This window comes from Strix uralensis, chromosome 7 (genome assembly GCF_047716275.1).
Source record: "Strix uralensis isolate ZFMK-TIS-50842 chromosome 7, bStrUra1, whole genome shotgun sequence".
Classification (NCBI taxonomy): domain Eukaryota; kingdom Metazoa; phylum Chordata; class Aves; order Strigiformes; family Strigidae; genus Strix; species Strix uralensis.
Genome location: NC_133978.1, coordinates 35,062,344 through 35,206,522, shown reverse-complemented (window position 1 = coordinate 35,206,522; position 144,179 = coordinate 35,062,344). Strand labels below are relative to the sequence as shown.

At 39.5% G+C, this 144,179-nt stretch overlaps 2 protein-coding genes across 2 annotated transcripts; one reads left to right on the top strand and one right to left on the bottom strand.

Moving 5' to 3' along the window:
- The first annotated feature begins 29,983 nt into the window (after positions 1-29,983).
- PDZD8 (PDZ domain containing 8) lies at positions 29,984-92,114 on the top strand. Its single transcript, XM_074875384.1, has 5 exons — positions 29,984-31,031; positions 50,488-50,610; positions 55,619-55,721; positions 85,045-85,207; positions 87,510-92,114. The coding sequence occupies exons 1-5, from the start codon at positions 30,100-30,102 to the stop codon at positions 89,705-89,707; spliced, it is 3,519 nt and encodes a 1,172-aa protein (XP_074731485.1). The 5' UTR covers positions 29,984-30,099; the 3' UTR covers positions 89,708-92,114.
- A 2,973-nt stretch (positions 92,115-95,087) lies between these two features.
- On the bottom strand, positions 95,088-124,734 carry SLC18A2 (solute carrier family 18 member A2). The gene is made up of 16 exons (XM_074875383.1): positions 124,662-124,734; positions 124,373-124,522; positions 122,272-122,623; positions 114,582-114,640; positions 112,524-112,607; positions 109,614-109,706; positions 109,102-109,191; positions 108,950-108,993; positions 108,814-108,874; positions 103,496-103,591; positions 100,585-100,663; positions 100,287-100,338; positions 99,756-99,819; positions 98,869-98,988; positions 98,203-98,336; positions 95,088-95,600 (listed from the first exon to the last, which is right to left on the bottom strand). The coding sequence occupies exons 2-16, from the start codon at positions 124,491-124,493 to the stop codon at positions 95,490-95,492; spliced, it is 1,560 nt and encodes a 519-aa protein (XP_074731484.1). The 5' UTR covers positions 124,494-124,522; positions 124,662-124,734; the 3' UTR covers positions 95,088-95,489.
- Between the last annotated feature and the right edge of the window lie 19,445 nt (positions 124,735-144,179).

Here is a 144,179-nt window from a genome sequence, read left to right as displayed (position 1 = left end):
TTTCACTTCTTTGAATCCTAGACCCAATAATCTTTTCTTCATTTAAGATCAGTGAAATCACTTAGAGACTGTTAGTTTAGTTGGATTCGTGCTGGACAAACAGTCTGCCCTCTGCCTCAGAGGAGAGGAGAATCAGGTCCAGGGCACCCCAGGGAGCTCTGTGTGGATGTATAATGGCTCGACCCTCAGATGAGGTTTCAGTGATGCTGTAGTGTTTTTTTTAATAGCAAATGAGGATTCACTATCGATAACGACTCTTTAGCATCCACCCACACGTGGCACTAAGAGTTCAAAACCACATCAGCAGTTATACAGTGCCTGACAACGTGATTTGGCAACTTAGGAGGGAAAGTGAAGACTCTCAGTGAACCAAGGAGGTTTAGGTCATGCTCTGTACTTGTCCAAACTGGAATCATGGGTTTAACATTTCTGCTCTTGAGAGGTTGGGCCACTGATTGAAGCTGACCGGCGTTACTTCTGGATGGGATCTTCTGGTCTTATCTGAGAGGCATCCTGACTGTAGGTAGGCTTAAGAAGCAGTTCAAACCTGGGACTATCCGGACTTCGGAGTTCACTCTGGGAAAGGACACCGTCCTTGGTTTTCAGGATGCCTGTAAGCCTGCGTTAGTAAACACAGATGACGGCAATTACGCCTTTGGGAGAATCTTGGCACATTGGGACTGATCGTTTTTCTGATGGAGAACTGAGATAGCAGGAGAAACCTTTATTCTCTGGCTGAACAAGAACATCTTGAATCTGTTTATGTGTGTATGAAAAAAATTAATCAAACCTCTATGGGCTAGATTCCTCAAGGATGATAAACACTCAGCTGGCTTCAGAATCCTGCACAAAATGTATGGGTTAACCTGGTGAGCTGTGTGACTCGAGATAAACTTGAAGAGCAAGGCTGTGGGGCACACGTAATGAAATGTTATCACAAGGAGAGGTCAAGCCTTTTGTGTGCACAGAGCAGGTACTGAGTCATTCCAGTTTTACCCACTTGGGTGTCTTTGAATTTGTGCTACTAATAAAGGCAATAAATATTACCCTCCTCTTTACTTTTATTTGATGTCCCAGAGGTCAGAACCTGATCTCTGCCAGGATGAGTAAGGATCCTGGCTCAGTGGTAGATAATCTCTGAGTTTCAGTTTAAGGAGGATTAATAGGAAATCAAACACAGAAATCAAACACTGGTTTCTCTAGGAGAGGGGCGGGGGGAAGGTGAGCCCAACCTCATCTCTGCATGGCTGAAACAGATGAATGTTGAACAGTTGAATGTAAAAGTGGTCTGGTTTAGTCTGTGAGATCAAACTGAGTCTCCTGCTTGGTTCATTAACCTGTCCCAGCTCCCCTGCAGCTTGGGACCTGCAAAAGGACACATAGCTCAAGTGAGACAAGGAGCTGGTCAAACCTCAGGCTGCTTGAATCATTCTCTCTCACCCCACTATTCCCTATACAGCAAGATGCTGTTGATAGTTACCTCTCAAGGGGTGGATTCAAATCCACTTCCCCAGATAGATCTGAACCTGCATCTCCCACACCTTGGCTGAGTGCCTTAAATACTTGGTAAAGTATCTGGATATCCTCCACAGTGTTGTAAACCTAGGCCAAAAATAGTTTCCAGCTGCATCTATATGACTAATTTGACCTGGGACTACTTTTGGGGGGCAAATATTTTATTCACAGAAGAAAAAATAATTGCCCTCCCCTATTAAGAAGACAGAAGGGAAGAGGCTCTACTGCTACAGGAAATGAGCCATGAGATTTTGTAGACAGGGTTAGGAGGCTACACTAATATACAGCACCTTTTCCCAAGCTACAGTTGGAAAAATCCAGAGTTCTCCTCCTCATCTCCTCTTGTACATCGCCATATACTTGCTTACGTATGGGTTTCCAGGATATCTCAAAGTCAATAGCATATTTTCACAATGTGCGGTAATAATTGTATACATTTTATATCTGTAAACCCCGGGAGTGCAGGTAGATGTCTGAAATACACAGTATATTTCCAGAAAAAAACCATTCAAATTATTTTCTTTTATCCTCCTGTGTATTACAACAGCAACAGCTTATGGGTGGGAGGGATGAGGGAGTTTGAACTACCAGCTCAAAATATCTTATATCAATTTCTCAGTGTGTTTATGTTACAACAATGCACTCATAGCTTCATATCTTTAGTGAGAAGTTTGTAAAACACTTTGTTCTGTGCAAGTTAAATGGGTAAAAGCACTGGTCCTAGGTTTTAAGAAGCATTTAAAGTTAGGCTCTTAGGATCATATTTAGGCTTATAAATAAATAACCCAATTTTCACATGCGCTATGTTCAGCAGCCTCTCCTAGCTTATGTGGTTGTAGCTGGAAGGCCAACATTTTTGAAAATCAGGATACTTAGGGGCTTGAATGCAGACTTGAGATGAGGATTTGCAAAGGGAGTTAGGTGCCCAATTTCTATTGAGAAAAGGTTTAGGAGTTTCATGAGCATAACTTTTAGGCATCCATTAGGAAAATCTCAGCTTTGCTGTAAATGCCTCTGGATTCCTTAGATTTCATTCATTTGGCAGCCAGGCACCTAGTTCTGTCGTCTGAACTGAAAGAAATTTGCCGAGTTCTGTATAACTTATGTAGTCTTTCTTTGGAAAATAAATAAATCATTCAAATGGAAATACTCAAATAGCTGGGCATATGTCCAGATACAGTATGCCTAGCTTAGTGGCAAAAAAGTTACGGCACACATCCTGTATTGTCGAGGACACTGAATGTTTTGGCTGCCCTAATAGAAAAACAATAATTCAATCATGTATTATAAAGGAATTTCCTGGAGAAGTTTGGCCCCACTCAATCATCCTATTAGATTTTTCCTTAATGTGGAAGAATGGCACATTAAATTCATTACATACATTAGGCCAGCTACATTTATTTCCAGATGGGTTTCCATGAAGTGGTTGAAATGCCTAAAAAAAGACATTTTGAAGATGCCTTTATGTGTAACTCATATAGCATAATAATGACACCACAGTCTTACACCACTGTATGCCCAGTAATTCTTTCTTGCAATGGAAGGACACATTTAACACAACTGGCTGTATTTTATAAATCAATAATAATAGGCCCACAGGGCTAGGATCATCGTTTTATTTTGCTGGCAGGGGCCCACAGGACTGGGATATTATGCAAAGACCAGAGAGGATGTGCGAGGAGATAGTTATGCTAATATATAGTATTTTCCCCCTCCCTCTCTCCTCCCTGGAGTAACTGCCTTAACATTACATGTGGTGATTTGTCCTCAGCAGTTCTAAATTACCTACACCTGTTGGCTCTGGCACTTTAAATAAATACCCAATTAAGCATTCTCTATTCACTGAATATGAGGAAAATGCAGTTCAAAGTGCTCTGTCACAGCGCTATAACTCTCACTGCAGTGTTTTAGATAGCTTTCAGATGGAGAGGAGTTAGATCAATATCAAGGCTTTTGAAAATAGGGCTGCAGAGTGATCTTTATGCAATTTTAAGGATTTACCTTTCCCAGAATATAGCCTTGCAGACTCAGTCCTGGCCAGGGCCTGGGATGGTGCTGCTGGAAGGCAGCCCTATGCTCCCATCAGATCCTATAAGGGATGGTGTCTGTGATGAGACCCAAGCTCCCTCAGCAAAATAAGGGAGGTGTGTCACCTCCAGAGATGATACTGCCTTTCCATGCAGCACTAGCTAGAACCCCTTTCCTTAAAGCTTCTCAAAGACCAGAACCTCCCCTGTTTGTGAATACTGTCCTCTATTGCCTGACTTTCTCCCAGCCGCAAAGCCACAACTCTCAGCAAGCTCTCAGAGTTCACAGGATACATTTTAATTTCTCAGGATCCTTTAGATGTTCCCACCTTGTAGTCATCTTCATTTCATGAATGAGCCACATGTCCTGCTGCCTCTCCCTGGCTCAGAGACCTGGATGCTGGTGGTTAGCCAAAGAATCAATGAGCACTTCCCATTGGGGTCCCAGGTCAGAAGAAGAACAGCACTTTGAGGGGCAGCAAGAGGCTGTGCCTGCAGGTGTTCATCAGCAGGTTGACATGCACCCACTCTTCCGACCTCATCCCGCATGCTCAGACCCACGGCCACCCTGTGACTACCCCACACTACCTGTGCCCCTTCAGGGATGCCCATGGCCATCAAGTGGTGCCACACGTGAGTCTCGTGGGGCAGCTTCTCAGTAACAGCATCAGAGATGAGCACTTCATGACCTGCATCTCAACCATCTGGCACCCTCACACCCAGGAATTTTTAAGTAGAAACTTGATGCGATTTTTCAATTCCTCCCTGTCTCATTCAAAGCAGATCCAGATGAAGGTAATCATCTTGATGGCAACCTCCCTCCTACCTGAGGCTGCTCTGAGGAGCCCATGGAGGTTTCAGGGCAATATTCACACAACCATGTACACACTGTACGCTGCTCTCTCAGCCACACAATCTGCACTGTAACAAGTTGGCAGCAGCGCAGCCAGGCTTAAGGAGAATCCCCCATGAATCTCCCTGATTATTGATTTGTTTGCACTACCAAGTCATACTGTTCTAACTGTCCATCAGAAAAGCAGAACTGCCTCTCCAGAGGGAAAATGAGCTTATACGTGGGAGGTTGGTGTACACTGTTCTGGTGTGCAGCACCTTCTCTGCTGATAACACTGCACACACTGCAGATGTGCAGGGATGGGCTGGTGTACTATTTCAGTAAAAAATCACCCCTAAACTGAAAATGTATAAAATTGGATAAAGTTGCATGTAGGCTAGGCTTCAAAAAGACTTATTACACAGGATACTCAGCAAAGTACTTAGGTTTTTTGGTCTACACTTTTGCATATACACAGTGCCCAAACCAGACCAGGACACAGCTGTGATTCTGAAACAACATGGAGCAGCTGGCCACACTCAGCTACACTGGGCTGGGTGCTATTCGGATGCCACTTCACCTATTATCCTTCTCTGTCAGGGTTACCAGATATGTGGAAGTTCCACAGCAGAAGTCTTGACTGATGCAGATACAGAGAATCATTAATTACACACAGCAAGTGACTGCAAACTGTCAGTTCAACTGTACTTGGTGCTGGGAAAGGCTTACTATTCTTGGATCTGTCACAAAAACATTTCAAGTTGTTACAATGCCTCTCTCTGCAGAGAGGCATAAGGCTCCAGCATTTCAGCGGTGCCAGTGCAAACAGTTTCTTCATCACTTCACTCAAGTATACCCCTGGACCCTGTGTTGCACTCCAGTACACATACGCTGTCACACATTTCAAAAACATCTATGTGTTATGCATATGTAAATATACCTATTTTGCATGTAATTCGTGCATGTAGTACAGGTATCACTTTCCTAAGTCTACAAGATCTGTAGCTTTACTGGTGCACATGTATGTCTTCTGCATACTTAGAAATTATATCAACAAGCTGTATGTGCCAAGATTTTTCAGGAAGGAATCTGAATTGGGTAACAGCTGGAAGACAAGCCAGAAATAGTGATATATGCCCATAAAGTACTGCTACACGCACTGGAGCTGTATTTTGTGTTCCTCCCAGTACCGGCAGCGGGAGTAGGCAGGATGCTCTGTGGTGGCACCCTGGCAGTCCTCCTGCACATCCAGAGTTTTTATGGAGGGTCTCCTGGGTGTCCCTCTGTATGCTGCTGGTACGATTTGCCTATAATATAATTTAACTATGTTTGGACTGCTTCTGTAGGCTTAGAATATGGTAAAAACATACATATTTGTAAAAACTTGGGGTTGCCTGACGTGCTGGAAACTTGTTAGGTGCCTATAATGTGTTTCCTCTGTCAAACTGAATCCTTTCCATCTTCATTTCTGCCAGGTTTTCCGTAGTCCCAAAGGGCAAAGTCCTCATCTATCAGTTCCAAATTACTAGAACTGTAAGGTTGAGAATATCACAGTTATCGGAAGCTCAGAAACTATAAATGGAGGGTCTATTTATAATATTTTGCTATGCGGTCTCCCGCTGTGCTGAATCCGGTGTCCCTGCTCTTCAAGCCGTAGGTCCTTTGTTCTGCACTGATGGAAACAGTTTCATACAATTTCAGATGTCCCACCGGGACAGTTCATTGTGGTTGTTACATTAATCATTCTTTTCTCTGAACTTGCAATGTCCCTAATTCTAGATCTGTGTTTGTAGTCACACTCCATCTGTAAATTTGTAAGTTCATCATTTTCTTCAACTTCCTTAACAGCCAAACCCTTCCTTCCTCATTGTTTAAGATATCCAGAGCAAAAATGAGGAATTAAAGATGGAGTTCGACTGGACAGGCCCTTAAGAAGTCCTTCTCTATATCAGTTAATTTATATAATTTATTAAAAAATGGAGAAAACCTGATAAAAAAGTGAAAACATTATTAAGCACACTGTTAAAACTAGGTATTAATTTGTTGCTCCTGCTACAGGGAATCTTGGCACATTTTTCTACCTTGTACATCTTCCAACCTTATTTTTCTCCATCACCATCATCCACTGCTGGAGAGCATAGCCTCTCTCTGAATAAAGCTCTACAGACATACTGAGATTATAGACGGCATTCTGATTTCCCGTATGTTAAAGAAATACAGTATGATGCCAATTACTTCAGGGGGGGAATGACTCTGGATTTATACCACTGCATCTGAGATCATAATTTGACTCCTTGTGAGTAATTGAGGTCATGTGTCTTCCTTTTTAACTTCACCACTGTAATGCCTACGCCTCATGCTGGAGGGTGAGTAGCTTGAACCATCCCAGATGACTGAGTCATGAACATTTTTTCTAGATGAATACATGAGAGTTATATGAGAGCAAGTAATTGCTCTTCATATGTGCCTGGGATATTATTTCATTAAGCAAACTACTCCCTGTTCATGCAGAAGCCCTAAAGATCAAGCAGCTGCTAGTGCCAAATTAAGTTTTCCTTGGGGTTAGAGCACAAAGTCAAAACTCTTGGGTCCTTTTTCATTAACTTCCTCAATTTGTGACTTCGGACAAACTCCATGGGATCCCTGCGCATCAGTTACCCATCTATAAAGTGGAACGAAAGCTGACCTTACGAGGGAAAAGAGATGTGAAAGTTAAGCATGTGGGGCCAAAATCTGTCCTCTTACTCATACTGAAACAGCCCCTGGCTCTGTGCTCCTTAACTGTTTGGCTCCATGACATCGTCAAGGAAAGCTGGACTCGGTGTAAGTTCATATGTTTACCCCTGGCTCTCCAGGTCGGTAAAACACTCTGAAATTCTCCGATGAAAGCTGCCCTATAAATACAAAGTGTTCTTGTGACTCAGGTTCACTCTTTGTTTGGGTACAGATTCAACATCTCACTTCCTCGGCTTATGAGACAGATTGTTATTACAATGCTCTTTCCTACCTCCTAACACCTACTTAAACAGAAATCACTTCTTCTGCTCTCACATTCAGGGCACAGAAATCCATTTAAACTTTCCTTTCGACATGAAGGAAATCATTAAAATCAACCTCAATCCCTCTCCCCCTGAGGGACTGCTGTCTTGTTACACCAAACCTCTACAAGGAAAGGCTACTGCATGTCTTTAACTTTGCTTGTCTTAGGAAGGACCTCAGCTTTTGAGGCTGAAGAGACTCCTCCGAAGCCATGAGCAGCACGGGAGAGCAAGGGCATGGGGGGAAAGAGAAGTTCTCCTCCCCAAGGAGGCGTTTTAGTATGCCCAAAGGATGGAATTAAGACTTCAGATAGAGGCTTTAGCACCATGTTATGTAAGTGACACCCTTTAGCATAAAATCACTGTATTGGATAAAAGCAGGGCATTATCGGCTATGTTTATGTAATCAAATTTGAGAATATCTTATACCCATTTCATGCATGAGTAAGTGGCTACATAACCTGTAAGGCACTAGAGGTCTGTTTTGCTAAGTTTTCTCCCTACGGTAGTAACTTTTCCTCCCTATATGTAATATTTAAGATATAGTCATCCAGGTTAGTGATAGAAAACTGTTATTTTCAAACTCCCACAGCTGTAGAGGTGGCAGATTGCATTAGTACCAGGATAGGGTCAAGCAGAATGGGACTGAGCCCAGTAGACACCCACCCAACACCTCCAGCACACACACACACTGAACATTTCTTACCTTGCCTTGCACAAGTCCAAGGGTCCAGAGCCACCAAACCCAGATGTGTTCCAGAGATCTATTAGTGCACACACTAAAGAGCATATTTATGATACCACAAATATTTAAGTGTGGCCTCCGCAAGTGGGACGAGAAACTGCTCTCTCCAAAAGCTTTTGGCCACAGGATTTCCCTATCTTGCCAGCTTCCATGCGTCCCCCTGAAGATGTGGGTTTGGTGGGAAGGCCTCAGATAATCATCTGGCATCTTTCGTAACACTCATGAATACAGCTGGTGAGAACTCCTGACATATTATCATATGTATCTGAGTTTCCACAGGACAAAGCAACACTTCCAGGAAAGGAGGGAGAAAGGCTTTTGGGGAGTCATCTGCCAGCCGATGGAGTGGGTGAGGAAGGATCCTGCCAATGTGTCTCTGAAAGCTCTGGCCAGCTCCTTCCCTCTTTGCTTTCTTGTTAGGAAAATTCAACTTTACTAGCCTAATATACAGTGTGATTGTGAAATGAAGCTGATGAAAAGGCAATTTAAATTTGATGTTCAGTCTCCTGGTTTGGACTGATAAATGGCTTTCCTGCAATATGCTGCTTTACAGAATGGTCACCTTTTCCCCTGGCTTGAGCGAGAGCCAAACTGAGCCTCTGTGAAATCGAAATGATCCTTGCCCCAAAGTTTACATCTTCAGCTGAAAACAAGGGATCAGGTTCCCTCCCTCAGGCTGAGTGGATTCTTACTCTGCAAGTAATTCTACTGAAACCAATGGGACTACTGGTGGAGTTGAAAGATGTACTGGCATGGTGTAAAGGTTGCTGCCTTTGGTTCCAAATACCCATTCACCGTGTTTGTTTATTTCTGTATTAAAAAGCTTTTAACCCTACAGGCATTGCAATGTACTGGGACTGAGGTGCAACAGCTGAGCTTTGCTGCCTGCTTGGCTCTCCCAGGGTACATAAAGAAATCCAGGGTCTGGAAAGATGGAGCAATTTTGGCCAAAATGGCATTTTGTTTCTTCTGGCTGGGTTTTTTGTGGGGGGTTTTTCTGTTTTGTTTTGTTTTTTTTTTTTTCTTTTCTTTCTCTGTCCAGCCAAACTCCCAGTCACACTGGCAAAGTGAACTGTACTTCACTGGATACACTGCCTTAAAAAAGAAAGTAGCTTTTCCACTAGCAGAGGAAAAGGATGGATCCCGCGTGCATGGTCTTGCTGCTTCTTTTTCTGAGCAAAGTCAGCTGATTAAGTGAAGTACCTGCTCCATATACCCTCTCTGCTGTTACATGTAAGTAATACTTTCATTCCCCAACACATTAATACATCTCTGCACATAATGCCATTTCCCCATGGCATTAATATGGCTCCGCATGTAAGGAAATAGGAGGCAAAGAGGAGCTGTGCAGAAGACCTTCTTGGGTTATCCTTTAGCTCCCACTGAAACGGGTTGGAAATTTCAGAGAGGAAATTTTTATGCTGGCACAATGCCAGACTGATTAAATCAAAATGAACCTCCCAGCAGAAATCAGATGCATTTCTCAGGTTTCCGATGAGCTCAGTGGGCTGGTAGGCTGCTGCAGAGCCTGGTGACGGGGAGAGCCCTAGCTCAGTCCCGTTAGATCCAGAGCTCCATTAGATAACTGGGTGTTAGTCACCGCTATCTTTATCTGGCTATGTCACTGTAAGGAATTCATCAAGCTGATGTAATTCACACCGGACCAAGCTCCTGGGTTGGGTGAGGAGCTCTAAGGCCATGCTCTCCTCTTCGAGAGCCTGTAATGGAGCTTGGGAACCCCAGAGCTCAGAAGTCCTCTGTTTTTGAAAATACCTGAACCACCCCAAACAACGCCCTGCCACAAACTGGTTCACAAGGAGAATACCCACTCTAAAAATTCCATTCAAAACACTTCAAGGCAGCAAGGATGAGCTCAAAGGCAGTAGTTTTGAGTTGCCTGTAACAACTTAATTCCACCTTGTCGTAAATCAACTCTCCATCCCTCTATCTGTCTGGTCCAGTTCTCTGTTCTCCTCCCAGGCTGTCACCCAGTCTTTAAATGGCTTGGGGACCCCTGCCTGCCTAAAGGGGATAAATCTTGGAAGAGTCCAATTATTAATCTCTAGAAGTCTCTCCTGAGTATATATGATTTCTCCTTCAATTTTCTTTCTTAAAAATAGATGAATAGTTTTATTCCCTTGTTTTTCTGCTTGAGGCAGAAAATCTAACAAATTTTCAGCTTGAATGCTGAAAGTTTAGTGAAGCTATACCAAGTGGGAAATGGGACCTTCTTCTCAGAAGTACTAAGCAACCTTAGCATGAGGTGGGACTCAGGCAGTGCAGGGTGGACTGGCAGAGCATTCAGCAGAGCACTCCACCAGTCGGGCTGGTGAGTGGTGTCAGACCCTCCAGAGCGCCGCACTAAGTGTGTAAATGTATATGATCTGCTCTGAGGTCTCAGGGAAACAAGACTGATTCCTGGTTTCATGATGTTTTCTATGTGATTGTTCCAGAATCAACTTAACTTCCCTTTTCTTGTCATAAAACCCCAGTGTCTCATCCAAATCTTGATGTCATTTTCTCTCTTCCCTCCTCAGTACCCCATTTCATCTGTTTCTATCAGATTGTCTCCCCTCTTGACTGTGGGCATGCCAACAGAGCAGAGCAAAGATATCATGGAAAATAATTTTTTTGTCCTCTCAACTCTGCTACCTCCTTCATTGCAAGGCTTCAGAAGCAGACCCACCTCTCACCTGATGTCGATGCAAGTGTCCAACACAGTGGGATGGATCTATAGAGAATTCATCTTTCATTACCTGGCAGGTGCTTTGCCTCTACCACTTTTTAAAATTTATAATACATGGGATCAGTCTTATATCCCCAAGAAAATAAGCAGATCTACACTGTTTCCGTTGAAAAGGCAGGGAAAGAGGGTGGTGAGGAGCTGGCACTTAGCACCAGCCCCAGGAAAGCATGGAGCAGGGTCCCAGCATCCATACCTGCCTCCTGGGGTCCCACCACCCCCTCCTGCCTGCCTCCCTCCCCAGCTCATAAGCCCAGGCTGCACGGAGATGCTTCTGCTCCACAGTGGCCTTGACATGGTGTCATCACTTTAAAGGCTGCAGTTTCTTCCCCTGGATCACAAGGTCTCCTCCCTAATGAGAAGAAGTTGTCTGGCAAAGCAAGAAAACAGTCTGCGCGTGTGTTCCTTCACAGTTACAGACAAGGTGACAGGCGTGTTATGCTGACTTAGGAAAATGAGCTGACAAGTTCTCATAAACAATAATAATAAGTAAAATAATATTTCATTTTCTCCAAATTAGGAGGGGTTTTGATTTGCTCTCATAAAAATCTGCTGGTCCTCTGAAATGGATCAGTAGTGACATCCAGTGGCCACAAACTGAGACAGCTGTTGTAATTTTGGGTTGTAACAGCGTGGACTGGATTTACCACTATTTACATATCTTAAAAGTGTTCTGTGTGCAAAAAAATGTATATAGGTTTTATAAGTACCGCTGACCAGAGAGTGAAGAAAAACACCATATCCACCCAGATCATCTTTTCGAGGGCTAGTGCAACAGCTTCTTGCCCTTGGAGTTATTGCTCTGCTCTGCCCCACACAATGAAGAATGTTCCCTCCCATTGGGGCTGGCCTTTGGAAGAAGATTAATTCACTCAACAAGGTGTTTTGAAGTGAGTTAAAGGTAAAGGTCTTATGGATGAACTTGGGTTGTCTATGCAGGTTGGCAGCTTGTTTTATCAGTTTTTTCAAAGGGCTTTGTGGCTCTCAGATGGTTTCTATTTATCTGCTTGGCTTCTTAGATGTCTTCTGGCAATGCTGTCTGAACAAAGGGGCTATCTGCACTGCCTGGAGTCATACAGATGTCGTGGTTTCTATATGATGGGTGAGGGAATTGAAATAATGCTTTATTTTAACGGAAATGTGTATGAAATAGAGTTTCCTAGTGCAGACACTGATTAAAACTTTCATAGCATTATTTCCAGAGATTTAGAAATGTCCACTAGATCTAGGCAGTTCAAGTCCAACTTGGCAATCCTACATCATGAGTGATTTTTTCCTACATCATGATTTTTTCTATTCTTATCATGTTATCATGGTGTTCCAACCCACAAAGTGCTAAATACAGCAAAGTGCGTACTTCAAGCATACAAATAGCTCCCCGACCTTGAGCATACAGACACAGGAGCACTGCCTTGGATAGCAGCCACCCTGCTTCACTTCTTGCTGATCCAGGGTTGCAGAGTGACTCAGCTCCTGATGTAGAATATGCACCAGGCCACTGACAAGTGAATCAGCTGGTTTCTATGATTTGGGGAACTTGGAGAAGACCTTGCTTCTCTTTCTCGGTGTGTTAGAAAAATACCAACCAGCCCAGCGTGTGGTCAGGGGAGCAGCCCAGCATGAACCAGGCACAGAATATTTTTTACTGACTAAATGTGCACTAGGAAATGCTCAGCTCTCCCTCAGAGACAATAGGCTTTTCTTTAGTAAAGTGCTGACACTATGACTTCATAAAGTAAATCCTCAGTAAAATACTGTTTCTCACTTGATCTCACTTATGATTTAAGAAGTTAAATTTACACCCTCTCTGACAGCCCAATTCTCGCTCAATTCTGATCTGAAGTGACTGCTGTGGTTCAGTTCAGGGTTGGGAGAGATAATCCAGTTATTGTTGGTGGGAGAGTTACTGTGTGTTCGTCGAGGTTGGGGGTTCAACCACATGCATACTTCTAGACCCTCACAAACACACGGCAAAAATGCATTATCTTAAATCTTCTTTTGCTGACATTTAAATGAATACATTTTTCCTCAAATATGTGACAGGCTGAGAGCATCTGGCTCCACTGATGCTCAGTAAGTAACTCATTACACTGAAGGAGCTCACTCATTTTTGAGCCCTGGGCTTTGGTAATGCTCTTGCCTGGTTTATGGCATTGGTGTACTTGATTTGTGCCTGAGACAGGGTATTATATTTAGGCGTTTGAGCAACAAATTCTGCACAGAGATACAAACCTTTAATTCACAGCTATGGGAAGTGTTGGAGTAAACCCCCTGCTCATTACTCATTGTTTACATTTAGAATATGGGTGCTTCAAGGAATGACAAAATGTACAGAGTCTGAAAACATACGTATTGAAACTAAAAAGCAGAGACACATAAGCCAGTCTTTCAGATTCTGATGATGCTTCATCTGAGATAGCAGCCTGATAAAATATCCTTCTTGTCTGTTTAGGATGGTTGCTTAAGGACATTATGATTGACATTTCTGGCATGCCACTTTTTGTTTTGTGATTGTCAGGATGGCTGTCATTTCTCTCCTTCCATTTCTTGTAATGCTTGTTTACTTACTTGGTAACGCTTATTCCTCTTTTGGGATTAATAGATGCTAAGGCTACAAATAGGACACAGATGGCAGCAAGCTCATATTATTGAATGGTAAAGCACCAAAGAGATACAACTATTTATATTCAGCTAGTACTTACAATCATATGGTAGATCATTCATATTAATTTCTAACAGAGATGTGTATCTTCAGAAAATCCAGATTCTGCTCCTTTCAGAAAATTTGGGGATGACTTCCCAAAAGATATCCAAGGAACTTATTAATACTGCAGAACTAAAATCATCACCTCTCCCCTAATGTGCTGAACAGACCAAAAAGTTCATAATTATCTAGAGGTTTGATTCCTGCTAAGGAAACAGAAGGGGAAAGTAAGCAGTGCCTGTCTCCATAGTAGCTCTGAGCCTCCACCTGGGTACCCTGCTGTTATGGGGTGTGAGACATCCTATGAGCCAGGAGAGGTTCAACAGATTACCACTACCAGATGTCAGGAAACCATCTGAGAACAATATCAGGCTGCAAGGGAGGAGTTAAAAATGGAAAGTTTTATGTCATCAGTCCTGGGTTGGGTGACAGCAGGTTGGTTGAAAGGAAGGAAGAAGGGAGTAAGTGAGAAAACTGGTCTCTAGCAGAGCCTTTATGAGGCAGTGTAAGTCTAGCAGGGGTTAATAGAAAGTAATAGGATTAAACTTGGCTGAATTCAGAGCAAATATTGAGATTTGCTTTCTCAGAGGTTTGAGATTTGGAGGTTTGGCAGTTCACTAAGAAATGAAATCTTAAAAGGGGTGGTTGAAGTATTTATTATTATTAATATTATTAATAATCTTTCAAATCCTTGCCAGGGATTTGGTCCTTAGGTGACCCACCTACAGAAGAAGTAATATGTACGGAGAGTTGCTGCTGGCTGAAAAGAAAAAAGGCTGTGGACTGGTTATATACTGCTGCACTGTCTTGAGTGCGGCATATTTTTGCTTGTGTGCCTTGGTGTTTTGTTAAGACTTGAGATTGCTGGCACCAGGGGGAAGGATCCACGACAGCTACCTGGTGCTGGAGATACAGGCATATAGATTTAGTCCTTGCTATGTGTGGAAGAGGGAACTGTTTCATTTGTATAGCCAACAGCCGTTGGCTGTGTCTCCATTTTATTTTATTTTTTAATTCCTGTAGCAAGAAATAAAGGTGGAATCCCTTGAGCTTCCTGAAAAGTAAGCTTTGTTAGAGGAAAATAGAGTTTTATTTCTTTCCTGACAACTTCCCCCCTGCAAAAAAAAAGTAATGCTATAGCGTTGCCCAAATCCATTGACAATGCCAGTTTGTGTTGAACATGGTTGAAACAATAAAACTCTATTGGTATCTGGTCTCATGCTGGCACTTGGAAGGCAAGTACCAGGCCAAAGTAGCAGTAACTGTTACCAATACAATCACCTCAGGAAGGCTGGAGCTTGTCCTTTGCCTCATTCTCCTAACCGTACCACCAAAATAGAAAATAGTGTTTGTAAAAGGTGAAACAATACCTCACCTGTTGCTTTTTTTTCCCAGCAGGATTTCTTCATCCCTGTGCTGAAAAGCTCTGTCACTTTACACACTGGAAAACCAAACAATGTACAAGAATATACCTTGAGGAGCAGATACTGCACTGACCCTAAGTCTGTCCTCCTGCCCATGTAAAGGGACCAACCCAACTCCCTGTGAACACATATGAGAAATACAGAGGGACTGATAAGGTACAAAACTTTCTATTAACTTGTGCTAAAAAAAATGTGCATCTGTCCAGAAAAGTCTCAGTTATTGAGACAGCCAGGAAGTAGGTTACTTTCTTGGTGGTGGTGGCACCACAACACATAGATCCTACAAGGGGAGTGCATTCAATGACTGGATTCAATGCTGGTTTGAAGTGGACCTCTCCCAGGCTCTTCTGAATGCAGACAACTGTAATATTTGCTGGCAGTCTTTTGTTTTCTCTCAACTGTCCTCTTAGGACCTCTCTCACAGAAAAGAGTTCTCTGTAGCTTTACTTATCTACAGGTGAGGGAGCTCAACTGTGTGGTGGGAAATGTACTCATGCTCTTCAAAAATGAGGGTTGTGCTCCCTGGTGAAGGTAGCAGTTGCATCATTAGCCATAGATGAAAAAAAGTCATCCGATGCTGCATATTTTTACGCATGAGGTCATGCCTCCTTGTGTTGATTCTAGTTCAATGGTGACTCAATCTGGGGGCAAAAAAAGGAAGAAGCTGAAAGTCTTCTTCATTGTAATGATTGCTTGAGTTTGCCTACACAACTACAAAGCTTTCCTGTTAATATCAATAAGTAGTACTGAAACCAACCATTTAGACAAGATATAATGGCATAATATTGCCAGTGAAGGAATTGCACTTAGGTTTTCCAGTACTCCTCTGTTGCTAGATTTAGTATCACATTACAGGAAGCCTGACTGGACAAATCTTGGCAAGATCTAATGATCTCATGTTCTACGCTGTTCTGTTTTACATGCTGATGTGCAGATGCTTATCTGTTTTGGAGAAAGTATGGGCTGGCTTTGCATCTTTTGCTATTCAAAAAGTGCAAGGTTTTAGAGCCTCATGTCCCAGAAGACCTGTGAGGATGAAGTTTTAGACTTTATTTTGTCTCTTCGAGCCAAGAGTATCTCCAGAAGAAGCTGTACAAAGGATAAGTATTTTTATTGTGCTGGTTAGTCAGTAACGCTTTTAATGTCACAGGAAATCTGAAGGATGCAGCTATGAGTCTCTATGTGGTTGATTCCTGAAGCACTTGAGTAGTGTCCTGGAATAATATATTCTACACAGTTTAAAAAGAACCAACCAACCAAAAAAGTCCAACAAAAAACCCTTAAAAAAGAAAATCACAAACCCCAGTATCTGTAATATGAGAAGACAGAGGGTACCCTCCTTTCTTACCTACATGAAAATGTACTTTCTTTGATTATTACCATCCTCTATGTGCTTTTTCATCGACTCAGCTGTGTTACTCTACAGTACCTGTTTAGCAATAGCCTGTTTAGATCTATGTGTCCAGCAATATCTTGCAATTTATTCCTTGGCATCTTTATTGCATTTACAAATAACAGGGTATGTTTTTCAAGCTCTGCACCTGCTACTTCATCATAGCACACAAGAACATATGCACTGTCTGCCAGATCAATGCAGGACTTAATTTCCTTAGATGAGCTAATCAGCAAACAGGCATCAGCTAAAGCAGAATGAACCAAGGCAATCGCAGAAAAGTCATTGGAAGTTCTGTTAGACAAAAATGAGGAAAAAAGAAACGCATAAGATTTATTAAGCATGAAGTCTTCAGATGCTAAGGATCAGATATTTCAAATTCTCACCATTCATCAATGAATTCTGGACTAGAGAAGCACTAAGTACATTAGTGGTATTGATGAAACTATGAACAGTTGCGTCACATGTTTAAGCAGTGGGCTATGGAAAGGAAGTGTGTCTGCATGAATTATAGAATAGTTTGGGTTGGAAGGGACCTTAAAGATCATCTAGTTCCAACCCCCCTGCCATGGGCAGGGACACCTTCCACTAGACCAGGTTGCTCAAAGCCCCGTCCAACCTGGCCTTGAACCCTTCCAGGGAGGGGGCAGCCACAGCTTCTCTGGGCAACATGTGCCAGTGTCTCACCACCCTCACAGGGAAGCATTTCTTCCTTATATCGAATCTAAATCTCCCCTCTTTCAGTTTAAAGCCATTACCCCTCATCCTATCCCTACACCCCCTGATCAGGAGTCCCTCCCCAGCTTTCCTGTAGTCTCCTTCAAGTACTGGAAGGCCACTTTAAGGTCTTCCCAGAGCCTTCTCATCTCCAGCTGAACACTCCCAACTCTCCCAGCCTGTCCTCACAGGGGAGGTGCTCCAGCACCTGATCATCTTTGTGGCCTCCTCTGGACCCACTCGAGCAAGTCCGTGTCCTTCTGATGTTGGTGCCCCCAGAGCTGGACACAGCACTGCAGGGGGGTCTCACAAGAGCAGAGTAGAGGGGGAGAATCCCCCTTGACCTGTGGGTCACGCTTCTCTTGATGCAGCCTGGGACACAGTTGGCTTTCTGGGCTGCAAGCGCACATTGATGGCTCATAGTCAGCTTTCCATCCACTACTAATCCCAAGTCCTTCTCCGCAGGGCTTCTCTCAAGCATTCCTCAGAAAAGATGTGAACCTGAACTCCTAATGGCTAGCAAGAATAATTTTTATATTGTTTACCAAAACCCAGTGCTTCTAAATGCTTCTCTATTAGAAAAGGGTACTTTGTATTGTCGGTAAATGGGATAATAAGGAAGTGTGAAAGATGAGTCACCAAGCCACAGGAAAAGAAAATGTAGTGTGAGCAACCGCAGCACCCTCACTTGGCCCTGTGGTCCTTCGATAGAGCATAACACAGTTTCCTGCAGCTGTGGCCTCCAACAAGAGATATGTTCAGCTCACTAGTGCAGATGAAAGTTAAGGATACTTATTCCAGCTTCCCCAGAGGTGCCTACATGACCAAGTTATCTAAACAGCTGGTAATTTTAGTAAGTACATTTATCCTGAACTTACAGGTGTGACTTTACGGTTGAAGAGCTAATCCCATCTTCTCATAGGATTCAGGTGACAGCATACCTTCCAGAGATGTGAAGCAACTCAGCTGAGGTCTGTGGTGAGAGCTAGGGCAGGAATCCTGGCATAGCTGTCCAATAGGGCTGCCCTTCTCTCCATGTTTGGTATCCAAACTATTACAATATCGTCCTTGAATGTTGAAACACGCTGGAAGCTGGGCAGGTTGAGCCCAGACACAGAATAACACAGGAGTGAAATGTTGAGCCAGAACGATGAGTAAGGAGTGAAGGGAGTGCTGTGCTGCTCAATTCTGACCAAAACCTATTTCTGTAGGTAATGCTTGTGTCAAAAAAACAAAACAACAACAAACCACAAAATGCAAACCAACCACAGACTGGGATATTACTGTTAATGCTACTAAAAGTTAAAAGTGGAGGAAGTATAAGGGAAAAGTTGATGATGTGCGGTAGAGCAGCATTAACTTGTTTTAAAATCTTCATTGCATTGAACCTTAACTTGCTCTTAAAGGCACCTATCTTGTGTCAGGTGAACAGTCTGCCCCAGTAAATGCATCTTTCCAATAAAAGATGCTAAAAAGAAAGTTACTGTGAGAAGAATCACACTGATGAGAGTAACTGCAGGAAGCAAAGAATAACTTGGCCTTGTGGAAAGGCAATATTTTCACTGTTCTGAGAAGGTTTCACAAATAACTTGGCACATACTTTGAAAATGTCCTTGACGGTGCCCTTTTAACCAACAAGAAAGCAGGCAAGCTCATGTTACAGCATCAGATATGCTGAGCAACTGGTGTGGAGGAAGTATTAATGCCCACAAATCTCCTGTGTAAAATCAAACACAGACAATTACCTTGGTTATGAACCGCGGTGGTGTAACAGGCTTCAGCTAGCAGCCTGTCCAGCTGCTCTTTGGCAGGGATCCTTGCAGTTGGTCCTAAATCTTCAGATACTTTCCTCCTCCCCCACTTGCTTGGCTAGTAGCCGTACTGATTACATTAAGCATTCACACAGCTGCTGATGGCTGCCCTTTTCCTAGAGATATGGGATGCTCAGCCAAATTGCCATCAACAAGCTCACTCCCAGGCTTTCCCAGTAAAACAGCGGAGGATATCAGTGAAAGGGAGATATAGTTCTGAAGAAGGAGAACTTTCTAGGCAATCGCCAGCCAAATAAATCTGTGCTCCCTTCCTAATAGAAGGGAAAAAGAGGAATGCCCAAATACACCAGCTCCCCCCTCACCAGGCAATTCTCTTGCACAAATGCATCTCTTGGTGTATCCCTGTTAAAAACCTCAGCCTCCCTTGAAGAGGTTTAACATGGTACAGAGCTCACTCCTTTTACCTGTCTATGGACATCCTGTTTTTGACAAGGCCTGTTGTCAAACCCCCACTTTTTTTCCAGCCATCCTTCTTACCATGTAATTTTCACATCTTTACCTGTGACATCCTTTGTGCCTAAGCTGCTCCAGAGGTCGAGCAGAGGCGTGTGTATATTAATAGAGCAGATAACGGATGAGTACAGTCTCATGCTCCCCAACTCGTGCTCCCTCCAAAGTAGATAATTTCTGCATGGTACAAACAGTATTGCCAGATGACATTTTAAGCATTTAGGTTAATGAGACAAAGATCAGCATCTCAGAAGTCTATTAACAAACTTAGGAGGGTTGTTTTTTTACCCAGTATGCATATTTATATATTATTAATGAAATCCAAGACCTGCCTCTATTCCTCTTACATCACTCCTGCGTACAGCAGTATATAAGTTATTTCTATTATTGGCCCTTGCTGGTTGTCTCTTAAGAAGTTAACAGTGAAAAGGAAGAGCTTTCTGTTCCTTCCAGAAATTAAGCCCCACTACCACTCTAAGCATGGGGCTGAGCTTAGCCTGCTTTCTGCCTGTTTAACCTGCCTGAAATTGCATTCCCCCCACGAACTGCTTTGCCTTCTGTAGGGGTGAGAAACCAGGGAAAAGCAGTAGGATTACCCTGAGATAACAAAGAAAAATTCTGGGTATGTGGAGGTCTGGGAACCCACACCAGCCTTAACTCGGTCTTTATGCTGGAATCAACAGGGGATGAAGCTCTGGGAAACAGGTCTGAAGGAGGGGTATGCAAGAAAAACCTACACGCTGCTTTATTTCTCAGAAAAATATTATCATTCTTCCTGCTCCTCCTCCAGAAGTAGCCATTTCTGATCCCTGAGATAAACCCAACTGTTTTCTGTTGTTCTTCCTCTCTTAACCAAGCTGTGCTCCGGCAGCGGCTCCTCCTCCTGCGGCAGTGTTCATGGGGGCTCGGGGAGATGCCTTCCAGCCTCCTCTTCCTCCTCCTCCTCACCACCTTACCTGCTAACTCTGCCTCCTCCAGCCCCGCTCTCGAGCATGATGTGCCTCCCCAGCCTCTTGTTTTCTACCCTTTTTTCCATTGCTTGTGTACCACCAGTTTGGGGGGATCTTCAGCCACAACCTGCTCAGGTTATCCTCCTTAGATCCTTTCTACTTCTGTACCCCTTCCTTCTCCTCTCAAGAAGAAAGGGAGCTCTTACAGGTTCATTTTCCAGATCAGCTGTGTGTTGATAAATAATTATGCAATATTTAGTGGATATTTACTGACTACAAAGGAAAGCAAGCCTGCAGTGATCTGTGGAAAAACAAGGCAGGGATCATCTTTTCAAGCCTCAACAAAAGAGTTTTGTTGGATGACTAGCTCACAGCAGCATCTGGAGTGGAAACAGTTAATAGTTGTATTTAAAAAAACATGAACGTGAGACTAAGGTAGAACATTTAAAAATAACTGTTCTTAATGTTGCTACGGAGACCTTTATTATAGCCATTGTACGTGATGTGCATTGATTATATTCCACGTAGGTACAATTTCTCTCTCAGACTAGTAGAAGCTGACAATACTCCCACTTGTAGGAGATGGTATGTAGGAGCATACAGGTTGTGGAACTAAACAACGCTAGAGAGGAGGATTACTCGGGTTTTCAACCCTTAAAAAATTGTAAACGTGCAGTTTTAGTACTCCATTAACAATTTTCTGCCCTTGCAGATATCCCTTGTTTAATACATTCTGCCTTTTCTAAAGCAGAAGTGCTTAGGATCATTGCAAATGGGGTGATCAGTGCAACAATCCTATTATAAAAATAAGGGTTATAATTCATATGGCTGGCAGTGCATGCATCCGGAGCTTTTCGATTAAATCTGAGTAGTTGCAGCACATGGCATTCAAACAACAACTGCATTAAAGATTTTGTTTGTCTTTAAGTCTAGTTGATTAGGTCACAGCAGTGAAGGCAGAAAATGTATTGCTGGTGCTCATGTAGTTACATGGGCTGCTTTTTAAAAATGTTTTTGAGAAAACATTGCTGATCAAAAGTGGTTAAGTCAAAATCTTGGCAAAAAACCTCCAAGTTTTCATTACCATATTCTAAGCTTTACCCATTCCAATAAAAATAACAGTATTTTGAAATGCAGCCCTCAGAACTTCAGTTTCACTTTTTATATGACAGTTTTCATCTTCCTGGCTTTTTTTTTTTTTTAATATTGACTCGGATTAAATAACCTTGTATGGATGACAAATTTTAGCAGAAATTATTCAGGAAGCCAAGCTTCTTTAGGGCTTATTTCAGAGAAGTTTTAAATTTCATATTGAAAATATTTACTTCAGTTTTTCCATTTGTTAGACCAAGAGCTCAATAAGTAAATTCAAATAGAAGTATATAGGCTGCATTTCAGGCAGATGTGGTTTTAGAGACATGCTTCTAAAGTTATTGGAATAACTGAGAAGTTGTAGGCTGGTAGTGGGAGGAATTTCTAATTTGCTGTGATATTGAGGACAACAGACAAATTCCTCACTTCTTTTAGCCCACAGACTAGAATTTCACCTTGTCATCTATCCAGTACCCCTAACATCACTGGGTGCCTGGGAAAAAGGAATGGATATTGAACAGAACCAAAACTGTGTGAATATACATGAGTTTCGCCTTCTGGCTTAAAGGAAGCTACAAGAATACAGTCTGCCTGAGAGTGGGGAAATTATTCTTCAGTTAAGAAGGATTTGAATTTTTTTCCCTGTCAGTGGTTTGGAAGTGAATATGAAGAACACCAATTTAAACCACACTTCTCCAGAGCTTTTCATCTATTTTTACCAATAATCCAAACATTAGAACAACCCCCCTAATATTTTCCTGTTTATTTTGTATACATTCTTTGTCTAGGCAGTTCATTTAGCCCATTCTCCTGCAGTGTCCTATGCATAAAAAAGGTAGAAAGTGTGAAAAAGTTGTGGCACAGCCTCAGTGCCTAAGAATAAGGCCAGATCTCTGTTACTACAGAGATAATACAGTTTTCCAACTTGCAAAATGTTTGAGAAACTACGAGTTGCTTCTGTCCTTTCAAATGTCACTTTTTGAGCGAGAAACTTATGGTTGTGTTTCTGGGTGAATTTAAATTTGGCTGGTGTTTGCCTTGCTCTGAACAGACTCCGAACAGAAGCAGTGCAGACAGCATAGTATGAAACCAGACTATTAAATAAACTCTAACAGGAGAAAGACAGGAATTGTAACATTATGCTTTCTCAGCTGAAACATGTTACTAATGGTATTTACAGAGATTTCAGTAATATAACTATTTGTCTTACATGGTTGAACAGAGTAACTTATGTTATTACAAACATGTAGCCCAGATTGATATGTATATGTATTACATATACATACATATGTGTATGTATTACAGTATGTAGTCCAGATATGCATGCAATGAGTAGTATTTGTCATTAAACATAGTCTTTGGGCCATCTCCTGAAGAAAAGCTGTGAATGTTGTGAAGGGAATAAAACTACATGTGTAAAGCTATGGGAGTCCACATGCGTCTTTTCATTCTCTGACTATAGAAGCACTAACACAGGCATGGGAAGACTGTTGTGAAAAGCCATTAGTAGGAAGGTACAGAAACAAGAACATGTAAATAAGTGTTTCTGTTAACGTTTCCTGAGCTTCCTGCCAATACAAAAGATCATGCAACAAAAAGCCCATCTACTTTTTCATGCTTAAATGGCCTTGAGTTCATAAAAGGAACGGAGCTGAAATGGCCATCTTCCAGCTTTGCGGTGGGAACTGTGGAAACTTTCTTTATGTAGGACTTGTCAGACTCATCTCTAAAATAGGTAATTTTTCCCCCCAAATTTATTTACATCAAAATGCCTGGTCTAGCTTCGACTGCCTGGAACAGGCTATTTTAATTTTAGTTTAAACTGTTAGGTTGGGAGGAGGGAGGGCTGAGCAAACAGGAGGGAAAATGAAAGGATCTCTTCAGCATTTGTGAGAGGTTCAGTTCTGCAAACACGTTTACATATGCTTAGATGGACAGCTTTTATGTACAGCCCTATGTGGATGCCTATAAGCACCGAGAAGCCCAAGGAGTCCCAGAGTGGCAGTACACAGGCATGCCTGCTCACTGCACTTACACAGACCACACCTTCTCCATAGAGTAAGTAGACGAGCTGACCAGTAAAGTCCTTTTTTTCCTTTCTAGTGGTTTGATACCACGTATGAAACTTAGAAGCAATCAGAGAGGCAAAGGGGATTAACAGAGAAATCCCAGAATCTTCCTTGTCCAAGAAACCTCATGGATCTGGGCTAAAATTTCTGAGATACTCCTTCTCAGAATTGGGGCAGCTTCCCTCAAATCCTCTACTGTGCCCTTATTTAGTTTTTCTCTCCAGCTGAGCCAGTGTCAGGATACACAGGAGCTGCGAGCAGCTACAGAAACCCAAGACCTGCCACAGCTTGTCACTGATCCTAGGACTGTAGCTGGTGAAATTGGATTACTGAGTATTTGCACAAGTAAGCACTCTCCGGAGACCAGGACACAGATCTCGGGCTCGGATTGTTGAAGTGCCAGGCAGTTCTTTCCCACTCCCCCCGTGCAGCCCTTTCGCCTCTCCCCCCCCCCCTTCATGGCCATAAAGGCTAATAAAGTGTCTCGGCTCTGCACTGAAATGGCTGCAGCACGGACACGTGTTCAGCCCTGACCTTACCGCAGGGGTGGTAACCTCCAGCAGAAGGGAGGAAGCTTCTCGCCATGGCCTGATTTGGCCGAGCTTATCTGGAGGCTAACGAGACAGAGCAGACGCTCTGCGACCAGCTGCTGCCAGGACCCGAGGCAGAAACCCCAGCCCAGTAACCAACTACCTGCAGACCGATGCAGAGAATTACACTTCTAATGAAGGGCAAGTGAGGCACAAAGCCTCACAGAGACCCTCATCTCAAAAATTACATTCATCCCTGAAGTGTGTATTAACTCTTTAGCCATTGAATCCTTACACAAACTCAAAATTGCTTTTTAATGCAGTTTCTTGAAGCCTCTCCATCAGCCAGAGGCTGCTTTGGACTAATCCAGGAAGTGAGCCAAGTATTAAAAAAAATGTGAGGTTGTGGAACATCTAAAACATATTGATCATAGTGTAATTATACTTGAAATGTATTAGGGGAAGTAGCTAAAACAATCTCCACTCTGAAAAAGATGATTTGGGACCTCGGGGAGGCTGCCTGCAATTCTTATGAGGGATAGTGAATCTGCTCCAGAGAATGTAAGGAAAAGGTACTTGAGTGAACACTAAATGACAAATGTGATAATAACTGTCCCAAACATATCACTTTCTAAAGCTTAAGCAAGCTCACATTTACATGAATACCAGAAGTCAGTGAAGCAAATGCAGGAAGAAGCAAAATACGTGTGACAAGCCTCGCTTGTGTCTGCAAATTGAAGAACAGTTTCTGGACTTAAGATGTAACAGCAGGCAGGAAATAAAGGAAATCTTCAGTTTGCCTTGGATACTGGTAATATAAAAAGCCTGAATCTGTTATATTTACAGTTAAAATGGCCTTTTTTTTTTTTAAATCTTGGAAAAGTTATCTGAGCACTACAGTTCCTAAGTGGAGGATCTTGTTTCATGATACAATAAAAGCCAGGGTCTGGGTGACATAGTAACAGAATCCCTAATTAAGAGCCATGATACTTTAAGCTTGAACATGAGCCTCCTGAAGTAAGTATTCAAAGCATCTTTACATCCAAAATGTTAAGCTCTTGATTAAACAAGCAGAACATACTTTTGATGATAATTAAAGATGAGCTTCAGTCAAAATACTGGATTTGTATTTGGGCCAAACTAAACCTTGGATGCAAATCCTCACTCTCTTTTTGTTTTAACATGTTCTGATCCAAACTGTTTGGGCTCTAGGCCACTATTACCAACGAACTCAAGCTTTACTTGTTGCATGTAAGATTGCAAAGCTGTTCATAAACCATGAGAGTATTCCTGTTGTGTGACAGATCATACTGGATTGGTAAATTGAGCCACGAAGTTAAAAAGCTCTTCTTTTTCCAAAGTGAATGTCAGTTTGGTGTATCTGCATCTTTGGGCAGCCAATGGAGCTGTTTTTTTCTCCTGCTGCACGCAGTATTCACAATTTCAAAGTAAACCCTATAGTTTCTCATTAGCTCTGAAAATGGAAGTTTAGGCATCTCAGGTGGGATCCAACCAAAAAGCAACATTTAATATGCATTCCAATCTTGAAAACATGGGTCTAGCTTCCTTTTCTGAATTCATACGGTGAGTCATTTCTAGGATAGGAATAAAGCTGCCTGACATTCTCAGTTGCCATCCTTAAAAATAACTAAAAGTTGGGGGGGTCTGTTTTTTCAGTAGGATAAGTATTAAGTATGTATGTAGTATAAGTATGCATGCAACTCAATGGATCCAACAATTCATTCCAGCTAACGATCCGCTGGTCGTTCTCTACAGCCCTAATATAGCCTAAATATGATTGAGTTGCCCAAACTGTATTTTTTTTCCTCCAATTGTGAGTGGAGGAATTTAGCTTATAACAGTGAAATGTACTTGAGGGATTCAGAAATGAATACTGAGCCACAAGAGATGGACCGTCCTCTGTGCAAGGAATGGGCTCAGAGGGGTCGCGACAGATGAATTTCTCCAGGTGAGTTGAACAGAAAAAGTCTTCCCAGGGAGCAGCTGGAGGTGGGGGGGAGCCCCCTCTGCCAGCACTGGGAGCAGACGCATACTGCAACCTGCCCTTCAAAGGCAGAATTAAAAAAAAAAAAAAAAGAATTTAGATGGCATCAAAGGAAAGCTCACATGATCTAAAGCCTTAGTGTTTTAAAGAGGTTCATTCCAATAAAATGTAGGATCACCTGATAATAAGATGACATTGTGCTTGGCAGAGTTCAGATCTGGAACTGGAAGCAGCCCTGATCACTGCATTTCTTTATTTCTTATCATATCTTCAGAATTGGACCAGACCAGCTGCTCTCTGTGTAGTGCATCCTGTCTGAAATTGTAGATGCCTGAGGACAGTCAAAGGAAAAGGACGCCCCCCAGCAGTCTGTCACCAGTGTAACTTCCAGCACTCTTTTTATTTAATAGCCTTCAGTGGATGTTTTTTTTCCTCATAAATTTACCTAATCACTTTCTAAATCCTGTTTCATGCAGCACCATGAGAATGATAATCTAATTATGGTCTCTAAGAGATGTAATACAGAAACAATAGGAGACCCAGGAAAGAATGAAATAATTTTGCCAACAGATATTACAAAAACAGGCAATGACTCCAGTCCAGTGATGAAGGAAATTACTAAAACCACTCATTACAAAACAACCCAGCACTTCCTGCTTTGAAAAATAATCTATTTAGACTACTTGGTAATTTTGAAAAAAACCCTACCTGTTATTGTTTTTCTAAGCTTGTGATATGGATGTGTCTTTCCCTGGTGCCCTGATGTGAACTTTAAAGTGTGCCTCTTTGACTGGTCCTACTGTCTGGGGTTAACTAAAAATGCTCCTAAACCAAAGATCCTTGGACCAGTCCTGAATGAGATTAATCAAGACAAATGTTCCCAGAGTGTCACTACTCTTTGGTTAGGAGAACTGGCTCAAACACATCCCTTCTGTGAATTTATGCTACTTGCTCTCTATTAAATTACATATTTTGCAATCTTTGTACACTATCACTGTTGCAATCTCCTGCAAAATGTTGAAAATTGGTTTTGAAGTTCTACACTGTACTACAAACAGTAAACCAAACTTGTAAAGGTTTGGTGCCTTCATGTTCTAAATTGATTTGCAAAAGAAAAGAGTATTTTCCTGTTTAAATATAGGCGAAATATTTCTTTTAATGAACTCTCCCCTAGTACTTTAAAAAAAATCTACTATATATAGGGTCTCTTTTTTTTTTTTTGCATGTCTTGCATCCTATTTGATAATTTCCATTTGTTCAAAGTGCAAATAGTTGAGTATATTTTACACGGTTTTACAAAGCTCTGTGTAACCAGGGCAGAAATTGATGAGATTGCATACACCTTTCTATTTACCCAGACTTCCAGAAAATGCAAATAGCAGCTTCCAAATTGAAGCCAAAGTAAAATATGCTCTTAAAGGCCCTTTTTAGATGGTATTAAGATTTTTTTTTTTCTACTCTGACAAATTTAGGTAATTTTCTTTGCTCTATTTCAATCCTATTTTATGTAACATTTTTGCGCATCCTTTTTGTATTCATGTTAATGCATTTGCTGCTATTTCCCTTTATTCTTTCATTCTCATTGAAAATGCTAAAACATGCCTGATTCTTGCTTCATAACGTGTCTTTAAGATAACACAGCTCCTGTGGAAAATGTCCATGGGAAAGGAGAAAAGCGATTACCGAGCTGAATGTTTCAGAGGCTCTTAAGCTGTCATCAGGTGCACAAAATGTGCCAAATTTTCTATTCTTCTTGTTTAACACAAGAAAATACTCAATTCAGACATCTGCAACATGACTTTTTTTTCTCCTGCTGTTCCTCCTGACCCAAAACCAAGGCTGCTATTGCCTTTCTGAATATATTACTCCTTATCTGACAAGCCATTTAGTTGCAAATCCAAAACCTTTCCGTTCTTACCACACACACCTGTATTAGCCATGGTAAAGGCCTGTACCAGAGCAGTGCAAATGTTGGACTAATGACCTCTCTGGTATTTCTATAGAAATGCTCTGTTAAACACCCAGGCATTTCAGCTTCCAGTCACAAGACCTATAAAAAATTAATACTGAATCTCTAGTTTCAAACCACTGCACTGCATCATTAAGAGCTTTTCAATCCTCCCACCCCACACACTTCATGAAGGAGGAGGGGGAAGAGGGCTTTTATCTTCCTGGCATTTAAATTTCACGTTTTCTTCTCTTGTTTGCATTTAGTAGTTCTGGAGGTTGGCAAAAAACAGTAACCAACAATGTGAGCCTGAGTCTTCTTTTATTATGTTAAAATATAACATTATATAAGAACCTTTTAGCTAGGTATTTACAAATAAAAACAGGTGTAAACCCCAAGCTTTATCATTTAAGTAACTTTTATCTTAATTGTGGCTGCCTTTCAGAAATTATAAAACTTCTATTTCAAGGTTGAAAGACTACCCCTGACACAGGGAAGCACCTGGAAAAAGAATATGCAGCTGTCATAGTACATTCTCCAGCAGTACATACAGTTTTGATCCGTCCTTTAAATGAGTTTGCTGAGTTAGAATAATAGGGTTTTTAGAGGTATGTTTATATTTGCCAGTAACAAATATGGTTATTTTATATGACAGTTCTGTAAACTAAATTTTAATATAATGGGTCTTCTGGGTTAGTCTCTCAAAATGTTCAAAACGAGTTCCTGAAGTGTCTCCACACACGTTCTTCCCACTGATTTTAGCCCTGCTTCGTGTCAAGTTTCTTCTAGCCTTGTTCACTGCTTTTAAAGCAATTTTTATAAATGTCCATTCTTGCTGGTCCTCAAGTTTGACCGGCTGCCACTCACCCTGCCTCCCACACGGATTACATCTGTTGCGTCCCCTGAGAGGGCTATGCACGCTCTGGGAGCTGGGGTGCCCTCCTTTCCAGACCTCTCTGACCCCAGCGAAGCCGCAGTCTGTCCTAGACTGCCGCAGTAGTTCAGTCCTACACACAAGACTACTGCGATCTCAGGTACATCACAGGCTGAAATATCACGATGTGCAAAGTTCTCAGCTTTCTTTTCTTTATATTCCTTTCCTCCATATGTTTGGCTGGGTTTTTTTTTTTACTTCATTTATTCAATGACAGCTTTTAAGCATTAGTAAATAGTTGAAGAGGATGAAAACAGATTTATGTCTTATCACCAATAATAGCAGAGCTTGACAAAATGTCATCTATGCAGTATTTTCAGATTTTGCAAAAAGCATCTCATCAGCAGGACACAGAGGAGAGGTTCTAGGAAGTCACGGAACTTCCACAAAAAGAGATTTTTGTCTCTTTAAGTAGAATTGCTCTGGAGAGGGGCAAGCAGCATCCACCTGCCTGTTTCTGAAAAGACTGAATGTCCTTTCTCTCTCATCGCTCCTCCTACGTCCCTTGGGCAACGAAGCGCCCAACGAAACCGGTCACCTTCCCACCGGCGGGACGTCCCCCCCCCCCTCCACCCCCCCCGCTCAGCGGCGATGCCTGAACTACCGCTGCGGGCGACGGCGGCCCCGCGGCCCCTCCCGAGGGACAGGTTTCGGGGGGCGCCCCGGAGACTGGCACGCTTTGTGCGCGTCCCCGTGCGCCCCGGCAGCGGGCTGCCGAGGAGATGGGCTGAGAAGCTTGGCTGAGGAGAGCCGCTGAGGAGAGCCGCAGGTGCTCGCCCCGCCCCGCTCTAACCCCCTCAGCCGGCCGAGCCGCCCCCAGCGCGGGCACACACCCTCCCCGCGCGCGCATGCGCCCGCCGCGCAGTGACGCCACGCCGCGCGGCGCCGTGACGTGCCAGGCGGAGCCTTCCCCGGCTCCGCCAATGGGACGGCGTGGAGGGGAAAGCCGCACCGCCCGTTGGCTGGCCCCGCCCCGGCTCCGCCCCCGCCCCGCCCCCTGCCCGCCGCCTCCGAGAGGGAGGTGGGGGACCCGGATGAGGCAGCCTCGGGCGGCCGCGGCCGTTAAACGCCGGCCTGCGGGCGCGGCCCCCGCCATGGCGGCGGCGCGGTGAGGGCAGCGCGCTCGGGGCGCGGCGCGGGGCGCGGCGAGGATGCTGCTGGTCTATGTGATCCTGCTCTCGGCGCTGGCCGGCTGCTTCCTCACGCTCCTGCTCCAGCTCCTGCTCCTCTACAGGAAGAAGCCGGAGCCCCCTGGGGCGGCCGGAGCCTCCGACGGCCTCGTCTACGCCCGCGTCGCGGCCGACCACAGCCTTAGGGACTACCTCCAGGGCTCGGAGCCGGCCGGCAGCCAGGCGTCTCCGGAGCCGGCCCCCGGCCCGGCCCCGGCCTCAGCGCCGGCCGCCGCCACCGCGGCTCCCGCCGCTGCCCCGGGCCCGGAGCCCAGCGCCAAGCAGCCGCAGCAGCAGCAGCCGCCGCCGCCGCAGCAGCAGCAGCCAGAGCCCCCTCCGGCCCCCTCCTCCCGCGAGGAGACGTGCCACTTCCTCAATGCCATCTTCCTCTTCCTCTTCAGGGAGCTCAGGGACACGGCCCTGGTCAGGAACTGGGTCACCAAGAAGATCAAGGTGGAGTTTGAGGAGCTGCTTCAGGCCAAGATGACAGGAAAGGTGCTGGAGGGGCTCAGCCTCAGGGACGTCTCTCTTGGCAACGTCCTGCCCGTCTTCAAGGCTGTCAAACTCATTCGGCCGGTGGTCTGCAATGAAGAGGGCTGCCCCGAGGAGCTGGGCTTTGAGGTAGACCTGGAGTACAACGGTGGCTTCCACTTGGCCATCGATGCCGACCTGGTGTTTGGCAAGTCGGCCTACCTCTTTGTCAAGATCTCGCGGGTGATGGGGAAGCTGAAGCTGGTCTTCACGCGCCTGCCCTTCACGCACTGGTCCTTCTCTTTTATGGATGACCCTGTGATACTCTTTGAAGTGAAGTCTCAGTTTGAAGGGAGGCCCATGCCTCAGCTCACTTCCATCATTGTGAACCAGTTTAAGAAAGTTATTAAGCGCAAGCACACCTTGCCCAATTATAAAATCAGGTAGGATGTCCTGTGTCCTCAATGCTTCTTTGGGTGGCATGCATTAGAGTTGCTGTTTTGATCTTAATAGGTAGAAAGAGGGTTTTTTTGTTGTCACCTCCACAGTAGAGGTACTTGTGCATAGCTTGTCTGATATCAAAAGCTTTCCATGAAGGTTTGCATTGTTTTCCATCTATAATAGATGAAGAAGCCATTGCACAGTGAGGTTGTGACATGCCCTGAGCTGTGTGTAACTAAAGGGCAGAATTAGTAGGTATCAAAGATTTTGGGATCCTGTTGGGTGTCCAGTGACAGGACCATGATATCTCCTTTGGAAAGGTAGAAGGATGGTTCTGTGGACAAGATGTAGTTTTGGGGTGTTCTCCCAAGCTTCTGGCACTGGTGAGCAACCTGGGCAAGACTTGTGGCTTGTGCTTACCTGTAGACGCCAGCTGGTTGTTACTTAATGTGAGAAAGGATAAAGTTCACTCTCTAGGGAGTGTTTTTGAGATCCTGTGATAGATGGTGTGTTCTTCCTTTTTGGCTTGCTGAATTTCTTCAGTAACTTTGGGGAAATCTAAAAGTTGGTAACAAAAGTATTGCCACTATTGTGGTAAGTAAAATGGGGGGACCTCTTGGGGTTTTTTTTGTCTTTTTTGTAAGATAGTATGTTTTCCTTTATAAATGCCTAGACTGCATTATACAATGAATATAATGAAATGTTCAGTGATATTTCTGTAGCAGAGGTGGGAAGTGGCATCTTTACTTTGATTCCACTGTCATTTCTGATTAAAAGATACTGAATGCCTTACCTCTGTTCAGGTGCCATATTCCCTTTCTGTCAGGTGTCTTGCCACTCTTAGGATACCATGTTTCCTTTCTCTTTTGTTTATTCTTTGTAGGTTGTGTTATGGGTTCAGTAAGGATTTTTGTCTTGTTTACTGCATTCTTCTGCAATAAGTCTTTTCTCTGAAATTCATCAGAGATGAGTAAATGAAAATGCCTGTTTGAATTTTGAAGTGTAATTAGCTCTGCAATGATGTAATTTTTAAAGCCTTTTCAGCCAGTTGTTCTGCAATTGAATTTATAAGAGTTCTCATGAAAGTGGAAGTGTAAAATATCCAAGATTTGGAAAGCCCTGGTAGGGCAATAAGTAGTTTCTTTGAGTTACATGGTGGTTCTTGCACATTTTGAGGTACTGAATCGCTCTCCAGAAGAGAGCAACCCCTGGGCAGCAGGGAAGCTGTCAAGAGCAAGTTTGCTTCCATTCTCTTACTGTGTTAGAAAGAGACTGAAGCTGTGGAGAAGAGCCTGAAGGAGAGACTGCGATAGCACAGTTGTGGTGCAGAGTGAGCACTCTTGGCATACCTAGAAAGAGTAAGTAGAGCAAGTGATCTTTACACTCTAAGCAAGTTTTTAGGGTGCCTGTAGAACCAGTAATGATGTGCTGCTCCCCTTCAGCAGAGAAAGACAGACATCTTCATTTTTTCTGTGGGAGATACACCTGGGCAGTAGGGCGCTTTCATCATTTAGTTAGAGGTAATGAATTTTCCACATGTTTCTCAAACTGTCTGTGCCAGAGAGAATGGATGAGGCATGTGTGAGCCACTGACATGTTAAAGGGACTGAAGGGGGAAATAAGGAAAGAAGCAGAGTGCAGTGTTTGGGGCAGAAATGAATAAAAGTGTGAGGATAGATGGTAACTGACATTGAGAACAATACAGGAAGCATAAATTATTATAGAACTAAGAATGAGATGTTATTTTAAAATGTTCTCTAAGTTATAAGGAGTTGGGAATTTATGAATGCTTGACAGGGAAATACAGTATCATAGCTGGTTTTCACACTAGATAGTAGGCTGATAGCACAGGGTGGCAAATGTTCAGTGAAACAGTGTCCAACCCTGTATATGGTGCTTTTGACCTTTAAATTTTATGCCATGTTCTGAACATGTCATTCTGACCCACTGTGTTGTGAAGGGGAAAGGCAGGACAATAAGCTTAATGTGCATTAACAATATTGTCTTAAGGAGGGAAGATTGGGTCATTGGTGTCCGAACTGTATAGAACTTTGCCTTTAAAGCTTCAAATGGGAGCACAGACCCCTGTATGGGAACCTTTAGCTATCCACAGTTCCCCAAGGTTTTGTGGAACACAGTCTGAAAACATGTATTCTCCACCAGCGTGTCTCAGGTGAGTTAGATCCCTAGACAGCAAAACTTTCTAACAGCTGAGAAGTAACGATACATTCTTACATGGTGTCATAGCTGAGAACTTAGACGTTATGGTTTAAACGGTATGGAAAACTGATTTGGAAAATCAAGCCCCTTGCTGATAAAATGCAGAACATGGTATTTTTAATAGAATTTGTAAGAATATGTTGGCTTGGGGTTATGGTATGTTAATATGTTACTTAGCAAAGAATGTATAGGAAGAAGTCAGGAGAGTTTCACAACTGCTTAATAACCTGTTACCTTACCTAAAACTTAACAACTTCTCATCTACAGGGAATGTGCTTATCCTCTCCCCATTTTTTTCCTATAAGGCCTATATGCCTTTTGTTTAAGTGCATAGTATTTGCTTCCATGTGTACTTCAAAACCTTTTTGATGTCTCCCTACTCTTGCTTAAGTACCTTTGTAAATAAATCTTTGGATAGCAGTAATTGCAACCTTGTAAACAAAAGCACTTGGAGTGCCAGGAGTTCCCCTTTCAGCTGGTTAAGAGGGGCACTTTGTTACCCTGATAGCTTCCAAATTGAAGTCCACAAAGGAATTTTATCTTATTTCAAGATTCTAAGTAGCATTAAAAATTAAAAAAATGCCATTTTCCTTGTCTCTTGTACTAGGCAACTTGGTTATTACTTGGTAGTGAATGGGATAAGAAAAGAACTTTTTCCAGGAGTTGATTTTGAACATCCTATAACTAAGTTTGTGTAAAGCAGATCCCCCCCGCCCCCCCCCCCCCCGTTATTTAATTGTAAAATACTGCATTAAAAAAAGTCTTGTGTCTTTATGTGTGTACTCTCTGTTGCTACAGCCAAATTACTACGCATGTACTATTGTATTCTTTCCAGTTATGTACAAAACTTTATGCAGCAAAGCAATGATTAGTAAGATCATCATCTTTTGAATCATCCATTGCTAGGAGTGACTTTGTGCAATGTGTGTGACTGTAGCTTGGAAGTGGAAGAAGGCATCTTGCATTCCTGATGCACTCTTAAGTGTCTATGAGGGGAGGCAATGTAGACTAGTAAGTGCATTTTAAAGTTTGCCTCGCATTTTATGTATGATTTCCTCCATAAAAGCAATTGTCTAGTAATTGAAAAAGGAGAGGTGCCCTCTATGTCTAAGCAAGTAAGTAGTAATTTGTGCTTTATTCTAATAGTGTGTAATCACTTTTCTTTGGCTCTTTAAGAAATGTGTTTGTCTGGCAAAACACCCTATTTTGAAGCTGCTCTGTCACTGAATGGCAATTGCTATCTCATATAGTAGAATTTGGTTAGATCTTTGGAAGCAAGGCTGCTGGTAAAATTCAGTGAATGTTAGGCTTTTCTTTTATCAATGATGACTAAAAAAATATAAAAGATTTGTGCAATTCAGTTGATAGTAGCAAGAGTTACTACTGGTTTATAGTTAGCTTTAATCTTAATGTATTTGTTGTTGCTTTGTAATAGAAATGCAAATAGCTTTTCTGAGAGCCTTGTGGTTTGTCAGAGTTTTTTGTTCAGATGTGGGGAAGATCTAAAATGACTTTTTTTTTTTTCCCCTCCAATAGACATGAGTTCTGCTGCACTCTTGAGAAACTAGATAACTGAGTCAAGATTTTTGTTTTTTATAACTAGCCCTTACCTCAGTAAGGTAATGAAGAATTGTAGGTATCATTTATTTGGCCCTATGCCATAACTCTATTTTGGCTTGAATTAACTGTTTAAACTATACCTTTTTTTTAGTTCTAAGACAAGTTGTCCAGTGCATGGAGCTTGAGCGTGAGCTTGGAAAGCCTTGACTTGCCTGTTGATTGTTTGATGTCAACTATTGGTGTTCTGGAGGGCGGATCCACCAGCTGTGTCTTGCTGTCCCAAAATCTCTAATGCTGGCACTCTCAGGAACCAGATTCAGTCAGTCTTGCCTGTCAGCGTAACTTGGCACTGTATTTTTCATGTAGGTTTCTTTTACTAGAGCAGGATGGTAGATACTGATTATCAGCACAAAGTGGAGTTTATCTAGGGGCCTGAATCCCATTTTTTTATTGTATACACTCAAGCAGTTCTTTAAAAGTAGTACTATAGACATTGTTCATGTTGGTTTTAACTTTCTGTATTGTGTCCTTTTGATAGTAGGATAAAGTGGTTAACACTAAGCTGTAGTTACTAGCATTGCCATAGCGTGTTTAGTATCTAGAGACACGTAGTAAGGACTGGTTCAGGTGTCTTATCTCCTTGCTTGCTGTGCTGTTGCAGTGGTCACGGGTTCATCTCTGTTAGTTCTCTAATCAGCTGTACTTTGCTCATTAACCTGTGATTAAGCTGCTTATTGGTGGCAACCTTGATATTCCCCTCCATCACATCAGGTATATAGGTGCACTAATTATGCTGTGTTGTCAAGCCTATTCTGAACAGTCAGCTGTAGTTTTGTTGTTTTAAACAGGTCCTGATCTCTCTGTGTGTAGGTTTTGAAGAGCTTTGGGTTTTGGGCTCTTTCTAGACAACAAAAATACACTTTTCCATAATGAAGATACAAAGCCCTTTGTGTGTATGTAAAGGGTGAAGAGGAAGTATTTGCAGACTAGTCTCACTCCAGAATGTAATTTTCCGGTATTTCTTAATCATTGATGTAAAAAATCTGACAGCTGCTGTTTTTTTCTGAATTTAAGGTCTTGCAAGTTCATCCATTTAGATTCTAAGCAGATTAGCTATTGCCTAAGCAGTGAGTCAGTTCTGTGTATTTTAAGAACACTTGGTTTCTGTTTGTTACGTTAAAAAAAGCTAATATTTTGTATTGAAAGTAGCCTGTTTGAGAAACTATATACTTTGCTTTATTGTAATGCATGCTAGCACAGAGCGGAATAACTTTTTTTCTTTAGAAGTGATCTCACAAAGGATTACTTCTAACATTTCTGTACCAGGTATTTAGGTGACCTTCTGAGGTCCCTTCCAACATGAATTATCCTTGGAACTGGTCATTTGCAATATTTTTAGTCATGTTAAATAGTTTTATGCTTTATTTGGAAGCTGGGATGATATTGAATTTCACTGGGAAGAACCATTAGACAAGCCTATTTTAATTTACCATTATAGAATGCAATTTGAGAGTTACACAGCAGTTTCTTATTTTTGGCAAAACTTAAGCTAAGAAGTAATGTAAGTAGCTATTGATTTGAAGTGTGTTTTATAATAGAAATGACTTCATAATATGGTAAAAGAGCTATTGGAAAAAGTATAAAATTTAAAACAGTATATATTATTCATATGATGAGGTTATACTTGGAAATAATCATAGAGAGTAGGTTTGTGAGCATGTCTTAACTTCAGAAATCAGCAGCCAGTAGAGATACCTACTTTCTCTACAGCCTCTGCAAAGGGGGAGGATATGGAGATTCTTTTCCTGAGTGGATTTCTACTGTAGTTGTGATATGAGTCTCTCTTACTAGTTAAATCTGTAAGGTACTCCTGTTTGACGTTCTCATTCCTGTTGCTGCTGAAAGGAAAGAGGAGGCTTTTTTTCTTAATGCCATGCCTATTCTAGGTGCAAAAATCTTCTAGTATACAGAAGCATTAAACCCCCCACCAGAATCTGAGTCCTTTTCTGCTCTATTACTATAATACTTGTGGGTTTTCAGACTGTTCTGCAGAGGTAATGCTCTGAATGATGCCAGCACAAAGACTTGTTCTGCTATTGGCAAAGCAGTGATAATTGGAATCAGTAGATCTGTCTGCAGACAGTAGTTTCATGCTTGGAAGATTATGTTTGTAGTGCATGGACAAGTAGGTTTTTTTTATTCATACAGAAGTTAGATAAATGGATCTTTAGGCACCCTGACGAAAGGAAACCCCAGAATTTTAAATATTTTCACTTCTTAAAGGGTGCTACATGTGTGGAAGGAATCTTTTTGTAGTGCAGAGTTTTTTACTGTATGGTCACTAAATACATGTTTCTTCAGATTAAATGAAAGTATGTGGTACAAAGTATGCATGTAAGTCTCCTTATGTGGATACCAAGTTCAAAGCCTATTGGTTCTAGGGATTTTGAAATCTTTTAGTCTTCTTCCCCAGCTCCAGCACTTCACAGGCTTTCACAGTGGAAAGATCTAATTCTGAAAGAATGCCAGTTTGAAACTTGTTCATAATAAAGTCAGATTTAATGAATGACCAGCTACATATTGGACATTTCCCTGTATACAGGTGGCATTCTTTTCAGGTTAAGTGAGCCTTTTCCTATGATTAGTCAACAAACACTACGTTTTCTTTTTTTACCCGTAAGGGTTAGGAACTAATAAGGCACTGACTTGAGATGCATTAGTGAAGATACTGGGAGACCAGATGTGTAATCGGGGACAAAAAAAGAAAATAAAAAATCTCAGTTGGAGGGAGAGATAGATGAAGACATAAAAGAATAAATTTTAGCTGCAGATTGCAATCCAATAAACATTAAGGCTAATTGGTCTGACCGAAAAATAAAACCTCCTTCAACTTCTCTTTCTTGAAGCTGTATCTAAAATATCTTTTGTGCAATAATAACGAAAATTACCTTATTTAACACCTTTGCTGTTTTGTATTTAAAAATTATTTGATCTTAGTCCTGCAGTGAACTTCTTTCATGTGGATCATGAATGAAGTCTCTGAAAAATCTGATCACAGATTTATTTGGTACTTCATGGTGTTTCGCATGCACTAGCATTGAGACTTGGCATTTCTGTTCATCTGAACTCTGATCTTGAACATTTAAGCTGATCTTGCGCAGTGAGGACAAATGCTTTTCTTTTTATTCCGTTGTCATAATTTGTATAGATTTCAGTTCTTTTAAATAAAATATGAAATAAACAGTAGTACTTTTTATTTTTTTAGAGGTAACTTATTTCAAAGTAAATATAGGGCATATAGGAGTTAATCATGTTACCAAACTGTAGGTATATAACAGATGTCCGAGTTGGCTCTGAGCCTGTCTGTTGGAGCAGGTAGGTGTGTTCAAGCACTGGAGTTGGGTGATTCTGAATTGCCTTCTACAGGCTGTATTATGATTTTTAGTTTCTGTGTATATAGATAGTGAGACTAATGTTCCCTGTGGGTCACAAAAAACTGAACACTGGATTTTCCTTGGAGATTACTTCAGGGAACAGAGGGACAGAATTTGCCTGCAAAAATGGGTACAGCTCTCAGTAGCTCATTTGATGTCGAAATGGGCAAGTCTCTTGTAGAACCTATTTTATATATATGAAGCATGTGAAATTGTTCGTCTTTTTATTAGCAGATGATACTTGATCAGAAAACTCTTAAATAAGCAGCCTGGGTAAGGACAGTAGGTTTTAGTAATTGGTGTGGTAGAACAGTGTGATGCTCCAGTGATGGTGAAGCTTAGTCTCAGGCTGCCGATTTCACTATTGGAGCTAGTCCTTTCATGTTACTGGGTTTCTATGGGAAACTGCTTATTCTGCATTCCTGCAGAGATTGCCTGAAGTCACCTGATATGCTCCTGTGTTTACAGTTCATGTTCACACTTGTCTGATTTAAAACTATTTCAACATTGAGTTATTCTTGATATTAATGTTCTTCAGAGAGTAGTAAAAGACTTTAAAGCTTTTTCTAGGATTAATAAACTTTATTGTCTAAAAGGTATGTAAAATTCTCTCCATATTCATATGTGGTTTGTTAATTTAATAGATAATTTGTGCCACACCAGTCTGTTAAAATCCATGAATTGCAGAACTACAAAAACCTTTGCATGATGATCTCAAACTGTGCTTTTGTCCAGAAGAAAGCAATGATCCAATATTATATATGTTAGCTGGGAACAATTAGCTTTTTGAGCAGGTTCCATTCTGCGTGACGTATGAGTATCAACATTTTATATAATTAGGAAAAAATGCCCTGTTGAAAGTGTTTATTTTGTTTGAGGTTTGAAGAGGGCTTGTTCATAACAGTGGATAAATTCTAATTTTGGAAATGAGTGTGGAGGTCAGTTTGTGTGAAGGTGATTTGGGAGTCATTATTTTATAAACATTTGGCAGATTAATTGTGACATACTAAGCTGAACACAATTTATAAATAACTTATTTGAGTAGTTTCTGCTGCAGTCACTGAGTTTCTGGTTAAACTAAAGAATTTACTGTTGGAATGGTGCTCATCTTGGTTGAGAGACACAAGTAAGATCCACACATTTTGGAAGCTTTTCCTGTTACTATTTACCTTCACTGTTTATCAAGTTGCAGTTGTTTCATAAGCCAATTGAATTTAGGTTAGAATTCAGGCCTTCAAGCTGTTCAGTGATCTCAGCCAGCGTGTATAGTAAAGTGGTAAAAAAAAATCCCCAACGCAGACTTCAGTTTACAGATACATTTGTGTTGCAAAGAAAGTTTCTATAGTACAGTTGAAGTGCCTAACGAACAGTGAAATGGTTGCGTATGTTGTGTCATGGATGTGGGTGCTCCTAAATTGCTCTACCCAGCAAGTTGGGTATATGCTGTGTTGGGTTTGGTAGTTCAGACTTCTGCATCACACCTGCCCAAAGCCGTTTGGGTGCATTTGCTTCCCTAAGCACTCTTCCTTCTGGAAGAATTCTTACTCTTGTGGAGCCCTGCCTGGGTTAGTAAGCCCTCTCAGGATTTGGGAGTGCATCTCAGTTTACTGCAGGACCCAGCTAGAGGCCAGTTACATATTAGACCTGTCTGTGGCCATATGTAGCTATCAAAACTACTAAAGGAAATGCTAGGTGTAGCAGAGAAGAAAGAGGAAAAACCTTATTTTTTGTGAGATAAGGGCAGAAATTGTTTTCAACTCTGGCTTGGGCTCTAGAGAGCTACTTTGTTATTTTTTTCCCCACTAGCTGTTGTAATTCATTTTAGCCTTAAAACTACATGGGAACAACATACCTTTATAATAATTCCCCTGTTCAGCAGAACGATCTGTGAGGAACAGTGCACCCAGCACTCTCTGCTAAAACTGTTTTGTGTAAAGGAAAATGCAGGGATTCTACTACAGCGATATAGTTTTCATATTTTTGAAGACTTACCAGATGTCAAAAATCTGTCTGCAATAAAGAGTGTATTACAGAGATCAGCTGATGATAGAGTTAATCAGACTGTTCCACATACTTAAAGACAGTAATTAATTGCCAGATATGACTAGCATAAAATTAAATTAGGATAATCATTTAGGAATACTTTTTTTTTTGGCAATTTTGTGTTGCTTTAACTGTAAAACTTACAGGGACAATTTGAGATGTAAATTTACAAAATTATTTCTTAATATTTGTCCAATATTTTAAAATTATCTGTGGATATGGGCTGCCCAGGGAAGTGGTGGAGTCCGCATCCCTGGAGGTGTTTAAGAGTTGAGTTGACATAATGCTGAGGGATATGGTGTAGTTGGGAACTGTCAGTGTTAGGTTAATGGTTGGACTGGATGATCTTCAAGGTCTTTTCCAACCTAGATGATTCTGTGATTCTGTGATATCTGATGGAAATCATAACACATAGCTGGTTCCTGACTTTTTAAACTTAGTCTTAATGCTAAGCTTCAATGTATTTTCCTGTATCAGTTTTAATGGCAACATAGTTATGAAAAATGTCCGTTCAGAAGGAAATGTGTACAGAGGCTACAATCTGCTTTTGCAATGGCCAGTGTCACTGAAATGAAGATACTAATACTTACAGTACCTAATACCACATATGTAAATGCTCGACATGATTCTAAAACCTTTGAAAAATATCTTGTCAAATATACTTTTTATATAGTGGTATCATGTGGTAAGAACTGAAATGGACATGTAGTAAATGACTTAAACCATTATTCCTGTTTGCCTGAGCTAAAGTAGGAGAGTAGAAACTGAAGGTCATAGTGTTGTGATGACATGGCAGAAGGCTTCATGCTGGTGTTTGAATCACTGCTGTGAATGATCTGGCTTGGTGAATAATTCCTAAGTAATTAAAAAGTGGAAATGATGCAGTGTAGCTCTGAAAACTTCAACAGTTTGTATTTTTATTTTTTTAAGAATAACTGTGCATACTTGCTAACAAAACTTAATGCAATATGGTAGAACAAACAAAACAAATTCTAATGTTGCCAAGCAAAGAGCCCAATGGATTACAAGGGGAGGTGGGGTGGGAACAGCAATGTTAGTCAGTGGTATTGTTTTAAAACAATACTACAAAAACTCAGATTTTTTTTTTTTTTTCCCCTGTTCCTCTGAAAGAAGGGCAAATTAGAGCAAATATCCAAATTCATTATGGGGATGGTGGGAGAAGATTATGTTAATTTGAGCAGCTGCTTCTTTCAAATGTATTCACAAGTCCCAACTGTAATTTGCCATCAGTGATGTAGGATTTGGGAAGTGTAGGAATTCTTCCTGTTAATTAATCTCGCAAGCCCCTCCTGTATTTGATTGTTAACAGTGGTGCCACAGGTCATGTCCAGGCTTAGCTTCTGCGTTATTTGATCCTGCTTGTTTACAATACGGGCCCATTAATAAAATGCTGTGACTCACAAATGGTGACACCTTTGCTTGGGGGACATTTGGCAAGTATGTGCCATGGTGTGTGTCCCCGTCCTCAGCAGTGCCCTCCCCACCACTGCAGTCTGAATAGCTGAGCTGTCTGTAAAACAGATCGTTACTTACGGCTGTTTACAATTTTAAGGTTAAATGTCATCTCAGCTTTGCAAATGGTACTACTAATCCTGAGCTAGACTGTCTCCACCACTTTGGAAAACTTTGTGAATTGGACCATCTTCTGTCTTGTCAGAAATGACTAGATAAATGTAGATTGAAGAGAAACTTCTGTAGTTTGAGCATCTTTAAAACTAGCTGGAGGAGTGAGGATAAACCTTGGAAAGCTATCATGTCTAGAATTCGGAACAGATACAAATATTCTTTCACTTTTGGCTTACAGCTGTTGGTGACTGTTTTCATCAGAGAGATGGTCATTTTCTGTCTAAGCAGTGTAAGAGGATGTCTCATCTAATAGAACATCAGCATTGTTTTCCTCTGACCAGGATTGCGGAGAGATGATGTTTATAGAGAGACTTGAGACCTCTTATAGGATAATATATCGCTGAAGTGAGAAAAAGCTAGCATTTTGCTAGCATCAGTTACTGGAGCGAATCTCTAATTCAGCTGGCTAAAGGTAGAGTTTTGGGGTGGCTTGGATTTATTGGTTTGGTTTTTCGGTGTGTTGTTTTTTTTTTTTCCTGCTGCTGTTCTCCTTGAATGCCTAAAAGCTGGTTGCTGAACCACACCTGCCTCTCTTCCAGCTCTACATGAACAAGAGCATATTCTGCATCTTCTGTCCCATTTGGAGCAGAGCCACAATGATTCAGGCTTTCTGGTTAGACAGGGAAATTTTGTCTTCGTCCTGTCTGAGACTGAAATATAGCAGGATTTTGATCTCTTTCTCTTAATTTGAACCAACAGTTGGCTTCAGCTAGGTCACATACAATTAAAAAAAAAAAACCACATGAAAACTCAGAGATCAAACAGGCACTGACTGCATTGAGTTAACTGAGCTATTTCAGTATTTATGGAATTTAGAATTTGGGAAACTAGTATTCTTGAAATTCAAAAAAAGTCTGTGCATGGTCAAATTGATCTTGTTTGTGCTGATAAGAAAGTAGTTTTGATAAGCCTGATTCAAGGTTTCTTTTTTACCCATGGCTATTTCAGTACAGACAGCAATGGCAAATCTTAAGGGCTCTCCCTGCTGTATTTACAATTTCTGTCATGTAAGCAGGAAAAAGAATTCCATCATTTTGGAAGAAGTTGCTTGACTATTTACATTTGTTCTTTTATTTGTTCTTGTAGAATGGGTCTTGAAGTTTTAAAAGTGTTTGTCTTGAGTGATTGATTTGAGATATACCTCAGAGGTATGGATGTCAATGTAAGAAAGACAACTGTAGTTCAAGAATCTGGAAATGTGTGAAACATTTCTGAAGAAAAAGATTAATAGCAAAATCCTTGCCTTTTTTTTGAGGTCTTGATTTAAAAAGTGACTGTTCATATCTTGAGAACGTAATGAGCCTCCTACATGCCTGTGGCAAAATATCCTGTAACACAGTGGGTGGAGTGCTAGAACTGATTTGCAGTTTTCCATAAAATTTCCTAGAAAATAAACCTACTCTCTTTTTGCAGTGTTTTGGAGGTTGTTTGTAAGCGAGATTTTCATGGGTGTCAGTAAAGCTGAAATGAGTAGATTTCTGTGCTGATTAAGAGTATAGTTTGAATTACTGAAGTCCCCTGAATATGAATAGTGACACAGTTCTGCAGCTTTGTTCCTTGTGAAATCAGTGGGAGCCAGAGAATTGCTTTTGCAAAATCTACAGTGCCACCACGGTACTAGTACCACTGTACCACCTAGTAATTTTTTTCAAAATAAGGATAAGTTCCATTTTTATATCTTCAATGTGAAGAATGATATAAGCATTATAATACATAACCCTAACAAGCGTGAATATTAGCAGATAAGTACTTTGAAAAATCTTCTTAATGTGATCGTGCCTTTTTAGGAGAGGATTGTAATATTTTAGAATTTTTGTAGAAGAAAACTTCCTCTTGAATTACACACAGTGTAAGAATAGAGGACTTTCTTATGACTTAAAATATCTGGTGTCAGTCACTATTTTGAAACTTACATACAAGTGCATGACTTGTATTTCTGTGAATTAGATAAAAAAGGCAATCTAAAAATGAATGAATTCTGTTCTGTAGTTAGTTGAAACTTTTGAGTACTGCGGAAACTGAAAATAAATTCAGCAGTTATTCTTTCAAAAATATTTTAGATACTAGAATCTTCAAATACAGTAGCAGTTACGAAAGTGATGCTTTACTAAACACCGTCTGTCTTTAGATTTTAATTTAATTTTTACTTAGAGTGGTAAACAAAATTCTAAGATTTGCAATGTATACAAAGTAGACTTAAGCTAAAGATACTTGCATTTTTAACTGGTGGGCTCTTCTGAGATTTAAGCTCTCTTTTGCCTTGTTTATTAAGATGGAAATGTTCAGTTAATGTAACTCGATTAAAAAATTCATAAACCTGACAAATATTTAATCTTTATGGCAGCAGAGTAGTGCTGGAATTCATATAATACAAATGATTAATGTGGTCTTAGACGGATAGCCAGTAATTTTTACACTGCTGTTTTAGATATCAAACTTCCTTTGTAAAACTGGAGAATAATTTAAAACTTTTCCCAGAACTTACCTAGAAGAGTGTTCTCACTTCTTAGCAAAAGCTCTACAAAATCCTAGCCTCTTCCTGCATTTACAAGTGAAGCTGTAAGTCTTTCTGCTTCTCCAAGTAGGAAATGGAGTACTGAGAGCTTTTGAAGTTTGTTCCTGTCTGTGTTCAGCTCTTAACTATTTTTTTTACCATGATTCTGGATATTTGTAACAGATGCAATGAACAGAAACATATAAGCGCATGGTTATCTTTGGCCAGATAAATTGATATTTTTTTCCCAGTTCTTAATAGATTTCCTCATGTAACTAAAAAATATTGTGGTTAAGTAGGTAGTGGTGGGAGCAGTTAATTTAGGTAATAGGTTAATTAAGCTAAGTTATAAAAGACTTCTGTCCTCTTGTCTGTTAAATTTGGCTGAAGGACCACAAAACAATCATCACAGAATAGTGAATACGAATTACTGGGAATATAGGTCAGACATTTCTAAAACTAAACCACTGAATTACAATCTTGTTCCAAGTAGGTGAGTTCCTCCCCCACAGAACTGACAACTGGAAGGAAGAATAGTGTTATTCAGGGGCTGAAAACACCCCAAATGAAGGGAACAAACTTGATTTGTCTGGTGGTTTTTTGTTTTGTTTTTTTTTTGATGTAATTTTGATCTAGACTTTGGATGGGGTGGTGATGGGATGAGAGCACATGAGCCACTGAATGGATTCTGTGAAATATGGCATGAACAGAGTGTAGCTATCCTTCATATGAAGGAGATCTACTGACGGCGTGCAGTGTCTGGAAACATTTTTGCTCTGCTTTGTATGTGGAAGAGCTCAGTATTGCGCTATTTTAGAGTATAACTGTAATCCTGTATATTAATTGAGTAACTTATCTTAATTATCTTTCAGTATAATCTTCTGACCTAATTCCTCATGTGAAATTACTTTTTTTTTTTTGCTATTTGTATCTTGTGGGATTTGTTGAGAATCGCTTTTGCTACTCAACAGCATCTTTTAAATAGCATTTTTACAGGCTTTTTTTCCCTTGCTAAAGTTTCACGTGAAGTTTGGTATTGCTCTTCATATTTATATTGTTAAAAACCAGCATTTTAACAATATTTTTCTTAATAGTGTGCTATTTGAATTTTAGATTTCTGGACAAAGAAGATGATAAATTTGTGGAGGGAGACTGATAATTTAAAAGCGAATTGAAAACACACTATAAGCATCTAATATAAGGCATTTTCAAAGACTTCTTTTTAATAGCATGCCATATCCAAGCAGGGTTTTGGGGCAGGGGTGTAAGGTGTCTGTTTTATTGTGTCGCTACAATGTGCCTTTTTTGATTCTCTGGAAAAGATGAAAGGTTTACAAAGGCTTAACGTATATGGTTTAAAGACAGTAAAATCTCTCTCCCATAAAATCTACCCTACTTCTGATAGTTGTTTAGTATCACTTCACAAGTTTCGAATTGAAAAGGAGGCTTTTGAATATGTGGATTGAGTTGGTGTAATCCTGTTTTGAAGGTCAAGGATTTCTGACCTGAGCATGAATTTTGCCTTTTGACCTTGCTGAATAAGGAGATGGCAGCATTAGACCATGCTTGAAAAGGGTCTTAATATAGATGCAATGAAAATCTGCCATGGAGAACCTGGTAACAGCTCAACAGAGTTTAGAAATGTACCATATTTCTTCCAACTACCTTTTGGTAATATTTTTTTCAACTATTGTACTATCAGGAGCAACTCCTAGATTTTTCCACACCATTGTCATGGCTTAAAACCTTTTTCTTGAGCTGCAGCAGTGAATGGACTGATTACAAACCATTTGTTATGGGCTTGTTCTCTGCTGATGGAGGTCCACTAACTTTTTGGTTACCAGTTAAAGGTAAGAAAGGGAGCTGAGAACACTGAATGAGTGTTTAAAGATCTAGACAGCCAAATAGAAACCGCTTCTTTTTTCTCCTTGTTCAGTTTGCAAAGTGACACCCTTGGAGTCACAGGAGCACTTTACCAAAGCTGACCAGATCCTGTGATGGCTGCTGTGATGAGGGAGGGCAGAGACCAGCTGAGATTAACTGAGGCATTTAGTTTGCTGTCAAGGTTTCTTTATAGACTTTTTGAATTGAGGCTTACTGGCAGGCTACACCATCTTTTTTCCTTTCTTCATTAGTGTGGTGAATTTCTCTAGGGCATTTATTGGTGGACTTTTGCCCTTTAAAGATGGACTAAACATTAGAGGGTAGCAAAATAAACTCTTAAAGCTATTACAGAAGTTACAGCAAGGTTTATTTATGCAAGGTATTTAATAAAGTAAGTTCTACATTGTAATAATGAACCTAGCATGATAGGAAACTTTCCCCCTTTACATAGGAGAATCTGGGACAGGAGATACTGAATCGCCAAAGGTACTGTGATCTGCAGGGCTTGGGAATAAGTTTGTATCTCTTGTCTGGGTCACTGAATTGTGTTGTTAGCACTGTTGGCTAAAAGCCTACTCTTGGTACTTCAATACGAAGAAATACAGCTTTGCTTTCGTATTAAAAATGTGTTTTGTTGACCCTACTGTAAATGCTTTATGAAACAAACTTCACGATTACATTTTGTCTAGCAACATGATTGTTTTCAAGCAGGAAAATCAGACATTGCAGAAGTGGGGAATCTGGCTCCTCCGCAGAGCAGAGGACGTCCGTTGCTGTTCTGCTGCGCTCCTGCTAGACTGAACAAAACTGCAGCAGAGCTGGCTCTGTAAAAGCACACTCCTCAGAGTGCTCTTTGTTAGTGGTGACTGTGTTTTTAAAAGGTAGGGTAGCTCATAGGCTTTCCCTACCATGGGGAAAAGGATGGGAGAACCTGTGATGCCTGACTCGGTGTGCGTGGATTGCAGGTTGTCTGTGTGTGGCTTTACAACACAAGGGAGCAGAGTCTTGCCGTGTTACCGACTGTCGCCGTCTGGGTCTGTATTCGTTCACCAGTTCCCAGTAGGAAAGTCTTTCCAAATAAATTTGGGTTATCTTGTACTTAAATAGTCTGTCAACAATTCACTTGACTAATACGTAATTGAAATCTACTTGAAATAGTAATTTGTCTGATGTTTAATTTTGGAAATGTACAAACTCTCAGTAAATTACCTTAAATAAATAAGTGCTATGTTATAAAATTAGAAGGCTTCAGAGCAGCACTTAAACATTAAAAATGCATTTAATGTGGGGTGTTTAGCTCTTTGTACGTTGCTAATGCCGATGGAAATAGGTAATGTGTTAGGTTTTTTGTGAAGGATTTTGCAAATTAGTTGCAGTGGTAAAAATGTGAACATAAGTGCTTGTTGTAAATTAAAAATTATGTTGAGACTGCTTTTTAATCCCATATTTGCAGAAAATTTAATTTAGTGTTACACAAAGTCCAGCATACAATGTTAAGTGTGTTTGTGTATTATTGTATATAACTGCAAGGGTATTTTAGAATTTTTTCCTCTTTAAGTCGTTGTATTAATTTAAAAAAGGTCTATTTTGAAAATAGAAATCAAAATTATAGCAAATATTATATCTTAATCTACAAAGAAAATTGGCTTGTTCTGAGGATTATTTCGTCATTCTGTGCTGCAGCAAAAGATTACAGTGTGTGCTGTACTTAATGCTTTGTTCTGAAGTTACTTGAGAGATGACACTTTCAGTTTGAATATTTGGGTAGATAGGTCTGCGTTCTTACCGGAGTATTTTAGTCTGTTTTGCTTTTTTGTTTTGTTCTTATTGTTAGTATTGAAATTAGATTTGTCCAGGTTTGTGTTTTTGTTAAATAGCCCTCAGGCTGTTCTGTGGTGTGAGTGTATATATAAGGGAAAGACCTTATCAATACCAACACTTTAAGCCTGGCATTTGCAGAAATTTGGAGAGGTGATGGTAACCTATTGGATCCTCTTGCTTTGTCTGTTCTTCCCTACAGAAATCTTGTTTCTGTAGCTCACTGAGGCTCCTGGTGGTAGTCATTAGTTTGAGGTTCCCATGGAAAACTTTTTTTTTTATAATAGATGTTGGGAGAAGATATATGGGCAGTTGATGGTACAAACTGAAGTTGTTTGTTCATACTGAAAAAAACCCCAAACCTACAAGTATTTATTCACTGAAAACTTGGCATTATTTTTCTGGTGTGCTTGCCTAACTCTTCATTTTTTGACTAACAAAATCTTGATCTAAATCTGTATTTTGAGCGAGTAAAAATCATTTCTACAAGGAACAGGGTACCCTTGCTTGTGCTTAAAGTGAGGAATGTGTGGGGTTGTGTGTGCTGTGATGGCTCAGGGTGGGTCTGAGCAAGGAGACGGCCAGGCCCTGAAGTGGCGGTTAAGTCTTGTAGAGTGAAAATACTGGGGTCGTCTTGGCGGTATTTTTCCTACCCTTGTGATGCATACTATTTAATAATTCATGAACTGTAAAGGAAGATTTTGAGTAAAATATCAGACCGGATAATACATGCACAAGGCATATTTTGAGTTGGTTGTTTATGGTGTACTCGTAAGCCTAAACCACGGCCAGTGTGATTCAATAGCTTCGTATTTTTCATACACAGACTTAAAAATAGTAATGGAATAAAGTATTCCAAATGCAATATTTTACTTGACCAAATTCAAAATGTTTTTCTTCCTGAAGGAGTTAATGAGGGAGAAACTTGGAACCAAATTAAAGTTAGGAGTTGAATTGGATTTCAGGAAAATAGCTGGGAGTGTTGAGTTGTATTTATTCACAAGGAGAACAAAAGAAATGTCTTTCTCATGGCTCTGTACGAGGCTGATGCTCATACAGAAACGAAGTGTCTTGAATCAGAGCGTCGAGCTCCCTCCCGAAGAGTGTGCCGACAGTTAAAGGGCGCTTAATTATTTATTTGAATTTCTGAAACTCTTCAGATCCATGTGACTGTTTCCTGAACATATTGTGATCTCTGAATGTGACAAGCAGATGCCTCTGATGGTTGAGCAAACAGTACTTATGAAAGACTTCTTTCTCATGAAATGGCAGATACACCCTGCAGGCAGTGGTGCTTGTGTCCTGCTATTTGTAAGTCTTCTCAAGAGAAATAATCACTGGGAGGCTTGTGTCAATGACAGGGGATGGAAACCAAGGCACGGGGCAGTGCTAGGAAATGAGAGCGATAAATAAAAACAGAAAGAAGGAATACCCTGCAAGTGCTTTTTCAAATACTTTATATAAATGCTAGTGCAGATTCCATGATATCTTTTTATTTGCAGGGTTGTGGCCCTTGCTGTTAGCATTGCATGTGTCTGCCATGGGACAGGGCTGCAGCTGTGCAGCCTCTCCCCCTCCTTCCTCCCCTCAGATCGTGGCCGTGTTGGACACTGAAGCACTATCACTTAAAAATGAAATCAGTATTTGTAACTTGGCATATTATAATCAGAGAGAATTATGTGGTGAGATAACGTGTGTAAAAACACTTAGTATCCTGAACAAGAACTGCTTTTCCTGTGAATCACATGCTGCGATGAGGGAAATACGGCTCAAGGGTAAAAATTTAGAATACCTGTTTATTTTAACTCAAGAAGACTGGCTGAAAAGAACAACCAAATGTTTTCCACAAAATGAGAGAAGTATCAATCTGTGTGACTGAAGTGTACTGTTCATTAGGATGCACCAGTCTTCTGAGTACAGTGGTGTCATAAAAATTCTCACTTTAGGGTCATAGTATATTTTCACCTTTAATGCTGTGGTGTTTTATGCAGATAAACTTAAAGACCTGGTAAGACATTTACTGCAAAAGGATTCTTGCGTTAAATCTTGTTTGCAATCATAAGCATATTCTGTGATTTGATCAGCTTCCTACTTCCTCAAAATTATCTACACTAGTAAATATAACTCAGTCTATTCCTGTGAAGCAATCTTTGTTTATATATTCTTCAGTCAGCTTCCTTCAAAAAGCTTTAGTAGCTTCTACTTGGTCCTTTTGACCAATGAATATGTAGGAGTGGTAGTATTTTTCTTCAGGACCATTAAAGATTCATTGCAATCCTGTTGCCTTTTTTTTCATTTCTGTGTGTTAATGTTATTTATGTCATCTGAATTAAGATAAGTCTCTTCTATATTTTTCAGGTTCAAGCCATTTTTTCCATTTCAAGTAGTGCCGCCTGATGAATATGAAGATCGAGATCTCTGTATACAGGATTTTCTGTTGACAGAAGGTCGATTAAAAGTCACGTTAATTGAATGTACAAGGTATGTTTTGTGGTCTTTTGCTCATTCTTGACTAAGCAAGTACCCATGTTTCTTAAATTTGTACTAATTACAGCTGTAGTCCTGATTCAGGAAGTAGCAGCTTTGGTGTCGTGATTGCGCTCTAAGCAAGAAATGTATTTTTTTAAGTAAAAATGTACGAATGAAACTTGCAGTAAGTTTCTGAGGCACTTCTATGTTTTGTGTAGGCACATGCATTTGCCCTTTCTTCTGAATTTGGGCTGGCTACAAGCTAATCTGTGCCTTCTGTTATTTGGTTTTGGGTTTTTTTGTTTGGCACACCAAATCATGAATCTCTTTCCAGGATAGTATAAATGTTGTAATTATCCTATTGTATTATGTTGTAAGCAAAGGGAAATAATTGTTTCACTCAGTCTTACTTAGACAAATCCAAATAATTTTTATAAGGCATTGTTTATTGTCTTTGTCTTGAACTAAATAATGGCAAGAAAGAAAACCTACCTCATTCACTGAAGAGAAAATTATTTTGTTTAAAGCTGGAGAAAAGGTGTGTGAAAATCTTCATTTGTTTGGGGTTTTTTCAGACGTCTTAGTTCTTGGTTTATGTTAGAACTTAGCCAAGTAGTGCTTAGGCTTTGATCTAGTCATGTGCCCTTCTGCTCCTTATGAACTAAACTCTGGTTTGCAGCAAGACTTTTTTTTAACCTGTTGTTTTCATTGCTTGTATTACCATATGAGCTTCTCCTTGCACTTTTTTTTCTGTAGCCTTGTACAACTGGTTGAACTGTGTTTGCTGCACTAATGTGGTTTATCAGTGCTGTGGAGTGGGCCACAGCAGTGATTATTTTTTGTAATAAAATTGCTGCTTACATGTCTCCCTAGGTTTGTGTTATTTTTTCAGTGAATGATCCAAGAATACTAAATGACTGTGCACTCCCTGGCTGCCAGGAGTGTTTCCTCTTTACCCACACTGAGTAAGGGAACTCATGATTACTCTTTATAGGCAGTCTCCAATTTCAGTCCAGTAGCGCATTCATTTTTATTGCAAGAGGGCCCAAAATAACTACCTTAAGTTGTGTGCAGTTCTTGGTTTGGAAACTAATCTTTTAAATACTCTTTTTTTTTTTGATTCTGAAACACTGTGTAACATCACTAACATATCAGTAGTGTTTCTTTCCATTACATTTAGAAGCCAGATTGCTCACTTTGACATCATCTGACCTCTCAGTATTTTCAGCTGTCACAGATGCTTATCAGATGGCTGGGAGAGGATGCAGTTGCTGATTTGTCAGGTCTTTTAAGCTTCAGGTCTGACTTAATCCACTGGTTTATGCCTCTTGGAATTTCTTGATGCACACTTGAAAATTATGTCTCAACACACACCTCTCAATCTTGATGTCTGACTCTTGGTTCCATAGTAATTCCTCAGATCTTCCAGGTGTCCCATCTTTTTTGAACTAAACTACAACTGCTGTCCACAGAGCCCCCCTGTGAGTAAACATTCTTGCTTACTTTGCACCTGAGGATATGGATGAGGTAGAAGCTGAAAGACATAGAGGATTTTGGTAGTAAAAGAAGAAATATACAATATATATGAAAGTAACATTGAGAAAATTTCCCTTTTTCATCGCCACTGTATGTGAGCTGGTGTGAAGGTTGCCTGGGATGATTCTCAGTGGTTCTTTTGCAGCGCAGCACTACGTGCTGAAATACAGAGCTTTTTCACTCATGTCTTGGAGATCATTCTCGTTTCAGAATGAAAGATGACTTTAATTTCTGTGTATGTTTCAGTTTTGCTTGGTGCTCCAGAAGATTTTTATATTCTCTCTCAGCTATTTGACTTCTGTACAGAATTTGGAGTAGGATTCTTCACCGCTGCCATTGTATTCCATCTAGTCTGGTAACAGAGTTCTGCTACTTCTGCTGAAGTCTGAAATACAGCGGTGAAACTATAGGGATAAAACATTTAGCAAACTTGCTGTATGTTATGTTTAGTTTAATTTCATTATATTCTTCACATGACCAAATAGCTGCACTTTTTGCACTTGTTTCTTTTCTAATTGCATGCTTGACCCTATTATTTTCCTTGGTGTCATGCTATTGAAAGAAAAATTAAATTTTGCACATTTTTAAAATTAATGAATGGATGGGAACTTTGGTGGAAATAATAAGGAATAGGTTTTGCAAATTTTTGTCTGACCTGTTGAAAATGTCGGTTTTCTTGTACAAGAATTCCTCACAGAATTGTTGAAAAAATGCTGTTTCATGTTTTCTGTCATTACCTTAAATCTTTAAGGAAAAGGGAAAAACAAAGCAACACACTGTAAAATTTTGCTCTGTTATTTTTTATTTTAAAAGGTATGCTATGAAGAAAGTCTTAAACCCTATAAACTCTGATTATATTGGGCGAGAATACTCTTCCAAAGCTATGCCATCAAGTGGGCTTTCTAAATTAGCATTTGTTTCAATAGATAACTTTTATGGACAAGAAAATTCTCCTAAGATAGTTACTTAGTAAAATACCACAGAGTGTACCTGAGACTGACTTGTCAAATTTGGAGTTTTATGGGTTCTTTTCCTTTTGTCTTCAGGTGTGCGGCAGTGACACCTTTAAGTACGTGAATATTGAATCTGCTTTTGGCATTCTTAAAGTTTAGGAAATGTTCTGCTTGTTTCAGCTCCTAAAATACTTGCAAATAGAAAGACCACATTTGAAATTAAAAAATTAGGAAAGGGTTGTAAAGGAAATAAATTCAGCTTGCTTTTTATATACCTGGTAATAAATAACATGTTACTAAAGGTTGGTGTGTACTTTGCCTGTCCATACTAGATTCTTGTTAGGTTTGCAGAGCAGTACTTCAGCATCATCCTACAAAAAGCAGGAAACTTGATAGCCTTGTTATTCATCCTCCTTTCCAGAAGAGTATAAAAACTTGAAGCGCTTGGCTTGGCTCAAGGGTTGAGGTGACCACAGCCTCCATGTGCTTCTGTTATTCTGTATCAGAGGACAAACACTTCATGTCTTGGAGTCCTCACAGCTCTCAGACTGGAAGGCAGGACAGCTACAAACAACTATTTTCGTATCCATAGCTACTCTGTTGAATCACTGTTCTACCTCATGCTTGCTTGCTGCAGGGAACCATCCAACTTACGATTGGGGAAGGAATAGAAATTCACTTTCTATGTACATATTTTAATTACTCAGGTGGTAATTTAATCACATTTCTTGGTTGATTTAATTATATCTGGGGTTATAAACTTTGTTTCAGGATGTCTTTCATACATTCTTTCATACTGATTTACAAACTTACAATCTGTAGGATACAAATATCTCCTTAATATCCAGTTGTTTCAGATGTGTTGTGACACAGTCTAAATGTCAGTCTTTATCTGCAGCTGTGTTATAGAATACAGTAGCGCTGTTTGCATACTAATGGAGGTATTATTCAAACACATTTCCTTAGTGTAGTAGCAGTTAAACTTTACCTTTTGTCTTTCTGAAATTGGAAATTGAATTCCAAACCCCAGCATGAAGAGCTCTTTAAAATTTAAATGTATAGCTTTGCTGTGTTGTGATATATTTCTTCAAGTTGGGTGTCAGTAACCTACTGTAAGGTGAAATCTCATTGTGGCCTGCTGTTTTACTTGTGATTTTCATGTTACAGCTCTCGCTGAAAATTATGTTTTACTCCTGTTTTGAGCTACCTCCTGTCTGTGTTCTTCCATCTTAGTTGCCACCAGTATGAGACAACTAAATAGCTAATGTGCTGATATTCTAGAGGGACGATAAGTACCGCTGGAAAATTCCCCAAGAATGTGTCTGAGTGACCAGAAGATGAAATGTGTGCAACCAGTGATCAGTTGTGGAAAAGCTTTAATGAACTGTCTGATATCAATGAGACACTGAGGAAAACCTGTTACTTAAAAGCAGAACAGAAGACCCACAGAGGGTTGCTGAGGATGACTTAAAAATAAGCAAAGAAGGCATGAGATTGTCAGTTCAAGTAACCTTGAACAAACTTAGTCTTGTACCCAATCAGTTGGTTCTGAGGCTGGATTTCTGCTTACAGTAATCAAATCAATAGTGTCTAGACAAATGAGTGCTGAAGGTCAAGCTGGAAATGAGGTTGATGGCTGCTGTTTGCAGTGTTTCACTACAGTATGCAAACTTTCCATCTGAAGATGGGGTTACAGGATACAATCACTGATTCTGAACCAAAAGATACTTTGAATGAAAGCATAGAAACTGTCTTTGTCAAATATATAGAGGAAGTTTGAGGGGGAATTAAAATCTAATAGCTCTCTTAAATATTTTGGAATAAAAGCTTCAAACAAATCTTAATCTTTTATCTGCTTCCAGCTACTGTGAGATAAACTGTGTATGACTTTATTGCTGTTCTATAGCCTAAAGGTTATTGGTGTTTTTCTTTTATAGTACCAATATCTACCATAAAAGCTTTACAGCCTTCTGGAATAAGGGTATCATGCATGAAGAACCACTTTTCTACTTGTTATGAATGTTACAAAAAATTACAGATATGGGAGGATCCCAGTTTAGTTAAATAGAAGCATAAGCAGTAGTAAGCTGTGACTTTAATCTACATTAACGCTCTCTTGAACCAAGAAGAGTAGCAGTATATTGAGAAGTTTAGGACTAGAATGGAAGACTCTTGTGGCTATTGTTGCTTTTTAAAAAAACCAAAAAAAACCCCAGTCAACTAATTGAACACTTTATTTTAAAAAGAGAAGAAAAAGGGAGACACAAAAGGGAAAAAAACCCCCCACAAACAAAAAACCCCTAGCCTAAAATTTTAAGTTGTATTTGATGTTTATGGAGTTCTTCCACTAGAGGGTGGCAGTGTCTTTCTTTGGTGTAAGGCTGTGCCTGTGGAATCTTTTCTGTCTGGCCTTCTCTGTGTGTACACATTGATAATAATAGAGTGTAGAAATGAAGAATGGTGAGTTTAACATGATACCTGGAATATATGTAATAGTATTAAAATTCTTACTCTAGTCTTTTCTATTTCAGGTTACTTATGTTTGGATCCTATGAAAGAGAAACAAATGTTCATTGCACAATGGAGCTGAGCAGTAATGTTTGGGAAGAAAAATCAAGAAGTTCTATTAAAACGGTAAAAAAGGGTATAACCTTTGCATATTGCAGTATATCTTATGCTCCTGATAAGAGTGTATCTTTGGGCAATCAAATGGGTGATGCAACAAGAAAAAAATAAACCAAAACATAACAGACCAGTTACTTTTTATCCCAAAGCTTTTCACTGTCAAATTGACACGTATGGACAACATCATGTTCAGTTATCACAACTGTGCTTGAAAATGTACCTGGTTTGAATATATCATCAACTGTCCATCTGCATTAAAACAGTGTAAAATATGCTTTTTTATAGTCCTGTTCCATTTGTGTGGGGTATCGTCTAGAAAACAGTGAGCAAGATTTACATGTCTTTCACTGGCTAGTGGTGTATTCCCTTCTGATGTGAGCGTTGAAGATATGTGGGATCAGAGGGTAGTGTGTGTGACTGACTTCCTCCTTTTCCCTTGCATTTTGTGAAAATGTAGGCAATTGCCATAGATCTCTAACTTTTTTTAGAGCGTATGAATCCTACCCTGTCTGCTAAAGAAAAATACTTTTACAAGTGTCTGCAAATACAGAAAGTAGTAGTATTGGTGGTATTGTAAGTTAATCTTTTGCTAATTATCATACTTGATAACAGCATACAGCCTACAAATTGCCTTTTTTTGGTGTGTGTGAGAATGAGTTACTTTTTTTTCCTTCAAACAAGGTGCAATGTATGAAAGAGCCTTTCTGTTTCACTTTGGAGTGATATTGTGGTAGTAATCAAGTGGAGTTGGGCTTATGATAAGCAGTAAGTAATGTGCTTATTGAAAAAAAAAACAAAACAAAACAAAAAACAAAAACAAACCACCAGAAGCTTTAAATAGAGTTTGTTAACAATTGATTTCATGCAAAGAAATCACTGGAACAAGAATCAATGTCCTGCATTTTACCCTCTGCTGTCTGAGTGCAACTATCGTAAGCCTTGTGCCCTTGTTAGATCTGACTGGAGTTGTCTTTGGAGACCAGCATTGTTTTTCCACCAGAATAATCCAGAATTTCAGTATCTCATTCAGTTTCTACAATTAAATTCCGCTTTGCATTGTTTTTAAAACTCCTTGTGATAAATGCTATGATACTTCTTTTCAGCTTCCTGTATATTAAGTTTTGCCAAAAAGGGCAGCAGACAGAAAGCCTCTTTTTGTTGTCTTAGCTGCTGTATTCTTAGTCAAATGAAAAACTGGGAGGGAGGGTAGAGGTTCACCTATGCTCTCTTAGGAACCTGTAACACTGGGTGGCAATTAACTTTGAGTGCAGCAGGGAAGCAACAAGTGGGGATCCTGCAGCTGCAGCACAGACTGAGACACTTCAGAGAAGAGCTGTCCCAGAGTGTGGTGCAGCAGCCAGGCATCACAGAAACCGATGGCAGCTCAGGACTATGTTCTCCAGAGTTGCTTCTGTCTTGGCCCCCTCTCTACCTGCTCCTAACGCAGTCAGGGGTGTTTATGTGATTGTGAGTTAGCCATGGCAACTCCGTGAGCTGGCTTGCTGCGTGATTGCCAGTGAAAAGGAGAAAGAAGGGTGGGATGTCAGCAGCTTCAGCTAGTTTAAGCTACTGGAGCACTGCACCACCAGAAGCGATGGCATAAAGCGTTCCAGTGGTCCTGAGAGGAATTACTGAGTTTGCTTAACTCTAGAGGTTGCTAGACTTCATTGAAGCATTAGGCAGGAGGTAGATGTAATTTATTTTCAGACCTTCTTGTTTAATCTGTTTTATGCAGAAGTTTTTAATTTTGTTTAACTTTTTCTAGTTTGTTTCAGTCTAAAGGTTTAAGCCTCTTTGTGTGATCACATAAGGATAAGGTAGGAGCAATTCAGCCTTAGTAGTCTGGCCAATTCATAGTCTGAACCCTTTCCTAATTAATAGTATTTCAAAATTTTCAAGAAACAAGCAATACTGCCAGTGTTCAAAAAGACCAACCAACCAAAAAAAAAACCTCAACCAAAACCCCCAAACAATTTCAGGATCTGTACCCAATCCTGCTAATTGTCATGTGAACAACCCTTTTTTTGGGATAAACTATGTATGAAACCATGCACTGATCTGCAGGGTTGAGGCTCTAGCAATGAAGGTGGCAGTACGCTGATTTACCATTACACTTCTCTGGACAAATTTGTGCTTACTTTTAGATAATTTTGAGTAGCGATATTGGAATATATTCTTTTACACTCTAACAACAGAAGAGAAAAGAAATAACACTCTGCAGACAGCGAGGCACTGGTGTGTTTGTGACAGCAGATGGCAGCAGGACTAAACTGATCAAGGGTGGAATGGTTCCTTTTCAAAACTACAGGAAAGTACTCGGGGAGAGACTCTCAAGAACTCATCTTCTGTTTCAGCATGTAAAATGAAATGGCATGTTTTTAAAATTCCTTAAGCTTTTGGAAATCAGGCCTGCAATGTACAGAAGGGTTTTCTATGCATCTGTGTTGCAGTCCTTCATTAAGCATCGTTCAAACACTGTCTGCCAGAGAGCAGACACTCCTTATCTGAGTTGCTGCATCTCTAGCTCTGCTGTCAGTGTGAAGAATTCAGTGTGCTCGACCACCTTGAACTTTAGGCCACTAGATAGATGGCCTAATTTTAGGATCCTGCTTTTGAAAATCTTGATATGGTAGAATATGGAAACTGAAAATCAGCAACTTGCAGAACTACTTTTTGCTTCTCAACTTATATTCAACAGATGTAGTGAAATCACGGAAGTCTCTTTTTTGTAGAAAATTAGGTTAAATATGCAAGTTAAGTTTGAAAATGTTAGGATATCTCACTGAGTGGCAAGTAATTGCCAAAGATCCTCAACAAAATAGGAAGTGTTCCTAACACACTTAACACTGGAACTTAGTTATTTTTCTCAGAAATGGTAACAGTGTGAATAGTTAAATAGTAAGCTATAAAGATAAAACACCGTGATATTTTTCCAAACAAAAAGTTTGCTTGTATGTTTAATTGTGATTTTTTTGCTCTAATGCCAAGTTAACCACAAGGCAGCTGACTGCAATACTTAATGTCCTTCTGATATTAAATCCTTCTTTTAATGCTCACATGTGCAATAATTATTTGAGATTAAGTTCTTAAAATGAATAACAACTTCAGAAACTATGGAGGAGAAATGATAGACTAAGTTGAAGTGAAAAGTAAAAAGAGATGTTCTGATTTAAAAGTGCCTAGTTTATAAGAGTCTCACATTGGCGTGACAATACATCCTCTGATTCAGACTATGTTCTACAACACTCCTGCAGAGAATTCTCATAACTTTCTATACTTCTTGGTGTTTTCATTCTTTTTATTATGTTAGAAGTAGTGATAAAAGATTAGACAGATTTAATACTTCATAATGAATTTTGGTGAGACTTTAATCTGATCCCATTATTTGTGGAATATTAGTAGGTGTCAAAATTGATTTTGAAAAAAGGTGCTATGTTATTGAATGTATCTAGAGCATTATTGAAGTGTCTGTTGTAATACAAAGGTGTCTCAGGCTTCTGTTTATCAAATCAATCTGAAACACCAATAAGACTTCAGAGAGGTGGTTTGGCACAGTCCCATGTGACACATGTAAACATTCTTAAATATCTTAATGAGTAGTACATGCTGCTGGAATTAACATTAATCACTGCATTGCTATGTAAGACTTAATTATTTATGCATAGGGTGTAGAATTAGCACTAGCAGCATTGGATTACTAGACAGGTGGCTATGGCTAAATAATTAGATATGTATAGATATATGTTTGTAGATGCTAAGTGGAGGCTGTGTGGTAAATGTGAAGGTTATGTCCGCTGAACTGTCAGTTAGCAATACTGTCATGAGTAGCGTTGTGGAAGAATAATGTGATTTTTCAGCAGAAACTGAAGTCATTGCTCTACGAATAAAAGGAAAATATAGTCTGCCTTCCTTAAAAGTGGTAGAAGAATGGACATAGAAATGATCTTGAAGTATTAGTAACAGAACCCTTAGGTAGCTTTGCAGCTCTAAGTACCTCTTAATGTGGGCCCTGCGATGCCTTGGCTGCTCTATGGATGCTCAGCTGCCCTGAGCATGGTGAGTGCTAGCACTGTGCTCTGATTCCAGCACTCTAGAGAAGGATGAATCAAGAGTATAATTATATCAAAATGAGAATCTTGTTTCTTAAGAATTGTTCTGCATATCTTGGTAGTCATGTTTACATAGTCCTTTAGGGTATTGATTTTTCTGATAGATAAATTAGTTTTCAACAAATTGTAGAAACTATTGCAAATAGATTGGTATCTTCTGATACTCTTATACCCAGGAAGCATGTACAAACTCTAAATGATTTGTGCTTTTTATTGGTTGTATGAATGTAAAGTAATGGGGAAGAGTGCTCAACTGCAAAACAAAAGGTATCCCTTCCAAGTTTTCTCTTAAATCTTAAATTCTCTTAAATCAAGTTAGATAATCTAAGAAAAATATGAGGAAACACCTTTAAATTCTGATTTCAACTATTACATTGTTTGAAATGGTTATGTAGGAATAGCCAGAGTTTTGTATTCCTAAAGGTAGTAAGTATTGGGGCTTTTGTGTTGTTGTTGGGTTTTTTGGGGTTTTTTGGAAACCCCTTCTGTAAATACTAACTTTAGCAATACAGAAACTTCATTTCATATTCTGCAAAGTAAAGATTTTCATCTAAAACACCACATTTAATAGTCCATAGGACTTACTTTTGCAGCAGGAGCACACAAATATCCTCTGAAGTAACCGAACAATAGAAAGAATTAAAGAATTAAGATAAGCCTCCCACCACTTTTTTTTTTTTAGGAATTCTGTTTGAAGTTTTTCTCCAGTTCATTCTGAACATTGTGGTTGGCACCGAAATAACTGAAGGGGAAGGCCACTGACACTGTCTTTCAATATTGCACTCTGAATTTGTGCATGTGTATACATACATGTATATAGGCCATGATCTCCACTTCTTTTGGTGAGGTTATCTTGATGGATATGGCCTTTTATACATAAATTTAATGGTAACTTTGAAATTGCTGTAGGCAGGCTGGTTGGTAACTGTTTATAAAAACAAAGCAATTTTTCTCAGCTTTTCATAAAACTGAATTTCCTTTATCAGGGATTAAGGGAAACTTAAAGGTATTCCAGTGCTGTAATGTATGAATGTAAAATGTAAATAATGTAAATCAAATCCAGCACCTTCTGAGATGAGTTGCCTCAAGATGCTAAACTATAATGTCAAAATTTAAAGCAACTGTGAAACATTAATTTGTAAATACACAGAGCTAAATGCCTTACAGTTGGCATTTCAGTGTGCTTATTTAACAGCCTGCCATTTCAGCATTTAATCCTATGAAAAGAAAGGAGGAGGATTAAAGCAAGAGAAGCTTTTTGAAAATGTCACTTTTTATGAAAATTCATGATCTTGTAAAATTTTATAATATTTGTAAGTACAATGGGGAATAGTTCTGAGATTTGTTCCTTACATAATGTTCTGTAATCCGTCTTTCAAATAAACTTGAAGGCCATCAGGATTTTTTTGGTCTCATCCTAAACATTTAAGCTTTTTGACTTGGGGCTTCTGAAAGCTTTTCTGTGATTTAATGAGACCTTCTGTGAAAAGGCACTGTAGTTCTTTACTGCTCACAGACTATTGAATGTGAACATTAAAAAAAAAAAAAAAAAACAAAACACTAACAGCTTTTTTTTAGTGCATGTATATTCATATAGTTGTTTAGAACCAGATGTTGTTGCTGTAGTTGCAGCCTGACCTGATACTTCTTGCCTGCTTATAAATAATTCAGAAGCTATCATGTACTGCATCCTTGGGCACACATACCCTCACCTGGGACAGGTAGAAAGCAGAGTTTGCTACACTTTCACATTTGGCAGCAGACAGTTCTAAATGCATCATGTGCAACCAAGTCTGTAGCTTCCTTACATGCACATTCCTTATTTCTTCTTAAGTCCAAGCTTGAAGTTGTGATACTTCCCAGCCTCCCCTGGAGCGCTGCAGAGATTGCCTGCTTGCAATGAGTCCGATTTGCCGAGTTTCAGATTTAAAATACCAGGTGAAAAGATTAATGGATAAAATAACTTGAGTGAGAAGAATCTGTAATGAGCAGGACTTCATGCTCTGTGTGTGTTTGCACTTCCCCATCCCCAACTCTTAGTTTAAGAGATGCCAACAGAATTCATCCATGGTACTTGGACTTAGGAAGAGAAGTTCTTCTGCAGCCACATACTTGTCTTGTATAGTGAAATAAGTCTGTTCTGAAGCCACTTAATTCCAGCCTAAATCTCCATTAGATTTTGTAATGGAGTTGTATTGCAGGTGCCATTGGTGATACTGTCTATTCAGTTGGGATCTTCCAAGTTGGTATTTTGCAGGGTGTTGTACTCTGAAAGCATGGTAGTGACCTCCTGATTCATCAGAAAGTCATGGAAGAGGTGCAAGCCTTTTAGATGGCTGTGTTGGGTGGATTCACCTTTGTAAGTCCTGTCTGTATGACTGTTCTAGGACAAAAGCTATATAAAATTTCAAGCTTAATCAGGGATTAGTTCTGTTCTTTTAATGCTTTTTACAGAGCTGATAAATGACATTCACTTTCACTGTATGTTTTTTTCCTTGAAGGTTGCTCATGTAGTAACCAACCTGTAGTAGATTCTTTGAGTTACCTTTTAGGTGCCTATCTTCCATATCCTCTTGATAGTACCCAGTTTGAATAGCAATTGTAAGCTTCCAGTTTGAGTAGCAATTGTAAGCTTTTCTTGTCATATTTTTTAACTTAATGGTTTTATATTTTAAATATTAAGTAAACACTAAATTATACCTTTTCCATGAAAATGCTTGTAAAAGCTAAGACAAGCCACTGTTTTAGTGTGCCACTAGATGTGGTGCTGATGAATTTTCTTTGGTATTCTTGTTATCTGTTCTGCTGCATGTCCAAATACTGGATGCAGGAAAGAGTTTTAAGTAGGTTTTAAAGCACCTGTGTTTCTCATTGGCAAAGAAATTGATTTGCAGTGATAGCTGATCTTGCTAAATAGATGGTTGATGTATGAAAGCTAACTTTGTTTGTATAAACAGTATGGCTTATTGTAAGAGAGATAACAGTGTTTTATTGACCAGAGTAAACAAAGTGGTTTCTGGGTAATTCAGTATATTTCTGGAATGACTTTCTAAACTATTTTTTTACATCCTATTGCAAAGTTGTATGGCCAGATGAGCTAGCAGCTTAGGTTGGAGGCTGCTGCACATGGCTGGAGTGGAAGGGGAAAGACTTACTTAGACATCCACAACCACCTTTGGAAAAAAATAAGCTGTTTTCATTCTCATTGATTTGTAGATTCTTTTCCTCTTCAGTCTTCTAGTTTACTTTTTAAATGTATTTTTTCAGCCCACCTATATAAAAGTTAACCTCTTCCTAACTTACTAGGTTTTTTCTTTTCAGATTGAGAGACTGGAGTCTCTTCCTACTAAGGATGTAGTAATTGGATTGAAACTAATTTACCCATTTGTATGGATTTTAGCAATGTTGTAATGTTTCCCTACCACCAATCAGGGCCTCACCAAGTAAACTGGGCATGTCAAAAAGTGTTTCCTTCCATTGGTGAACAGTCTCCTGAAATAACAAAGAAGGGAGCCTGTGTTTGAACTTCAATTCCCGAATTAAATTACTGAACAAAAAAAGTACACATTGAGATAACTATTAGTGCAGGGTAAGTGATTCTTCCTGCTTTCTCTTAAGGGTGACCAAGCATTTTAAAAATACTTTCTTTAATTAAAAAAACATATAAGCAACCATTTTGGAATGCAAGTGTGGTGCTTGTTCTCCAAATGTTCTACAATGACTGCAAATAGAAATGAAAGTAATATGAGCGGGCAGCGTAGCAATTGTTCTGGAAAAGCCTTGGGGATCAAAAATGGAATTGCCGATTCCCATCATACAAATAAAATGACTAAAAGGTCATTCCAGTGTATTAAGGTTAGATATAGCAGAGTGATGCTCTGCAAAGGACACCTACATATTGGAAGTAATTGGTAGTGAATCATCATTAGAAAATGGAGCATTTCCCTTAATGCAGTCCGTTAAAAGGCTGCCTTCATTAAAGTTTTGGTAAGATAAATAAAATCTTTGAACTATGTATGTCTTTACATATATTTTAAACAAAAGTCAGTATCTTCAGATCTATATTTGTCATCTGTTTCCATTTTTAGGTGCTTAGTTTGGAATAAGTATTTGTGCACGCTCAGATCCATTTGATGTCAATTGAAGCTATATATTATCCCTAGCTGAAGGAAGAAAACAAAACCGAAAAAAGCCTTTGGAAATCTGAGGCTAGATATGCAAAAATTTTTTTTAAATTTTTATTATAAAAAAAGCCATAAATTTTTTCACATCTAAACAAATATATATACACTCTTCATATATGTATAAGTTGTGCATATATAAATACATGCACTTTCTATATATAGATTTGTGGGTGTATATATATATAAAAAATAAAAAAGATGGTTGTTGTTCTTCAGTTAAATTAAAATGTAAGTCTCATGTATAACAAGTTGACCATGCATTAAAAACTGTAGATACTTGTAAATACAGCAAATGACCCCTGAGAAATTGGGCTTGGCTTATCTGAAGTTCATAAGTGCTTACAGCTCCAATGATATACAAAAGAGTCAAGAAATACAAAGATGAAGTTTGAGAGCAATTGCAGAAATCTCTTTCTAGGCTCCTCAGTAGTTAAATCACACATCTGTGGGAATATATTAAGAATAGGCTGTACAGCAGCTTTTAAACTAAAAATACAATCACTTTACATAACAACGTGAACTACATGTGAAGTGAGCATAGGATTACAGTATTCATAACTTCATAACACAAACAAGCATGTGGTCCATCTCCACTGTAATCTCTCCCACGTTCAAACCAGTGATTTCCACTGGTCTCAAATCAGATGTACATTTGTGATAAGTAGAGACAAAAATACATAGTGTATATGATTTCATTGAACTAGTTTAAGTGTATAACAAGTAACTTAAATTATAAATTGCTGTTTAGTCACATGGTATCTCTGTGTAATGTGGAGTCAAAATAGATTTGAGTTATATAACCTATTCTTAGGGAATGTGAAAAACACCATGTGACAGGTGTTGATAGGTGTTGTACATACTCATGTATAACACAGATTTACTCATAATTTCTGGGTCTGAGACCTATGTATAGACTGTAGATAAAGTTGTCATCTCTATGGACATGTACATATAAATAAAGACAGCTTGAAGAATGGATGTGCGTATCTCAAACTGTTGACATTAGGATGCTTAGGCTGCCCCTACATTAGTAAAGGGTACAGCCTGGGGGCTGAGGATATGACTTCCACACTGTATGAGTCATGGAGGTTTTACTGGGCCCTGCTGGTCTGTCCTGGACTGACCATGGGTTAGCATTAGGAGCACGTTGGCTGGTGTAGCTTCTTCTGGAGGGAATGCACGTTGTTCCAGGAGCACGTTGGCTGGTGTAGCTTCTTCCTCTGGTGGGAATGCACGTTGTTCCAGGAGCGCTTTGTAATGCAAGCCCAAGCACAGTAGGTGGAGACCATGGGAAGTCCTGCCTCAAGAGCACACACCTGATCTGAACTAAGGAGCAAATGTAGACATATGCTTTGAGCAGCTGTTAAATTGCAAATTACATCTTTGGTGTTGGCTGGGTTGCTGCTCCTACTTCTTGTCTCTTGAATGAGGTTAAACTATAAAATTTATTTTGTCACTGCCTTGTGTGTGGCACAGATCTATTGGCAAAAGGTCATCAAGTTTTTTTTTTTTTTCTGTTCATGGAGGGGCATAGTAAAGAAGTAACAGAGGGGCTGCTGAAGCCTGGGTTAAACTTTACCTCCCGTGGGGTGACAGGGAGGTGGGTTGTTTGTTGATGGATTTAGATTATGCAGTGGCGCTGATGAAGCACTCATTTTGTGTAATGGGATACAGATTGTGGAATGAAAGCATTTCATGTATCAGCATAGGAGAAAAAAACTTGGGAGGGCTCTAGCTGCCTGTATGTTAAGTAGCTGGGAGGGGGGGAGCTGTGGGCAGGACAGAATAGATACATATGACTCAAATCCCATAAAATATCTCAAAATGGAAAATAAACAGGTAGTGATGATGTGCAGGTGAATATATTCCTCTGTCTAGGTAACTTGATTTCTTGTGATACCTAAAACAAAGAAGCTACGCTGCTTTGGTAGTAATTTGTTATGTCTTTGAACTGTTGCTTTACTTTGGAGGAGTAAAGTCTAGTGCTGAGTGTTAATGAGATGAGTTTTGAGGGTGCTTCTGAGTTCTCTTAGTTGTGATGCCCTCTTAAAGTACAGGGCAGTAAGGGAGAGGTAGGGTTGGTTTTGTTGTTTCAAGGCTGATATGAATGTGCCTGAGTTGCAGGCATGCTGTTTTGACCTGAAGAAGCTGCTCCACTTAGGTGGGGTAAGATGTGTTAGGAGTGAAATACTGCACTCTGTGTTCAGCACAGGAGTTTAGGAAGGTCATGGCTAGTCAAGCAGCTGTGTCAGCAAGGAAAAATAAGGCGCTTAGGAAAAAAATTTCAGTTAGCCAGAATTTCTTTGAAAGCTTCCAGTAAGGGAAATACCCTAGGTGCTAGGAATTGTATTACTTGACCAAACCAGTTCTCTAAACAGCATTTAGAGATGTAATATCTGTTAATTATTAAAGGAGAAAGCAGGCACAGTAGTAAGTGAGAGCAAATAATGACTATTAGCTTGGTGCAGAAGACCAGGTGCGGTGATTAATAACTGCATCAATTCAGCTGCATAAACAGAGACCAGAGGATGTCTCACAAGAATAATATTGCCAACAAAGCCATAGGAATAGTAAGATCATGGGAGTAGAGTAGCTGTAAATATTTGGCTAGTGTGGGATCTTTAAAATACCTGATGAACGTATCTTATCTGTACGTTATAGTACAACTACAAGTTTCCCGAGAGTTTCTGTCAGAAACATTAAACAGCTGCCTTCAGCAGAAAAATTGGCTTGGTGTCAAGCATTTCTTTGTATATATATTTCTAGAATTACAAGCAAGATTTAAATGATATCTGGACAAGGTATCTGTTTGGTTATTAGACTAGAGTCAGAGTAATGCAGAATGGGAGGGATCTCTGGAGGTAATCTGGTCCCAACTCCACCCAGGTCGGGGCTAAGCTGACTCAAAACTGCTGAGGACCTTGTTCAGAGAAGCCCTGGAAGCCAGGCAGTGCAAGTTGTTAAAAAAGTCTTTTTCTTCAAATTTTATTTTTTTCCTCACTAAATAGTACGTGACAGACTATACTGTTACAGGGAGGGAGGGCAGCAGAGCTATCCGAACTCAATTCGACTAGTTAAATAAAAATAATTAATAAAATAAGTGATTTAGTTTCAGGACCAGTCTAGCACTGTTTCTATAGGGATGGCTTCAGATAGAGTAAAATCTCTTTGTGTTGTGGACAGTCCAGGCAGGAGGCAGTTTTAGCCTAAAAACTCTGTAGCAAAATTGCATCAAGGCTATGCCTGAGTTTACAGACCTGCTGGAGAGACAAATTAAGAAATATGTTTCATTATTAAGAAATTTGTTTCATTTGTTAAACTTATGCAGTCTGGCTACAACGGGTGTTTAGCCAAACAATGGGAACATCTATAATGGATTTTTATTCCTTGCAAACAATATTTGAGCAAAGAATGTTTTTTTTAAACGAAGTTTTCTGCCACGTTTGATAAATGTTTCTATTTCTTCTACAATTCTTGAAGTTTTAGCTATTGGAAAAGAATCTGAAATAACATCTATTCTAAAAATATGTTTGTAATAACTAGGAACGGACTTTTGGCCGCTGTTGTCAGCAAAGGCATTCAGGTTCTTGCCAAGTGATGTACAGAAGTGCATTAGGAACCACAGTCTTGGTTACATATGACTGAGGTAACCAAGAACTGTAATTAATTCCTGAGCTTTAAAAATAGCTGCTAGGAGGAAGCAATTTTGTGAAAGGTCATTAGAGCAATATTCTCTCATGTCTAATAATTGGAATGAAAGTAAATGAGCTTTACCAGAAAGCAAAGATTCTAGCTAAGATCACAAAACTTACTCTTACAGAGATTAGTTTCATTTCTGGATTCGTTTTGACAGCTGGAAGTAGAAACCTATAAAGGCATTGGAAATGTGTCCTGGACAGAATACACTCTTTTCTGCATGTTCAAAAAATAATTTAGTGGAGCAAAGAGGTCTCTTTTGATATTGCCAAACCCCCAACCCACTGTATAACTCTTCAAATGCTGAAATAAATATTTTAAAGCTACAGTAGAAGGGAAGCAAGGAATGTTGCTGTGGCTGCAGAAAGAACAGTTTAGGGAAAGACGCTATATAGGTCTTGACTGATTGTATCCTGGGCCTCCTTTTCAGCAAAGCACTTGTAGAACAGGAGAGGTGCAAGCTATTTCCTTCTTCTGTCAATATCAAATCAGAAAATAAATCTTTGACATTGAAACTTGGCACTTATTTTTTATTTTTTTTTATTGGAGAATAACTTTACCAACTTCTGAAAGGAATTCTTCAAGCTAAATTTTTTTTTTTTTCCCTTGCTATGGTGGCTGGTGTCAAGCCGTCCTACAAATTACTAGGTAAGCTTCAAGCATTACATATTGCTAAATGCAAAGTGCAGGAGTATAAATTCTTTTAAAAAAAGGATCAATTTACTGATAATAGGTGGAATTTCTGTTGAAGCAACAGCATAAATCCAAAATGAGAGAACAATGGTTAGCCAACCATTACTTAAGACACAAGATTTTGCAAGTAGATCATGAATTTGATGTGTATGGCAGTCATACTTTTCTACATATTTTATTAAAGAAAGAATAGCAGTTGAGGATGCTGAATGAGCAGGGCAGCTAGTGACTATCAGTTGGCCAGAAACACTTTAAAGCACTGCCTTCTGTAAAAGAGAGAGCATGGCTGGTATGCAAAACCTGAATGAGTGGAATTTACATGCAGGCATGCTTTTTTCCGTATCTATCACTTCACCCCTTCCTCTAATGTATCCTTCAGATTCCTTCTCTGAGTATTGCTACCATTTATCTTGAATACTTGGTATAACGTGACTGTTAGCTAGGGGTCTTAGTTAATGTAATGATTTATTTTTAATTAGTTATTGTTAGTATTGTAATATTTTGGTATTTAACAATTTCAGTAAATTATATTTGGTCATACTGTATTAAGGTAGTTATGTCAACTCAGTGAGTGTCACTTAAGTCTGGAGGCAGAAGTTTGATACCTGTTTCAAAGTGTCTCAGTCATTGAAAGAATCTCATTTTAATATACAGTTAGATATCTCATATTATACCTATGAGTATCTGTATACATGTATAACACTTTTTTGAAGAAAGCACAGTGATTTGTAAAATTTGTTTTTGAACTGCTGTTTTTTTAAAAAAAAAAAAAGTATTGAACCAGGCCGAGACTTAAACCAGGAGGCACTGCAGTTTGGCTGTAGTCCCTCCGTTAGCCCTCTGGCATCGTTAGAGCTTTACTATTTTTTGCTCCCCCTACAATGCACAGCTGCAGCAAGCCCAGGTAAACACCTCTGTTTTTCTGTAGGGATGAATTGGCTGTTGGGCCCCACACCATGGTGGGGTCACACATCCCAGCAGGGCAGCCTGGCTGCCAGGGGAGTGCCAAGGGTGCTGCTGTGGGACCACCCTGCCCCTCTCCACTTACCTTTGGGCAGGGCTGGGTCCTGCCACTTGATTCCATCAGGGCTGTGTTTATCGCTGTTGACAGTGGCACCATCAGCTGCCATGGAGAAGGGCCCTTGAAAAAACCCCATATATTCTCCGTGGAAGCAAGCACATTCACTCTCTGTGTAATAAAGCCATATCTCTTTCAATAATTACAAGTAATATATTACTTGATTTCATCATCATACACAAGTCATGATCTTTGCATGCTGTTTTTAACCTTGGCCTGCTTTGTATGCAAAGTGTTGTTTCCAGTTCAACTCAGACATGTATGCTGGTGTGAAAATGGCAAAAAAAAAAACAATTAAAGATGCTCTGCTGAAAACATTTAAATTAAAGTCCGGTTTTTGTATTTTGTATGACTTAGCAGTGCAGAAGTACCTCTGGTTTAATTATCTTGCAGTGCTTTTCTTCAAATGGTATTAAAATACGTAAGTCAAAGGCTATTTTTGTGAACCTTAAGGGTTCATCAAGAAGGGCAAGCTGTGCATGATGAACACACGTGTTTATTCATTATGCTTTTCTTCTGGCATTGCAGGCTGACAGACTCCTAAGTAAAAAATAAAGCACTGTGCAGATAGCTTTGCTTTTTTAGCTCTCCAAATAGTCTTTTTTGTCTCACAAAAAAGACAATTCTTCATATTCTTTTGCAGTAGAATGTATCATAATATGTGCATGGCTGTCAGTACCCAATGTGTAACATTGTGCACAAATAGATAGTCAAAAATCAGAGTTTAAGCTATGGGTTTCTTGGTAATTGATGTAAATTAATAAAGTTTTAATAATCAGGGGTTATGGGAGTGGGAAAATCGGGAGTGATTTGTCATGGGACTGCACCCATGGACTTGCAGACTGCAGTTCTCCAATCCAGATCTATTTTTTTTTAATCTCTATTCTCCTTTCCCTATCTCTACATATGTGGTGTTTTTACACTCACCACCATCCCCCCCCCCCCCCCCCCCCGCTACTTTTTTTCTTAGGCTTTTTAGTGTGTTACAGAGGTTATAAAAGCAAACAGGTTTCTTTCAGTTAACACATCTCTTGTTCTCAGGAACTGTGGTGCAAGTTAAGTTACTGTATAACAAACTGGGAGCAAGTTAATGATGTAATTGGTAATTTTGTATCTTGAAGTTTTGCTATAAGATATTTCTTTTTTTACTTTTTTTTTACTGTAAGGTATTTCATCACTCCTCACATTGCATGTTTGGTTTTTCTGTAGACCTCTAATCTCTTAAACCTGTAGGTTTTCATATAAAATATTTTTTTAAAGTGTCAAATTAAAAGAGAAACCTCAGACTTTGAATACTTACTATTGAATGTGCCATTTGTGAACAGTGACTTTTTTTGGGCTGTTCCACCAACAGCCTTACAGTGATGGTCAAGAAAGTATAGTACCATGGCTGAATATCATTCAAATTATATCACAAACAATGTTTTCATCAACTTCTCGGATGTAATTTTCAGTCTTTTTTGTTTGGTAAAGCTTGTTCAAATTATTAAGTAAACCGAATTATTCTTACTTAAGAAATCAAAGAAACAAATGATTCATGGTTTCCGAACCAATGCAGATTCTCTCCCTGTAATACGTAGAAAGATTTTTACCACCTTACAAATACTTTTAAGTAAACAAATAAGATCTACTTAAGGACTTCTGTCATGCGTGTGCATTTGACAGTCTCCCCCCCCATTCAGTATGACTATTTAAAAAAAATATATTTATTTCTCAGGCATTCTATAATATGGACTAATTCTTTGTTCATTTTTTCAATTAAATGAGTGAGCTGTAAATTCTTTGGGGAAGGTAATTTGTTGCAGTCCCAAGCAAGCCCTGTTTCTGTTGGAGGAGAGAAGGGGAAAAGGGAAATAAAGATGTTGCGTGATGAAATCTGGTATTTTTCTTATATATCTCACCAGCTATCAATAAGATCTGTTGTTAATTTAAAAATAATACAGTGTAAAACTAGAGTATATGAAGTTACAGTGAGTGCTGAAGTAAGAAAAAACGGTTTTGAGCTTGACATAATTTCCTATTCATTCTTTCACTTACCTTATGATAGGGATGTGAGGAATTGGTGTATATTACTTCCCTGAGCCAGAAAATACTTTAAAAAAAAAAAAAAAACAAAACAGTCAAAATGAATGAACTTTTACTTCCATTAGTGGTAGTGACCTGTTCCTCTTGTAATTATCATTTTTGACTCCTAATAAGCTGCTTCCGGAAGAGTATTTTTCTTTTACCACTTTTGTATGCTTCAGTGTTAATGGTTTGGGGTATAAAATTGGTTTCTAGAGAACTCATATGTTCTGCTACCTCCAGAAATAATGGGGGGAGGTAAATTATGGGAGAGATTTCTACCATAATTGTGACTAATCCTCATGATAGTGCACAATCCCAGTCTCAGTGGTTTAACAGAAATCTTTGTGGCATAGCTAAGTGGTTTTTGTTTGTGTTGTTTTTTGGACATCCATTGTAATAAAGCTTTTTCATAGTCTAGAAATGGAGAATATTCAGCTTTTTCTCTAAGTGTTACAGCAATTCTTGTCATTCAGATATCTAACTATAGGGGAAAAAAAAAATCCCACTTTTTGTTAGCCAATTATGATCACATTGATTACATGGAGAGAAAGCTGCAACATGAAAGTCCCTTCCAAGCCAAACCATTCTATGATCCTATGGAAAATTCAGGGCTTCGGATTTTCATGAAGCATTTAATAGAAGCTGGGTTGCAAAGTTGGATAGCATGTTGATTCCAACTTACAGCTAACTTTCAATTTCTAAATCATTCTTTGGATATATCGTGTGCAAAAAAAAAAAAAAACCAAACCACCCTAGAATATTTTTCAAGTGCAAAGCAAATATAGCTGGGTATTGATTTCTTTTGCAAAGTGAATTGTCAGTATTTGACTTAGATGGTGTAAAGATCTTTTTCAGTTTAATAGTTGTGGCAATTTTTATAAGTGATGAACAGTAACAGTATGAGAATCTGGCTTCTAGGTGTGCTGTTGTCTTGGTGCTACTAATCAGATGTGACACTGAGCCGCTGTTTCACTGCCTGGCAGTGACTTGTGCCCTATAACCATAAACAAATTGATTTGATGTGATGTGTTCAACAAAATAACCAGAAATAGATGTATGGTCATGGAAATCTTTACTGGTTATATAGTTGTGTGTTTATACTGCAGTGTTTTGTCCAGAACTTAATTGAAAACAACTCAGTGTGGTTTGGCTGCCTTTCTCTGTAGAGAAATTTGCATAAAAACCCTTGGCCTTCTTACAGCAATTATTCAGAATAAGATAGGTATAAATCCTCATCTCTTCTGGTCCTGGTAATGTAGAATTTCAGAAGAAAAGTGGTCTTCTGGTCTTATCAGGCAAAGGATGGCGTTTGGGGGTTGTATGCAACAGGAACTGTTTTGATACAGACGTATCTTTTTAATCTCTGAAGAGCTGTTGATGATGATGAATCATTTTACTACATCTACTTTAGTTCATTTGCGTTTAGTTAGTTCTGTGGGAATGTAGGAGTCTGAAAACTGATCGGGTCACGCAGGGTGTAATCCAGGCTTCTGCTTCTCTTTAATAGCCATCTAGCCATTAATATTGACGAGAAGTGTAATAGCTGTCAAGTAGATAGGATGTTTATGCAGTGCAGAAATAACAAATTGTGATCACTTAAATTCTATGATATTTCAAATTGTAGAATTACATTGGTTCTAGGTACATGTGAGGTCCCTGTTGCTTTGACTGTTATCAATGAGTGTAATTTGTATTACCCAGAATTGTAATGGTTTGTTTGTAAGAGTATAGTCTCTTACATATTTTTTTCACACTCTTGTGTAAGTAACTGTTTAAATAAATGGCATCTTTAAGTCACATGACACTACTTGATTTCCTCAAGTTTGGTTCAAAACTTAATCTGCTAATGCCATTGTGGCTGAGGGCAGTGTAAGGGGTCCGCCAGGCTGCTGAGCTGGGGGAGAGCGGGGCAGAGCAGTGCTGCGTCTCCTGCTTTGGCCTCTCCTGGGGTGGCCACTGCTCCCCGGCCCTGCCCTGCCTGTGGCACCACTGGGCTCTTCCTTGGAAGAGTGCTGCAGCAATCCTGCTCCCGGCCCAAATCCAGGGATTTTGCTGAAGATTCCCAGGCAGGGGGCTATTTATGAAGCTCCTGCTCATTTCAGAATATGCACTGTATCCAGATGTAACTCTGCAATTAGCATTGCTGTTGCTCTAAATAAAACACTTCTGCTTTGGAATAAAATCTACCTATAAATAATGCACTTATTCTTTCCATCAACAGTTTTCTGTCAGAAATGTAACTTTTAAATCCTTTAAAATGTGACTTTTAAGCCCATTAGTGAGATCTAAGGGTTATGATTTGTATACATTAGAAAGTAGTGTTGCATATTTATTTCCATGGAAACTGGCATCTGTGATGCATGTTACTGTAACTACAGTGGATAATAACTTTCCATATTTTTAGTTTTGATGGCAATATCCATGTCAGTAATCAGGTGGTTAATGCTGATGGGTGTGATAGTCAGAATTGCTAAGCAGTTTCTCTGCGTGGAGAAGAAAACTCTTCACCATGAATATTATTTCCATTATAAAGAACTTTTACCTGATAGTCTAATATTTTGAATTTATTACATGAAGATTAATAGTAACTGTTTTATCATTATTAATTAGGTACTCCCAAGATAAATATAATTACTAGTTTTATAGAGGGCTTGCTTTTAATGTATCCACTTGAATGTTTTTAATTTCTTTTTTGCTTCTCAGAGGTGAACAATACTCTGAGTTGACCTCTTGTGTGCATATATTCACAGTGCATAAACTCTTATTTTCTTACTAATCTCCTTTATCTGTAATTTTGCATTACAGCGATTCGTAACAAATTTAAACAAAGAAAACCATTAACTAGGTACACTTTTTATTGGTTTGGTGTCACACATGATATTGTTAATGAACTTCTTTTTAATATCCAGTTTCACTAACCTTATTTCAGTGTTTGCTATTAGACTACCTGAGTTTTTTATGAAATATTTATATGGTGACTGAGTCATGCTTAAGCAATATTGAGTGAAGCCTTTTTTCTGTCAGACATAAATGGTGATATAAGATTTGAAAAAAAAAAAAAATCAATCTTTTCCATTTTTTCAGGGCCAAAGAAAATTATCACAGTTGGGTTTAATAAAGACTAAAAGGATGTCAGTGAGTAAGAGCACTTAAAAGAAGAGCTATGTTGGTGTTTGTACTAAATTGCTCTCCAAAGAAAAGCTCCATGTAAAACTGAAGGTCTGCATTTTACCTACTTCTGACACTTTGAAGTTAAATGTAGGTTTTCTGCTGCCTTGTTTGTCTTTAACTCATCCATTCAACTCCTGTAATTACTATTTAGTGAGAATTCCTCAGCAATTAATGATAATTGCTAAACATACTTTTTGTATGTCACATAACCTGTTTCACTGTACAATTGGAAGGTAGACTTTTTTTAGTAGCTCAAAGGTACCTGCTATGTGTCAGAAGTACTGAGGAAAATAGGATGGAGCTCCTTATACTGTTCAGTAACTAGCCTCTTCTGGATTTTGCTGATGTCAAATGTTTTTAGTGCTCATCAAGCAGACATGCAGATGTTTAACTTTACTACCATTAATTGTCACATTTATTTCAGACAAATAGCGCATGATGGTGAAGTTAGACATGTGCGTAACACTTGTAGTATTGTGACCTTAATGAATTATTACTTTAAATATAATCTTGGTCCAATATGTAACTCATTTGAGAATGAAATTACCATCACATTTCTTGGGTTTTATAAGATATGTAGAACAGAAAATAATGAAGTCCACTAGTTTGCTATGTAAGATGACTAGTAAAAAAAGTCAATAAATTTATCCATAAATTTGCTTCTTCTTAAAAGTAAAAAAAAAAAAAACAAAACAAAAAACAAATGTGAAAACTGAGGTAGTTGTGTCTCCCCGTGCACAGACCGCAGTTCACATAGCTCGAAAAACTAACAGCAAAATGTCTAACATCCCACTTCCATTTTTTCAGTTTTATTGTCATTAGAAATCTGTTGTTCCTAATATTCCACAAAAAGCAAAGCTGGTGACTATGCCAGAGCTTGCTAAGAAAGCAGAGGTAGTGAATCCATTATAGGTCTGATCTGCTGTACAGACTTTTTCATTAATAATGCTATTTTATTGTTTAAATAGAAAGTGTGTGCCAAAATTTTTAAATTTTTTTTTATTAATTGGGGTGGCTGAAATGTGACATACCCCTTAATGGAAAATTCTGTCCATTAAAAGCTACTTCCAGTATAGCTTGGAGAAAACTCTGTGTTATGCTTAAAGGTACTAGAAGTGGACAAAAAGATAATTAAAAAAAAAGTGGAGAATAGTAAAAATCTTAGACACCCCCATAGCAGCTGAAGGTAGGTCCACGCTTCAGTACAGCACTATAATATTGATATAGCTGAAATAACTCAGCAGTACCAACCTGTCTGTACTAAGATTTAGTGCTGTCTCAACATCAAATTTGGAGTGGGCTAGATTATCTTGTGCCAGGGTAACATCAGAATGCAGATTAACAGGTTTAAAGTCAGCGTGTACATTTCTGTGTGTGAGTCACAGGAGAACGTAAGAACTGATTACTTACTGGCAGTTTCCAGATGCCAGTAAATGTAACAAGTCTTTTGAAGACAAAGGTGTTTCATGTGTGTGCTTGTGGGGGTGTTTGGTTGGTTGGTTTTGGGTTTTATTGCTCTTAGTGAAGGGGAGAAGAAATGGGAAGGTGGTGTGTATGTCCTGTTCATCATCTGCTGAGTGGGAGAACAGTAATCACAAATCAACAACAAAAAAAAATCTCTTTCTGGAGCTGAATTTTTCACAATTTAAAAAAGGTCTTTAAAAGGTCCAGTGCTATTAGGACTCCAGTGTTTCTTTCTTAACTTCTCTCTGAATGCTATATTTCCTAGCATTTGAACTTAAACTGTACCTTTTGAAATGGCTGTGTAATTCCTCTGCTTTAATCAGTGTTCAGAGCTCCCTTTGAGAAGTCTGTGACAGTCACCCTAACCTTGCAGAGATATTTGTGTTGGTGGATGAACATCTGAGTCAATCCATTGCATTAGAAGTGGGTAATTTTATAAAATTCCTTTCAAGGAAACATGAAGAGTCCACAAGCTAATGATTTTAGTATCTGTTCAGTGACACCCAAAAAGGCACAAAGGTATAGCCAGTCCCGTAAAGCTGTGTACGGTATGAATGATCAATAGTGCCATCTGTACCCAATTTGCCAGTTAGTAATTGGTGTTTTAGTTGGTTATGTATACTCCAATCGGCAAGTGCTTTTCAGCTGATAGGATATAGAACACAAATATATATAGAAATGCAATAATTGCAAAACTGACAATATTGAATAAAACTAAACAAGGTGAAGAACATATTTTCTGTTATTGCAAATATTGTACTAGAAAAATTGTGTGAATATTCATTCTCAAGGTGATTTTGAGTGTTGGCTGATTTCTTTGTTTTATTGATGAAGACTCTTCTCAAGATAGAATGCATTGTTCAGAGTGTTTTGGTGTGCAAGGTGATCAACGTAAAAGGTTGACTTTTAGTGGACAACAGAACAGGAGAGTGTACGGCTGCCAAGGACAGCTATGTGAGTATGGAAAAGCCTTTCTAGAGTGACAAGTTTTCAAAGCAGAGGAAGAGCTGCAGTAGAGGAATGTAGAACACCTGGTAAAGCAAAAAGCGAGTAATTAAAACTGTCTAAAATTTGAAGGATCAGCCTGGTCCAGAAACCCACCCCAAACTCTACAGTGAACATTGGGTAGAAGCAAGGGATGGTTTAACTACTAGACTAAGTGGTATAGGATGGAGTAAGAGAATGTGGTTATGTGCCTGAATAAATTCCACAATGTTGTGGAGACAGACTTCTGATTAAATGTCAGTATTTTTATATTCACTGTAACCCGGTCCTGTTTTATTTTTACTGGTGGTATCTACTTATGGTGGAAGCTCATTCTGCAGTTATTAGCTTTTCAAAATTTACTTTGGTTTTGCATGTTAAGTTTTTAATGGTTTTATCAAATTTCTTCTTCCAAGCAAAATGGGCAGGAGAATACCTTTTTAGCAGTTGCTCAGTTGAGTACTGTAAAATGAATTGTGCAAGAACAGTAATTTGGATCTTCAGGATTGCTGTTCGACAAATGACTTTTTTTCATAAGCAGTAGATATTTTCCTTTTCTTATTGAAAGTTTTATTCATATTTTTTACTGTTTAAATATATTTCTAAATTATTTTTTAAAAAACAAAACCCAAAAAACCCCACCCTATCCCCCATTCTATTATATCTAGAACAAATACATGTTCATTCAACATATTTGTCTAATGTTTTGGCAAGATAATAAAAAGATTGGATGGGCAGAACAAACCAACGTATTTGTTGAAATTAACTGAGTCTAATATTAAAGGTGTGTGTTTCTTTGCTATTACATAGCAAGAAAGAGTATGTTAATTATTTTCGTAGAAGTCTTCATACAGATTTTAGAACAGTAAGAACTTCAGATTTTAAGATTTAGTTTCAATTATGGAAACAATAAAAGTCAGATTTTTATTCAAGCAATCTTGGGAAACACATTTTATGAATGATTTGAAAAAAATTAATCCACAAATCTGTAAACTAATTTTGAAGTTTGTAAATGTGTTTCCTAGTATATGTTGGTTTCTTAGAATACAGTATTGCTTCTATCTGTGATGCATACTGATATTTTAAGTAGCTAGTATATAATCCTTTGCATTAGGTTACCTTCAACCTTTTTCTTAGTAGTGGCTTGTTTCTAGTGGGGAGGAAAATAGTCAATTTTCTATGTAGAGTTAATTTTATTACAGAGACTATTTCATTTCACTGTTTGTTACATTGTGTGGTCTAGTTATTCTGTAAATACTGATGTAGCTTTTGATTTTTTTCATATTTTTAAAAAATTTTCTGTTAGCGTGTTTTCACATGTCTGAATCTTCTAAAGGAAATATAAAGATTAAGGAGATGGAGGCACATGTCCAATTTTAGGTACCCAGTTCCCAGGTTTGTTCTTTTTGGGTCTGTATGTGGTTTTGCATTATATTTGAATGCACACTAACTAGGGAGTTACTTGGGAATCACAGCCTATTTAATAAATTTATGATCTGAATTTTTAATGGATTTCTGTGCAACTGTGTATGTGTGTATCACTACACCTATGTATGTATAAGACGCAATAGTGAACACAGTTTATAATTGATAGTAAGTATGTGCTTTATTGACTACTCAATTATTTAAGCATCCCCAAGAATAAGGCCGGCTCTCAAATGCTCAGAAAACTCTCTCCTCTTTACATTGCTGAGACTGTTCTCTATGCCTGGGAAATTAAAGAGTTTCTGTCATCATGAATTTCTTGGTCGGACACTTTCTGTGCAAGATTCTTTTCTTGACAGTTTCCCTAGAACACTTCAGGGATTATCCTGCCACGTAGACAGGAGGGCTGGAGAATAGGTTGGAAAAGGCTTGTGCTACTCTGACCCCATAGTTTTGGGCTTTGGGGCTGTGTCACAAAGAAGAAAAATATCTACTCCTCTAAAGCATAGATGGAAAAAATTCCTTTTTTTCCTTTGAGTCTAGTGTTACTAAGGAGTGTATCGTGAGATTGGTGATACCTGTTTCCTTTCACTGTCTCCTCTAGCCCATATAAATAATCTAGCAATCACTTCACTGTGCAGATCATATATAATGACTGCATTCAATAATAGGGTTGAAAAAAGTAATAATGTTAAAGTCCATGCTTTAAAGATATATGCCCAAACCTTTTTTTAATAATACAAATATATTGAGTCTTCAGAATAGAAGGAACTGCTTCCTAGTTTTGTACTTTAATGTTGGGTTTTTTTTAACATGAAATATTCCTTCCTTTCCTCTCAGCATGCAGGGTTGTCTAGGAGAATGTAATGCTTTACAGGCATATTCATAGACACTCTCTTCTTTTTCCCGAAAATACATTAGACCATAACTTGCAAGAACACCTAAGATCAACTATAGTAACTCTGACGGGGTGGAAAAAAAATGTTTTTATCTACAGTACAGCACTGACATGATGTCAATTTGTGATACATACAGTGTGTTACATACCACTGATAGGGAATAAGAAATATTTGTAAAAATATTATTAGTTAGTTGATGTAAAGTCAATGAAATAAGATTTCTTACGTGCTTGGGTGATGAAGCTTTTCTCAGCATTTATTCAAAAGAATGTGACATGCTTACTACATTCTAATAAAGCTTTGTTAATGCTTACAAATAGTTAAGCAAATATGGAATATTACAGAGTAAAATTAAGCTTTTAAAAAACTATTGCCTTTTTAGTTCCTGAAAATAAGTAATTTGATTTAAAAGCAAAAGTTTTATGCTCTAATTATCATGCTATGACTTAATTTTCTGGTTTTTTATTTTTGTATGCATCTAATAGTTTTTAAAGTTTAGCTGAATGATGTTGCACTACTAGTAAGAGGTTGTCATAAGTGCTTTTCCAGATGTTGTAATCTCTGTATTTATTGATGGGCATTATTTATTGTCTTGTCTTAGAAATTCTGAATGGAAGTGCTATACCTAATGTTAATTTACATTGTAGTTATAAGACTCCAGTATTAATGGTGACATTCTTACCTCTGTATTCAAAACTAACCTAACTTTTGTAGGTACAGTTTTGGAAGCAAGTAGTAAATGAGATGGCATCACATTTCTCTGTTGCCTCTAAGAGGGATGTTTATCATCCATTTGCATTTGCAAATTCTTTCAGACTGATAACTTAATGAATCATTTGAAGATTAACACTGCATCCTGTATTGACACTCGTGTAAATACTTGGCCATTTAAATGGTATTAGCAAGCTATAAACTTCTGAATGATCACTGTGTAGCTGTGGAGTTCAGTATCAGTATGTTGTTAAAGGTTGGAAAAATTGATTTTCGCTGACATCCAACATCTAGGCTTTCAGAATGATAAGGCTGAGGTAAGGAAGGGCTACAAGACACAACATTAATTTTCTGCTGCATTGTATTTCCAGACCATACTTCCAATACTGAACTGAAAGTAGTGCTGGGGTTATGCTCTGCAGTGGCTCATACACTGATGCATATAAATGAATTAAAGCCTGTACTGTGAAATCAATGCTTATAGACTGTCCTGTAAAAGTCAGCCATTCACAGCCCCACATAAAAATGTTTTATTCATTTTAAAGTGAATGGACATCTCGTGTCCTCTTATTGGTGTGGGTTTTTTTTTCCTTGAATAATAAAACACTAAGGAAATTACTTCTTTTCATTTTTTTCCCAAGATAGTAATTCCTACTCTGTTGTGTCTTAATCTCAATGAGTATTTCATAAATAGTCTGGGGGTTGCTTATCTTTTTAAAAAAAGGTACATTTTCTAAGTTCTATGACACAGTTTGGCTCTTTCAATATAAATTACTCTGTCACTGACAAGCAAGTAGTATTATCTGCTTTGTCTTGTTCCTTATTTAAGTAACTACTAAAGTTTGCAGGAACTAGTAAAACAGCTACTAGTTAGATCAAATTAAAATAAATTTGCTTTAATATGGTATGGCTAGTTGGTTAAAATCTTCCTTTCTCTTAAGAACAGCTGTTAGTTTTTCTCCCTTGCAGCAAACTTCCTTGATAATAAATGTCCTTTTGTTATCAGTAATTTTCTTCTAACTTTTGTGTTCATTTACCTGATCTTTGTCCTTCCGATTTTTCGTGTTCCAGTAGATTTTTGGCTCTTCATGTTTATTATCAAGTTTTAAGGGAGAGGCCGAAAGACATAAAGTAGCTGTGCTGGGTGTACGAAGATGCTTGGTTTTGTGAGTGTACTTGTTGGGGTGAGGGGTGTTTGAGGGCTTGAAACGATGTTTACCTGCACTGCAGCTAGCCTGAGGTATTGTGGTATTACTTGGTGAAACGTGGAGTTGCCAGAAAGAAAAATCGGGGAAACTATTCATCTGGTTTGGGTTGATAAATAGAACCAGTTTACTTCGTGAGAAAACTTGTGACTGTGCCAAAGTTAATAAAAAGTTGAGATGAACTTTGCTTGTTATGTTCAAAGGCGCTCTCCTTCCAAAAACAGCTTTCCATCAGATAATGCTAGAATATTGGAAGTCTCCTTGCCATCAGTGACTCATACGCGTTGTAATCTGCGGTCCGTGTCCCTGCATGGGAGCCAAATGTTCAGAGATACCTAAGTGTCTTTGGTCCCAGCTGTCCCTTGTTTCTTTTATGTGGTCTCGCCCTGGGGGAGGAGGGAAGGGTGAAATGCTGGGAATCACCTCGGAGGTTTCTAGTCTTTTACAGTAGAGAATATTTTCACTGTTAAGTCATCCGCTATTGAGATCTGCTCAAAGAAATCCTTGGATTCAAAGGAAGCTCAAGAGGATGAGGGTCTGTACTGACAAACTGTAAGAAAGAGTTTTCGGTAACGTTTTTTTTTTTCCTTTTAACTGTCTAATTTTGTGCTTCTCTCATATCTGCTCATCACGCAGTTTGCCATAATTGCAGGTACTAACTGGTTAGAGGACACTGCAGCCTGCCTTCAGAACACTAGATGTTGCAGTACCAGCTCTTGTTTTCCCTCTGACGTTCTGTTTCAAATAAAGCTTGTTGCTTTCTGAAGAAAAAGGTCTTTAGAAATCTTATCGCTTCTTTGTGCCACTCTTTGGATGAGAAAATAACCAACTGTAAAAGAAAATCGATTTGCATGAGGTAATTCCTGTAAAAGAGTTATGATGGCCAGCTTCCTTCAGCAGTTGGATGTTTTTTCTGATCTACTCAGAGACTGATTGCACAAGAGTTATCTCATGTTGCGGACAAACTTATAGCAACATTTCGTCTGCAGTGATGCAAAACTAAACAGACTATCAGTCTTGGATGAGCCATGACTTTAAAACATCTTGCCTTATTAATTAACTCCAGTTCTGGGCATTAAGATCCAGAACTAATATGATTTCAGAAGAAACTATAATCAAAATAGATGTATCCCTAAGGATTGTAATTAAATGGCCAGAATAACTTAGTGTTAAGAGGAAAATCATCCTGTTTTGGTTTTTTTCTCCACCATTCTGTATAAGCATCCATTTCTTTTTTTAAATTCTCTTACTGAAGAGGTTTATACTTCAGTGGACTAATAAAAATTAGGGCAAAAACGGGTTATAGTTTGCTGTCAGTCCTTTGCAATATTCATGTTTGTCAGTGTTCCTCAAGTGGGAGTTTACTTTCTGATCTTCGTTATCGTAGTTTCCTTATCTATTCAAACACAAGGATTTGGAAATCTTTTTCCAACTGTAATCATTTAGAGTAAGACTTTCGAAGGAATTATCATAGGAAAATTGAGATTTGAGTACTCTGGCAAATATCAGAAAGAATGGTCTCCTTGTTGTTTGATAATAATATGCAGAGCTACATAGCATAGGGGAGTGATTTCTTTGGAAGGAGTTTTTGTTGCAGGTTTGTATGCTGCCACAGCAAATTAATGTAATTTGTGGTTTTGACAGTTAAAATGTTCAACTAGTGTTGTTTGAAATTGTAGTAATCGTTCATGTTGTTTCCATACAGCACATGTAACAGTTGTGAATTGCTCACTTAAAACCATATTATATATAAAGAACTAAAGCAGAAGAGTAATTATTTTCTTTAAAAAACATTTTCTCTCTTCCAGAGATATTTCTTACACTTTTTCTTTGTTTCTTAACACTTAAGAGTTTATTATTTATTTTTTAAAAATTTAATTATGTATCAGCGTTTCTTTGGTGTAAATGGGAGCAGCCTTAATTAAAACAAAAAAAAGGAAAACACAAAAACCCTACCACAGTTGTTTCTGTAGGCAACTATTTTACTTGTTTGCATTATAGAAGAACCTTGAATCTTGGAACCACAATTAAGCCTGTATTTAGTCTTGTTATTCTTACATACATTACTGGGTATTCACAACAGACGTTAACAAAGCTTGAGAGAAAATATTATCTTCAAGTGTCTGTGGGAAATGCAGAAAACTAGAGGTAAAGGTTAGAAAATTAATTCAAGTCTGTTTCTTCAAACTCAGTGCTGTTCTTAAGTGAACTGTTTAGTGTAGCATTTTTAGTTCTATAAGGAACTGAACAATAATTAACAAAGATATGGTGCTATTAAGGTTATAGGAAAGGAGTGAAAGCCATACAGCCATTTACTGAAGTTAAGTAATCCACTTCATCTGTGGAAAGCCATTGTACAAAACTAAGCAAACGAACACATCCTTGAAAGAGGATCAACGCCAGACAGTTCAAACATAGACAATAGAATAGCAACAAAGTAAATGCAGAAGGATGGAGGACAAGACTGTCTACCTAAACTCAGTAAATTGAAACCAAATAGAAAATTTTCTGTGGAGGTTTTCTACAATGTCTGTCTCTCTGTTCTTGGGAATCAAAGAAACAAATTAAATTTCAGTCCTTGGAGCTGAAACACAGACCATGATTTCCCCTTTCAAATAGACAGAATGTACATTGGTGGAGTGATAGTAGACAGTCATTCGAAACAGTCCAGAAGGAATGTGCTTTAGGGGAAAAAAAAAAAAGTACACTTTTAAATTCATTAAGGATAGTCTTTATTAAGAAAAAAGTTGCCAAAGATCTTGGACACTGCGTTGTGTAAACAATTGACCACTACCTAGATCTATTCTTCAGTAGGGACTTCCAAATTAGAAGAGATCTGTGCATGAGTGTGGGATGAAACTCTACTACAGAGATTGCACATCAGTCATTTTTTGAAAGAACAAGATAATTGAGATTGAGGTAGATATGAAGAAAGGGTTCTTAGTCTTTGAAGCAACTTCTTAGGCTATTGTTAATTTAGATTTATTCTAAATATGCTTTAGCAATGTGTAAGTACATAATAGTTTTCTCACTCCAAACACTTTTTTGTGTAGACTACTCAGGAGCTACTTGTTGTAACAGGTTTTAGAACACCAATGTGGTATACTGAAAGTGATACCTAGATTGATGGTACAGTGCTCCTTTTAATAAAACTTCTTCCCAATAAAATGGACAATGAGGTGGTGTTTAGTTGCAGCTTAGTTAGGACTGGGGCTTTTTGTGAAGATGAGCCATGTACTGCCTTTCCTGCTGATTTGTGTTTCCATAGGTTAGCTCAGTATTGTTGTTAATTGTATCTAAACTACTGAACAGATGTGTACACACATACACTTATTTTTATATATGTGTGTGTGTATATATATATATTTATTTTGCTGACAATTCCTTGCACTGCTCTCTAGTTTTGGCATATTTGGCTCTTCAGAACCGGTGACATTTGGTTCTATCTTTCTCCAAAGGTTTAAACTGGGTTGGCAGACAGTTAACCTATAATGTGATAATCTGCTTAATGAAGTCAATGGATGTCCTAATGTAATTTTTTTAATAATATCAGTTGTATAATTTTATTTAAAGGATCATTAATAACCATGAATCCTTGCAGTCATCTTAATCAATATACTCTTTAACTTTTAATTTCTTTCTCTAGGCAGAACTGGTGAAAGGAAATCTGCAAAGCGTTGGGCTCACGCTCCGCCTTGTGCAGTCCAAGGAAGAAGATGCAGGGCATGTTGTCATTGAAACTGTGACTCCAAACTCACCTGCTGCAGCTGCTGATCTACAGAGGGGAGACAGACTTCTAGCAATTGGCAGTGAGTAATATGTCAGCTTTCAAAATAAGTGTCGTCTTGCAAACCGGGAGGACATGTCTGCATACAGTTCAACTAGACTGCCTTCCTCAACAATTACAGTTATGCCTGGCACTCCTGATAAAAACTAGCATTTATGTATTTATGGCTGCTTAAGGTTATCATTCACTTGGTTTGTTTTGTTGCATATTTATTTACTCTTTGCTAGGTAAAAGCCAAAATAAAGTTGAATAAACATTTTAATGTAAATATATTTTAACTGCTCTAATAGTGGTGCTGTGAGGTTCTCTACTTAGTTTCTTCCAGTGATGTTACAACATGTGCTTAGTTTACAAAGAAAACGATAACATTTTACATCCTAGGCCTGCATACACAGCTTTGAACCTAAAGGTTCTAAGTATGGAACAAGTAGTATTTTTGACTAACAGAGTAATTGTCTAAAATGTCAAAATGACCCAAGAAGATCTGCTGATTATTTGATAGTGTTTTTATACTTTTAGTATCAATTTGTGTCAACTCTGACATGTAGGAACCTAAGTATTATGTAGAAATCTACTCTGAAGTTCTTATATTTTTGAAGACTTTGGCCAAATTGTAACTGGCAGGTAAGTGCTGTGTTGAGGCAAAAAGTTACTCTGACTTTTGCAGGGGAGGGTACTGTGGGCTTTTTAGTAAAGATTCTGTTGAAATCCCTGGGCATTATGAAGTGGATTGATACTAGTTTATATTCTACAGTTTTAAATTAGACCCTCTCCAGATAGAGCTTGAATATTTCTGGTTTGCATGGACTTTTTCACCAACAGAGAACTAGATCATAATCATAAACTGTAACCAGAAACTGATACTGGAAATCTTACTGCTTTAAGCTTGAGAATTGGAGGGGACCTGCAGAATAGATGACAGTGGACAGAAAGACAGCTAAACCATTAACAAGAACAGTGGTTAATCAACTTAGTGGAAGGAGCAGATAGGAACCTGGTTATGATCATCAAGAAATAATAATGCAATGTTTTCTATTCTAGTGGATATGGTGGGACTAGATAAAATGTTATGGAGTAGGAATCATTAAGTCGTTTTGTTGGGGTTTGTATGCCGTCCAGGCTTTTATAAAGACTAAGAAGGAGTGAAAATATCACTGTATATTAATAACACTTTAGAAGTAAGTGTAGGCAGCACTGATAAAATAGAACGTAAACTGAAATTCCTCTAGGGGAAAAATGGTAAAAGAAATTCTGTTAGGGTTATATTGTGATTTGGCGATTATCTCCATCATGTCGGTAGAAAAAGAAATGCAGAAAGAACTGCGTGATTATGAGCGATACATAGTATCCCAGCTATACCTGCATGTGACAGCACACACATTTCTTCTCCAAACATTAACCATATAAATGAGAGGTACAGTAATTTTGTATTTGGTTCTAAGTCACTAAGAGAGTATAGAAGAGTTAGTGCGGTAAAATACTATGAAGATAGAACTTCATATATTTACAACATGAACTACTTACACTCCCTGCTAACACAGTTGCAGTAAGTTTTTCATTAATTTACAGGCCAGAGCTTAAATACTACAATGAGTTATTGTGATTAGGTACTTCCTAAATCCCCATTGCATTGCTCCAATGATTTAAAAGGGTTTTGAGTTGTTTCAAACAGACAATTGATGATTGCACTAGAACCAAGGCAAAATTCATTTTTACTCCATGACTTTATTTGGACTGTGTGCTCTTTAAGATATTTTAGCTTGCATGTAATTTGTTGAATCTTACCATAGGCTGGAGATACTGTCAAATGGCTCTGAAAGTTCTGATGAGAAAGATGATGCAGTTCACTGTTCAGCCATACTGAGAATGTAGCCTCGTGCCTATATTGTATTAACATATTGGAACTATTTTCTTTGTTCACCTGCTTCTGTTTTAATTATAACTATATTTAAAGATACCCATCTCTTTTGAATCCTTTATTAAATGCCTGCTGCTGAAAAGTCCAAACTTACAATAAGATTAAGGTTAAAAAAGTTAGAATATAAAATCAACATTACTCTAAGATTACATCATTAATAACAGAGAACTGGAGTATTTATGTTAGTATCTTTTCCAGCTTCTGAAGTGATATATTTGTATGAATAAAATGGAAAGGGTCCATCTGTTACATTTCAATTAAGCTCTTCTGCCATAATTGACTTCCTCTGTTAGTGAGCAACACTATTATTATCACTATTAAAGATCTAAACATTTGTTGACTATTTTTGGCCATTTAGATTATCATAATTAAAATTTAACAATTTTTGTCTTTTTTTTTTTAATAGGTGTTAAAATCACATCAACTGTCCAAGTGTTAAAGCTTATTAGACAGGCTGGGGACAGAGTTTTAGTCTTTTATGAAAGGCCTGTTGGATATAATCAGCATGGTTCAGCACTGCAGGATGGATTTGGGCAACTGGAAGACACTGCTTTCTTGACACAGCCAGAAGATGACCAAGCTAGTTTATCAGCTGATGTTGATAACAGAGATTTTGATTCAGAATTTGAGGACTTAGCTTGTGAATCTCCTGACCAAAAAGAAGATCTGCCAACAACTCCGAGTCCCAAACGTTCAGTAGTAATACTTGCTGCTAAGCCACTCGGAACTATATCTCCAATTCTGAATCGAAAACTACATTTAGGAAGTTATCAGACAGCATCAAAAACGCAACAAAAAGATGGAGCTAAAGTGGCAATGCCCAAAACTGCTGAGGGTTCAGATGCATCACAGCAATCAGGTAAACAATCACAAGGATCCAGTACTAAGCCTCCTGTGCCACCTAGGCCACAAAGTAAGCCTATTTTACCTACTAATGAAACCCAAAATTTGTTAGAAACTGGAGGTGTACCTTCTGAAAAACCAGAGAGGCCACCTCCGCCTACAAATAATGGAGATAAATGTACAGAGAAGGTAGTGAAGAATAATGATCAAATAGAAGACCCAATGGTATCAAAAGTAATAACAGCGCCAAAACAAGATACATTAAAAGATGGACTTGCAGAAAACGCACGTAGTTACAAAGATAGTGGAGATGATCATCAGACATGGGAATCACCAGAAATTCCTTATAAAATCCGGCAAGGCCGATGGCCAAGGATGAGAACATCCTCCTGTCTGTTTGAAGTAGAAGGATACCATAAGTACCTTAATGTTGCACTGTGGTGCAGAGACCCTTTCAAAGCAGGTGGGTTTATCTGCTTAGGATATGCAAGCATAAAACTTGAAGAAATTGCTTTAGATTGTATAGCTACATCCTCAATGGAATATATTAGAACATTTAAACTGGATGCTCCCACACCTAAAGCAGCAGTCACTAGAACAGCATTGCGGAATTTGACAACCCATAAGGGATTCAATGAAAAGTTTTGTTATGGCGATGTAACTTTACACTTCAAATATTTAAAAGAAGGTGAAATAGATGATTCAAACTTTATCCTGGAGAAAGAAAGAGAATGTCACTTGGAAGAAGAAGCTCGTGCACTTCAGAAAGAGGATCCTTACTTGGGACAAACTGTTGTTACAGAGAATAAGCATAACTTTCAAGATACTCAGTTTCAGAATCCAACTTGGTGTGATTACTGCAAAAAAAAAGTATGGACTAAAGCAGCTTCACAGTGCATGCTCTGTGCTTATGTTTGCCATAAAAAATGTCAAGAAAAATGTCTAACTGAGACACCCTTTTGTGTAGGAGCTGAAAAGCGACTTGATCGAACTGTGGGAGGTTGTAGAGCAGAAGGACAGGAAGCTCCCCAAGTTGCATCCTCTCGTGTGGATTCAGAATCTAAATCTGTTAACAGAACTACAGGTTTGACCAGGCATATCATCAATACGAGCACCCGTTTGTTAAACCTTCGTCAAGTCCCCAAAGCTCGTCTTTCTGAACAAGGAACAGAGGTGGTAGAACCTTCGCCAAAGCACACACCAAACACTTCTGATAATGAAAGCAGTGATACTGAAATCAGTGGGCCAAGCAGTCCTTCAAAACGTGCAGCAGGTACTGGGATAAAGTTGGTCCGAAAGGAGGGTGGTCTAGATGACAGTGTCTTCATTGCTGTTAAAGAAATTGGACGTGATCTCTACAGAAGTTTACCCACAGAGGAGCGTTTTCAGAAATTAGAATTTATGTTGGATAAGCTGCAGAATGAAATAGACCAGGAGCTGGAAAATAATAATTCACTTGTTAAAGAAGAAAAAGAGACAACTGATGCAAGGAAAAAAGCCTTGATTTCTGCTGCGCTGGCTAAGTCAGGTGAAAGACTGCAGGCCCTTACACTGCTGATGATCCACTACAGAGCAGGCATTGAGGATATAGAGTCTTTGGAGAACATGTCACTAGAGCGGCAGTCCAAAAGAGTGACTAAAGAGTCAGAGGAACCCAACATAGCAGAAGAAATGGATAACGAAGATATCAGTCTGATGGAGGCTCCAACATTCAACATCGTATCAGAAGAACCAGTTGATCCACCTCAATCAGTAGACTGATAATTACATATTTAGCCTTTGAAGGAATGGACTAAAAGAATACTTTGCACTTAATTACAAACACACAAAGATTAAATTAAAACACTGGCATAATGTACATGTCCTGCTTATCAAGTTATTTGCCTGTGTAAGAGTACAGCTAATAATGGTTCTTCTCCAGCTACAGCACCATCATTTTGTTAAACTGGCTGGTTAAAACTACATTTTGGGGTTTATATTGGAAATTTATTTTTAATAACTTATTTTTATTTTTTCTAATTATGTAACCTTACCATTTCACATTAGTATGTGTGGTATCCTAATGTATTACTTCCCCCCCCCCCCCCCCCCCCCGCCTTTTTTTTTTTTTTTTGAGCTAGTGTTTTCAACAGGAAACGGGCAGGATTTTCAAAATGTTTAGTTTCCATTGTATGATGAAAAAATTTATAAGCTTGTTGCATGCCTAAGCTGATGACTGACACAGAAGTCACTGAGGGACCAGGCTTTAAAATGTCGATCACAGTTTTATTGTACGTCTTCTAGGTAGTTGTGTATTTTTTGCCAAACATACCATGAAAGCAAACAAAAGGTCTTTCATTTTGTCTGTTATTAATATTTACTAAAGATAATATTGCATATCATTTGTTTTTCATATTTTTGTTAAATACAAGAGCTCTTCATAGTTTGTAATTAATATGAAATATAGGAATGCTAGGCTAAAAAAAATCCTCCTTAGAACTTTGGGCTATTGCATCCTGATTAAATAATACTAGATACAAGTGCATACAAGTACCTCAGAATAATTTAATTGGGAATATTTGAGATAAGAGGCTGGTGCCTTCCAAAACAAAATTTTATGTTTAAGTGTTGTTGTATTATCTGATAACCTCATAAAGGAAAATTATTCTTCACAGGAGTTGGAGGTTTCATTGCATTCTATGAAAAAGCATGTGATGATGGTTTAAATAATTTAAAAGAAAATAAATTTCTGCAGACTATCCTTTCAGAAAACTTAAGGTACAAAATACTTTACAAAATAGCTAAATGTTCTCTCAACACTTTTGAATAATCATATAGTGGTAAGTTGCATTCAGCTTCTCAGACAGAAGAGACAGTCTGAAAAGAATCACCTTTGTCAGAAAGATGTCCTATAGTGTATATAACATGTTTTATTTGAGTCGAAATAGAGTCCAGTAGAGATGAGGAAGAATTTCAGCCAGCAGCTTCTGAAAAGAACTATCTGGTCTTGTACTATGTGTAAACTGTTGATCTTAGCATCACCGGGCTGAGGCCGTTGTTATTTATTTCCTGTAAACATGTCTTTGTTTCATCTTCTGTGTATAGAAATGCAGTATAAAATATCATCTTTACTTTAGGTACTGTGTTAGGTAATGGTATCATTATCACTGGTAGTAGAAAAAAAATGCCTTTGTGGAAGTGGAGTTGAATCTAAGATGGTGAAATAACTGATTTAAATTTTCAGGCAGTCTGTAATGTACCTCTCCATTAAATTTGCTTCTCAGTTTTTGTGATGGGAAAATTTAAGAAGCAATGGTTTTCACAGATGGAAAAGCATACTTGTACTTCTAAACAAAAAGGTTACTTCCACTCATGCAACTACTTGCACTTTTTTGTGAGTTCTGGGCAGTTGATACTTACTTAGTTGATGTATGGAAAACACTATCCATGCTAAAATAGGCATGTGACACTTCTGAAATTAAGCTTCAGCAAATAATCGCACAAAATTAGCTTCCCTTATTGACTAAAAGGTATTTAACCTATACTTGCTTGAGATGCATATTACGACTTCCCCACTCCATTTTCTCAGTGGCTTACTATTGGTGGTGATCTGCATTCAATCTCCATCAGTGTTTGCTCTTACGGACTACTGCAGAGGTTTTCAAATATATCCAAGTACTTCATTTAAACCCTGGTACACATGAAGGAGCTGTGAAAACAATGCAAATACTTATTTCAAAAACACATTCATGGTTTTAAATGGACTTGTGTAATACAGTGGGTAAGAAAAGCTGGATATAGTTTTCCTCGTATAGTACTGCTAAGGATGATTGTAAGAGATAAATTAAACGTAGTGCAATATTTTTAAATATACTGAATGGGAAAAGGGCAAAATAGTTGTATTTTAGTGATAAGAAGGAAAACCTAAATTCCTGTCTGGCATTAATTACAATAAACGGTGAATCTTGAGGGAGAATTGTAATACTACATTCCTGATGTAATCTTTGCTTCATGCTTGACTGTAAATAGCTGAAAATAAAGAATACCACAGAAAACAAGAATATCTTGACTTAATGATACCTGAATAGGTGGCAGCTGCACACATTTGCAGAAGATCTGCCTAATATGATTTTGTTGGCTATTATTTTATCATGAGAATAAGCTTTAATAAAATAGTTTTGCTAAATTATCAACTTCTTCTGTGTTAATATTTTTTAAACATTTGTATTGCAGTAGTTTATCATTTGAAGCCACTACTTAAAGGAAAGATCTTTGGGAGAAAACCACACATTTTGCATTAAATAAAACTACTGATTGCTGGATTAATTGGGCTTTTATGCATTCTTTCTATTTGCATATGCATTTATTTTTATGCTATACAGTTTAATAGTAGACATAAGCTTTTTCCAAAATGGTAGTTGTGTAGCTAGATAACCTTATATTATAATCTTATAAAATGTTAAGAATATTGTTTTTTTTTTTTTTTAAGACCTCCAAGCACTGCACAAATAGTAACTGAAGCAGTACTGGTGACAGTGACTACCACCAGAGTTACATCTTGCCCAAGAAAAAATTTTCTGACTTGCCCTGTCCTTCAGAAAAGGTTAATGGGTTAAACAAATCCTTTCTGTTTACTGGCTCATTTCTATCTGATCAGTTTTTCCTTGTAATTACTTATCCTTGTTTTTTTCCCTCAAATTTGAAATAAAACATGTACAGAAGTTTACAAGTACAGGGGAGGACTAAGCAGTGGGAGCAAGTGAATTAAGTGACTTCGTCATGCTTAGATTGATACAGATCAAAATACACGAAATATGAAAGAACCCAAATTATTCCAGGACAGAATAGGGATTTTTGTGTATTTTCTGTGACTAAAATTACTTCCTGTCAACAAAAATCCAAAATGTAGAACAACTGCCAAATATCTGGTTTGGGGGGAAGCGGTGACATAGAATCCCAACATGGGTGTCTGCATGACTCTTAATTCTGTCTTCCTCTGAGTTCTGGTGGAGCAGGAATGGAGCAAGAGCCTAGGGGAGCCAGACTGAGCTGTGTGGGTCTGCTGAGGACGCCATGGTACGATGCTGCTCTGTGAGGCCCCAGGAGAAACCGAGCTCCATCTTCAGAAGAGGAATGTGATCAGTTAATCTGTTCTTGGGCCTCCTTCTCATACTCATTTTGTGTTGCAGATTAATGTGAGCTCTTCCTTAATTTTGATGTGCTGAAAAGTACAGAACCAAGCCCTGAAGTAAGCCATTCTGTGTTCTTTTTAAAAATATATATATATATGTTGCTATGTTTGCATTACATTTATACTTGTGAATTTAGGCAATGTTAGTTAATCAGCTGGCAAATAAATGACTGTGTGATGATCTAGAATTCTAACATATGTTAGTTTCAAATTTAATTGGATTAACAATTTGATGTTGACCAAAAGAGCTCAGTGAAGCTAAGTGAAATAACTTCTCTTGGGGCAAAGTTTCAAGTATCCAAATGATCTAAAACATTGAAATCTGAACGCAATGTAAATAATCATTGATCTGCACAACTGTTACTCACTCAGTGGCAGTGAAGTACTCAACATATGACAGAATCTTGGTTTATGCTGTATTAACGTCTGTCACCAAACACCTCTCAGCTTTGAAGGAAGGATTTCCATCTGTTACATATTCAGAAGAATGCATTTGAAAATACACCACTACAAAAATCTGTAAGTGGATTTTTTGAATCAGCCATAGGACCTACTGCTTAGCCTTTCACACCATTTAAGGCTCTGATGCTGTTTTCTCAGAATCTTCACCCTTATTTAAGGAACATGCAGCAGTCTCCCTTGGTACTGCACATTTTGGCCTTACCTATTCCCCAAAAGGTAAATCTCAGACCAGCAGCCACATGACAGACTGATTTTAGAAGCTATCGTGGTTACTTAAACAAGTTACATATATTTATGACCTGGAGTGAAAATGTTTGTCCAGAGCTACAAATGGACTAGAAACGAGGGGTTGCTTTCCTATGACCTGAAATATTTGTTGACTTTTTTCCCCCCCCTAGTATACAGTAAAACACAATGCATAAGGCAAATCATGAGGGGGGTGGTTCTTTTTATTATTTTCACTTTGTTACAATAGATCATGAACTTCTTTCAGATAACTTTATTTTAATGTGGTCTGAATGCATAATTATTGACAAAGCAGTACTTGAAGTTTGATCCACTATATTTTTCATATTTTCTGACCATAGTATATGCGCTTTACAAAACTATATGTAAACATAATATCTATACTGTAGTACATAAAACATTTGCAATTACACGAAAGAAGGCACATAAAGATTTTGATTTTACAAATGAAAAGATACACCACAGTTGATAAGGACGCTGGGATTGTTTTAAAACGCTTTCTTTCAAAGACTTTTTTCTCAGTGCAGATAGGGACTGCCTAATACAGTGCTTTACCTGTAGTAGACTGTGTCCCCAAACATTAAGATTGGCAACAACCGGTCATTTTTTTTTCATCATTTTTAGCAAAGTTGATATTAACTGATTTTTAAAAAAAAAAATATATTGAATTTCTAGATGTTTATGTAAATGCATGTAAAATAGTTTTAACTGCTTAAATTATCAGCTTAGTGCCAGTACACGCTAAGACTAAATACTGTGCTACTCCAGCTTTTCTTAACCAGTCACTTAAGATGCATCTAAAATAAAGTTGAGATGTTAAAAGATGCAAAAGATAGACATATAAAAAATATCTTCATACTGTTCTTATTCCCTTTAAGGGAGAAGAACAATGCACATTCATACCTACGTGTTTACCCAGTGTTGTGTGTTTTGGGGGCTTCATATTGTACAACTGCTTAACCAGTTAAGATTTCATTAAATAGTACTGACTAACAACAGTACACTCCTCTGTTTAAAATACTGTTTTCCCCAACATTCCATGAGTGGTAGAGGGAGAGCACATTTTTTAAATCAGCAAAGATGCTGTGCCTTTTATTTTACTTATATATGACCTAAAGTTGATCAAAAAAGTGATAGCAATGTCCACACTCTGAATTCCAGCCTTCAGCTCCTCTCCATGTACTTACAAGGGTAGAATTTAAAAGGATGCAAATTGGATAGGTTTTCTTTGAGCTTTGCTTCCCGCCCCCCCCCCCCCCCCATTCCCATTAGATAAGACCCAAGCTGTTGTAAGTAACTCCTGACTCAAAACCAAATATGAAATATTGTATGTCAATGAGTTGACTAAAAAACAAAGTTAAAATTCACATGTTTGTACAGATTTATACTACACATTTAATAAAAAATATAGTGTAATATTCAATAAAATTAAATACACAAAATAAAGATTAACACTATACAAATCCTCTATAAAAGCTTTCCCTCCTCCTTATAAGGCAGTTAGCAGTCTGCTTTATAACTGTGGGTGATGAATAATATACCTTTGGATTTTTTTGACCATTTCACTATTAAATGTACAGTACAACTAAAACCTATTTCTGGATGAGATGTTTCACATGAAACACTGCATTTTGTACACCAAAATACATGATATGGCTTTTCATGTTATTCATCACTTTCATATTCTTCTTCATCATCACCTATGGGGTAGGACTGGATGTTGTTCTGGGTATACATTTTTGTTTTCACGGGACAGTTGTGATCCATGAGTATTGCCTAAAAGAAAACAGTGTGAATATTAGCATTTCTGCTTAGCATCAAGCTGAGGTCTGTGGCTGACCACCACACAGGCATCCCCCTGCATCTACCATCCAGGGATTCACCTCTCCTCCCTGAAAGCAGAGCCCAGACTGATTTCAATTAGAGCAAATCAAGTCAATAGGTCTGTGTGAGGTGGGATCTTGGCCCTAAAGACATCACCAGCAAATTTCTATTGCCTTACTGGAGCCAGTAGTTTCAGCCCATGTATTAAATTGAAATACATCTACCTGCTCTCCAGTTACAGTAATTTACCTCTCCTATGTTTAATCTCCATCTGTTAAAAGCTGGATGAATGAGCAAGAGGAGTCCTACTGCCTCAAGCTGAGTCTCCCTTACCAGCTTTTCTTTTCCCACCCCTTTCTGTGGAGCTCCAGAACAGCATAACTGGGCTTGTCTGAGAGTGGTGGCCCACATATTGTGACTTGGCACCCATGGCAAGCTAAAAGTGATTATCATAGTTAGGGGCCAGCTACAGTATTGCATTCTTTGGGATGAATTCTCCTAGGACAATTGGAGTCTGTACTTGGAGCAGTTGTGCAGCATATTTTATGTTGAATGTGATTAAGTTCGTTTTTTAATTAATCACCCAAAGACCACAAAGTAGGGACCATCCTTTTGACTCTTTTCAAACCTGAAAGAAATGGCACATCAGTTCACCGACACAAGCCAGTTTGGGAATAGGAGTCACTTTGCATGTGAAGGTACGCTGGGGGCAGGGGGCAGACACTGGGGGGTGTTTAAGCCATGGGGAGAGATCCTGTCCCTTCAGTGAAACCCTGTCAGTGATCAGGGACATACATGATAAACTTCCTATCTCTAGCAAACAACATCTGCTTTTTTTTTTTTTCTTCCCTTTCTGTTTCTCAGCCTTAGTGAATTTAAAAAAACAAACAAAAAAAAAATACCAGTGCAGTCTGCAAAGGTCATGACAAGGGATTAACTAGAATCTCTGGGATTCTGCAGTCCAAATATGTGCAAAACAAAAGGTCTCCAGCCTCATGTATGCCACTATTTTTGCAAGATTCATTTTTCCACCTTCTGTTCTGCTCATGCCAGTACAAAGTGTGAGCAGCATACGCAGCAGGTTCTGTCCTTACCTTGCAGAGATGTGGCACTGCATAGTCACAATGTGGCCATGCAAAATTACATTTTCTTTTCACCTGAATAGACAACTAGCAACTGCATTTTGGGCCCAAGTCAACCTTATTCAGTACAAGCAAGGATGGAGCACTGGGTGGGCTGGCCCTACAGCTGGTGACAGATGTTGCAGCAAAGATTGGTACTTGTTTTCCAGGATGTTCCCAGCCCTGGAATCAGAAAAGGGATTGTTCTGCCTCCTCACTGCATTGCCTTGTAATACCTTTGGGAGCTTCCGATCTTCTTGCTGAGCAGAGGAAAGCTAGTGAGCAAAGCAATGGGTCCCCTCCTGCAGTAAGAGGGCTTTTGAACCTGATCTAGTATAAATCTACAGGAACAGCAAGTCTTGCAACAGCAGAGTAGGGGAGCAGAAAAAGACATTATATGAAAGGGTAAACTGGGAAAGGAAGGGAGAGAGGAGAATGGTATAGGAGGGGAAATAAAGGAAAAGAACTACCAAAAGCAAAGCAGGAATCTTCTTTTTTTTTTTTTTTTTTGTGACAGGCTAAGTGAACAGTGAGCAATAGAAGTGAAGGAGTGAAATGTTCCTGCAAGGCACGTTTGTGGGTGTCCTGGGGCAGAACTCGTGGAATAAGCAAGGGAACCTCTCACTTCAGCTCTTGTGGGAACTAGACTTTTACATTTATTCAGAGAGCAAATGTGAACATCAGTGGGGAAAAGGTCTGTTAAAGGCTGTTTATCACAGTGTCACTTTTGACTTAGGTCTCTTAACCCCTAATTTTAGGGATGTATCACAACATGTTCATCTGCTTTGAGACTCATCCGAGATACCCCTTGTGGGCAGCAGGGACTGGGCAAGATGCTGATGTGGCCAAGCATCATTCTTCTGACACACCATACAGCAGCTGGGGAGCACTGACTGCTTTAGAAAATTAAGTCATTGACAAAGTTATATTTAAAAAAAGAGGATAAAACCCACAGTACAGATAGGATAAAAGCAGCCATTAATTTGTAAGGGCAGGTGATCTGTATGGAGGAAGGAAGAGGAAAAAATATGATGTAAAATATACTGTAGAGGGCCATGGGAAAAAACAGGTTGAGGGACACAAAGGAATAAAACAAAATTGGTCAATACAGTTCTGGCACTTCAGGGAAAACATGACTTTTATACTGACTTCACCACAGCATATGCTGTTGCAGATGAATATCTGCTGGATCCTTTTTTGTGATAATCAAATTTGTGACTTTGTAACATGTAACTAATAAAAAGCTTTTCTTTATATATCTTGGACATAAAAAGAATGGAGAGTTCATTCCAAAGATGATGCATGAGGATGCAATAAACCGTGCTGGTCTCATTTTGGGGAAGTTAGAGGCAAAGATGCAGAAATAAGTTATCATTTGTTTCACTGGGAAAAAAAAAAAAAAAAGAAAAAGAAAGAAACCACGTTATGCTTACCATTTTTTCCTCTTTGGCAGGTGGACTTCGAAGGAAAAAGCACAGGGGAGCGAAGAGGATATCCACAATCCCTATAATTGTCATGAGCCACGGAAATCCAATGGCCTTTGCAATGGCACCACCAGCAGAGGGACCTTGTATAAACAGAAGGTCACTCAGACACAACATTTGCAGCAGTCACTTTAAACAACAGTAATTTTACATACAAAACTCCTGCTTTACAAATTGATTTGAGGAATGTAAAGACATGTTTGTAATTATAACATAAACCTTTCCTGGCTCCATGCTCCACATTCATTGAACAAATTAGAGATGCTCCTAGGGGCATCTGTATTATGCACTCAAGGAGGCAGGGTGTTAGTGGGGAGTCCCCTCACAGACTATTAGGAACACAGCAGCTGTGGTGTAAGTTTTAAGTGTTCCAAGGCCTCTTTCCTAGGGATACCCTATTTGCTCAGTCCCTGACACCTTCAAACCTCTTACAGCTAATGAAGCTTCAGAGGAGGGGAACAGATGCCAAAACACAATTCCCTCTGCTTTGATTTCTTGTAGAAAATAAAAACCCTGCTCATAAAGCCTGCAAATGCCACTGGGATTCACACCTGGCATCGTAGCATATTCTCTTGTCTTAACTGTGCATTACAGGCAGGAACAGGCCGGACTTACCTATGGCGAAACCCATGCAAAAGGCAACATCAGCTATTGCGTACACGCTGCCATAGACTGATACATGACGCAGATCTACGAGGTAGCCCATAATTGGCATCATGGAGGAGTCCACCATTCCTGGTGGTGAGGGAGGGAAACACATTTCAGGAAAACTACTATAGGCCTAAAAGACTGCATTAGCCTCCAGTCAACCAAAATTATTATGGTGGATTTAACATGTCTTTTGAGCCACACTTTCATTGCTACCAAGAAACAGCACAAGACAGCCGACACAGCTGCTGAGATACTGGGATTTGTAGTTGTGCCTGTAACTTCTTTCCTAACTACACATCCCTCATGTGAAGACGACCCAGAACATTTGCTGACCAGCCAAGCACTAAAAACCAAGCCCTAGTCCCCACTCCAGCCTGACTGTGTGGTCTGGCATAAGCAAATTTTATACATATTACTTAAAGAAGAATATATGCCTATGGGCTCCAGAATTCCTATTTAATGAAAAAAAAATTTAAGCCTGTTTTTTCTTTTTTCTATGAAAATGTCTATATAAATTCTTTTCCACAACAGGGAAGACTGTGGGGTTTGAGTACTGCATGGCTCTATTTCTGAAAACAATGTATACATTCATGGATGGTTTAAAAGATCTGTTTAGGTGGACAGAGCAATTCTGGACAGACTTCAGGATCCAGCTTGTCTAACAGCAGCCTGGTTGAAACTGTCTGAGCACCACCCTTTAATCCTTCTTGCTACCTACCAGTCCGGGCCACAGCTCAGGCTTCACTACTGTCAGATCAGAATGGCAACAAAACTAACTTTCCATGTAACCTCATACAAAATCATTTTTACATCACCAACAGACTGTAAGAAGTTATTGTAATTTTTCTTACCAATGGCAAATCCAACTCCAAAATTTGGTGCTATGAGCCCATAAATGTTTTTAGCAAACGGTACCTATAAAGGAAATTTCAGGCAGTTAATTATGTCACACTGCACATACTAATGAGATTAGTTTTCTTTTTCCAAGATAAATTCTCGAAGTAGTTATGGCATGCTTTGTACAGATGCGAGAGTTAAGAGCTTGATCCTTGTTTTGGGCTACTGTTTCAGACAACAGCGCCATTAAACCACTGACACACTATTAGGAGCAAGAATAAAGAGCCAAGGACAGCTCAAAAAAAAAAAAAAAAAAAAAAAAAGGATCATCCTCCTCCTTTCAGAGCCAGCCCTCCTTCAAAATAATTGAAGCATTGAAATTTGAAAGCACTCAAAACTCTGATCTGGAACCTATTAACTACACATTGTTTAATAATATATCATAAAGCAGAAACTTCAGCAAAATCTCATGGGGAAAAGCACATATTTGAAGATGAACTCACGAACATTTAGATGGTTTGAAAGATACATGATCTTTTACTTACACATAAAATACTTATTCCCACGATTAGCATGCCGAGTAAAGCACAAAGCCACCTATCAAAGAAGAAACATCACTCAGAGATCTGTGATACTGAGATGTTAGGGCTGATCTTGAATGTTTCAGAGTCATGTCTGAAGAGCCAAGTTACACAACCAAAGTAGCAACGTGTTCAAAAAAGCTATTTTGCTACTGTAGAACAAACTTTAATAATTTCCACTATCAATAAACTGCCCTGTGAAACACTGGAAATGGTACATGAACAGACTAGAAGATTATTATTATTTTTAAATTAAGCATACCTTCCCATTTTGTGCGCAAGTATCCCAAAAAGATTAGTCCCAATGAGATAAGAGATACTAGCTGGAAGAAAAGCAACGCCTGAAAAACACGAATGAGATGTTTTATCAGCAATGATTTTAGTGAAGTGTTAGAAGAAACTAATAAATTCCAGACACTGCAATTTTGATTTGAACGCATCTAATAGAGTCTTTGTGCATATCCCCCCCCCCCCAAAAAAAAATCAAATATCCGGTTTGTTGCAGCCTTCTCATGAAATCTAAGGACATCATCTATGAAATGCAGGAGTGATGCGACGCCTTTGAAAAGAGTTTTTCAGCAACAGCTACAAGAATGGGTATGGGAGAGGGGAACAACAAAGAGCAAAAAGTTTATATCTAACTACAGTAAGCATTGGGATAGGTCAAGGAAAGCAACTCTTTTGCAGTTGTGTGGCTCATGGAGCATATGCTGAGCACATGCAGGAAGGCCAAGACGGTCGGGGTGGGCGAATCCCTCCCCAGAGGAGCGGGCAGCAGGACTGCTGCTGTGGCTTTGCAAGTCATGGTCCCCCTCAAGCCTGTGAATGCTGTGAAGCCTCGTGTTAGGGTGAGTTTGTAATGCTGCAATATGGTCCTTGGGCAAGTAACTGAAGTCAAGCATGTATCAACAATGTAAAGGTGAAAAACCTTGAAAACATGGTTTTGAAATTATTTAGCCAATATATTTACAGTAAAAGTTAATTTAGAAAAAAATCAGTTATTGGTTTAAATTTATAAAAAGCTAATTATCTGTAATGACTTGCAGATGAGGGCACCCAAGTAAATTCCCTCTGACTCTGATGGGAGGGTATGCAGACTCTCCCGTCTCTCCCACATCCACTTGGAAAAACATACTGTTGGGACCAGCAATTTTTTCTAGTCTTGAGGTTTCCCCAGCAGCAGCTGTATCTGGAGTAGATGCTGGCTGCATGGTGGCCAGAAATATCTCTGGTTTAAAAGCCAATTACAGTCTGTACTTGAGGATTCATCCTCTCCCTACATGTAAGGACCCAGTCAGAGGGGAAATATCAAAGGAAGAAATGGTAATGGAGAGCACAGTGTGCCATTGCCTCCACTGCCTGCAGAGCACCAGGGAGAACGATGCAGGCGTGTGAGAGAGCAGGGACTGCCCCTGAGGAGAAGACATTGTACAAAAAATATCTGAGAGGCAGAGGAATGGGGTGGCTGTGCCGAATGTTGGATCCTTCTGTAATGGCACTGAATGGTTCATGTGTCTTGGAAGAAATAACACACAGTATTTTTCTGTTGTTCCTGTTAAATTTTGTGTCTTTTTAAGAAAAACAAAACTGGGAAACCTGACAAAACTGGAAAAGTCTGACAAATTAGCACATGCCATGGCAAGCCTTCCATTTGGTCACTCTTAAATCAGGTAATTCAGATTTAGAAAGTAGCCGTGACATTACAGTACACAATCAAACCATTTCCTTTAAGTGTATGTGCTCCTCATCTTTCACCAAGGCAACATAGATTTTCTCATTTCCTGCCTATCCATCTTCCTTCCTATCTCTCTGATATTCATAAGAAAAAAAATTGAGAGGTAATTTTTAGCAGAGCAATATCCTGTGATTAAAATCCTTGTGAGTTACAATGGTGATACTGGGGAAATATTTTCACCTGTGTATCCACAACTACTTTTGTACTGCTTGGAATTATCCTTTTATACCAAATGGTCACATACAGCAGACCTTGACAACTGTAAAAAAAAAAAAAAAAATACTGCAAAGGCTTGCTAAATAAGACTTGCAGGTTGGCATGTAAGCTGTGGTATACTGAAGCAGAACCATAATTTTCTAAATAAGCTTTATGCACAGTAACATTAATCGATCAAATCAAGGTTCTTTATACCTTCTTCAGATCATGCTTCAAACAGCTGGATCTCCAAATTGCATAAGATAATAATTTGCTTAAAACCCTGCAGTTCAAGATATAATTTAAGAGGCTTAAAAACTTTAATTAATGCTGTCAAATCAGACAAAGTGTAATGGAGTCAATTACTTATATCATTAAGGGGTAAAATTAGTCTCAATTTAAAATGGATATTTTCCTTCTAGGAACCTCTATTCAACTAAGAGATTTCTAAATCTCATTTCCGTTGCACCAGTAGTGAGGGAGGTAGATAAGCAATCTTTGTTTTAACTCTCGAGGTTTAAAATATCTAAGTTTCTGTGTTAATGTTGCTATATCACAGCCTAGGAGTCATAACCATGTTCAACAGTACTGCAGCACATTAAGGACTGCTACCTATGGCCACCCTAGATCTGAGTTGCATTAATTAGAACTAAGGTTTGTGCTTTCTATATGGTGTAGGGACACCTACATTAACATAAGAGTAGGCCTATTAGATGCTAACTGAACATAATTTTCATGAAGGATTTTTCTTTTTCTTTCAACTGCCATATATTGATATTAAAAAAATACCCTCATGAAATGTCACAGCACAGAACACATTAACTTTATCAAACAGATACATGTTGTGTTTTTAATGGTAACTCTTTCCTACAAACTTTTAAAAAGGTAAACATCAGTCAGATCGATACAGAGGATCAGCACTATGTGTTGTGGCACACGAAGGCCGGGACAAGCACAGTGCCATGGCTGCCTCCATCTATTTCTCCTTGCAATGTGAGTGTTGCCCCTTACTGAAGCCTCTATTGCAATAACATCAATCCACTATCTATTTTTCTTACGAACTGATGTTTGCAATTTTGAAGGTGTAACACTGACCACTGAAAGACAAAGAAAGACTGACCAAAGAAAGTCAAAAAAAATTACCACCCAGAAGCGTGTAAGGAAACCATCATTAACAGGACCAGAACTGAGACAGTCATTAGACAAAATATAAAAAATATGCAAATAATATACTGTACTTTACCAAGTTGCCATTTTTTTGAACACATGGTCTCCATCATCCAGATGGGTAATGCTGGTTCAAGCATAGCAATCGCCATGTTTGCAAAGCAGATTGATCCTTAAAGAAAGAAGAGGAAGAAAAAAAAGTAGCAATTATTTCTTTTGACTATGAACAAAAAGCCATGCAAAGAATGGATGTTTTTACAAAAAACATCGCTTTTTTACAGTCCTATTTGTCATGCATCAGATGTTGATTAAATAGAACAGAATGTAAAAATCACTGAAGAGTAACTTTCTGTATATTTCTATTCTCCTAGAAATTCTGCAATAAAGGTTAAGCTATTTTCATAATATGAAAGTCTGCAGTGAGCTTGATGACATTTGGAAAGTTCATGAGGTCTGACTGTTGTACAAATGATTAGCTAAAGCTACAATCTTTTGGTCTTTATCTAGTCTCCTGGGGCAAAGATGGAGCCGTGTTGTATAAGAGGCACAGGCTCTGACCCTATGCCTCCATCATCTGAGAATGACTACAACGAGATGTGGAGGTCTTGATCCTAAAAATACCATGAGACAATCACAGAGATGTCTATCCTCTACAAAAGGGAATTCTGTGTAGAGATCCTATAGCTAGCAGCCAGTAAGTCCATGCAGCAAAGCATGGATCTGGCTGAGCCTGCCCAGCCCTATGAATTTCAAATGCTTCCAAATCTCTTTTGAATTCTGGACCTTCAGTCTCCCAGGCGCAAAGGATAACAAGCGGTGGAAGTGCTGATTCAGTCTTGCCTGCTGGCTCAGCTCTGCCCTGTGCCACCACCTGCAGATCAAGACTCCAGTGGCTTTGTGTCAAGTTCATCTATCCTCAGTAGTGCACTTCAGCTTTAGTGCGGGGATTACTAAACGCTATTGTATTTCTTCGGATTTAACATGCCTTTCCCACTTACTGAAGAGAACCCAAGGCAGTCAAAGCCTAATGCAGGGCAACAGGACAAGTCCCCTCTGCTAATCCCTTGCAAAATTTCTTTCAAGGGAGTTTGGAAGTCACTAGAAGTGACAACCTCAAACTCATATTCCCACTTTTCTTCCTAATATTTATAATCTCTGAAATTTAGGAAAATATTCTAGGCCCTTATAGTCATTTACCATCCAAATTTTACTTTTTTTTTTTTTCTTTTTTTTAAAAAAAGCAAGCTTAATTTGTCTGAGGTCAGAGAAATGTTATTTCTCCTGGAACAAGCTCCTCATCATACAGTTCAAAACAAAATGAGCACTGATGTCATTCTTTGCTCAAACCTGTCAGAATATATTAGACTGTGTATCCACAATTCGTAAAATGAACTTCCAGGCTAGCTGGCTCACTCCCTTCCTGGGGCAAGTAGCAACACTTCAGCACCGCTTTACCTTACAGACAAAAGGTTAGATCGAAAGCTAACCTTTCCACTCTGCTGCAAGCTCCCACTAGCATAGTGTCTGTGAGAAGCCCCAGTTAAAACACCTCAGGGCTGCCCTCTTCCGAGCCAAAATCAGCCACGCTCAAGCAGATTCCTTGATGCTGGAAAAACATTTCAGGCCACAAAAAGTGCAGGGCCGTTCTAACAGAGATGGCTTAAATGGCAAAGGTCTTACTCAACTCGTGAACTTTATGAAGAAATGAGAAACAGGTGTGCACACACATGTTTGTTGCCTCTATTTCTCATTAGGTCAGGAAGCATCACCAGAGCTTATTAAAGTAGTCAGGTATATGGTGACAAAGGTACTTCAGATCTCGAGGATGTGCCCCAAAAGAAAAGTGAGAGCCTGAGCTGGTACTCTGCAAAATCAGGGCAAAGTCCTATAAAGACTGTGCTACCTTAGCAAAGCTTTCCCAAAAGAAGATAAAAATATTTTATTCCTCTGTCTTGCATGGAGCTGACCTCTCTTTAGAGGGCTATCTCTCAAAGGCATAAATCCCACATTGTTTCTTTTTAAAATTAGATTAAACACCCTGTGTTGGCCAGAAGGTGTGAAATTGCAACCTTCCAGCTGGATCCTATCTCCGCAGCTGAAAACCCACTTGGCCTTTGGCAGAGTGCCCTAGACATCACCGGTATTTTTCCGTGCAAAAGCAGGTACCCAATGAAAAGCTGTCACACACCTTCTCAGGAACCTATGTGCTCATGATGACCTCTGTCTTAACTCTGATTTTTGGATCTGATATTTTAAACTAACTTGTCTGTCAATGCAACTTTGTCACCCGGTAGTACCTAAAGTTTCTTTAATCCCTGTCAGTGAGGTCTGGCTGTGAAAATGCCACTGACTTCATTCACTGAGCTCCTATGAGCAGTGACAAAAAATGTCAGTAATGTGTCTTTTGCCTGGGTCAGTGAGTACTGATGGCACTGACTTCGAAGCTTCACCTCTGACGCAACCCACTTAAGAAATGAGAGCAAATACAGACTCCGGCTCCTTTCTCCTGCAGAGGTTTTCATGTGAGCTTGCCATATCATCTGTTTCCATCTCTCTGATGCCCACATCTTTGTGACCTGCCCACCATGACCGCTCCCCACGGAGCACCCTGCAAAAGCCATTACTAGCACCAAAGGTGACCAGGCAGCAAGCCTGGCCACAGGGACTGCGCTATACAGTGAGTAAGAGCACTGGCCTCCTGCCTGTTGTGACAGTCACCGTTATTAACTCACAGACAACATGGGTTATCAAGGGAAAAAGTCAGACTTTCAGAAAGAAGAGAGAGGAGCACCATGTCTGAGTTCAAGACATCTTGTGTTAAAAAGAGTAATATTGTGCTATAGATGAGCCAAATTGGTCAGAAAGTGCTTGTACTTTGTGAATGCAAACAATTATGACTCAAGTGTATGACGCATGCTCAGGAGATTGAACCTGAATTTATACATGAAATTAGGGTACCTAAATCAAGAGTGCAAAAACCACTTAAACTGCTAGTCCATTTGCAGCACACCTAAGATGTCCTCGGTTTTCACTTGTGGTTAACAAGGCAGCCCACTAGAGATGCAGTCAGTTTTTTAATGAGGTAGTTAGCTGCCTTAAAAGCCATTCAAAACCCCTGATCTCCCTGAGCAGTGCAAAGCCAGTGGGACTTTTTAACCTTCCCCTCTCTAATCATTGTATCTGAACATCATACACAGTGCGGGACATTTACATTCACAGCATCCTTGTGAAGCAGAAGACATTATCCTGGCTTAGATACGGAGAAACGTGGCATGATGCCTTGGCTGATTGCCCCAAGGTGTCAGCGCATGGAGCCAACTCTACCGTTCCAACCAACCGCTTTCCCACCCTGCCTTGTTAGTATCAGAATCAGAAGTTCCCACCTCAGAAAACAAAGCAAGGAAAATACCAAACTCCTTGGGGTAAGGGAGAACAAATGAAACTTTCAGACCCTTTTCGCTGTAAAAAGCAACAACTTCACAACTGAAGCAATTAACATTTAAAGAGTATATTCCTGAGGCATCAAGAAATCTGCATTTGGACTGATGTGCACTGGTAGGCGATAAAGAAAATGCTTAATTTCTAGTTGACATTTGTCATTCAGCTCTGAAAAAAACAAATTTAGTCTGCAAGGGAAATAAAGCATAGGGAGAAGAGGCTGAGGTTAGAGAACATCAACATCATCCCTACTGTCACAGTGCTAGGCAGTCTCTGGCCTGGGAGGCAGAGACCCTGGGTGCTGTACCTCACCCTGCCGGTAACCCACGGCAGGGACTTTCTCAGATCCTGGGCACTGATGCGTGGTGGGAGCAGGACAGGTCACCCAGAGCAGTTGTGAAGAGCAGGAGGGATCGGAACAGAGAACGTCTTTATGTTTCTACCCCTCTGTACATCCTCCCTTTCCCTCCCTCCTGTCATGCCCAGCCGCTGCGGATCAACGATGGGAAAGGGGAAACAGGAGGCACTGGCAGTGCCTGCAAGCACGTGCAGGGAAGCAAGAGGCAAAAAGAGCCAAGGCAGTAAAGGTAAGGTCTCTCCAGCACATAGTGTCCTGATTCCAGGCTATCCAGTCCCAAATCTTCTCACTACTTTGCTGCCCTGAGACTGTTTGTGCAGCCCTGATTTAGAGAGCCCCAAAACATCAGCTGAAACAGCTTCAGAGAAGAGAATAGCTGCAGAAATTGAATGCCATGCAAATGTGTTAGAAAATGGGAACAAGGTCCACCCCTGCTCTTAGCAGGCATGGGACATAGTCAAAACAGTGGGATCCATGGTCTTTGGTACCTTTTATCTTCCTTGGCTAAGACTAGTTTAGCATGAGCAGCTAAGTCTAACTCAAGCAAAGTACTCCTTGAAATCAATCCCCTGGTCATATTTTGTGGTTTAAACCAAGTTCTGTCACAGATTAGACCTTGGCAGGGATTACATTATTCTCCAGAAATCTACTTTATATGCTAGATGAACCTTGCCTTGCAGCACCTGCTTTAAGCACTCTAAGAGACAAGGTATTGAATTAGATGAATGATAGATCTGATCTCGTATGACAGGTACTGGTTTTGCTACTCTTTTCCCTCAAATATTTTTATTCTATGAAAAGGTCTTTTAATGCTCCAAGACTTTCTCAAGCAAAAGTGTCTGTATAACTTCAGTCACAGCTTGATCAAGAGTCTAGTCAAAGAATTAGGGTAATGGTCATTCCCTAAGACCACCAAGAAACAGTGAACCCAAAAAATGCCTGGAAGAATCACTTTCTTGGACAAGCAGGTCAGGATTAAGGAACAAAACTGTAAAAATTATGATCTCTTTTCAGATATTTTATGAACATTTAAAAGGGCCAGGCTTAATTACAGACTTCAGAATAAAAATTCAACAAAACGCAACACAAAAAGGCAAACTTCCCTTGAGACAGAAAGACTCATTAGACAAACAATACATGTAATACCAAACACCATTCACCATTCAACCCAGACCTTTTCTGAAATATAATCCATGCTCTAGAGACCAAATTCACTCCCTCTTCAAACGGAAACAAAGTTCAGTGTTATTCCCTACGCGTGCCTGCAATGTGCTGGCAATCCCTCCCTCCAAAAGCCTTGGCCCTATTCACTTGCCTCATTAAAAGTTTCATCGCCACATGTCATTGCCTTAGCAAGCAACTGCAAGTCATTAGTGTCCTCTCACCTGAAAAGACACCTACATTTCAAACTTTCTGCCTATTATGTTTCCACTGGTATATTCATCCTGTATTACCAACAGGTTCTTTGAGGTTTATGTAAATGAAACCAGCAAATGACAATATTGTTAAACAGCTCAGCCCGAGGCATTCCAGGATGCCAGGTATAACCCAATGGTTGGTTTGAAGGAAAAAAAAAAAAAAAAAAAGGGATCTGGTACCTGCTGCAATAATGATGTACGGGTCCTTCAGAAGTGTCAGTAATGGTGTCCCCTTCTGACTCTATGAAACAAAAGTTTGGGATTAGGAAAGGCAAAGTGTCATCCATTGCCTAGAGTGTTTTACCTTAATACTTACTTCTGCTTGTGCTCTGGATGGCTGCAGAACAAATAATTGAACAGCTGTGAAAAGAAATCAATACTGTAACATTTCTTCGAGAAGGGGATTAGATGGTAGTAATATGAAAGGGATGTGCTACATGGTGATATCGACTCTTCATATTTACTGACCTCCATCTAACAGGGCTAGTGCTGCCAGCACCAGGAAAGGAGAACTCTTCCCCACAAACTCATACATGACGCTCCCAAAAGGTGGGCCCACTGCCGGGGAGGAAGAAAGGACACAGCTGAGAAGCCACATTGACTCTGAACAAACATCCTCTGCAAGCATTTGGGCATCCTGCTATTGGCACTCAGTGACCAAAAAGCTTAATTTAAAAAAATAACTGAACACAAACCTCATTGATCTTGACAATAACCATATTCTTTACTCCCCAAAATACTCTTCCATGTAAACAAAACCCAAACATCTCAGAGATTACTGTGTGACATATATATCTGCATAAGAATGTGCTTCTGTGGGAAAAACTATTCTTAACATGCACCATGAATCTAATCTGGAGACAGCATGATAACATTGCACTTGATTGGACTCTTCTGCTGCTTTCATAGAACACAAGTACATGCTTTGGGGAAGGCTGGGGGGTGGTTTCTCTTGCCAGCAGAGCCTCCATCTCACTGACCTAATACTCCCATAGCAAGGCCTCCTAGTGCAATTCCCATTGCATTGCCTCTCTCTTCATCATCCGTATATACACTGGCGAGCATACCCATCCCTAAAATAATAATAAAAAAAAGATTAAAACAAAAGGCACAACACAAAATTAGGCAGCTGTCTACTATAGTTTATGGTTATCATTTGCCAGCCCTACTAAACATTACACAGACATGACAGCAGGTATCTCCTCTCTATATAAATACAAATGCATATTTTTATGACCCCCCCTGGAATTTACCTTGAAACAAAAAGGATGTTTGGCAAATATAAATGGTCTCTAAGACCATGTTCTATTATACAGTATGACTCAGGTAATTTAATGATGCCCTCATTTGCTAGATTCTTTGGCCCCGTCTTTTTCACAGAGCTTTTAGATGATGCTTTTCAACCAGGTGAAACAAGTATTTGACAAGTATTTGCTATCTGTTAGCTATATTCCAGGCACTTGACACAAAGGTCTGATGATCACTCCCCCAGCTATAACTGTGGTCAGTGCTAGCTGTGCTCTAGGCAGGAGGTATTATACAGAGTTGATTACTTTGAAAATGAGTATTTCAAGTTGAGCTTCCAAAATTAAAGGATTCTTTTGACCTTTATCTTCACATGCCTCACTTCTGCATTTGATGATGAGCCTTCATTTCACAAAAGGAAACATGAAGGCCAATTTATTTGTGTTTTCTGTGAAGCATTCAGACACTGTAGAGGTAAATGGTGCAGAAGAGTCCTCAAATAAATTAATAATTCTGTTTTCAAATCAAGGTTTAAGTAGGACTCAGTAATACAGCTATATAGTGAGCCAGAAAAAGAAAACAAAGTATTGCATGATTGATCATTAAGTGAATACCATTCATCACGCGCACCATAAGAGCAGAGGTTCTGTGGGGATGAACATGCTTAGAAAATTGTGGATGACATCAAACTGTTTGCATGAACAGTTGAAGAGCAAGTTAGAGGATGATACCAGAATTCACAATGCATTTGTGAGACTTGAAGAAATATTCTGGGAAAAAAATAGGAGGCAGTAAAAAGAAGATAACACGAAGTTTTACATTCAAGTGGGAATGACTACATGCACAAATGTGGGGTGGGGTGGGTAAATGACTGATTGGCAGCAATATTACAGAAAACTTCCTTTGCCTATGAGATATGTGAAATGACTCTCACTGCCATTGGCCCTTGTAAGGAGTCAGAGCTTCTTCTGAGTGCTGGGTCTGGTTTTGGTGCAGCACAGGAAGAAAGGTGGGGGTGACTAGAGACTATCCAGAGAAGAGCAATAATTGTGAGCAAAGGCTTAGAAAAATATCTGTGAGGGACAACTGCTGGACTTTCAATTTAAAACCAGAGAGGAAGAAACCGATGTGAGATGTGATAATAGTCTTGCAATGTGAAAAAAAGCTACAAAGATAAAGAAAAGAAACTGTTCTTCATGTTCTTTCAAGTACGGTAAGCAGAAATGAGTTTACATAACAGTAAGGAGGCTTTAGATGAGACATCAGAAAAAAATTCCTGACAGTAAAGGTATTTAAGCACAAAGCTAGATGCTGAGGGCATTTCTGGAGGCTTCTGAGAACATGCCTGTCAAGTATGCATGAGGTATGACAGATACAAAGCTGATCCTGCCTTCAGGAAGGGGGTGGACTAGATGGTCTCTTGGCCTTTTCTGCTCTATTTTGTAGGTTGTCCGAAAAAAAGTCACATACTCATGTAAGAGCCATATCTCAAGATGCACACTTGCACAGGGACTGGGGACTGAGCTAAAGCTGAACAATAATTCTGATTCTGTCATGTATTTCCTTTGGAAAGCTTGGCTTATAACCTTAACTGGTACAAGGAAAAAAGATGGATTTTCTTGTCTCTACCCCTCCTGCTTGCCTTTGCCTTCCCCATCCCTGCTCCTCATCCCAACCCCTGCCTGCTCCCTTAGCCACATCCCCACTACTCATCCAGGCTTAAATCTCTCTGCTTAACTAGTGCTTGTTGTGCAGCTTCAAACCCATCTTAAGCATAAGGTGCTTCTTCCTCCCAGTTTGAATGCTCAGTCTGGGGCATTGCATCTTCCCTGCTGCCCCAAGCAGCGCTGCCCAGATGTGGGCTGCAGCAAAATCCCTGCAAAAGGAACCTAGGAGGAATCCAGCTGCCAAATTCTTGTTAAGTTTCTATGTGAACCCTGCTTATAGGCCAGTCCAACTTGGAAAGGGGAATTTTCCTGAGGAAGCCAAAAGACACACTCTTGACAAAATGCTGTATTCACCTCCCTTCCCAAGCCAAATTTATATTTCTGCTGCCATCACAGGAAATTTTTCCAAGAAAAGATTGTGAAATGTTTTAATGTGAACAAAACATATTTTCTCTAGTCCAAGTCTCAGAAATAGTTGAATAATTTGGGCTGAAAACCCATACTCCATTTCACCTATTCATTTAAAAATTATAACCTTGTATTGGAAATCTGGGACTGGTAAACTGAGTCCAAACTCGCAGACAGGATGGTAAGTCCTTGAAAACAACATTTTATAACAAAAAATTTCAGTAACAGACAGAGCTGCTATCCTTACTATAATAAGTACCGACATAAGTTCCCGATGACCTTTAAAATGGCTAAAATGAATTTAAAATGCTGAAGACACAGATGCAGAAATCCCAGGGAGAGTGCAGTTCATTTACTGCTCTACCTTACTGCAACCCAAATACCAAGGAAGTCTGAAAAGACATTTGCTTTTGAGCTACTTTATATGAAAGGGATAGAAAAAACATGAAATTGATTTAATTGAATATTTTTGTACTAATTACTGAAACTGCAGACAAAATAATATTCAGAAAATGATTAAAAATGGCAGAATTGGTGATCTGCATTTCATTCTATCAACTCTTCTCTTACCTGCCACTGAAGAACAAGAGGAACCCACTCCTTGAAGGGACCTGGCAATAAACAGTAATGTGTAGCTTCCAGAGAAGGCAAACACTACAGAAAAAAACAGAGGTAAATCTTTTAAATTAGGTTAATTCTAACTAGGTTAAAAAGTTAGATTTTGTGAAACTATCACAAAAACTTCATACAATTTAGTCAAGTGTTTACAGTGACTTGTGCCACTTTCGATGCTAACTGCATTATTTTCTCTTATTGCATTTAGATGTGTCAGTGTTGAATTGCTCTCAGGTGTCTAAGCCTCCTGGTAACACAGAATGCAAGCACACAAGCAGTTTTAACTAATTAGTTAGGATTTGATTACATCCTGCTCTGATTCACCTGCACACAGGAGGAGTAACAAGACCTTTCTTTCCAGCCTTGCCTCCCCATACTGCTTCATTTAAGGCTGCCTAGTCTGAAGCTCCAGGCATTCAGGGAAAGCAGGATTTAACACACACTCACCCACGTGCATGCACACACTGATGTTTCCTCCAATAAGTAAATGGGTGGAGAGAGGTTTTACCCTGGTGTTGCCAGCTCTGCAATAGATGCTGTGGAGCACGGCTGGCTAAAGGTGCAGGGAAGCCACTTCCATTCATTCAAGAGCTACAGCATGTTCCTGATCCTCCCAACAGCAGACCACCAGAGAAACTGCACCTGCGGAGGTGCCTGTCTATCTCTCCCCAAGAGATTTTACCCCAGACTCTGCTCTGCTTTTTGGGGCAGAGCCCCCAGATGCTGCACTCATCAGTCCCACTGAATTCCCCATCCATGACACTGAAAAGTAATGTCCTAGAAACCCAAGCACATCTCTGGAGCCTGTGTCATGGTCAGTGTCATTAAATCTCCAGTGAGTTTTTAAAAACCTTTTTCAGCCCCTATATGTTGGTTACCTAAGGAATTTTGCCAGAGGTTATAGCTGGGGGAAGCTGTTACACACCAACTAAACAAGATGCACATGCCCTTCTCCCACCCACCCTGCAGCATTGTGCCTCTTGGGCTTTTCACTGGGTCTTCCAAAAATCCCTACCCATGCAGACACAGAAAAATCAAGAAAAATAAAGGAAGAAAGTATGCCTGCAAATCAACAGTACTCCCCTTTGTCATAAATTAGGCTTATTACTCTTATCTTTAGCCCAATCAAAATTTGTCCAACATGTTCCTAAAATCCAGAGTTGTCAGAGACTCTTAAGATCAGGTAGTCTTCTCCAGCACTTCAGTCCCTTTGCAGTTAGAAATATTTTCCTAGTATTAAACATAAATTTTCTTTGACACAGTTTTAAGCTTGTTATTCTTTATGTACAGTGGACATGGAAAACTGTTTGCTCCTTTCCTTTTTGTCATAGATTCTGATATGTCTTACATCTGCCTTTCAAAGCAAACCTGGTTCCTTAATCGTTCTTCACAGGCTTCTAAGGATCTTTGATGTTCTTCTCTGTACTCTTTCCATCTGGGCTACTACTCTAAGTGCCATGCCAAAACTGAACATAAAACACCAGCTGAGGCCTTATCAGTGTTATTTAGAGCAGACAAATGATCTCAGCTGACTTGCCGGCTATGCTCCTGTTTGCACATCCTACAGTGATGTTTAGCAACGCTATAACACTGTTGACTCATATTCTACCCGTAAGCCACTGCAGCCTCAGGATCTTTCTGATAAGCCCCTACAATAGCTAGTTGTTAAGGACCCTGCAAAACAGCCCTCTCATGGCTAACAGCACTCCCACGGTTATCAGCTTAAAACTGTCCAAGCACTGCTTCAGATTACAAAAACCTCAGAGAAAGGTTCAGCTAAGGAAGAGACCAGCCGAGGTGGGATGGAAGGTGGTGAATTCCTTAGAGCATGTTCATAAGAGCACACTTGTCAAATCTCATCAGCACCACCATCCATATGGAGCAGCCACCCTTAATTTCTCCTTGGAAATCAGTCCATCTACATCAAGAAGAAGAATTCCTACTGATAATTATTATAGATCATTTATTTAAAAGTTTCATCTGGGCCAGACCAAATAAGATGTGGGCACTTACTGATTGTTGACACAAACATGATGCAGAAGCCAGCAAACAGTGGAATCTGGTAGCCTATTCTGGAAAACAAAATCAACATTCACATTTCTGTGATTGTCTCACAGACATTTTGAGTTAGACTTAATCACATGAATGCACACACTGCAAAAACCCAACCTGTAGCTCCTTGGTAGGCTTTGAACTATTTACTGTGGACCACATGATCAAATTTGTCCATGTTAGAAATGCCTTCTCATCTGGCACAGCAGACTTCGTATCTGAAATCCCTGGAAGAAATCCTTCTCTCATTAGAATCTGATTGCCCTGTTCTTGTTCCACCATAATTGTTCTCAATAAAGCCCCTCTGGGCCTCCATGGGGTTGCCAAGGATACGAGAAGGGAAGATTTGTCTGAGCATGATGAAGTTTGAAATATCCCAGTAGTGTTTCAATGCTCATCTGTTTCCATCCTCATGAGACAATGACTATAATGAGACACGGTCAAACCAATGGCTTTTTTACAGGAAAAATTTGTCATCAGCTTTGTTGGGAGTTCTGTCTCAGCCAGGAGCACTGGGAAAAGTCCCAAAGAGCCTGAGAATATTTTTGCTTTCCATGGGTTTAGGAGTAAAAGTGGAGCTGATCAAAGCTTTCTTCACCAGCCCACTTCTTCATTAGGACTCTAAACATCCTGTAGGAATGCCTGGTTGCTATAAGTATTTTCAAGTTTCCAGTAAATAAAGAATTTTTCTGTCTGGAAAGCAAATACATTTTCTGAGCAGCTAAAATGGAAATTTCAACAAAAAATTCACAATATACTACTTTTTTACCTTAGAACCAAAACACTACCCAGGTAGCTGTGAAGAGTCTGTATATTCTATTCAGAACACTTTATTCACAGCTTATTTTTTTGTAGGATTGTGCATCTCAAATGTATTTGCAAAAAGACATTATTTAATGGCCAAATTCTTCAACAATGGATGATTCTTTCCAAAGGAGTACTGATTGACTTCCGCTTCCGATGATTTGACAGTATTGGGCATTTATATTGGCAGTATTGGCTGAAGTAGGTCAATCAAATCATGGAAGAGTCTATAATGGCCATTTTAATTTTCAATAATGGCAGTCACGACATAGGTAAACCAAAATAATTATTCTGAGCTTTGTTTTTTTGTTAATATAATTTTTATGCAGTTAAGGACCCTGGATAATGGAAAACTCTCTCAAGTGCAGGGCTCAATCTTCATTATATGTCTCACTGTAACATTTGAGTTCTGTGAATGAAAGAAATCTAGCACGCACATTTCTACACGCCACAGAAATCTCTAACGAAGAATGATTTTGCCTTAAATATCATCACTACATTAAAATCTGACAAAAATGTAGTGCACAGATTCTTCTAGTTGAAATTTGTAAGTGGGTGTTACAAATATCCAGCAGAAACTAGTTACTTGTGTGGTACTTAACTGGACTGGTATCTCCACAGCACATTAAATCCCTGGCACTATCACAGACTTCCTCTGTGGCCTTATGACAATCATTTTAATCTTTCAGCAACTTGATACCTGGCCTGCAAGAGAATAATGCTACCTTTTTTTGTCTGCTTTACTTAAAGTGGACGATTTTTCTAAGCCTGTCCCTTCTCTTGCTGTATGTATAGTAGGTACTATACAATGGGATGATAATCTCCACTGATGTTCCTATGTACATGAGGAAATAAAAAATTACCTGTTACCAACTTCTTGCCTGCCTCAGAGCTGAAGTGGGCACTTCCCTTCCCAGTGGGCTCAGGCAGAACAGGCCACAGAGGGTTTGACCATAATTGCTTCGATTTAAATTTTTCAATTAAAGAAAGCACTGATAGAAGTACAGATGAAAAAAAACCCCTGCAGGTATGGCTACTGCTGTTGGTGAGTGATGTCATCATTTTCTGTGGTATAAAAGCAAAAGTTGAATGTCCTCATGCCTTCTTCCATTGCAAAGAAAGTAGGGTTGTGTCTGTCAAGGCCATCCCAGAGGTATGGATGGACACTGTGAGGGAGAAGTCTGATTTCAGTGCAGAAATCAAGCAGTTAGACTTGACACAGGGGCCCTGAAACAGCAATTTGCTTCTGCTACAAGCACACTGAATCAAAGTTCAGTTATTTGCATGAAGACAAATGCTACCCAAATTGGTTCCCACATTCACGTTCCCATCACTAGATCAGAGACATGAGCTGTGAGATCTTCCATAAACATTAATGAGTTAAACAAAGAGAAGGGCTATTGTACTAGTTCTAAATGATACTCTATCAAGCTAAAGCAGATTTCAATTCTTCCCATAGGCTTCCTACACTTGGAAAGTTGCTGGTGGTTGAAGGCTGTAAGAAAAGAAGTATTTTGGAAGTCACTTCTAATGCTCAGTGAAATACTGTTCAAGCATTGTTCTAAATTTTGTGGTCACAGATATTATTCTTCCTTTATCTTTGACAAACAGGGTCAGAGCAAGGTGTGAAGTGACACATAGCAGAGGGTGATGAGGGCAGAACTGGAGCAGAACTCAGTCCTCTTTCTACCTAGCAGACCATGATGCTTTACCACACATACCAAGGTCTAACACATACCTTTTCCTCCTGACAGAAATGAATCATTTCAGAACTAGACTCTGTGGGCACATTTCAGCCCAAGTCTGCATTGCTAGTGATCCATCATACAAGCTGATGCAAAGGTATACAGGTCAGCACGGGACATATACTTGTGCTGAATTAAACAAGTTATTTTAATCCTCTGAAAAGCTAAAAATTGCCAGGAGCTTCACCCACAATTTGGACACGCACGATTTTGGTGTGCTGAATCTGGTCCCTGAATGAGACTGCTGAACCTCTAGAAGCTGTGGCTGCTCTTGCTCAGGGGAAAGTCTTACCCACATCCAGATGACATTTAGTTACATATGCAGATTGTCCTTTTCTGCATAATCTTAGCAAACCCTGCCTCTTAGCAAACCCTGCCTCTTCCTGAAATAGCAGCACTAATTAGTTGGCAGTTGTGCTACCACAAACATCTAATCTGCAGCTGCATTCCCTGATTTGTCCAACAGATATTAGAGAGCACAGAGTTTTTGCTGAACAATTACACTATATGACATAAATAACCACAAAAGGAGAGGCACTACTTGTAACAGTCAACTATTGAGTGAATCTGTCCTGTGGTCCTGGGCCATTCATGTTCTTGCCACATGAAACCTGTGAATATGCATTTTCTACTTGGCCATGACATGACATACTCCATCACAGTTATCTCTACATTTTGTTCCTCTGCATGCATGTAACACAAAAGAATATTAGAGCCTGTGTTCTCTCCTTTTTTCTTGTCACCACGCTCAAGTATGTAATTTCCTTAGGCACTCCTTTCAAAACCCTCCAAGAGAATCTGAAGCACAGTCCAGCATGTTTCACCAAGGCTACCTGCAGCTAAAAGTGCTTCCTAGAAGTATTCCTCATCTCTGAAAAAGCTGGAGTCATTAGTTGAAGGAGGGAGAGGAAAGGCTTCCACTGATGGAGAATGCCTAAATTTCTCTGTTTCAGTCCCACGCTGGCCCCAGATTGCAGGACTGTTTGGAAGTGGATTATACCCATTAACAAGGTTACCCTACAATAAGACAACCAAGGGATGGGTCCTGTGCAGCAGTAAAAGAAAGGTTACACTGACCAGGTTAGCAGCTGTGGATGATTAGAGCCTAATTATCCATCCATTACAGTGCTGCAAATCCACTGATTCCAACCTTGTTGTTATGCAGCTACACCGGTCCCATTGTGAGCACCCCTTGTTAAGTCTGGCCTGGCTGGCAGTCTGGCTTTCTTCCTCACTGCCTGTGAAGAGTGGGGACGATGTATGGCAAGAAGAATATTTTCCTCGAGGTTATGAACCGATGAACCACTGAACGTGTGTGAAGGTCAGGAAGAACGTGCAGGGTCAGCAGGGACAGGGAGTGTGGGCCATGCACTCTCCAACTCCATGCTCCTTACTGTAGCACAGGGTAGGCAGAGGGGCTTTGTCCAATCTGCAGAACTGGCCATTTCAATCACCTGCCAAAACCTGAGAGGAAAGCTTACACAGGAACTGAACTGTAACTAAGTAGTTACAAACGCTATTTATTTCTCTGCCTCATTCTTTGCATGCACCTTGGTCATGAACATATCATGGTCCTAGCCACTCTCTCTCACGCAAAGAAGTTCAAAGCTGTAGTCAGGCTGGTGTAAAAATGGTGACAAAAATATCTGTTCATTTTTAGATTTTTTAGGCCAATATGGATAAGCACAAGGTTTACGTATTTTTTCAGACTGATAAAAAAGGGCGAGAGAGATGTGGCAGGAGAGACATTCACTGGCTCTAGTGGACTGTGGGGCTAGCACAGCTGGGCTCACAGCCTCATTCACAGAGCTTGGTAAGAGTTTGAAAAACATAATGGAGCAAATCAGTTAGTTATAGAGGACACAGCAGCCTTTGCCCACTCTTCACTGGAAAGGATTAGGCAGAGCCTTAAATCTCCCCTTGCCAGTGCATCCTCCTCATAAAGTGCCCTGTATCAAGTGCTGTGCTGTTTGTATAGTTTCTTAACAATTTCACTATCAACTCTGACCTGAAACCGTGCCATGGTGGGAACTGTGGTGTTGACATCCTATGGCAAAGCCATCACCTAGCATTTCCTTCACTAGGACTTTGTTAGACCAAGGGTAAATTGTGTTGTTTCATGAATTGCAAATCAGTTCACTAAGCCAGGTGTGTGTTTTGTCTGGTATGCCATGGAAAGAGCTGGGCTTTAAATAAGAAATATTTTTAGCAGAACTTACTTCTTGAATGAAACCAATTTTGAAATTTATTTTTAAAAATCTACACCTCCAGTAGCTACAGAAAAAGGGAAAAACTGCCTACAAAACTTCCAGAAAAGAAAACCTAAAATAATTAGTGGCACAGACTCATATGAATAGAACATTCTGCTGCATCCTGTACAAACTCAAGCACTCAAAGCCAGTGCCTACTGAAAGCCAGTAACCCCATACTTGATTAACAATTTAAACCACTCCTGAACAACTATATTTGACTGAAAAATAAAAACCATGAACACGGTGTGCAACTTATTTGAAAAAGGAGCTTCCTGGGCATCCTAACAAACTGTGAGCACTAATCTTGAACTAAGCAACCAATTCTCCTTAAGGTGTGATATTTTGCTGAAATTTTGCAAAAGTACTAACGGCAGTAACAATTATCACTAAACAGCTTATCAGTGGTAAGGAAGTCTTTATAATGACAACTCAGATATCTTCTGTTTCATTTACAATAATCACAATTTTCACACTGCTTTTTAACTGATCATATACATTGTTATTAGGAAATGTCAACTTCTGGGGGGTGGGATTGCCAATGACTACTGCAGTTAATTGATAAATGTGTTAACTGATATTTCCCGCTAAACATTTCTCAGAAGAAAGGCAGATACTGGTACCAAGATACAAATAATGCATGAAAGAAAACCAGTAATCCTTAAATCTAATTTAGGGCCACTTTGCCACTAAGACACTCAATTCTGTGATATGAGAGAAGAGTCTGTCTCACAGGACACCAGGATGATGTGTTCCTTGATTTTTCTTCTTGCACTTGTTGGGCATCTGAGCTTGCAAACCAGCCCCTGCGATTGCAGTCACACACTCAGCCCCGTTCAAAAACCTGTAGGATGTTTCCAGGAGGAAATTTCAGCTCACAGCACTAATGTTCACACTGGTGTGTTGCCAACCCTGCTCCTAGCAGCAAAGGGAGACGCCACAATAACATCTGTTGCCCCACTGCCAAACTTAAGGATGTATCACGTGTGTCCTGGCAGTCGGCTCCAGGGGAGAGGGGTTACCCCCTGCCTTGGCACAGGCAGCACCGGGCTCTGGCCCTGGGATGCGCAGGCACACCGAGAGGCACCGGCAGGGACACGCACCCTGTTACTTAGGTAGATGTCTACCAAAGAGCGGAGATCATACCTACAGTGTGATGTAACTGCACTATTGAATAAGTCATTGACAACATGGAGTGTATTACTGCCGTTCTCCTGGTTTGGCAGGTTGTGGAAATGATGATACTAACGGAGAAAGCTAATTATCAATAGGGCAATAATTTAGACATTTAGGAAAATCTGAAGAATACCTAATGAACTATTATGAAAATATTTGATGTTATGTTACTTTGCCTGTGGATGAGCTATCATATCCTCACAGAACAACACAGAAAATCCAGGTAACCAAAAATCTGTTTTCCTCTTCAACTTGCAGCAATATTTGTGGAAAAGTAATTTTGCAACGGCATACTTATATCTGTGTAGGTGGTATGCTGTAGGAGATGAGGTGAAATGACAGAGAAATGAAACTGTCTATCTCATTTAAATCCTTTGTGTTTAGATCAGTTCCACAGAGCGAATACAGGTTTTGAACTCACAGCACTATGAGTCAAACCACCATTTAGCCCTCAGTTGGGATACTCTTCTATCAGACTGAAATTAAACACTCAAACTATGTATGTAAGCTGTAAAACCTAAGAGAGGTAGTTTGGGCTTCAAAACCTGAAATATCTAGCATTAAAGTTTGTTGGTTTTTCTGGGTATTGTCACATATGATAGGCATTGACTGCTTAACAGAAGTGTTTTACAAGGACAAATTTCTGCTGCATATTATTTTCTGAAAGGAAAAATTCTTCTTTATAAGAACAGCTTAAATAAGAAACATGAAAATTAGTGACCCGAATAAATACAATTTGGAGTTTATTTCCTGCAGAGATTGATCTCATAGTTTGTTTAGGAGGACTGCAGCTGCTTCTGTGGTGAACAGTTACACAAAATGCTACAATAAAATAAATTATTAACATCAAAAATTTAAATGATATTATAAATACTTCTTAATCTCCATGTAAACTGTCATTAGTGCTTGGGTTGGGGGGGCATTGTAAGTCATTGGTATTGGTGCTTATACACTTGATCCTGGCTCAAATAGATTTTCTATAAAGTACCATTTAAACATATTTCATTCAAGGCATCATATATATGCAAGAATTTGGAGAGAACAATTTGAAGGCCAGGCTAGATCGTGTACTGATGGAAATCTGTGATCCACTGAACTCAGTGACAAACATGGCATCAGCAAAATTTGACACTTACTCATTTTTCACTGAAGTCCACATGAATTTCCCACCGATTCCTACCTCATACGACTCCGTATCATTCAATACCAAATCGCACCAAGAGCTGTGTCTCTCCGTGAGAGCAAGGGAGGGATCTGAACCCTGACTACAGTTTCAGTATCACGTTTGCCTAATGCAGGTGTAACAGATATATCATCAATTCACAGTGTTTCGTAAATACTGTGTTCTACTGCCTTTTGGTCCCATATAACTATATTGAAGACGTTTCAACACCATTTCAGCAAAAGTTTCTTAAAACCCTGAGGTCTCAGGAGCTGGAGGAAAAGTGTACAATACCGAACGTCTCCGATGGCTCATGTGCAGCTTACCGATTTATTTCGGAAAGGATGCAGGTGTTTAGAAGTGTTCACCAAGCATATTTCACTAAAATATTCCTCCAGATAAAGTGTGGCCAGTAAACCAGAACCACAATAGCATTGAAGATACTTCTTTTGAAATACTAGTCTGGAGTAACACATCAATATAAAATCCTGAGTAACGTAGCAGAAATAACATACCTGTTTGTCAGCGGCCCTATGAAGGGGTTAGTGATTAGCTGCACTGTTGCTTTTGAAGCAAACAAGAGACCGACTTGAACATTTTCATTCAGCAGGTCCTTATCTTCCTTAGGGCAGTCAGATGGGGAAGGAGTCACATTTACTACCATTTGTTCTGTCTGAGTATGATGCAACTCTCTGGGTCGTGTCTTATCAGATTCATTTCCAGTAACCATTGTTGAGTTGTCATAGTAGGAGAAGATGCTCTGAAAATTGTCCATCGTTGTTGAGACTACATTAGGCTTAGTAGTCTGGATTTCTGTGGCATTTTTCTCATGTTTGATGCTGTAAAGGTAACTGGGAATTATTGGCACTGGAAAAACAAATAGAATATATTGGCATCTTATTATCAGGTTATTTGTAAATGGAATCACCAAATTTTCCTGTTTGCTTTGCCACTGATGAGGAAATAAAAGGCTTTCCCACAGAGCACATTAGTAAGGACTTTGAATGGCGGAAACACAGAACTGAAATAGAAGTTTGCTCATGGGAAAAAACACACCCATAACTCAGAAGTGCAGTTTAAAACAAAAAGTTCTTTACATTAGTCTTTATTTTTTGCCAGTTTTCATAAATATAAGATTTTCTATACAGATGTCATTCAGAAAGCAAAATATAAGAAGTGTCAAAACCCATGTCTGAAGAGTCTTTGTTGCACACAACTGCACAAATCCATTTATTAGATTATGAAAACATGAAAAATGAGAAAAACATTGAAACTATTATTAAACCAAAATATAAAAAATGTAAAAATCCACATTTCTAAAAGAAAACACAAAAATATTGATAAGTAACAGCCATAAGAAGGAAAAAAAGTAACACTCCCATATTAAGTAATCAGAACTAATGTGTTGATGTTTGCACATCTCATTCTTTTTTAAAAATTTACACTGAAAAGAACATCCAATAGGGACCTTCTTTATGTCTTAGGATCTTAGATGCAATTTAATTGCATTAATATGTATCTCAGAAATTAGCATTTCAGAATTTGTAAAAACAGATGTCAGGTTCATTCAATTTAACACTAGTGATAGTATCACCCCTCCTTGTCTTGCATCTCACCCTGAAAAAGCCCACTCTTTCAATAAGTCTGCAAACTATAATAATTTCTAGAGCTTCTAGCATAGGTATTACTGAATAAGTAATTAAATGTTAATAACTTTATTAAGAAAGTATATTCATGAAAAAAAAAATGCAAAATCGACTTGCTAAAAATATGTTATTTGCTAAGGTCCACATTGTGGCATCACCTTTTAAGCTGAAGTGCCCCAAGAAATTCAGGAGTCTAATTCAGAGGCTGACACTGCAGCATTGTCCGAGAGCAGCTCGGCACTGCCTGGTTCACTTCCGAGAGAAGCATGTGCATTTGTGTGTGTGTGTGTGTGCACCCATGAACCACTCGTTTCTCTGAACCCTTTTCTTTAAATTCATATAAACATTGAAAACTACCAGTGAAAAATGTTCCAGCATTTGAGTAGATTCCTAGCTCTTGACATTATGCCACTGAAGCCAGTAAAAGTTGCATCTTTGTCTTTGATCAAAACTTGGATTATTTTATTAAACCAACTCATAGAAGTGTTTTTCTTAAACCCCAGTTAGATAGTTTTCTTATTAACCTATCATTTTAAGACCAATGTGGGGGAATGACGAACTATCACAAGGAAACAGGCATCTCCAATGTTATCTAGCCTGTTCTTTCAGTTGCATGACCACAGGAGAAAAAACGATGATGAGCTAAAAATACTGTTATCTGTTGTTCTGTGAAGTATTAGTGGCGTTTAGTAGAAAAAAAAGAATTATGAAGACCTTTCTATACCATTCCTTATCCTGCAATTAACACAGAAATAAAGCGAGACTTCGATGCGTATGGCAGTGTGTTTGCAACACCTAGAATATCACTCGTGTTTCAGAAAAAATCAGTGCTTGAAAATGTTTGGTTTGAGAGCATTAATCGTGCGTTCAGGGAGTACATCTGTCACTGGAGATTATTTCTGGCATAAATCGGGAAGGAAAAAAAAAGAAAACAAAACAAAACCACAAACCCATAAACCATTCTACCTACCGACTACCGTCAGCAGCATGTTGTCCAGGAGCAAGGCGATGAACACGATCAGCAGGATGAGTTTCCTGGACTGCCGGCCCTCCCGGAGCCAGCGGAGGAGGCTGAGCTCGCCCCAAGCCATGGTCCCCGTCCCTGCGCCGCTGCCCCTCGCTGCCGAGACAAAGGCCATTAGGGGACGAGACGGGGAGCCCGGGGGGCAGCTCCGCGGTGTCACGGAGCCCCCCGGCCCCGCAGCCCCCCAGTCTCGCTCCGCGTTCACCGCCCTCCCCCCTCCCCGGCCGCGCCGCACCCGGTCCCCGACGGCCCGGCCCGGCTCCCAGCTCCCGGCGCCGGTCCCCGTCCAGCCGCCCGCTACGAGCCGGCAGGGCAGGAGCGGGGAGGAGGAGGAGGAGGAGGAGGAGGAGGAGGAGGAGGAGGAGGAGGAGGAGGAGGCGGAGGCGGCACCTCTGGTACCCGTGTGAGCCCTGGGAGTGCTGGAAACGGCGCAGGGGGGGGACTCCCCTCCTCTCCCCCCCGCCCCGGGCAGTGATGCTCCGGGGCAAGCAGCGGGCGTGCCGGGTAGGGCTGCCTGCCTGCCTGCCCGCCTGCCTGCCTGCCCGCCTGCCTGCCTGCCCTCCTGCCTGCCCTCCTGCCCTCCTGCCTGCCCTCCTGCCTGCCCGCCTGCCTGCCCTCCTGCCTGCCCCGCCTGCCTGCCTGCATCTCTGGGCCACCTCAAAACCTCTGTGTACCCACTAAGGTGTGCCGAAACAGATACAAAGGGGAAAAAAAAGTCCCTGCTCTAACGCTTAAACACACCAGCAGCGTGCCCTGTTGGCGGGCCGCATCGAAAACAGTGCCACGGATTGATTCTTCTCCTAAAATCAGGGATTTGCGCCTTTTGGCATTTAAATTGCTCATTTTTCTTCTCTGCTCTGCACAGAATTCTAAGCGGTGTACCCAGCCTGTGACATTCGGCCGTCATCGTTAGGAATTGCTTTTCTTCTCAATCTATCTTAAAAAAAAGAGAGATTAACCGTGTTGAACCGATCAAGAAACATGTTTTGAAAAAGATTTGTGTTTTTGTAAAACATTGTCTTTCATATCGCATAATACACCACTTTCTTTTAGTCACCCAGTGCTGAACTTCATGAACTGTTCTTTGCTCCGCTGTCTCCACTGGGCTTCACTTCTGGTAAAGCCCACTGACCCTGAGGGAAGGCTCTTAATGAGGTTAATCATCCCAGAACCAAACGTCAAACTGAAGCTGATGGCATCATCTGTATTCAACTCATTTGTTTCTTTAACTACATTGCCTGCTGTGTATGTTAACCAGTGTGGTGGTGTCCATTTCCAATGTGACAGGATTTCGTTACTGATGCAGTAGGAAGGATGCATAAGCATCCTGTTACTGATGCAGTCTTAGGGAGCAGTGCTCAAACTTACGCTGGCCCTTCTGTGGCAGCAGTCATTTCATGCTGTAAACACCCAGTTTCAGGAATAACAAAAGACATTTACACTGTGGAGTTTTTCCAGTGTGAGTAACAGTAGAAGATAAATGTTTATGGTCTAAATTGCTCTCTTAGGCCTGAATCTATCTCTGGATGAAGTTTAACGGGCCTTGGGAATGGCAGTAAATTTTCATACAGTGTGTTATTGACTATACACAGATTTTCTAAAAATAATGAAAAGTGGAGAGTATATTGTGACAACACATCCCTCTTTTGTTTGCATGCAGGTAGCTTTGATTTTATTTGACATGTCTATTATGTATTATTTTTATATAGGACCTATTACGCTGGTACATGACAAATATCACCCAAGGCTGTTAATAAGATATTGACTCTCGGATGATGGCTTATAAATGTTTTGTCTTTCCAAACTTTTTTCACCAGGAACTTCAGGATTTGGGCACATTCGTGTTTGAAGTTGAATTTCCAAAACAGAGCTTTTGCTTCTGTACTCAGAGGAAATAAAAAAGTATGATCTACTGGACTGGACTGGGGAGAAATGTTTCATCTCCCAAGTATCAGATCCTGAAGGCACTTAGACAACAAATTACGTTGTTTAATTGAGAACCTGTGTGGAGTACAGTAGGAGAAGAGGAACACTGGCTCTGGTTAACAGTAGAAACAGCATTACTAGGGGATGCATGTCAGTGAAATGTCAATAGCAATATTCTATCAGAGAAAGAAATATGGGTTTGGGTATTTTGTATTCCCAGCAGTTCACAGGAGAGTTAACTGACAGCAGTGCTGCTGTTTCTGTCACCCATCAGAAAACAGATGTGGAGAGAAATAAGATGCATTTCCAGCCATTTCTGATGAAGCATATGATTGTAGAAACAACTTGCTTCTCTCTCTGTATCATCTATGTGACAAGGTGAACCTCCCCTTCCCCCTGCCTCCCCTCCCAGCCCTTTCTTGTAGAGTATTTCTCCTCTTCATCCATCTATCCCTGCGGTGCTGACACTCACACTGACAGCATCTGGCCACTCTGTTCGCTGGACTTTACATCACTCCTCTTTTCTACTGTCCAAGTTTCTCTTGCCTTCAGCCAGTTGATTGTTTGATAAATAATGCTAAAATATATATGCAAAATCATGCCTGCACTATTAGCATGGATAAGCATAAAAGCATTTGAATACATTTATTTGCATGAAAAGATGCCTACTCATGCACGGATACTAGTGCTTTACTAATCTAGCTGATGAAATTGTGGTTACCTCTAGGAAGTGAGCAGGTCAGAAACCTGCTAGGTTTGCTGCTTTGCAGGTGTAAACTGTGTTCAGGCATATAATGGTTCCTTCATTAATATTTATTTTTCTTTAATCAGTGATATTTGTGTCTACTGAAGAACAAGCAGCAAAAGGGTAGGACCACAGCCCAACCAGCAATTACTTTTGGGAAGCTGTTGATGATTTGGTTTTCCTATAATTGCTAATTAAGATTGGTCAAAAAGGAGGGAAAAAATCTGTGGGATTTTTTCCAGTTGTTATTTGAGCTTTCAGCGGAACAGCTGAGCTAAATTTTATATTTTGAAAAATGCTGGTCAGCTTCATCTCTTTTGTTAAGTCTATTCCTTCTATTTGCTTTGACTATCCTTTAAAGCATACACACGCTTATTATACCCAGATTTAATAATATTGTCACGTATTAACTTTTAATAAGAAATAATTATAAACTCTGAAATTAGTTCCAAAAGCATATATTTATTTAGGAATCAACATTTTAAGGACTTATAAATACTCCCCTGTGAGTGAAACACCCCTAAACCATTAGGATGTAGACATAAAGGCATGGAGCATCATAAAGCTGGGGGTGAAAAAAAATATTTTAATGTGGTATCTGACTCTCAGTCTTTGGTGGACCGAATGGTGGACTCTCCTGAGTCACCTCTGTGGTGCCATAGAGCCTGTGTAGCCAAGTGAGCTATGCAGACAAATAAAAGCCATAAACACACAGGCAATGATACTGCAGATGATCACCAGTCTGGAAACAATGTTAGAGAATAGTACTTGTTAGCAGTCAAAATTTTGACCTCAGCTGAAGATTACTCTATGGCAAGATGCCCTGGATGCTGTCATGGGAAGCAGCACAATGTCATTACGAGCACCGGGGAGAAGTGACATTTGCTGGTTTGCCTACAGGTTCCTTAAATGCTGAAATTTAGAAAAAAATCACCTCTGGTTCTCACCATCCAGGCTGAGAAATGCACTACCTTGCTGGCTTCTTTGGTAAAAGTAATCCCTTTTAAAGCTGTCTCTTTTTAAGATTTACATTTATTTTTAGAGCTTGGAGTTTAATTTGCAATAATTCATAATTATCTTAGATTTCAGTATGAATTAATCATTTGCAGTTATTGCTATTGGGGAAAATTCCTGCTATAAATAATTCTTGCAATTTAAGTTGGAAGACATACCTGGCAGCTTATGTTTTACTAATAAGAAGTAATATACTTAGTCAGCTTTTTCAACCTTTGTAGCTCTTTCAAGATTTTTTTTCTTTTTGCCCAACAGTCATGATACTAATTACTCTGTAGTAAGACTGTGTGGTAGTTAGTTCCACTGAATAATGCATCTCCTCTTCTCCAGGCATTGAGGATATGTGTTGTATTTTAATTTTCTGACATATAGCCTACAGAAAGTGTATGTATGAATGTGTATATTTATATATATGATTGTTCACTGTGGCATGCAATGTTCAGAAGAGAGAGAAAAAAAAGCAGAAACCTGACTTTTAAGAGGGTCACTTATCAGTTAATCTATAATGATAAACATTTATTTAGCTGAACAACTGTGTGTGTGATACCCAGGTCTGAGACTATGAGGTGTTCATCTTTAAAGCTAGAAAGGCTCAGGGTGGAGAAAGGGTGTGTGGGGGAAGAAGAGATATTATGCAGCTCGTGTCTCTGCTGAAAAGAAATAAAACATCACTTGCCCCTTTGCTCAGAAACAACAATGTTAATTTTAATGTAGGAACATAGGGCAGCCATTTCCCCATGCACCAAGAAACTGTGTCAGGAAGTGCAGACATGTTTTAGGAAGGGTGTAGTGGAAGAGGAGAAGAAGGAGAGATGAAGATAAATAGGTAATTCTTTTTGTGATGTTTATGGGAAGTGATAGACGTCAGAAGACATATAGATGTGTCATGGGGAGAGTCCTGGACCACAATACATGATGGCATAGGCTATCTCTATGTAGCAAATAATTTAACCTGTTAAAAAGTAAAGTTTTTCAAATTAGATCACTTACTCTAAAATATTGTTCACACATAGTCTTGACCCAAAGTAGCAGCAGAAGTATGAGGTACAGTCCCTTCAGGTTTTCTCCCTACCATTCACACTGAAAAAAACCCAAACCAACCAAAAGCTGATATGGTTGGGAAACAATATTATAAGAGTTTCAATGAGGGTTTGAAATTTTCAGAGTGTTTCAGAACCCGGAAATTTTATTCTACAGCACAACAACCCTCCTCTAAAATTCACTTTTTAAACTATTTTTCTATTCACATTAGAAAAAACATTCAGCTATTCTGGAGCAGGGGAAGGGGTTCTTCCAGTGCTGTGTTACTGGTGCCTGTCTGTGACACAAGAGGAGGGAAGGGCAGTCCCCTTTGGTCCCACACCTCAAAACATCATTGTTTCTCTGCTGGCTTTTTGCACCCAGAATATTTTTCCTTCCTGAGAGCAAACACTAGCAAGACCTGTGTGATGCTGAGGATTTAACATGACTGTCCTCGGGATCTGTCAGGGGAGCCATCGTGCTGCAAGATGGCCAGGGAAGCTATTTTTACCATTTTCTGTCGCAGGCTTTGTCTAACCACTCTGGTATTGCTGACCACAGGCTAGTGATGGTGAGGTCTAGCTCTGACATGTTTCATTGCTCTGACAAGAAAAGAGGGTCTGCCAAGCACCTTAAAAGCTGGAAAATAACTAGGCTAAATAACACCTTGTTTTATCTGTTCTCTCCAAGCTGGTATTCTGTTTGCAGTGAACACAACCCTGAGGGCAACCCACTGTTAGCTTCGTGATCAATGGAAAGACATGCTGGCCTCAGTTTTACAAACCTAATTATTTTCTTCAGAAATCTGTCTGAAACTAAAAGGCATCTGACAAAAAAATCTTTCCTATCCCTGGAGCTTAGAGGAATTCAGTCATTGCATGTAAATTGTGTTTATATTGACCGCTTACATGTCTTTTGAAACTGGTGCCTTTTAGGTGGCTTTGCAAGGAAACACAGTCTCCTCCAGGCACAAACTGTGAACTCTATATGTTAAGAAACAGGGTTAGTAATAACAATGTAGTATGTGTTTATATTTACACACACACAGATGTATGCACATAAATGGTTGTGCGCGTGTGTGTGTGCCTGCTTATATATGTGTGCATGTAAGATGCCACCGTGCATCAGTTACTCAGGTAATGGTGCACAAGCCACATGCCTTGGGAAATCTGAAGGAAAACAGAGGGCGAGCAGGTTGTGGAGAAAGGAAGCAATAGCTTTTCCCTCAGTGGCTGGGCTTCAGAGGCAAATACCTTCCTGCTTTTTTAGCCCAGGCATCAGCCTGTGCAGTAACTCAGAGTGTACAGGAAGCTTTAAGGTCAATTTGGTTTAAGTAGTAGTTCACCTTTAACATTTGTCAACTGGTTAAAAGATTAACCAGCTTTTACACACATTGTAAGCCCTTTGCCACAACACAGCTCTACATCAGAAAGTGGATTCAACCTCTTCTTTCTGCTGGCATATAACTCATTGCCTGCATTAGCACTGGTTAGTTTTGCAGAACTGGCCAAGGCTGAGTGCATGAATGCAGGGGTCTCCTGAGCAACAGGGACCCCAAAAGTGAGGTAAAGCAAGTTGGAAGTATGACATGCAGTAACCATCAGCTATGGTGGTGGTAGAAGAAAGGAAATACTCAAAGAGAGCGACAGTCACAAAGCCAAAAGTTCATGAAGCGGAATTGCAGAGGTGGAAATATATAAAGCAGGACCGCTGGGCAGGGAAATACTTTTGCCAGGTCTTGAATCAGTTGTAGGGAATTTCCTGCTTGAACTCATCCCAAGTATCTCTACACATTCAAGACATAACTCAAGAGTTAGTGATGGGGGTTATGTGAAATGTTTGCCTCCAGTAGAAGGAAGTAGCTGATGGCCAGGGCTCTCCTCTTTCTGCACACCTTTGAAACTCCCAGAAGTTTCCATACAAGGCTCCATACCTCCCATAGACCTTGTAAACCTTCATTTAGCACAAAGAAAGATGTGCAAACAAAGACAGAAAGATGGGTTAAACATATGAAGAAGCACTTCTACCTCTTGACTGCTTTTCAGTTCCATTGCTGGACTATCATGGTAAAGCAGTGTGTGGCAGGACCCTGAAAGCCATACCAGGGGTCCTGTCTTAGAGAAACTCTTGGCCAGGTGGTTCTTGGGGTTCTCATGTCTGGGATTCTCATGCTTGCTTTTTACCTGACAGACTGTTCACTGAAAAATCCTCCAGCATGACTAAGATGAAATGTTTCAGGACCTGCTGGCTGGCTCAGCCATATCTGTACGCTGTTGTAAAGGGACCTCCAGTTCCCATGTGGTGGGTGGGTGATGTTGGCACCTGATGCCACACCACATCACAAAGGCACAGCAGTCAGCCAGGGCTGCCTCACTGATCAATGGAGTGCCTGGGACTTCTTGTGGAGTCATTCCTTGTTCTTTAACAGTTTTAGTGCAGCTGGCTTCTGCTTGTGTAAAAAGGTTAAACCAAGCTGTAACTTTGTCTTTCTAAAGGACAAGTTGAGTGCCAATAAAATAAAACAAAGTTTTGTTTGCCATGTTTAAGAATTATGATATTATAGTATAATCCCCCAAATACACAATCATCATTAGTGGAAGTATCTCCAAAAAGTTGGCCTACTACATAAACCTTTAAGAGCAAATCCCATGCATTGTGGAAAATGAATCCACTCTAAAATCCTTGAATTGTATGCCAGACCTACATCAAAATATATTATTCTAGATTAAACCCTGTGGAAAATTTATAATGAAAACCAACCCAACCACACAGAGCAGGTGTGACCTGCAGGCTGCTGAATACTGTGATTGCTTCCCATAGATTATAATTTTAGCAACACCTGGGCTGAATGTGCTGTGCTGATGCAACAGCCTTATGGATCCTAATGAAATAATTACAGGATAAGAGCACAAAGAAACGTTCAGAGCTTGCGAGAAAACAAACAGCCATAACGCAGGAACAAAGATACTAGATGAGCTGGGAGATGAAAAGCTTCTGTGTGGCCTTATTTATACTGCTGGCATAAATAAAATCTTTTCAGACCTGTATGTAATATGCTATATATAAATGCAGTCAGTAGGAAATATTAACTGCCTGATCTGGAGGGAATCCCTATAGTTTTGCAGGACAAGGCCTTAAATAAAATATCCTGGTCATATGGGAAAGGTGAGATGGCAGAAGAAGAGGAGAAGTTTGTGCCACCTACCTCTTTCCCTTGTGGGCTCCTGAGAGCTCAGGGAAGGGTGATGGGCGCTTTCAGAGGGCAGCTGCCCTTGCTGCAGTCTGACTTGCCCTCTGCAACTCCCTCTCTCTACACTAACCTATATGGTTGGGACAAGTCACAAAACCATGACATAATCACTTGTTGCCTCAGTATAACGTGTGTAATGCCCATTGCCTAATCTGCGGTAGCCACACACAGCCTTTTGAGTTAAGTTATATAAATTGTGTTTGAAAGTCTTCCATGAAGGATGTCATCAAATAACCAGCTTGTTTTCTTTTATTTAAAACTATCTGGCCGCAAACACAACAAAAAATTTCTAGTGAACATCAGAAAAAAACAAGGGAGGTGCAACTCTGCAAGTAGGAGCCAGACAAACCTACGGAGTCAATGGGTTTCCCTTTTGAAAGGTGATAGAGGTCAGGTTGAAGGATAGATTGGTCAAAGGTACCAAGAAATAAAAACACACAACTGTCTCTGAAAGATCTGAAGGTTAAAAATTGACATTGAGCAGCTCTGATTTCTTGCAAAATTTGATTCTGAGTTTTTCTGAATATTGCAGTGAAATACCAGTGAAATGTGGGGTGCATGAGCTCTGCCTCTCAGCAACATGTGTGATTCACTCAGGATCTCCTTAGACACTGGGAACAAAACCTTGGCTGTTGTAGGGCATCTAAAGTAGCTTAAAACCATTTATGGACTTACTCCCTCACCCACTGCTAATGGAGGAAATTCAAGGAAGATTTCTACTCTAATACTTTGAAGCCCTAACAATTACTCACACGTATAATCTCTGACATCAAGATATGAGTTTGCAGGGCTGGATCCTAAAACGTACTAGCAATAGTAAGTGTTTAAGTATTAAAAAAATAAATGAAATTGCTCTCTAAAGAGTGCTCTTTGTGTAACCTTTTAATATAAATGATATTCTCTGGAATATCTGTTCTGAAGTCAAGTAAATAGACACAAATTAAGTTTATATCTTACTTGAGCTTGTTGCATTATAATTCTTAACACAGAGAAACATGACTGATGATCTAGAATGACTGAAATCCTTTGCTTCATCAAATCTGTCATAATCTCTTAGATATCTGCATATGCTATTGGAAATGCTATAGTAAATTTCTTCAGCCAAATTACTTTTAAAAAATCTTATTTGATTTCCTTCCACCAAGAGTGCTTGTGGTTTTGCATTTGTTTTCAACAGGAGGTTTTTTTGTCCCTTGGATTATACAATCTTCATATGAGTCTAAACACACTTGGAAAAATAGGAAGCCCTGCCTGGGAATATAAATTGCACTGCTGTGCTTAGTCACAAATGGCTGAGCGCAATGAGATTTTACAATAAACCAGAAATGTCTGTGTTTTGTTGTGTCAATAAATGTTCCAGTGATGCTCTTAAAGACAATAAATTACTGGTAATGGAACACTATCCTCAGCATGTAGAAGTCATTTTCCACTTCCAGACATTCTCAGATTAGGTTTAAATTGCTATTAGAAAATCCTAAATGTGTTTGTTTGAAGAAAATCTTTTTAATGCCTAGAAATAATCCAACAGTGGCTGGTTAAAGCAGAGTTAGCTAGAGTATTCCTGGGGAGCACAGTTTACACATTTGGAAGGGAACTCAGCTCCAACATATCCTTACCACTAGCAGAGGGAACAATACAGAGAGATTTCACAGCCTGTAATTTTTTGCAGCTGCTTGATGGCACTGCTCAGCTGAAGAGAAAACATGTTGTCAGTCTGCTAAGAAAATCATTGTGAGAGTCTGAGTTTATAACTTGGGTATAAGACTTGATCCTGAGACAGCATGTCTGGGCTGCAGTTGACGGAGGGTATCTTCATAATGGTTGTTCACAGTGAGCCTCTGAGGTAGCAGAAGTAAACGATGGACATTGCAGCCAGGGCAGGATAGGAGGTGAATGGGCGAAAGGAAAAAGCGGTAAGTGAAGGAGACAGCAGAAAATAGGACTCTGGTGTACAACCATTAGCTCTTCTGTAAGTAGAGTTGCTGGTTTCCCTGAAGATCCACTGAAATCCACAGTGTTTTCATCACTAGAGTTCATGTGCTTGGTAGTGCTTACAGCCTGGATCTGAAGGTGAAAACACTGGGGTTCTTACACAGCATTTTTTCAGCGCTGACTTTAGCAATAGAAAATCAAAGGAGGACAAACCCTTTACTTTTCTTCTTGTTAATGACAGCAATACTAAAGATCAGAATAGCGCATGTGTTTACAAGCTGTGAATAATCTTCAAGACTGTGATACTCCTCCTGGTCCTACACTGAAAAATAGTGAACTGGAGACGAAAAGCATTAAGAGGGATTTTTATATTGACTTTTTGAGGTTTTTGCAGAAGGAAATCCACAAGGGGTAGAGGAGAAATTTCAGAGGGGCTAATTAGCTCCACTCTCTACAAGAATCATCACTGGTAAAGAGACTGTGCTGGATTGCACTGCGCTATCTTACAGGCTAATGACCCCCCAAAACACTGAACAAATGATTCGTTCCTGATCAGTGCCCAAAACTGATTCCATGCATTCAGATTCAAAATTACATTTCCCTTAGCATAATGCCAGCTTTGCTTCATATTTTATTTTGCTTTATACAACAAAAAAAAAATGAAATGGGAATAAATTGGTGCTGCTAATGGATATATTTCCATTAGCTATAGCAGGGTTTGCCCATGTGCATGATGTCTGGCTTGTGCTAACATAACTAGAAAACAAAGGTTACAATTTCATGTTGGAAGCCATCAAAATTGGCTGTGCTACTTTCTATTTTCTGACAGTGTTTTGAGCTTTTGTAAGCCTTGTGCAGTCTTAATGTGATAGGTAATTATGCATAGTACGTGCAGGGGTCCACAAGCACGGGCATGTAATGTCACATTTATTTATAAACATATGTATATGTATGTGTGGATACATTATATATATAAAGTGTGCTCTGTAGGTTTATTTTCAACCCTGCTTGACAAAGAGATGTTAAACATTGCATAATATATGCATTGCAACTGCACTTTTATGTTGCGCAGCATATTTGACCGAGCTTTCCCTGATGTCTTTATTGATATTCTGCACAGGGATACAAAGAGCAAAAGTATTAATGAACGCTGAATCTGACTGAGCAGAAGCTATGTTAAATGCATTCAGTTAGAGAGGAAGCAAATACGAGCCAGAAGGCTCCAAGCAGTGAAGAAGGTTCTGGCTGTTGGCGAGCTTGCTGCATTTTCATGTGACATTCCTCTTTTAAGGACCCAGTCTTTCCTGGGCTGTTAGATTTGCTGTCAGTGAAAGCTTCTCAGGGCCACAGGAGTCCTAAGATGAGGCACATGGACTAGAGGATTTCCATGGATCCTCCAGGGAAAGCAGTGCAATAAAATGCTTTCTTACACTTGGACTTTCTTATATGCTTTTCTTTTTTGTCACTGTATTCAAATATTGATACATAATAGAGGAGTGAAGTTAGCAGGGTGTCAGAGGGTTAACAAACTAGTAATTAACGGGTATAATGGCAAGAAATCTTGACTACTTCTGTCTTGCATGTAGGAAAGGGGGGGTACATAGGTGTGAAGTAGGTGGTATCAGTGAGTAAAATGCTCTCAGCCTTAACACAGATGGGAAAGGAGTTGAGCAAGAGCCCTCATGGAGAAGGGAGTTTGCACCACCTCTTATATCTTCATTCCATTGTTGGGAGCCAACAAATGGTACCAAGATTCTTCACAGAGTCAGGGGAGGGAGCGATTCAGCCTTTTTACATTGAAGTTAACTGTAAATAGCGAAGCTACTGCTGAGTCAAAAGATACATTTGTTTGAACTGAGAAGCCATGAACTGTAAAAACTAAGCTGAGCCCAGAGCTTTCTCTGAAAGCCTTAAAAAGGTTTAGCTGGGAAACTGGAGGTTTTTTTCCTTAATATAGCAGAATGCAACATGATGGATAAGACCATAGAAGTCATGGAATGGAAAACTGTGATTTGTCAACACCGCATTTAAAAACCTGCAGTATATACATCTTTATCCAGGGACAAACCTGGGAGTAGGAGAGTGTTTCTACAAGGGGAGTGAAGGGATTCCTCTGTACATGACATCAAGGGCATTAAACTTTTACTATATAGCATGTCTACCTTTCTGAAAAGGAAAGAGAGAAGTTATGTATAATCAGGATTCTGTGATATGGAATATCTTCTTTGTTATAGAGTCTTGGCTTTATATAACTTTATATAGTTTTATATAATTCCCCCTTCATTTTTTCTGTGTGAACAAAGCCAATCATATATGAAATATTTGGGGCCAGCTCTTCCATGGTGATTAATCACACTAGTTCCTCTGCTTTCTATGGCAGCTCACCACAACTGAAGTTTTGATCCAATGCAGGTTAGTTAATCACTGAAAAGTTTAAATGTTTTAGGGGAGGGAATCTCCACAGTTAGATATTCAGACCTGACAAATGTTTAGCATCCTGATACATGAGATGTGAGTGGAGATGACAGACCTCTGAGCACCATTGAAGGTCCCACCTGATTAAGCACCTGCCAGCAGCACGTTGCTAGAGGCACGGGGCAGCTCACTGTCCCTCTCCTGCTCCAGGATCTCATGTGCCAGGTACAACAGGTCAGCCTGAAAACCATCTATGGCTGACATGGGGCTGCCGGAGCAAGAGCCAGGCAGCAGCAGCTTTCTGCAGATGTGTGGGACGCAGGCACCACGGCTGAGCGGTGTGGCGTGGGGCCGAGAGGCTCCATCTCGCACCCGGCGTGTGACGCTGGCCGGGCTGTGTATTAGATTAAGCATCCACGCTTTCCAGTCACCAGATTTTCCCTGCAGGAAGAGTCAGTCATTGTCAATATTTATAAAGCCTGATGAGACCTTCTCACTGAAAGGCAGAAGGAGCGAAAAGTGTTTCATCATTATGAGTTTCCAGCTCTTCAGTGACATTTGATGAAATCATATTAAGTATAATTATATTTGAGGGGAGCATGTCTAAATTCTAATGAGCCTTTATAGTTATTCATTATCTGATTTCTTAATTTTCATTTTCCAAAGGTTTGTTTGCTTCATTTGGTTAAATTAAGGAAGAACCATTTTCATAAACTCTTCCCTTCAACTTTCAGGTCCTTTACTGAGCTTTATGTGAATATTTGATTTTTAGCTTCTAGGGGGTCCCATCATATGCATGAAGTTATGGACTGCATAGCTTTATGGATAAGCACTTGCAGGTTTACAGGCTACATTTGTTTGTTTTTCATCAAAGAGAATTGTTACATAAAGAAAGTGGGGTTTGCATTTTCAGTTAGTGGGATGAAATCAAGGCACTATAGGTGCTTCACACAATAATTAAATGCAGATTTAAAGCATAAATCCCATTTTGCTCATTTTAAGGGCATACTCAGGATTTAAATGAAAATGGGCAGAGAAGCACACTGACTTGTACTGAAGATGAATATCTTCTCTGTCAGTCTGGTCTAGTTCATTATTTAAGTCCCTGACGTGGGGAAGAAAGGTTCAGGATTTTAACAGGAGTGCATATCTTCGTTTATTTTTTCCTTCTCTTTCTGTGCCTTTTTCATGAGAAATCCAGGTTAGATATATCCACTGAAAGCTGCAAATTATATCTGTAACTGTAATTATAATTATAATTAGCTACCTAGATTGCCTACAGTAAAGAAGGTGAAGAACTGGTGAAGGTGCTAATTGGCTTCTGTGTAATGATGTGTCTCCCAATAACTTTTCCAGGTAGTCTCGTTAAAAATAATTTTTTGGGAAATGAAGGATGTTTGAAATAGTACATTGTGAACAATCACTGTAAGAAAAAGCTTCTGATAAAAAATACGAAGCACCAAAATTTTAACAGGACATAATTGTTTATCATTGTATAAATGACTGATAAATTTCTAAAATTAAATATTGCATTTTGCCCACATCTTTGTTTATATCTCCAAAATTCCCCTATCCACTTTTCAATCTACTGGACACCACTGATCATCTACAGATCTACAGCAGACGAAACCTGAAGTATCATCATTTCTGAAGAGGCTTTTCTCTTTGTCTAGAAGACCATAGGTCAGGCCCAGAGTGAACAGGAATTTCCTTCCCTTTTTGTAACTGCAAGAGGCCTCACATCCTTCTGCTATATTTTGTGTTAAATATTAAACAACACACTGTCAGCCATCTGGCTATAGTGAAATAATATTTTGTTTGGATTGCTGTAATTCAAATGCAGGCCTGGTAGTTCAATGCAGTTTTAGGATCAAAATTATCTCAAGGAATACTGCATCTTCTCCTCCATTAACCTAACAAATACACCTCTGTTATTCTAGAAACTTTATTTTCTTTCTGTATCTTCTTCTATTGTCATGTAAGTATATTGTAGCAGATTCCACGTACTTTCAGAGAGAGGAGACCCAAGCCAAGGATCTGAGAATAAAGCTCTTGTAAACTCCAGGAGTTCTGGAAATTCAAAACTCACATCTAGGTATTTGTAAACAGTCCTTGTTTTTGTTATGAGCTGGACATCTTCTGAATTCTGGACTGTTCCCAGTCTTACTTTGAATCCAAATGTAGCTTGAACATCTCTGTAATTTCAACTGTCATTAAAGACTATATGTTTTGCTTCCCATGTGCTTTCTCTTTGTCAGAAATAATCAGGTACTCCAACTTCCACTTTTTGAAAAAAATGACCTCTAATTTAGCTCTGCTAGAGCCTGCATCTACATGAATAGGCTGCTTCCATTGCCTATATTTTCAAATCACAATATTTGCATAGACTCTCTCTTCACAAGAATAAATAAAAGAGAAAAAGCAACGTAATAAAGGGAAAAATCAAGGATAAAAGAAACAATTTGCAATCATAGTTAAAGCAAAGCATCATGCTACATCTTTGTTTTTCAGATAACCCAAAACGACTTCAAAGTTAGACTCGAAAGGCAGGATTGATATCCATAGCAACTAATTGCATTTACTGCACCTGCTGGAAAGTGCAGTGACTGTGTCCATGAATACGAAAGTAAACCACGCTGCTACAAATAACAGAGAGTCTGGCTGAAGGAGTGTCCTTGGGTGCTTCTATGCTACCAGGATGCTTCCACTCAGCTGCTGATGCTCAGACTTTGTTATGTTTTTAAGAAGTATCTTGTGCTTTCTCCCCTGTTATTCTTGACACTGAAAGCATTCTCCAAAGAAGAATTAAAGAAACTTTGTTGATCTCCTTCAGCCCATGATGAGTGCAAAAATCTTGGCAAACAGATGGACAGCTGGCACGTAGAAATTGCTGCCTGCTTGATGGTTAGATGGTGCCATTTTTTTCTCTTGTGCTCCTTAATGCAGCTCTCCTTGCCTCTCTGATGTAGTTTATATGCTACTCGGGCAGTCATTACATTTATATTATTTAGTTATACAGGGCATAGCATAAAGGGCTTCTAGTCCTGGACTGGGACTACAAGCTACCTCCACACAGATACTAATACATCAACAGGGATTTATCACTGCTATTAGCAATGCTCCTCTATTAGACAACACAGACCTGAGCAGTTTGTTCCACTGCAGACTGAACCTAAGTCCAATCAGCACTTCTATTAATCATTTAGCAATGCAGTATTAAAAATATTTACAAAAGCAGAAGCAATATTCTGTAGTTGGAACTTCTCCTTGGGGATATTGCGCAAGCAGAGCACACCTTCTTGGTATTCATCAATTTTTGTAATTAACTTGAATTTCTTTATGAGATAACAAGCCATTAAGTGTAAATGGCTGGTAATATTAGAAACTCTTTTTGATGTGATTTAGTTCTATTTGATTACACAGATAACATGCTTCTGTTTCTATTTGTCACTTTTACGTACAGAACTTGTAGAACCAGAAAGAGAAATGGGCCTGAAGTGTATAGCGGAGATCAATAAACAGAAACAGAGACATCTTTTAAATGTTAAACATTTCCTTTCTGGCTCACGTAAGCCTTGCCAGGAATTGTCTATGAATATATGATACTATTTAAAGCACAATGTTTCGATGATAGGTGTTCAAATGGTACCTTTAGGGAAAAGATCTTGCTCTTTTTAAAATTTGTGTTTGTCCAAAACAAATTAATTGACAAATGTTAATGAATACTCACCAAAATCATTTGCTTGCTCTGGTATAACTCTTGAGCATTTTGTGAGTGATTGCCAGTCATTCCTTTCTAATAAAAGAAGCAACGTTCATTGGACAGAGAGATAGAAAAATTAATACTTGGACTTATTTTCTGTACACGTACAGCCACCATCTCCCTCTGTGTATGAACTGCACTTCTGTTTTCTCTTACTCTTATCTGACAATAACCACCGCCTGGGAAAACATGGCCTGTTGCAGTTCCAAGTCACGGAGTCACAGATACAGCTTGCGCAAACGTAAATGAGGACATTGACGAAGCCCGGAGTGATAAATCTGTGTCAGGGAGGTGAATTTGGGTCAGTTTTCACCCTTCTGTGCACCTCTGTGCAGGCCTGGATCTGCACAGCAGCCCGATCGGCACAGCGCTCACGCTGCTCTGGTCTCCATCGCTCTCTTTCTCTCTCTGAAGCCTTCGTTGGCAAGTTCACGCTGCTTTAAGCAACATTAATTTCTGCCTGGATTTCTGTCTGAACCGATGGGAGATTTGCTCAGGGGAAGGCGGGGAGGAGAGGGGAGAAGGCAGGCGGAGAGGACGGGTGCAGAGGGAGGGCATGGTGGCCGCTGTGTTTGCTCTGCACCCTCAGCACCTGCCCTGTCCCCTCCTCCAAAAGCAAACACAAAGAAACCCCTGCAAATGTGCAGCGCCGGGAGGCTGCAGGGAAGGCAAAAGAGGCAGCACGAGGCCATTGGCAGGGATCTGCACCCGTTTGCCCCCCCTCCTTGCAGAAAGGTACCCCAAGGTTGCACGCAGTACTCCGTGGCCTGGGAATGACACTTAGGATCATGTCACCGCTGGTTAACATCTCCTTTTCCTTCCCAACTTCAATGGAGTCATCCACAATGTATTTATTACCATTGCTGGCAGCCATTCTATTTCCCCGTGCATTATATTCCCTCCCTGCATTCAGGGCAGGGAAAGTTCAGCGGCCAGAGCAGCATTTAAAGGGGTAGTAAGGTCGATGTTATTCCAGGATGGGGCTGCAGTGCAGGAGCTGACATTTCGTGTATTTACATCAGATCTGCCTCATGCAGTTATAATCAGCCATGCTACCAAAACTATAAGCTGGAATGATTCAGGCCCCATGGCCTCTACCATTGCAACTTAAATTCCACTAAAAATAGTAATAATAAGAGAAACTGGCGACATTTAAGCAGAAGTCTGGGCCGAGTATGAGCAAGGTTGGAAGAGAACAAACAAAAGATTATCTGTCCTTTGAAACACCCACCTTCTTGCCAATTCAAATATTGACCAGCTACACAATAGGAAAATCACTGCTTGCAGTGGGATGGAAATGGCTGAGTTTGCTTCAGAGATAACCCGTAAAGCAAAAATTATATATGGAGGCTTCCAACAAAGGCCAGGACTCCAAAGCAGAAAAAAGGCATTGTGTGCATTGAGGGGGCTATCTCAGGGGTGCTATTTCAGTGTGAAATCTGAGCGGAGACATAGATCTCGCCCCCAAGCCACTATGTGACATTTAGAAGTACTCAGTGGTGACACCAGCTTAAGGGGTTGTTGGGAGAACATCCTCCTCCCCCCTACCTGTTTTCATGGTGTGATTGTGCATTTGGGGTATTGTTCAACTGGATCCGTTCCCTAATCCATCTCCCAGCTTGGCCGCACAAGCAGAAGTGATGCAACAACTGGTGTGGAGTAGCGTTGGGAATGGATGGGCTGGAAGGGCCATGGGAGGGAAGGGAAAGAGTGGAAAAGGCAAGGCAGGGGCAAGACTTTAAGTGCCATGGTAACAGTGCTCAGCACTTTACAGCATCAATTCACGGTCTTAGCACAGCTGGTTGCTAGAATGTGTGTGCAGAAATGTCTCATGAGGTTTCCTCCACATCCATTAAGAAGGAAGATATCTGGGCTCCCTTCCTCATCAGTGCTGAGAGTTAGGCTGGAAATGCCTGTTTCTCCCCTCCAACCACAGAGGGGGTCTTGGCACGACTCACACTGCATGCCTCTGTCTCCAGCCACTCCAGTTAGCTAGGATGAATATCACCATTTGTAGTCACCTTCAGAAGACAGTTTCCTGGACATTGCCTCCAACAGGATTCAGCATCAGTCACTACATGTCTATATTAGCAAGTGAAGCAGCGTAGTAGGAGCAGGTCTGCAGCGTGACACAGCTGGCAATAGGGAGTCCTGTCCACTTTGTTTCAGGGGTTTTACTATGGATGAGGTCTGGTTTGCTCCTCTTGGCCCAGCAGCCATCAGCAATAGAAGTGCTTCAGGCACCTTTCTGGTGAGCACCCTGTAGTTTCACAGGGATCCATGTGCCCACTTTGGGGTGCAAATCCAAGAGCAGCAAGTGGGGACAAGCAGGAGATTCACTTCCAAGTGCACCTCCTGGTCCAAACAAAACACCTGGAGTAACCATATTCCTACCTACCTCACATTACTCTTGTTCCTCTACTATTTCCAGAAAGCAGAAAGGGTGAGGTCCTGCAGCTTCTTTATTTTAAGAAAGCTGTTGCTCAAATAAAAATCAAGTACCATAAGATTTATTCTTTCTTGCTCTGTTCCTAATCTTGAAAGGATAAAACACACCTTCCCACTGAACTCCTGAAGTGATTACCAATCTTCCACCACCAGTTGTACATGGGGTATGCTTGGTGAAATTACTTCCAAGAGCTCCCCTATGTTCCAACACACCCTGAAGTCAACATTGTTCTGACTGTGTTAGGGTTTGTTTTGACCATTATTTTAGTTTTAGTGTGATGGGTGGTGGTTTGTTTTGCCTTTTTTAATATCCTTTTTTTTTTTTTTTTTTTTTCCCCCAGTGAATTTTTGGCACTTTAAAACAGAAAAACTTCAAAATAACTCTTTCTGTCTGAGATGTTTCATGTGTTCATTTTCTAATGCTGGAAAGTCCTGTAGAGATCAATTCTGACAACAAAGAATTAGAATCTAGTCCCTCCTCTGGTATTAATTAATCTTTTATCCTGTGCTGAACAAACAGCATATTAGGCTTTGCCACAGTCCTCAAAGGTATTATTACCACACTCCAATGATTGAGGGCAAATGAAGTCAAGGAAGGTTGTAATTTGCTTCAGGTCATTCAGCCAAAGTGATGAAAAATGAAAAATATAACAGAAAGTGCCCAGTTCTATATCATAGCTTCTTTCCATCAGCCAGTGGTTCTCCTAGCAACACACACAGCTATGTGGGCCATGGTTCTACCCCTCTTGGCCTTTCTCATGCATGAACAAAGGTTGCAAAGGCCTCAGTTTTCCTTGGCTGCCTCCCATCGGGTTTGGGTGGGTCTGACTGAGGAATGGGCACTTCATCATTTCCTCTGAAGGAAACTCTTTTTTGGCTTCTGAGGAATAAAAGAGGAATTAGGGAGGGTCAGGGAGGGGGCACAGCACTACTGCAGAGTCAGCAGCCCCAGTTTCTGGTGCTGGCCTTGAGCTGCTATACCACTTTAAGATTTCTGTGCCTCAATTTACCCATTCATGTGGCCATGGTTAAGAAATTTGAGTTGTTTCAATATATCCTATATATTTTTGTCTAAAAGAAAGGTTAAAATAAGGATTGATTGAGGAGCATCCTAAAATCTTTGCTTTCTCTGTGAAGGTAAATGTAGGGCATTACACTAAACGATCTTTATGGTCTCGCTTTAAAACTAATAACAGATGGACTTTTCTATGTAAAGTGTAAGCGTTTTGCTATTCTTTCC

Bases quoted from the DNA above. Each gene is read 5' to 3' on its own strand.
- PDZD8 (XM_074875384.1), top strand. From the start codon at position 30,100: ATGCTGCTGGTCTATGTGATCCTGCTCTCGGCGCTGGCCGGCTGCTTC. The intron at 31,032-50,487 runs GTAGGATGTCCT...TATATTTTTCAG, and splicing joins TTGCCCAATTATAAAATCAG to GTTCAAGCCATTTTTTCCAT. The intron at 55,722-85,044 runs GTAAAAAAGGGT...TTCTTTCTCTAG, and splicing joins CAAGAAGTTCTATTAAAACG to GCAGAACTGGTGAAAGGAAA.
- SLC18A2 (XM_074875383.1), bottom strand. From the start codon at position 124,493: ATGGCTTGGGGCGAGCTCAGCCTCCTCCGCTGGCTCCGGGAGGGCCGG. The intron at 114,641-122,271 runs GTATGTTATTTC...TTTGTTTTCCAG, and splicing joins ATAGGGCCGCTGACAAACAG to AATAGGCTACCAGATTCCAC. The intron at 98,337-98,868 runs GTAAGTCCGGCC...TGTTTATACAAG, and splicing joins TTGCATGGGTTTCGCCATAG to GTCCCTCTGCTGGTGGTGCC.